Consider the following 128,488-nt stretch of genomic DNA (forward strand, 5'->3'; position numbering starts at 1 on the left):
TCTTTCAAAGCTCTGGAACATTTTATATGGCTTTTTGGTTCAGCTCACTCTGGGAGCAGATACCAGCCATGAAATGCTGGTGTCTATAATGAAGGGTGTTCTGATAGCTTGCTCGTATTTCTCAATGTATGTCATTCACAAGCATGTAGCTATTCAGCATTCTCCATAATGCTCTTAACAGTGTAACAGTCACTCCTTGGCTCCTGCATCAGTTCCTTCCCCTACTTCTTTCAAGACTGCCTCATCTCATCAAACTAATCCCAAAGGGTTATGGTGTATACCCTTGCAGCTGAAAAGTTGGCATCATCCCCATACCTAAACTGACTAACCAAAGCTGTTGCTCTGATAGTGGTCTCTAATCCAGCATCTTCCAGTTTCCTACATTGTTCTTCTTACAGGACTAACACTATAGGAGAATGGGAAAGTAATTCAGGTTGGAAGAGACCTCTGGCAGTCTCCACACCACATCCCACACAAAGCAGGGCCAACTAGAGCAGGTTGCTTGCATAGCTTCCAATTGATGTTTGAGTATTTCCTAAGATGGAGACTCCACAACCCCCCTGGGCATTTGTGCCAAATTTGACCTCCCTCACAGGGAAGAATTTTTTCCTACTATTTATTTACGGTTTTCCTTATGGGTATTTGTGTCTATTGCCTCTTATCACTGCACTCCTCTGAGCAGACCTTGGCTCTGTCTTCTCTACACCCTCCAACTAGGTAGCTGTGGACAGCAATATGATCTCCCCTTCACCTTTTTATCTTCAGGATGAAAAAAGCCTCATTCCCACAGTCTTTACATGATGTTGTTTTGGTTTAGTGGTGAAGGTCAACCAAAAATCCAGAGGACAGAATTGCTCTCTGTTACTCCCCTCCATCCTCCCAAGGGAAGACAAAAGGAATAAGGAAGAGAGGCTCAAAGGTTAGGAGTTAAAACTATAACAGGTTTAGTAGGACAAGGAAAGGATTGTAACACAAGGGATGAAGAACAAATGTACAAATACATATAAAACCCCATCTTGATGATCACTGATATAAGAGTCCAAAGGTCCCTTGAGAAGAATCACCTCAGGAAAAGGGTCCAGAGCTCTTCCCGGCACCTGATGGGCTCCAATCCTGATGAGCATGTGGTAAGCTGATTACAAAGGGCAGGAGTTTCTCTTCAAGACCTCCAAGCACAGCAATGCAGCAAGGAAGACAGAAAGGGGTGAGACTTCTCATCCCGCTTTCTTTTATAGGGTATGGCAGAAAATGAGAGGGAATACAGACCCTGCTCTTCTGCCCTTCACAGATCCCTCAGGGTCTTAAAAACACTTGTTTTAAGTCCTTGTATTGAAACCATAAAATTAGACTGTGCCCTCTCAAATCATAGCACATGTGCTCCACGTTCATGACCGTCCTGGTGACAGGAGTTGGACTTGTTCAAGGAATTTTGTATGTTTCTTGCAATGGGGAGCTGAAAATTGGATGCAGAACTTTCAGTGTAGCCTCACAAGTGCCCCAAAGAAGGGAATTGTTGCTTCCCTAGACCTGTTGGCTGTGATTTTGCTAAAATAGTGCAGGAGATTGGTCTCCTTTTTCGTAAGGACACACATCTCACTGATAATCACCTTGTATCAACAAGATCCCTAGCTCCTTTTCTGCAAGGTCTCCTGATAAATGCTAACACTCCATCCCTGATACTGTTGCTGGTATACTCTTCCCAAGTGCAGGACTTTGCGCTTGTCTTTGTTGAACTTCATTAAGGTCCTATCAATGCACTGCTCCAGTCTAACAAGATCTCCCTGAACCCAACATGGTGTCAAGAGTAAACTGGCTCAGAGTGCTCACTGTCCCATCAACCAGGTAATTAAAAAAGACATTTAACAGTCCTGTCCCAAGTATCAATCCCTGAAGACCATCACTACCGACCACCACCTAGATGCACATGGTACTATCTATTGCCATCCTTTAGGACCAGTAGTCCAGACTATTTTCTATTCACCTTATTGCTTATTGGCCACTAGCCAAACTGTATCTCACCAATTTGGCTATCAGGAGACTAAGTGGAACCACACCAAAGGCTTTGCTGAAATCAAGATATACAACATTCACTATTTCCTCCTCGTTGGGTCATCTGTCTCACCACAGAAGACAATCAGTTCTCTCAGGCACAGTGTGCTGTTGGTAACTCCATACTGGCTATTTCCTGGCCAGGACCTCCAAGAGTACTTACCCCAATCTTTTTTGCCTTTCTGAAGCTGCTATAGAGCAGCTACCTGGTAATGCTGGCCTGCTCCCCCGGTGTTCCTGGAGACAGCCCATCTGGTTCATCTGGGTTATACATGTCCAACTTGCTTAAGTGCTCCCTTACCCTTGTCATCCTCACCTCTGGGTATTGCTGTACTCCCCAGACTCTGCAGTAGGGTTCAAGGGCACGAAAGATCTAAAAGCAATCTTTGGCAGCAAAAAAAGGTTAAAAAATACAAACTAGTTCTGCTTTTTCTGTGTTCTTTGTCTCTTGATCTCCAGTTCCACTTAGCAGCACACTCACACTTTCTTTAGTTTTCCTTTTGCAATTCTGTTGTAGAAGCCCTTCTTGTTGTCCTTCATGTCCCTTGCTAATTTAAACTTCAGCTGCTCTTCTAGTATCTCTGTGTTTTCTTACATTACAGTAAATTAGTTAAATTCATCCCATTGGTACAAAGAAAAACTCTGAGGAAGAACTCACTGGAGCCATTTACACAAGGGAATGAGCAAAATGCCTCTAAATCTTTCAAGACTTGGAAACAGCACCCAGATGGAGTGGGATAATTTCCAGATGTCAGCCCTCCATGGAAGATTGCAAATCCTCAAAGAAAACAACATCTTATAAGAGACATCAGAGAGAGAGAAAAGTCATTGTTCTGTTTCATTACTATGCATCTCAAATCCTTTCCCAAACTCTAACTCATGCTCTATATTTTTATCTCACAATGCACATTAATTACTGATTGTATTTTAACATTCTGCCAGCACATTATATGTATTTTTACTTGGAAAACTTTTGTTTTTTTCCCCATGGGGCATTAAGATAAGCACTTTATTAATTAAGCTGTGTGGAATTGGATTCAATAATTGGGAGTGCTACCACTTCTGTCAAATGTGAGACATCATTGTTTGGAAAGATGAAAGACAGCTCTGGAAAAAATAAATTAAAAAGTCTGTGGTTGAGCACACACTCAGGGGACAAAGTACTGTGTCCTTCAAACCATTGCTCCCTAAGGCTTTCATAGAAGCATCTTGGTGCAAAAAAATTTTGGAAAACAATAAGGGCTATATTCCCATTTCCCTTCATGAAAAATGACAATGTTTCCAACATGTAAATATAAAAACCCTAGAAGAAGACAAAAAGTGTTCTTGATCTTTCCTTTGAAGATTCTGTTTTGTTGCCAGGCACTAATCTTCATATTTCATGTGAATTAAGCCATAGCTCATTAAGAGTTCAACACGTTGCCTGTCTTTGCTACCAGAAATTTGAGGTATTTTCTCATGAAAGACACCAGGTGTGAAAATGGCAGGAAGAGAAAACATTGACTCTGGATGGAGGTGCTCTCTGGACTCCTGTCTTTTTTCCAAGTGATTTTTGTCACTGAGGTTGTCACTGTAAGGCTGAGAGAAGAACTGATACCAGCTATCTTGCCAAAATTATCTCCTGTTGCCTTTGATGGCAGATGCTTTCTCTCTTTTTCTTTCTATATTTTTGTAGCTGTGCTGCATAAGGTAAAAGTTCCAGTTTCACTTCATTTGCTACTAAAACAAAGCTCACCCCTACCCACAAATTTACACCTGGGGCTTGCTGTATGAATGCCCAGAGCCAGCCTGACTGCTTCCTCAGCTCCCAACTTCAGGCATGCTGCTCTTTCCATGATAGGGACCTGAGGCAGCAGCTCTCCAGTTGTATTCCAGTTTCATATGGCAAAATAGTACAATGCTTAGAAGTGGCCCATTTATGCATCATCCCTGTAATCAGTTGCCCCAATGAAAGACTCTTCTAGTATGATATGACTGTTACTGTCTTCATTTCCCACAATATAGCATGTTTCTTTAGCTCTTACAGCCTCTTCCCACATCAGCTTGAGAATCACCTTTCTATTTCTCACTTAATATGATATTTTTGTCTGATTCTCTCCGAGTTAATGTCTGTGTAACCACCTCAGTCAAGGACTGGGAGCTTTGCCTAGCAAGTGAAAAGGCTTTCATAAAAGGTTCATTTTAGATCTCCTTGTATTCTTACTGCATATTTTATCCTCAGTCCTACTCAGGATTTGCTTTCTTAACCCTTCCTTTTTTTGTCTAACTTGCAAAAACAGATTTTAAACCCTCGCTTTTAACTATTCATGAGTTTTATTGTAGATTCATATCTCTGTTGTGCTGCACTTAAAATTTTACCACTTGTGTGTCATTCTGAAGAGAAGAGAAGAGGAGAGGAGAGGAGAGGAGGAGGAGAGGAGAGGAGAGGAGAGGAGAGGAGAGGAGAGGAGAGAAGAGAAGAGAAGAGAAGAGAAGAGAAGAGAAGAGAAGAGAAGAGAAGAGAAGAGAAGAGAAGAGAAGAGAAGAGAAGAGAAGAGAAGAGAAGAGAAGAGAAGAGAAGAGAAGAGAAGAGAAGAGAAGAGAAGAGAAGAGAAGAGAAGAGAAGAGAAGAGAAGAGAAGAGAAGAGAAGAGAAGAGAAGAGAAGAGAAGAGAAGAGAAGGGCTCTTCCACTTCCGTTACTATACAACCATAGCTAAGTCCTATCAGAATTAACTGAAGCTTATTTTTAAAGTTACATGTATCAAACCAAACTGTCTTCAGGACTAAATGTTCCTTCTAAATAAATGTAATTTTTTTGATATCCACTCTCTGCACAAGCAGAGCCAAGTAAATCTCGGGCGTTCTTCAGGTGCTGACTGAACTCCTGGGAAATTCAACATTGATAAGGAGACATTAGGTGCAAGTGCTTCTGTTCTTTCATTTGGGGCCTATCCCACTATATTCTTCACATCAAGGATATTTCACTCATTTATCTCTCTCCAGATAAAACATCCCTCATGCACTCCCTCTCTCCTGCCAGCTGGTTAGCAGCTGGGTGCTTTGGTTCTGCTGTAGCTGCTTCCAGTGACCCAGCTGTGGTATGGGGGTTGTTGGCAGAAGGTGAGCAATATGCCTGTGGTCTCCATGCTGGTGAAGGTTTATCCCTACCCAAGCTAAGCATTCCTCTTTGGAACTCCCTGTGCTTTATGCGATGTACACTGTTGAACAATATCACAAACACCATCCCACTAGAAGTTGGGCTCTGAAAAGTTTTGATCCTGTGGCAGGGCTGAAAAAAAGCATATATTTATTTCTGAAAAGACATGGCTCCAAGTCATTTTGGTGGAAATGTTATTCTCTGAAGAAGAACAAAAATCTGATTTTTTGGAGGCATCAAATTTAATAAATGAAATTATTTCCCAGAGGATCAGAAAAGGCCCAATGGGACTTATTCTTTGGCTCGCTAGTTTTAGGGTCCTAAAGGAACATTATGAATATCAAATCTGAGTATTGGAATAAGACAGGCCACAGAATTTCCCACTTTAATTCCTCCATTAAGGCCACACTATGCAGCTGAACAAAGGAGCATTTTTTTAGACTGGAATCCTATTAGACCCAGAAGCAAATGCCACTTCTCCATACAATTTCCCCTTAGTAACATTTTGATTTTTTTAATAGATAATTCTAAATATTGTAAAATGAATGTTTGACTTCCCATCAGAGCTGGACCAACCACACCTCCATTTGCTGTGAAGAGCGCAAGTTCTAAGACTGGGCAAGCATGAGAAGTCCTGCTGAGAAAAGACTCCCTCACTAGCAGCTGAGCACAGGCAATATATTAGGGAACCCTTATAATTGGCAGAAAAGATGATGCAAAACTTTGAGGTAGGGTTGTTCATCTAACACAAGGACAACTGGATTTCAAACAGAAGTAACACCTTTCTCTGTGTTTATGGTCAATATTCCTACACCTATAAAAGCAGGGAGAGATCAAGGCTGGACCTGGGCAGCCCAAGGCAACATATAAAGTCCTCCATCCCTCAAGGTCTCTGTGATCTCTCTCCTGACGACAGGAAGAGGTGGCCTTTCTTCATGCTTCTCCCCTTTGCTGTGCCTGTATAGCCCAGCTCAAAGGGTGATACTGGAGAGATACTTCTTAACAGTGACAGCAGATACACAAAGAGCATGACAAGAACATCAGACCCTGAAGACTGCAGCAGAGCTGCTAATCCCACTTGAAAGAATGGATTCTTGTCCAATTACAGTTTTTTCCAATCCACTGGGAAAGCCATTATACTGATGGCAATTGAACTGGTGCAGTCATGGCAATCTTGAAAGCATTTAAGGATATCTTTGATTAGATGATATAGTGGGCAAAGACTGAAATTGCTTCCCTAGAAAAAGCCCAGCATGGCTATTTTTTTTAATTAAAAGAGCTAATATGACACTGTTATTTATAAAATCACATCAAAGGGAGAAAAATAAAACTGAGGGATATGAGAGAGGGAAAATACCCGTTTGTTTTCTCTTTTGTCTGATTATCACTATACTATTTTAAAAAATCCTTTGCTTCCCCATGTAATCAGGTTGATTAAAATCCTCTAAAGAAATAAAACAGCTGCACAGACCTCCAAAATCACACTTTTCTCTACTGTGCTTGCATTGTACTCTTTTCAACAGCTTTGATTTCAAATTATTCTTTTTTTTCCCTTCATTGCCTCTGAAAGCCTATTACTGGATTTATTAAAACAAAGCCAAATAAACGTGCTGAATATAGACACAGTGACTGCCTCAACACACGTTGCTCTAGCATGAAGCAATATGCTGGTGGGTCTGGAGTGCTGGCTGCTGCTGAGCTGACTGCAGAAGAAAGCAAAACCCAGCTGAAATAATGAAAGTGTTGACTAAAGGGTAGCTCTGTATTTTGCCTTTCTCTCACATGCTGAAGAGCTAAAATAATAATAATTACTGTTATTCAGCTGAAGGCAGACCATGGCATTTTACTTCAACTCAGGCTAGGAGGAGAAATGTTCCCTGTATTGTCTCTAAATGATCTGACAGCTTTCTGCTGTCTCAGGCTGGGATGGGGTAGTGCTGCTACGTGCTGCTGCTGCCATATGTGCCTTCCAGTGGAATTGTCTGGCTGGGGTGGGTTGGGAAGGAGCCACACTCCTTCCTCCCCACTCCAGCTTGGCCTAGTTTTTCCTGGCTGCAGGAGGGAGAGGGGAGCAGGAGAAGCTGGTGGGCAGGCTGGAGGCAGAGCACACCACACTCTGTGCATAGGGATGAGGCACGTGTGTGCTGCTCAGAGCACCACTGAACAGCTGGGCTTGGAAGAGACTCCTGGAGATCATCTACTCCAACCTCACTGCTAAAGCAGGTTCACCTGGAGAAGATTTCACATCCAGGTAGAAGATGGAATCCAGGTAGTTTTTCAGCGTAACCAGAGAAGGAGACTCTTGGAACAGCCTGTTCCAGTGCTCCGTCACCCTTGAGGTAAAGAAGTTTCTCCAAAGTTTTTCAAGCCTATGACCATTACATATGTGCACTCTGCACAGAGGGGCTCCAGAGGGGTAGCTGCCACTACTGCAAGGGAGGGGAGCTGCTGATGATAGCAAGGCCAGCAGTGCCCCAGAACCTGGCTGTGGAATGGTGGGGAGGGAGGGGAAACAGAAAGACCCTGGCAGCTGGATGGGTAGCCCACTGGTGCGTGCACCACTCCTTCCATGTGTGAACCAAGGTGTGCCCAGCAGCTAAGAACAGATCTTTTTAGGCCAAGCTCCTTCCTCCTCCTCATTTCAAGGTTCTACACCTGGGTCAAGGCAATCCCATGCATGAATATAGGTTGGGAGGAGAAAGGATTGAGGACAGCCCTCAGGAGGAGGACGCAGGGGTGAGGGTAGACCAGAAGCTCAACATGAGCCATCAGTGTGCACTTGCAGCTCAGAAAGCCAACCAGGTCCTGGGCTGCATCAAAGGAAGCACAGACAGACAGTCAGAGGAGGTGATTCTCCCCCTCTGTTCTGCTCTTGTGAGACCCCACCTGGAGACCCCACTGTGTCCAGTTACGGAGTCCCCAGCATAAGCAGGACACAGAGCTCCTGGAATGTGTCCAGAGGAGAGACACTAAAATGATCAGAGGGCTGGAGCACCTCCCCTGTGAAGACAGACTGAGGAAGTTGGGGTTGTTCAGCCTGGAGAAGAGGTGGCTCTGAGGTGACCTTATAGTGACTTCCCAATCCCTAGAGGGGGCCTATGAGAAAGCTGGGGTTGGGCTTTTTACATGGGTGTGTAGTGAAATGACAAGGGGAAATAGTTTAAAACTTGAAGAGAGGAGATTTCGGTTGGATAAAAATGGAAAGAAAGGAAATGGAAGGATAAGAAAAAAAATGTTTCATGTGAGGGTGGTGAGACACTGGCACAGGTTGCCCAGGGAAGCTGTGACTGCCCCCTCCCTGGCAGTGTTCAAGGCCAGGCTGGATGGGGCTCTGAGCAACCTGGGCTGGTGGGAGGTGTCCCTGTCCATGGCAGGGGGTTGGAATGAGATGATCATTAAGGTCCCTTCCAACCTAAACCATTCTGTGATTCTATGATTCTATCCTCTAAGAACTTGTAAAGAGGGTGTAACTAAAGGGAGGCCTCTTCTTCCTTGTAGCGAGCACAAGAGTAAATGGACTCAAGTTGCATCAGGAGAGGTTTAGATTACATATTTGAAGAAACATTTTAATTTAAAGGGCTATTAAACACTGGTATAGCCTGCACAGCTGGCCCTGTCCTTGCCGCTGCACTGGCAATCTGGTAACATGAAATTTTTATCTCATCACAGACATAAAATGTCTCTGTGGCATAAATAAGCCTACACTTAATTCCATAGGACATACCCATAAAGTGATAAAGTAACTTTTTAAGTGTTTAATGAGCTGAAAATGCAAAACTTTCTAGATAAGAGGAAACAGAGTCAATTCTATGTAAATGACTGAGGACAGGGCAGCTTTTGAAAATCCCAAATGCCAGAACTTTTTCTGACTAGAAGAAAATGTAACAAATATTTTTAAATCAATAAAGGCTATCTGTAGTTATCTAAAAGCAGTAATGTGCTGGCCTCACAAATGTAAAGCAATTGTCAGTGAGTCAGAGTTTTACCCTGATACTCTTTTTTTTTTTTTTAATAATTCATATTTCTTACATTTGTATATGCCATTAAATAGCATAGGCTTACAGACTTCCTGTGCTGTGCCCATATATATGTATGATTTCTTTTATAGCAGTACTTGTACTAATGCTTTGTAAAATCTTTTAATGATTTCCAACACTATAGAAAATAATTTCTAATTTCTCTTTATTGTCTTATCCAGAGATCACTTTGTGTGTTTCTCTCCTCACCCCAGTGCAAACCACTGATGCCCCATTCTAGGAGAATGACATGAAAGTAAACATGTTAAGTGTCTGATTAAGAGCAGAAACCTGTGGGTGGCTTAAAGAGGTGGTGATGCTGCATTGTTTTGCTGCATGGATCCACAAATCCTCTATTTTTTTTTCTTTAAAATGCCATGATATGAAGATTGGTTGATTCTCTAACTGCTTTGTGTGTTTAGGAGAAAAAAATGGAGAAGATGCATAAAGCTAGAAGTCAGAGCTAGGGTTCTGGAGGTTCTGGACACCCTGAAAAGGCAGAGACCCCTTCCAGCCCCTGGAGCTCTGAGCAAACACGGTGCTGGGACCCCCACAGAAGATTGGGCTGTAATATCCACACAGTCCCCAGGGAGTCACAGAGGTAGACAGGTGACCTATGCTCAGGTTTTGCTCCCACCAGAAAAGATCTGGCACGTTTGCCAACCATTCTCCTGGACAAATTCAGCACATGCATCTTCTACAAGAGCACCTTTTTAATTGCCTATCATGACATATATCAATATATTCGTATTTCCATATTTGTTGTGCTTGAGAAGATATTATTTTTGTGTGTGTGTGTGATTTTACTCTAATACTTTCCTTGTTTTGAAGTCAGAGGATGCAACATCGTATTTTTTCAGATTCCTATGCTGAAATTTCTGCTACTCACGTTTCAAAAGATGAATATGCATCATCCATATAAACCAAGACCACTGTCATTGCTCACAGCAGCACTGCTATGTTAAATAAACTTTTTGGCAGAAAAAGTTTTTAAATCCCTTTCCCCAAGCTTTATTAAACAGGTCACCTTTTCACCAGTTAAACAGTAGATATGGATGTGATTAAATTTTTAGAGACATTCTTTAAAATCTGCACCTGCATTCACACCTGCACTTAATGTATAGATCTATGTACATATTCAGGTTCGTATGAAAAGCTGTTTCAGCTGCAGTACTGACAGATGATTAAAATTATATCATTATATCTCTTTGATCACAAATTAGTGTAACACATTATCTTGATTCTCAGTAACTTCCAACTTTGATGTTATATTTAATAAAACATAATGCTCTGTTGGAGAATCTCTAAGGAGTCTTTAATTTCTTTTCTGTTTTTTTAAATATATATTACATTTTAAATGGAATTAAATTGTCTGATTAGTGAACCAGGCTCTTGCAGAATGAGATAAACCATTAATTCCTCAGGGCAATCTATAGCCATTGTTAAAGCATCTTTCCAAGATGAAGGCAATCTCAGCAAACCCCATGAGAGTTAAGCAAAATATTTTCCTCATGCTGAGGCTAGATTCATGCTCCAACCCCAACCTTTGCTTTGTTAATTGATCTTTCTCCACATAAGCCTTTGCTTTTGCCCATAGAAATGTTGGTAAGGCTGTGCTGTGAAGTAGTTGACAGAACAAAAATTTGAGTTTTCAAAGTCAAAAATCTCCCTTCCACCCCAAACCCAAGAGCTGTGTGGAGAGTTTCCTGCAGAAAGCTACAGGTTCTGCCTGTCTGTGTTGTCACAGAGCATCTTTCAAATGATAGAGTAAGGCAAGCTTCAGTCATTATCCCAAGCAGGCACAACTGCTCCTCTCTGCTCACGGGCTTCATGCTGCCTTCAGGTGGGCCACCAGTGCTGCTCACAGGCACCCAGGTAGTGTCAGGAAACTGGTCATAGCCCAAGAAGCAGAGCACTCAGCCCAGAAGAGCTAAGCTGGTATTGTGTATGGCCTTGGCACTGTCCCTGTGCCTGACCAGCCCTGGAACAAATGCTCAGTCAGGCTTAAGAAGTAGATGGTGAGGAAGAGCAGCAAAGCTTTGCTGTCACACCATAGCGTGCAAATCATAGAAACTGCTCCTTTGTGCTGGCTGGCAGAGTGTTAGGGTTATCCCATTAAAAACATTTCTGGAAAATTCTTTCAAGTGATGGAAAAGCAGGTGAAGCTACAAAGAATGGATCAAGACAGGTCCAAGCAGGCTGGAGGAGAATAATGAGGCTGACAGATAGCTGGATCTTGTTCCTCCCTTCCCTGGGCTCCAGTTGCTTCTCGCTGGGACACCTCTGCCACCTGATCTGCAATTTCTGCCCTCCTCTACAGTAGTTTGTCCTGTGTTCATTTTAATTGCCTCCAGCAAGTAGTGGGGAGAAGTGGAACTTAAACTCAGGCTGAAGATGTCTAGAGGTCTCTCTGAGGGCGGAGGTCCTTCTTAGGCTGTGAAGCAGCAATAGGAGCCTTGAGAAGCTGGGGCCAGGTCATTATGCTCTTTATTATGTTTTATAAAGACTATTACAGACGTAACAGTGTAGAGTTGGACCGAGATAGGTAAATCAGCTTTTGCCACACTGCAAGCATAGGAAAATTTTGCATCACTTTGGCTTTTATTGGCTAACACAATTGTCTTAAAACAATGAATGTATTATGCAAGAAGAAAAAAAGAAAAAGCTCAATAGAATGACTAGCAAAATAAAAATCCAGATTGAAAAGACATAAACACAATAGACATTTTAATTCACTATTGTTCTGCCTCTGGAGTTGTCAGTCTTTTAATATTTCTTTGGAGACATATATATATAAACATTGCTGTGACATACTTCTAAGCATGTAATTTGTTGAATAGTATTCAACAAAATGTTATACATAGACCACCTGGTTACTTTATAAATAATTCAAACATTTAGTGTCATAACATGATAGATAGAGAGCTACTTGTGTATAAAGCTCTTTTACAATGTGATCACCAGAAATACAGTGTACAAGGTGGTGTTTTAGCATTCTGGGGGAGAGAGGAGGAGTAGTAGTGAGGAGAGGGGATGGGAAGAAGAGGGCAAGAAGAGGAGGAAGAGAAGGAGAAGGAGAAGAAGGAGAAGGAGGAGGGAGAAGGAGAAGGAGAAGGAGAAGGAGAAGGAGAAGGAGAAGGAGAAGGAGAAGGAGAAGGAGAAGGAGAAGGAGAAGGAGAAGGAGAAGGAGAAGGAGAAGGAGAAGGAGAAGGAGAAGGAGAAGGGGAAGGAGAAGGAGAAGGAGAAGGGGAAGGAGAAGGAGAAGGAGAAGGAGAAGGAGGGGAGGATGGGGAAGAGGTAAGAGGTTTACCTATATTCAGGGAAGGGGACATGGGATAGGAGTAGGAATTGTTTCCCTACATCTACACAGTAGAAAAACATCTCTTCAGATTTACACAGGTGAAAGTGTGTTGTTCAGAGGTGGTCCTCTCCCTCCTGATCACTGGAGGAGAAGCCAATAGGAAGAAATATTTCACAATACACTTAAAGGAGAAATGGTATAGATTTAATTACTGGCAATTTTTAAAAAGTACCAGTTTAAAAGCTGTGGGAGAAGAACATGTATGGTGAAGGATCTCTTTGCATAGATGTAAAGTGAGTCTGACAGCAACACAGCAAGGCATTGCTAGCACAGACTTAAGAGGCAAAATGTGAAAGGAAGGCAGGGCCAGGGAGTCTGATAAAATACAGGCAATGGGAAGAGTCCTCACAAACCATCACTTTCTCGGTGATCAAGCTTTAAGAACACATTTAATTATTCTTTGCTTTCCTTTCCAACTGGTACCTAAATAGCTGACTCCAAAGTGAACAGTGACTCCGAAGTGAAGTGTAAATTGCATTATTGGCTCTTTGGTTTGAGGTAAACAGCAGACAAGTGAGGCTGGATCCTTACATGGGCATATGCAAGACCTAAGCCCAAGGCCCTGAAAACCTGAGTCAATAGCAAGGATTCCCCGGACCAGGATACCACCAACAAATGTGCTGATCAGCAGCAAGGACTTCTGGCTTTCCTGCCAGCATGTTGACCCCATCTCAGCTGCTTAACCAGGGTACCAAACCTGGTCATACCCTTTTCTCCTCTCTTCCTCTTTCCTTGTGCATTGTCCCCAAACCCTCCAGCTCCCTGCTTTCCCTCAGCCCAGGACCTGGCCCTCTGCCTGCTGTAGGAGGTGCCCTAGCAAGGATGAGGCACCTTTGCAGTGGTTCCTGTGCTGCTGGGAATATGCATACCACAGTTCAGATGAAAGACCTGAGCCTAGCAAGAAGCAAGAGTGACATTTAAGGCAGCAATCATCTGGCATTTTAGAAGAAATCGCTATCTAGTACAGAGAAACAATCCCATAATAAACAAAATGACAGAATCTACCCCACTGGAAAACAGCCATGAGAGTGGAGCTCTTACAAATGCATCTCTGACCTGAGAGATAAAACTAGAAAACTTGAAGCTGTGAAACCAACTTTGCATACCCTAATAAATTAGAAAGATAAGTGTTTCAGTTGATGTCTTGAGTTTTCTAAGAACAACAACTCTATTGGTACCACCTTACATGGGGCCAGGATGTCAGCCCTGAACTTTGTGGTATTGATCCAAAGCAGCCAACATCAAGTTGTTCAGCCAACATCAAACATCATCAGTGCTCCTATTAGCTCAGGAATGAATTCAGCACAGTACTCAATTTCCTAAGGAACTTTTCCTCTAGTAGGCAAATAGTATCACTTTGCTCAAGACCCATACCTGCTTGTTTAAGGTAAGTCTCTATGAAAACGCTGCCATCTTAACAGTTTATGTGAAAAATATGTCCAGGGTACAAAATTTAGTAGTGGCAATTCCAACGACAAGCTGTAATCCATGGAACTTGGGAACAGAGCTGGCTTGAAGGAAACAAAACTGCTTTTCCTCAAGGAAATTTTGAATTTTTCAGGGAAAAAAAATAAAATAAGAAAGTCCTGGAGCTAAATCAATATTTTGTTTCTACAAAGCAGCAACAGTGCCCTGAGTTCGGGAGTCTCTGCTTCCTTCGCTCTGAAAGGGAGCTTTAGGGTCTCATTCCATAAATAATGTTTCTGTGATGTTCCTCCTTCTTTATAAAGACAAACTAACCCTATCTGTGAAAACAGCTTCAACTGAAACTTCCTCCATTTTGATTGTTGGACAATACTTGACCAATCTTTGTAAAAAAAAAAAAGCTTTCTTACTAACATTTCTGTACTGATAAAATAAAATTTAAGCAAATAGAAGAACACATTTATATATATATATATATATATAAAAGTATATAGTAAAAGAGACATACATAGATTTGCAGTAATTAAATCAGTCTGAAGAAACTCTCTTCATTTGAAACAACTCCCCCCCACAGAAATTAATTAATATAAATAAATACCAGTTGAATACGTCTCTTTCTGCTGGGGAAGAAAGAGCTGTTTTGGTTTTCTCCCCTTTGGAATAATTATGTGTAAATTTTTTTTTTGCTACAATAAAAGATGGCGTTTTATGAATACTGCTGGAAGTCAAATTAAAAACTCAATGACATTTATACTATATCTAAAAGTCTTCTACTCATTAATTGCTCTTTTTTATCTAGACAACACAAATACTACTGGCACTGTTTTTCAGTCACGCATTCTTAAAATCATAACTCAACCTGCTCTATCCAGAGCATGAAGACAATCATGCTCACTACTTATATTCCTCTGTAAGACCCAGATACTAAGAAATCCCTAAATTAAAACTGATATAGTATTTCAGGCTTAAAAACAAATGTAGGTGAAACTACCCGCAGCTCAAGGTAAATATAACCCCTCGGGAAAAAACCTGCTCATACTGTAAACAAGAAAAATTGCTGTGCTGTTTCTGAGTATTATGGGGCTGGGAATTCCCTCTGGAAGCCTCTGATTTTCACCATACACTGACTTTTATCATAAGCTGTTCCTAATTTAGAAAAGGCCATGTTCTGACAAGTATCTGTCCTGTTTAGTTCTAGCAGATGGAAGCCATGAGGTGCTTTCTCAGCTTGAAACTCTTCCAAAACCTGAGGCACTAATCTGACATATTAAACTGAATTTATATAAAGTCATGTGTCTTTACATCATACAACATCATTTATTGCATTGCTAGGCAGTGACAGCTTAAGTTATGAAAATGCTGTACCACACAGCAAATCAGAGCTGGCTTTATAGCAGGTCTCATGAATTACTTCATCCAGAAAGAATAAATTTTGTGGGGGAGCATTCTGTATGGCATCCCTGCAGAGCAATAGATTGAAAGTGGATTTTAGCATTTACCTCTTGCTCAACTATAAATCAGGAATTAGAATTGATAATGGCAGTTATCCGTCAACAGCCATGTAACTGAAGATAAGCAGCAGTTCTATGGATAAAAAGAGTTAGTTTATTTAAATTTTTTATTGTTTATTTAAGAAAATCTGTCCTCCTCTATTTCAAATGTTTCCAGGCTCTGTATAGAGAGTGATTAGACCCATGCGGGTCGTCAGCATGGATAAGGAAGATGCATTTGAAGTTACATCTCTCTAGATTGCAGAACATTATTCTGAAACTTTAGCAGAGGGCTTGAGCTCAGGTGCAGCAGTTGACATTGCAGACTTCTCTTGACAGAAGACCTGGAAAGATCTTCTACCAGAGCCGGCAGGATTCTGCCCCTCTGTTCATCGTCGTGTTCCTTGGGCAATTGAAAGCTTTGCGGAACTCTTCAAAGTTGCTCATGGCACCAATAACTCTGCAAAGAGAAAAGTGGGTTGTCTTGTGTTAAACACCTCAAGCCTGCAAGTGTTTCAGAGTGCTCACCTCAGATTGAATTTCCAGGCTTCCCTTGTCATTTTTCCACAAATAAAAGCAAAAATTCAGGAGAAGCCCTCCCTTTTAATGTTAATGCGCAGAGAGTCTTGTTTCACTCAGTTCTCTGAGAAGCATCTCACTTTGCTAAAAACTCAACAACAAACAATTGCACTTTCTGGGTTCTATGTCATTCAGAACAATTGTCTAGCCTGACCCTGGGCAGCAAGGTAGCATTGCACAGTGGAATCTTTCTTCCAGCAGCTGCCAAAATGCTGCAGCCCAGCGAGCAGGAGACTGTAAGGACAGACTGTGGGTGTGCTGGAAGTGATCTGGTACAGCTCATGCCAGCCAGATTCTTGCCACAACACCCTCTTCCTCACTTATTGGGTCAGGTCAGCCTAGCACCTGAGAGCACCAAAACTCCTCTGTCATATTTGGCAATAGATTTTCTGAGGCTCTGACCAGCTCTCAGGCTCTCTTGCTTCTATCGCAGATGGTGTGATGCTGAAAAAGCAGAGCATCCCTGCCTCACAGGAGCTAGACAATGTGTCTCCATCCCAGACTGACACCTCCAGGCACAGGGAGAGAGCTCACACTTGGTATGCAGTTATCCTTGGCTCCAGCTTTCATGTTAGTATTATTTCATGCTGTCAGAAATTACTATTTTACCATTTCTAGATTGGGATTGTGTTGTTGTGCTGACTTTTCCCAGGCTTTTAAGCATCTTGGAATTTATAACCTGAAATTTGCAATGGTATTAAAGTAAACAGCATCCTGAGTTAAAAGCAGAAAAGTATCTACTGAGATATTAATTGCATGCCTTTCCAACCTCTTTGTTTTGCAGTGGGAAGGCATTTTTCTCCACTGCAGACAATCAGCTTCTCAGAGTAACTCAGCATGGTAGAACACATTCTTATTACAATGATTAGACTTTCTGTGGGTAAGAAGATTTGCAGTAAGCTGGCAAAAAAATGTCTAAAGGTCAGTTTTGTAAGGCGAATTACAAAATTAGGTTAGGTTTCAAATAAGATCTACAGCTTCACTGTAAAAACATTGCAGATTCATATTCAGGGATAGGAACTGCAAGAACTGGTCATACAGAACTGCTGAAGTTGGTAGGACTTCTGCCTGCCACAGCAAGCATTTCTCTCTGAAACCAGTGAAGACTATCCAGTGAAAGGCCTTTATGTGTCCACACATGTGATTTTTCTTCCCATGGTTTGATATTGCCACATTTTAACTGTGGAATCAGAATGAGCTGTCTGGATTTCAACTCATTGAACTACAGCAGAGATATCTTCCCATGAGTGGGTCATCCTGAGCTCCCTAGGCATAGAAATATGTACTTGAAGAGGCTAAGTACTCCAAATTTATTACTTAGTGAAAGATTATAAATACATACACTTTCAAAAAATATTATTTTGACTGGGCAGAGAACCTGGGATGACTAGCTCAGATGCACACACCTGTGCCCAGGATATATATTGCTCATTTCTATAGTCTTTTAGATTTACTTTTTATAATTACTTTTAAAAAGCTCTTTGGGCCTTTTTGATAGTAAAGGCTATGTTGCTGTTGTAATGGTCTTGGGACATAAATGAATCAAAGTTAGGGGAAATAGATAATATAATTTTTTAGCCCAGTTGATACAATTTTGCAAGAAAAGACAACTGCCAGAGTTTCTCTTCAGCTTGTTAGGAATATTCCACATAAAAACTAAGAAAAAATTTGTCTGTATTTCCTAGACTGCAAATTCATCTAATCTTCTCTAGAATTTTCTTCCTTAGCCTGATTACCTCATGAGTATTCCTCATGAATCCTCTATTCCCTGTATATTTTGTGATTTCCACCATCCCATGGGAATGTAGCTCTGTAATTATTCAGAATTTATAAATACAGGTAAATAAATATGGAGACTAAAAGGCAAGAGATGATTATTTTACAAAAATCATAACAAGGATGGGAATTATAAAAATATATATTTCTGTAGGCTAAAGACCAACCTGATAATCCTGCCCATTGTCAAGATGCATTCCTATTTCTTTAAAGGCATGTAGATTTGTATATTGAGCTAATTTTCCCTTAGCTAGCTGGTGGAACAGGCATTGCAAAGGTACAGCACTGCAGGTTTCAGTGCAGATTATAGAAGTCTACTGAGACCAAGCATACACATGTGCAATGCTAGCTTACATTAAACTTGTGTCATCCTGTTTCCAGTTCCATTATTTCTTAATTCATTCTGGTTATAAGTAGCCCAAGGTGTGGTATGCGTGCCATGTTTATATCTTCAGCTTTGGAGTGTCTGTGTTGAGGGAACATGTCAGGGTACCTATGAAGCAGCCTCACAACTCCCTGTGAAGAGAGTAGTGCTATTTCTACTTTATAAAGAGAAAACTGAGGCAAAGGGGGCTTGTCACCTAAATTTAGCCATGGAGAAGGTAGGATCCCAGCTCCCTCTTTAGTCAACAGAAGGTGGTAGGAGTTCCCAGATGGCAACTAATCCTGTGTATTGGAGACAACTCCATCATGAATCTGCTCATGGAGTTAGCATCCTTCTGCCAAATAGAAACCTAATGTTGCACTTGGCTGAGTGAAAACACGTGGTTCTTCTTTAAGTAAATACAAATTATATCATTCCCAACAAAAAAGCCTTGCTCTTACTCACAGAAACTCTGTGAAGAAGCACAGGAATAAACTCTGCTCAAACCTTCCTCCTTTTTCCGCCTTTACTTCTTGAGGTTCAAGGGTGTTTGTGGTTATGAAAACTTGTGGGAGGCCTTTTGGGCAAGGACCCAGACACGTTACAGCTGGACTACTTCAGCCCCTTCAAGCCAAGTGTCTCTTGAAGGGTAATTAAGCATTCAGTCTTGAGCTGAACTTACAGGACATGTTTTGCATTGGATTATCAACATAATTCAAGGAACTCACTTTAAAATTTGTGATGAAATCAGGCAGATTAAATCAAGGACCCCTCTAATATTAATTGTTTTCTAACACAGAATTACAAAGAAAAAATAGTGATAGGTTAGACATTTCAGATACTCAAGCCATGATTATAGGTCATGGGGATCAGAGCACGTTCTGGTTAAAGTGCTTTGGAAAGTAAATGCAAGCCCCTCATTTTTCCAGAAGAGAAATTGTAATAGTGAAAGTTAAGTGAGTAAAACCAGTTCAATTTCAAACTAAGTCAAGAGCACAGTCCAATTTTGTGTTTGCTCTTAAAATGCTAAATTTCTTCACTTGTGTGCTGCAGTGATTGATTCTGTCTATATACCAAGCAAATATATTATTTGCACTACCTGAACTGAGGAGGGCTGTGAGCTCCAATATATATTTGTTCTCTCGCAGATTCTGGTCTAAAGGAGTTGCATCTTACCTAATAAAAAATAAAAAGCAGAAATATACATGTTATCTGGGATGACTTTGGAAGTAAAGTGGAATGTAATCTTACTGTTCTTAAGATGCCTGTGACTTACAGACTGCACAAAAGGGAAAGACACAAACTCCTATTTTTTCATCTTTGTTGACTTGCACTCTTCTGTTGGTATATTCCCTTGTTTTTCAAATCCCTTAATGGATCTAGTCTCTAGCCTAGGTTATTCTTCACCCACTCATTCCCATCATCTAATCAAAGTCACTTTACTAGTTCTTATTTTGAAGTTTTCTATAATGGTATATTGCTTTTCAGCTTTTGCTGCAGCATCTGACATCTTAATTACTAAGCATGCTTGATCTCAAAGCTATGTAATGTGTATAAAAGGGACACATCATCTCTAGAACTGCAGCTATGTTACCTCACACATTTGTTCCATGTCAGAATGTCAGTTTCTTTTGAAATTACAGGTTTTTCAGGTTTCTATCTGTTGTTCCCAATTCACTGGTCCTAATGCAATACCTGACCCAATTGCAAATGACCACAAAACAGGGTAGAGATAATATTTGTACATCTGAATAATACCTCTTATGCTGTATCCATTGCATGAAAAATCTCACTTAAGCAACCCCTGATTTACAAAGTGTTGCCCCTCATGTTGAATGTTTCTGTTGACAAAAGCCTTTGTGCCAGACTGCCCACTATGGGGACTTCAGTGCAATTTGGATGGCTGAAGACAGCCCTGGCCATTTGAGTCAGTCTGCTGAGTGTCTTGAGCTCTGTGGGAATAGGCTGAGGTCAAGGGTACCAGGTCTACACTGCTCTCACTGTGCAAGTGCCTCCCCTCAAAGGGTCCACTGGACATACGATTCCTCCAGTGGTCCTGTAATACCCCCAGATCTTCTCCATGGTTTCTAAGTTCTGGAGAAAAACTGACACAGTGTGAAACTCATCTCAGAGTAAAGAACCAAAATGGAGTTTTCACATTGGTCAATACTGTCAAATTTAAGTGGCCCATAAACCTATAAATTACTACACCGACACTCAGCAAAGAAGGGATTTTCAGCCAGGGTTGCTTAAAAACAATGTTAGTTGCATTGGGTCTTTCTTTAGATGATTCATTCCTACAACTGCCAGGAGAAGTTTTATAGCCCAACTTCTCCCTCCTCATATATGGAGTCTGCCACAATAATTCTTGATTCTCTCCCTTGTTCTGCATGTTTTTCTTTGGAAACTCACATACTCTAAACTCAAAGGCTTAATACAGCATATCTAGTGTACACCAAATTAACATGGGTTAAAAATCACTAAGATTTTCTTCATTGCTGATTAGTTTCCCTGAATAACATGCTCAGTAGTGAATGGTGATGACACATTTGCAACAGGAGTCTGTGGTGGAAGAAATCAGAAACTGCTGTATATGACAAGCACCAGAAAATGGGAATATCAAATGGAAAGAGGTTAAGGAGTCAATACATGCAAGAAGACCCTTGCAGCAGAAGGAAACAGCATGAGGAAAGAAAGCTGCTGTGACAACACAGCAAAATCAAGAATTATTTCAGGAGTTCTAACATCATGGATAGATAGATAGAGAGAGAGAGAGATAACGACAAAGAAAGAAAGAGAAAAGAAATAACAGTCCTGGGAGAAGAAGGCTCTGCTTATACCAAAAAAACCCACCTGGGTTTGGCTGATGTAAATGGTTGAAACAAAGCAGTCTTATTTCTGTACGGTATATTGTGCAGGTTAATCGATGGGGACTTGAAACATGTTTGTAATACTCACGTGTGCATAACTCAAGAAGAAAAGCTGGTTGTGTGTGAATTCAAGGCCTGGTAGTAAAGGTTCTTCCTCTCCTCCCCTATTTTCTGCAATCCATCTCCTGTATGCCTGATAAGAAAGAGATATTGAGTGTCTTTCAGTGACTTGGAGCCTAACCACAGCTTTTTCTTATTTATTTAATTTTATTTTTTTTATAATACTATGTTTCAGATACTTTTCATCTACTTACCCTGAAAGCCTCTCGCAAACCTCCGTTATCTGCAATGTTTTCTGCCAAAGTCCTCTTGCCTTTCACCTGACAAAATGAAAGAACATCAGTCACTTGACCCATTTCTGAACTTCCTTCTTGATCAACTTCAAGAACCAGCAAAAAAATAAAACAAGGAGAGAACGACCTCAGCCAATTCCAACCATCATTTCTCTGGTTAAAAAAATTGAACTTCAATGTGAAAACTGTCAGTAAACAATTCTCCATGATGAGTTACCCTGGCACTGGTCCTAGATCTCTGCAACACAAAATGTAGCAGATAAAATTCACTCAAGAATCCAGTCCCTGATCTTTCATCTGGACATCAATAATATTCCCCTGAAGACTGTTTTGTTCTGCTTGCGTGTGAGATCCAGCAGCCACTTTCTTAAACTTTTATCTAAAAGACTATATTTTTTTCCTACATAATTCTTTATGTACTGCTGAGATGTTAAAATAACTTTTAGGTCATAACCTAAAACAGCACAATTAAAAACTGTCAGAGACAGAATTGAAATTTATAGCATATTTAGTACTCTAAAAATATCTGCCTGCTGCTTTTCCCCAGTATCGATTCCAAGAGCAAGAGCAATAGCTATAGCAATTGCAACAGGAATATATTGTGAGAAGAAGCACTATCTAAACTTTCTGGGGAAAAAAGCCAGTCTCCTGGTATTACTAAGTGCCACATCACAATGAAGAAATCAAATGCAAGTGCAGCATTATCTTGGATCCCCCAGCCAACCAGGGGCTTTGTGCTACTAAATTGTATTTGTAATTAAGCAGTTTTACTCTGTACTGTGCCTCAAATGAGCTAGGTAATTGAACACACTTTTGAGCAGAGCTCTGAAGGTCAATGCTGTCCTGTAAATCCTCTAATGACAGGCTCTCCCATACAGCAAAAATGAGATTTGCAGGGCTGGGGTCAGGAACCAATCTCATTTCAGGTGGGCAAAAGGGAAAAATTGGGGAGAAGAGGTAAAAGGACCTAGGGGACACCCAGCTACATGTACACCTCAGTGTACATGTACTATACAGTGTAGATGAGCATTTTGCTTGATGTCTTGGGTTCAGTGTTACACCCAAGCATGTAACAGAGGAGAAACTGAAGCAATAAGTGCACCCTTTTCTAGCCAGCTCTCCCTCCTCTCAGGAAGTGCGAGAGATTTTTTTAGGAAAAAAGGTGCTGTGGCACCAGACATTAGCTGGGGTTTTTTTCTGGCCTGCCTACTCATACATTCTTCTTGCAGTGGGCTTGTGAAGTAGACTGATTTAGAGCATAAAATGAGAGAGACCCAGCACTGGCACTTGGGTCATAGGTCATTTTAATAAGTGGAAGAAGTCTTCCCGCCAGTCTCAGGCAGCTCTGGGTCAGGTATCTGAGACTACTCTGTGCAGACAGCTTGTGACAGGACTCAAGGACCATGATAAGCCTTTTATTTGATCAGACTACTTGATGTGATTACTGCACTCTGAAGCTATTTCTATATCCACTTTTTCTTTCATTACACTTCTTTTCTAGAGACATTTTTATTGTAAACTGGATGAGAAAGAAGAAGAGTAAATAGGTTTCTTGATTCATGTAAAATATTCCTACGGTGGCAAAACCCTGCAGATTGTACAAATATTGATGTAAATGTCAGGGAAAAAAAGGGTACTGTCATGCACAACACTTCATACAAAAGCTATAAAGTATGGCATAAACTATCAAGATTCTTCCTTTATTCTCCAAAGAGTGCTTTAGGTTATCCCATAGAAACAGAAGGAAAAAGCCTATGGGTTACAGGATTTTTCTGGTAAGCCCATCCACCAGCTTGAAAGGCAGTAGCTACATTGGAGGGGAAAATTCCATCATTCTACCCCATCTGAAGAGACTCTAGAAGGTAAAGGGAGTGTCCAAGCTAATGGCAGAAGCATGGGAAGAGCTCAGTCACACCTTTGGCAAGGCTTTAATGATCATTAAGTGGCTTTTTTGTAGCTTATACAGATAGTCAGGAATGTTTCTGAAATTTTTTATTTGTAAATTAGCTTACACGAAGTATTTCAAATTTGAGTTGTTGAAATTCAGACTGGACTACAGTATGGCCTTGTTATCCCTGAGACTAACACAAAAAGCCCAGGGGAAGAGTTAGAAATATTGCTAGACATTCAGTGTGACCTCTCTATTCTCAAAAAGGTAAAGACATAACTCTATTTCTCATTCTAAAATGTAAGCAGTTGAGTAGAGATTGGTTTTATTCTGAAAGCTAAGAGTCAAATCATGTCTCAGCCAACATTGTTGGAATTTTAATTATTGATTTCTGAAGATCTGGGATTTATCCTATTTATCCTTCCTTTTGGATACTAACATAATGTGCACATTTTCAGTGAAGGCCATAGCTCTAATAGACAGTGAAACAGAAAACATTCCCTTCCACTTTCTTTCTCACCCTTTTCTATCCTACTCCCTTCATTTGAGATACAAATTGGGGCTGTGGGCACACACAGAAGAAATAGTAGGTAGGGTTTATCCATCCATTTTATAGCTGTAATAAATAACAAGGGGAATGGCTAAAGGAATCTATAGTACATGCATTATCCTCTTTTTTAAAATATTTGTTGCTCCATTTTCATTATGGACATCATATTTAGAAAGCATTTAATATGCTCACAGCAATTAGACTGGCCCTGCTGAGCAACTTCATCCTCTTCCTCTGATTCCAATACCATGTGATGGGGACAAATGGTTTAACCCTGTCACCGGGGTGTAGGTAGTGGTATTTGATGAGGCTAATCAAATCTGACAGACAATTTTTGTCACAATTATTCAATTCAAAAAGTGATTTCTTGTGAGAAATTAAGTTGGTAGCCTAATATTCCAGTATGCTGGGATTTATAAAAAGATAACTTAAAAAAACCTCCAGAAACTTCTAATGTAAAGCTGTGTTCAATCACTGGTGGTTTACATACATGTAATCCAGCTTTCTTCCAGTAGTAGCTGCTGTATTGATTAATCATGCATTTTGTTTTCTCTTTAAATTTTTCTTCAGAGTCAGATGTCCACCAAGGGTCTAAATTTCCATTTTTGTCATATTTCCGACCTTGAAAAAGAAAGAAGGAAGAAAGCAACAAAGAGAGAAAAGGAATGGTTTTGGTAGGAGAAAAACTTGCATTTTTCCAGTTTGGGAATCAATAATCTGCACAGAAATGAGAGGTGAATGTAGTCATGCAAGTGTGTGTACAAAATGGCAGGACCAGTGAGAAAAATTTTGACCTCACTCAAGTAGCTGGTAAAAATCTGGCATTCTATTTATCATCATAATTTCCATTTTTGGAAAAAAAATTAGTAATGACTAATTAGTTCTATAGCACATTTTATAATTACATAGTGTAAAAAGCATATGAGCTTTCTTGTAAGTATAATTGTGAGTATTTTTCATCCTCAGAATATATGTCTTTGATTCTGCAAACCTGATGATAACTACTGTATTATTAATTAACTATATGCTTGATCAGGAAAAAAAATAATCCATCCCATGGAAACTTCTGAAGTTTTTTGCCTTGGAACAAACCCCAAACATTTGGATACAGTTCAGGGAAGTAAAAAGAATATGTACATCCCATTCCCAAGACTGATGGTAACTGCAATGGCTCATGGAAGATCCAGTTCCAGGTCCCTGCTCTGTATCATTTGAGGAGAGGATCTGACTTCCATTGTGACTCCAGGCAGTCAGGGAGGAACCCAAGGCTTGCTTTCCCATGCACACCACTACCCCTTGCCCAGACTCTTGCCTTCCAAATACAGATAAATACATTTCTAGGGCATTTACTCTCCTGAACAAGGCAACACACAGGGAAAAAAATAAAGAAATAAAAAGATCAAGGAGAATGGCTTTAGTATGTGGAATCATGCCCACTGGCTGCTCCTCACCTCTCTTTCCTGGAGTCATAACAAATGATCAAACCACAGAGCAAGGTCGCACCCACATGGGCAAACAACCCTTCTCTCAAAAAAAAGTTCTAACATGTCTTATGTCTATGTTACTGCAACAAAAGGTTGTATAATTCCTGACTGATGGACCTCGAGGTCATTGCACTGAGGAATAAATTCAGGCCCTCCACATCGCACTACAGGATGGAAAAATCATCCAGTACCCATGTACTGTAACATCCTCTGTAGCAGCATCTCTCAACCATGCCAGATTCAGATGGAGGTCAGCTTTAGAAACCAGGTATATGAAATCAAACAACGCACCTGAATACATAGTTGGACTTGCTGCACCATAACCTGTATGATACACAAGTGGTAGGGCAAGTTTGGGAAGAAGTTTTTCTTCTTTCAGGAGTGTTTGCTTGTGCAAAATGCCATGGAGCAGGGCCACCAGCATACAAGGTTTTCACTTCCTTTTTTAACAAGTATTCGAAGTAACACAACATAAACAACCTAACTTCAGTTAGGCAGAGAGCTAGAGGCCTGGTTTTCCTTAAACTCCCTATATTTTGAGTGGAGAGAAGTTTCTCTAGACAGTGAGTAGGGTGGGATATCAGTCAGACACCAAGAACTGCTCCTTGGAGTAGGAGGTTCGTCTTTCTCTCTCTCTCTTGCCTGCCTGTCTCTGTCAGGAGACAGATTTTAAAAATCAGTTTACTGAGATAGCCAAGGTTAGGTGGTGGTAATGCCCCACAGTTTATATGAAAAGTTGATTTGACGTTTTCAGACCATTTCTTCTTTTTTTTTTTTTTTTTTTTTTAATATTTTGCAATATTTTTTCTGTTCCACTTTTGTTTCCATGTTATATTTTAATATTTGCATGTAATTGTCTTTTGAAAAAAAAGTAAAAATTTACATTAAAAACTTTCATAAAAGTAATTTTTATCTTAGCAGAATTTATCCCTTTGTGTCCTCCTATGCCCCACAGCTGGGACTTTCTGAATCTGTTGTTTTTTCAGATTCCATTCAAAATAAAGAGAAAGTGTCAAAAAAAAAAAATATTAACTTTTCTTCACACAATTCAGCGTTGTAAAACAAACAAACAAAGCCCAAAACCAACAATAAAAATTCAAAAGCTTATAAAATTCATCTTTATGATCTGCCAACTCCTTAAAAAAACAAAACAAAAGTTATCAGCATATAGACAAATACTTACCATTACTGTCAAATCCATGAGTAAACTCGTGGCCAACAATTACTCCTATAGCACCATAGCTTAATGACCTGTAATATAAAGAAGCAGTTTCCTCAGTAAGTCTTCACAACTCATGAGCATCAAAGGACAGAAGACCTCAGGAAAACTCATTATTTATTTAAACTGGAGTGAGGAATGGGGCTAAAAAATCATACTTGCACCATTCTGACTCAAAGTTATTGAAGTCTGAACACTAAATCCTTGTTGTTCAAAAGCAACCTTTAATATAAAGCTTTAAAAAGCATTGTGATGCTTCAGTCTTCTAATCAAATCACTTATTAGCATCATATGTGCTCCAAAACGTCTCCTTCAGCTGACTGCCTTGTGTATACTCTAACAGAGAACAGGACAAAGTTGGAGGTGAAATTATTCCTTTAGCATCACCATGATCCGGTGACGGCATGGAGCAAAAAAATTACCAACTTTAGTTTGTGAAGCATTAAACAGATCTCCCTTCCATTTTAAAATGAAGTCATACAATTTCCTTCCACCTGCACATGAACAGGACGTGAACTACAATCAGATCTAATGCACTGGAGAAAAGGAATAGTAAGAAATATTTTTTATTCCTGACTGACAAATATATTTCCCTCATTACGTCCAAATTAACATGCTTCTGGGAGAGCTTTTTTATATCAAATGGATATTGCAGGGGGAAAGTGATCTACTAAATGCACCTTTCATTTGTTGTTTTTTTGCTATTCTAATTATTTCAGTTATTGAGATACCATACTTCAAAATAGCTTAAAGTGTTTCTAACACATTGGTTTGAAACAGGAGAAAGGCAGAGGGTTTTGAAGTAATATATTATTACTGGACCTAATGATCCATAGCACACTAATTGCTCATCTCAGTCATGCCCAAAAAGTATTATATGATTTAATTCCCCCACTCCCATGACAATTCTTCACTTTGTTTTTGTCTTCCCTGAAAGGTAATCTGCATGTGAAAAAAATCTTCCCTACTGTTACATTTTTTTTTTCTCACAAGTGCTATTGCAAACCTTCAGTAAAAATGTTGGTTAAAATTATACATTTCAGCAACGGAAATATCATCCTTTTGTGTGACAAATTTGTAATCTTGTGCAGCACACAGTGATAATTATCCATACTAAATGTACTGTGTTAGACTTGTTTTCCATATCTGAAGTTAAGTGGTTATACAGGATTTTTTGCAGCTGAAGAAGTATAAAAAATGGCACAAAACATAAGGAGGTACAGAAAAACCAGTAAACCCTTTCAATAAAGACATTTTTCTTTTCCTCTAGGATTTCCGGTCAGCAAGGGTGGCAGGGACAAAGAACAAGCTGTTGCCCAGGCACACCTTGAGCTTTCCCCAGCTCCAAAAGATGGGATGAAATTTGGGATCATCTTTGGCTTTTGCTTCTGTGACCCCCCTTGAACATTTTGTTCAGTTTAACAACATTCTTGTCAGAAATGTTCCCAGCTCTGCTCATGCTCTCTGCTTCTAGGGCACAGCTGGGCAGAGATGGAAGAAATTAGGTGCAGCCCAGCAGGTACCATGATAGAGGGGAACTTTCTGAGACTGGGGAGACTAAAAAGACCCTAAGAAAGCTACTGGGTCAAGTAGCTAGAAGTCTGTTTCAATACACCTGGCACTGAAGACTTGTAACTATGAAAGATGGCATTCAAATGGCATTAAAATACAATTTTGTATACTGAGAAGTGATAACTTAGCTTCCCTTTATGCAAATGGTTGCAGCTGCTTTATAGAGGTTATGCTAAAACTGGACACTAGAACTCTACTAAATGCTTAATATTTGTTAATCAGTTTTCTAGCAAGTGCCAATGATTTTTTCCTTATTTGTCTGTTCCAGTGCCATGTACTGTTTCTTTGAAGCAGATAGAAAACAGCTCCAAAATATTTCAAGGACAAAAGCAATCTGTTGTCTGATATAAACCAGCTACGTTTGTTTATCAAATTTCATTTTGATAGGTACTCAAGCAAAACCAATTTAAGCTAAGGTAACCTTTTAAAAAGAGAAATGAGCAAAATACAATTCTTTGAAAGAACCACAGCTTTATTGTTATAGAAGAAGGTCAGGGTACAGAGAAATCTCTTCAGAAAGCAAAGCTGGAAATAGGTCTGCAATAACCACAGCAAAAAGTAAGTTCACCTTGATAAGAAAGGACTTTCTTCTATCCCCAATTACCACATAGAAATTACCACTTAGAAAGTCACCTGCCTCATAAGAATTCTCTTTGAATGCAAGTTCATTTGTTCCTATATTGAACGTGTCTCTCTACATATATTGCCAAATTTCCTGTTTTCAAGGATACATCTAGATTGGAAGACAGCAAATCCAGGATGCTTTAAAAGTCAGATTTTTTTTTAACAAAGATACATTACTGATATGTTTCATCAGTAGCTGGCTTAATATAACTGCAGAATAACTTCCAGAAGCTGCTGTCAGAAACTTCTTATGGTCTCATCTTACCCTAAAATAGAAAGTTATTGAACTGCACAAAACAGTGATTTTTCAAAATTAAATATATGTGACCTGTAATTACTCTTCCTCAGCAACAGTATCACATGGGGCTGCTCAGGCAATCACTTCTGCACATGGAAATTATCGCATGCACCTCAACAGGCATAGGTGAAGGTCCACTGTTAATCTTGGATATTAGCAGAAAGTGAACAATAAACTCATAATAAATGGCTCCTTGGGGTATTCACTCCTGTTCACGAAGTGTTAGTTACTTGACTTATAATTCTTTTTAATACCTGTCGTGTGCACACTGCTGCATCTGCATGCTATAGCATTGAATGGCTTCCACTCAGGTGCACTAAATTAGCAATTCCTGTGAGAAATCAGTCATCAGTTTAAGACAACAGCAACACGTAGAGTTCCCAAGGGGAAGAAAAGTTATCCACACAAAGTAACCGTTTTCAAAGTCTGCTTTTTCAAAAGCAAAAGCAGGACGCATCAAGGAAGAACATACAGCCCAAGGGCCAAGCTTTCCCTACAGAAGAGCAGCACAGCATCCCTGTACACTACCTGGTGGTCTTCCTTAGCCACTTTCTCTATGCGCCCCTCTTTGTCTATATGAGCTTCCAACACCTTTCCCTGCTATTCCTCATTTCCCAGTGTTCAAGGTCGCCTGGTGCAGTACTTACCTAGGATACTCCTTTCCCCAAAAGAAAGGCTTTTGAAGTTCTCCTGCTGGGAATCCTGCAACAGAAAAGCAGTAACAGTGAGGTCCCTGGCTCAGTACAGATGAATAGCAGCCACAATGCCCACGGGCTGGAATTTTATGAACATTTTTTTAGCATCAGAAGGTTTTGCTAGAGGAGCTCTACCTCAGGTTGTAGTTTCAAAATGAAGTAGAGAGGATCTTTAAGAAGAAACAGGGATCCTCTCTCTTCAGGACTACAGTGGCAACAAGATGCTGAACTGCAAAAACTTTATTTCTTCTGTGACTACTTGCCTGTCTTTTTGTGTAAGTGTCTGCATTCCTGTGAACAAACACCTAATGTTTCCTGATGTCCTGGTTTGGGCCAGGATAAAGGTGATTTTCTGTCTTGTACTTTTGCTTTTACCTAAGTCTCTTGTAAGTAGTTGCACTTGCTGAAATTAACAGCAAGTTTCTCAGACAGTGTGTGCTTCTAGAACTGATAACACTTGATGTTTATAGTTACTGCTAGAGACTGGTGTGCAGAGCCAAGGACACTGCTCAGCTCTTGTGAAAACTCTTGCCCTCCAGAAGGAAGAAAGAGGTCCCACCTTCAGCCCTCCTTTGGGGAGGAATGGACAAGATAGATGCCAGAACTGACCAAACAGAGTATTCCATCCCATATACGTCATACTCAGTATGAATTTGAGGCATCACGAGGGCCAAGCCGCTCTTCCAGCTTCCAGCTGCCTGTCCTTCCTGCCTTTCCTGCTTCCCTTCCTTCACCCAGCATCCTGGAAGGATTCCGTCCGTTCCTCTGCCTGTGGTCCTGATCCGTGCCAGCCCATATCTGTGTGTTCCTGCCTCCAGTTCCTGACTGCTGCCGACTCCAGGAGTCCAGCCTGGACTTTCCCAGGGCTGCCCTGCAGCCTCGGTGGTGATGTGAGAGTTATTGGGGAAAAGGGGGGAGGAATGTGGTATCCATTTTCCTGTATATTTGTATATATTTAGTAATTTTTCCTATTTATCGTTACTGTTTCATTAAAGTTGTGCAGTTTAGTTTCCAACCCATAAGTCTCTCTCCCTTATTCTCTCTCCTTTCTTTATCAGCGAGGAGAGAGAGATTAATAGAGAGTGTCTGTTACTCGGTTTAATTGCCGGGCCAGTGTTAAACCGTGAACACCTGTGAAAAAGAAAACATCTATTGGACTGCCCTCAGATGTTGACAGATCAACAGAGAATATATTGGCAAAACACAACAAGAATTAGGAAAATGTTAGCTTAGTGAGGCTGCCGTGCAGCTGGAGACATAAGGAAGTGAAAAAAAATTTCACCAATTAAGCCTAATTATATATAGCCTATAAAAAACAGAGGTAAATTAAAATACGTAGGGACTTAGGTGAAAAAGAGCTCTTGAGTATTAAGGCTGTAAGGTCAGTCTAGCTACAGGAATCACTTGACTGCTTCTGGTAGACAAACTACTCACCAAAAACCTGTCCCTCTAATGACTGATGATCTACTGATGTTATAGATGTAGACCAAATTGTTCCTCAAATTCAAAGTCACAGATCTATTTCTAATTCCTGGATGATATTTCACTGCTACAGTTCTGAAGATACCAGAACTGACACATGGTAACTGTTTAAAACCTCAAAGAATAAATACTAAATAATTTATCTGTGGCTGGTTTTCAATGCTGGTGAAAAGTGCAGTCCTTACAGGCTCAAATGTGAAATTTGATGTCTCATGTCAGGCGTTACCAACTATAAAACATGGGCATACACCTACTTGGTAGGTTATCTCACATGGGCGTCACATTGTTAATGTGGAACCAGTTTCCTTGGGTAAGTATTTTATTTTTCCAGGAACCCCTACTTCATCTTACATGTCTCACTTCAAGAAATCACCTGGCAACTCATATCAAAACAAAAAATGTATTCACTTCATTCTAACATTATTCAGATTTTTGTTCATAAATAGGACATGGATTTCTTTATATCTGAGATAAACTGTCATGAAAGATTTTTGTTCTTTCCTTTCAAACTCTTTAAAGATAATATGCTGCATGTAATCCACAGAATGATAGAATCATAACATGGCTAGTGTTAGAAAGGCCCTTAAAGATCATCTAGTTTCAACCCCCCTTCATGAACAGGCACACCTCCCACCAGACCAGGTTGCTCAAGGCCCCATTCAGCCTGGCCTTGAACACTGCCAGGGAGGGTTTACCCACAACTTCTCTAGGCAATCTGTTTCAGTGACTTACCACCCCCAAAATCAAGGATTTTCCCCTAATCTCTAAACTGAATCTCCCCTCTTCAAGTTTGAAACCATTTCTTGTCTGCTTGCTACACAGCCATACAAAAAGCCCTTCCCCAGCTTTCTTGTAGGCCCCTAGAGAGACTGGAAAGCCACTATGAAGTTTCCTCAAAGTCTCCTCTTCTCCAGGCTGAACAACCTCAGCTTCCTCAGTCTGTCTTCACAGGGGAGGTGCTCCAGCCCTCTGATCATTTCAGTGTCTCTCCTCTGGACACGTTCCAGGAGCTCTGTGTCCTTCTTATGCTGGGGACTCCAGAAAGGGACATGATACTCCAGGTGGGGTCTCTCAAGAGCAGAGTAGAGGAGGAGAATCAATCCCCTTGACCTGCTGGCTACATTCCTTTTGATGCAGCCCAGGACACAGTTGGCTTTCTGGGCTGTCAAAATTCATGTCAAATGATGTTGCAAGTGGCCTGTACTCCTTGCCTGACTTTTTTTCTGCTGCTCTTCTCTGGCTGCCTTGACTACCTATTTTCAATGGGTTTACAGAAAGTGTGGTTTTCAAACTTATTTTCTGAACATTTTTCACTCCTACTTCACCAGATGTTTTACTGTTTCAAGTATGATATCATTTGCTTTTCCAGTGCTACAAAACACAATTGTACCAATATCAAGGAAAAAGTTTTCCTAATCTAATTCTTTGCTGCCCAACACACACAGAAGAGTATTTATTCTGTATGCTTTTAAACATCTCACACCAATGGTACACTCATCCAATCTGAAGAAAATTGCTTGTTAGTACACTAAGTTAAAAGCAGGTGTTAAGAGTGGGGAAAAAAATGTAGGCTAAATTACATTGCCACCAGGAACTGAATGTCAGGAAAGGTTTTTGGACTTGATAAAGAAAATATTTAACACACAGATCATTAGGGTTTGCTAACCTTGAATGATCCTCCACCCCCCAGCATATGAGAGCAACTGTGACCAAAAAAACCCAAATGAGCCTCTACTGAAAATGGTATGAATCGAGGCAGGATAGTCACCTCACAAATCACGTTTAAGGATCATGTAGTCCTGTGTGCCCATCACCACATCAAGGTGCTATTAAGATCTTGTGAGGAGCTGAAATCATTTTGTCCAGTTATAGACTCGTGTAGTGAATTTGCACTTGCCTGTGTGCCAGGGAGAGGTCATATACATTATTTACAGTAAACTTGGTACAAATCTTGACTCAGGGTCATCCATATAAGAAACAGACTTTAAAGTTATCTCCGTAGGACACTGGTGAAACACCATAAAATCTGAATTAAGCAATAAAACAAAGTTTTCACTGACTATTTGATGTGGATATTCACATCAACTCTCATAGAGGAGAGGTGTTTTTCCTGAACAACGGGTTGATAATGACTTTACTCAAAGCCAGGATTAATTTTTCATAAGACAGGTCTGAGCATAGAGCTTATTGAAGGAGTGGTTTCTGCTTCTGGGCAGCTGTGTGAAACTTCTTTGCAGTCTGATTGTACTTAAGGAAGGCTAGGAAGTATTCTCAGGCCAAAGCAGAGTCAGAAGCCACTAGAATGTAATACACCATTAGGATAAACTCAGGGAACTGGAATGTATTACTCAAAACAGGATTTCTTTTTTCTTGTTTAAGAAAAATATTATCTGATTTTGAAAGCAATTCTTGGGCAGCTGGTAAAGCAAAGGTGTCCTGTTCTCCAGGGATTAGTAGCACAAAATGAGAGGGTGCTTGTCTGCTGTTGCAACACTACAAGGAAAACATTCAAACGTGGCAACACTGGGATCCCTGCAATGCAATGCCTCCCTCAGACAAGCATCAACCACATCATCGTTGGAGGGAACAAGGATATCAATATGCTAGACCTAGAATCTCCTTGAAATTATAATAGGAGATATATCACCTGACAGTTTCTTATTTTGTCGTGTTTGAATCCCTCAATATAGGCAATTCCCTTGTGAGGTCTCTTTCTTGCTTGCTTGGCATATTGTATGTAAGAGATTTAATGACAAAACTCAGAGAGCTCATGGTAGGCTGTAGAAGCAATAAATACTAATGGGATTATTTGTATGCCACTGAAGTTCACGCAAGCAAAGCACTGATCCAGAGGAGTAAGTCAGCCAGACTTCAGAGAGTTGCTCATCTTAAGGGATGGATACAAGCACTGGGGATGTACTTCAAGCAAACACTTCACCATAAATTTATCCTGTAGTGAGTTGTTTCATGCTTTCTCCCTCTATGCAGCCTCCGAAGAGGAATATGGGCTGGAAAGACCTCTCTCCTTACACTTTATTGCTTGTGCAGGTTCAGAGCCTACAGTCCAGGCCATTACACACCAACAGCACATGGCAAGAAAATTGTATTGTCTTACTACAGAACCTACACAAACTTTTCCACCATAGGTAAGGCCTGAACTTGCAGAATCTGCCCTGATGACCTTCTTACAATCTTACAACTTTTGGAGCAATGTCTTAGGTCTATAGCATCATTCTGAGATGAGCAATGCCATCACATGCCACTAGAGCACTGGAGGGAGGGGACAGCTGAGTTCAAGCTGTCACAGAAGAGGCGTTGATGTCCTACATCCATGAATCTTGCAGGTGGCAAGGTGGTACAGCTAGGCTAAATCATCCTTCTGTGGGCTTTGTATCACTGATCACAGCTCTTGAGAGCCAAGCAATTCTGATCACAGCTCTTTAAGCCCAGCAGTTCAACCATTTTTCGGTCACTTGACTCTCTACTTGCTCAGCCCATTTTTCAGCATTTGAGAATATATTAGGGAAGTCAGTGCTGAAATTTTTGCTATAGTCTAGATGAATCACATTTGTAGCTCTCCCCTCATTCACTGAGTTAGTCAGCTCATCTTAGAAGGCTGGTCAAGGAAAGTGTTTCTAGGATGTACTCAATCATGTACATAGGAACTGATGTGAGGCTGACCAGTTTGTAGCTCCCTGGATTCCTTCTTGAAACAAGAATGACATTTCTTTCTTCCAGTCCTCAGAAACCTTCCTCAGTCACAACAGCTGTTCAAAGATAATGAAGAGAGGGCTCACAACAACATCAGTCAGCTTCTTCAGCACTGTCACCCTGCACCCTGACAGAGCCCATGGACTTATGTCTGCCCAGTCTGTTTAATAATTCCCCAAATTTCTCCTCTTCCACTAAGGGTAAGTGTCCTTGCTCCAGAATTCCCCTCTGGTCTCAAGGGCATGGACACTTTGAAAGCCAATCTTACTAGTGAAGACTGAGGTAATGAAGTCATTGAGTACTGTGGCCTTTTCCATGCAAGTTGTCCATAGGTTCTCATTCTTTGCCCCTGTTCCCATATTTCCTAGACTTTCTACTGCTGCTGCTAACACTTGCAGAAAACATTTCTTGTGGCACTTCACATCCCTCGCCAGATTCATCTCCAGGTAGAATCTAGGTTTCCAAAGTCTTGTGTCTGGGTCCTTGAACAGTGACTCTTTGCTGAGCTTTCCTCTTACTTACCCTACTGCTCTGGAATGCAGTGGAGTACATCTGGCTGACTTCAAATATTTCACTCTGAATTTATGATCTTGAAGCCTTGACAGTACTCTTGACTTGCACAAAACTACTTTTAACATAATTGAAGGTTTCTAGATTCATTTTATCCATTATATCATTTTCAGTTTTCCTCTGCAGCAAGGTGCGATAAAGCTTGTCAGAATGTATTTCAAATTTGAAACGTTTTTTTTTTTATAATTTCTTCAATTTTATAGGGGTTTTACTACCATTAGTGAATCCATTTACCAGTATACACCTTCAGGGTATTAATGCACACGTTTTGCAGATGAACGCCTTGAGACTCAGTGTAATATTGTAAGTTCAACAAGAAGATACAAGCAATCAAATTTTATTTGATAGTTCCCTGAAGTGACGCAGACTAATAATGGATGAAGTAAATGAAAAATACATCAGATGGCTCAGGAGGAAATTTGGAGTTCAAATAGGAATTAGAATTCTATAGTTCAGTTACATAATTCAGTTATATTGCATGGTATTTTTTAACTGAGGAAGAGGAGATCTGGTAAAGACTTACTCTGTCAGTGCATTTACAGTTTCCAATAATTAGTTGGTTTGTTTAAAGCAACTTCTGACAGGCTAATGAATCCAGCATTTAAATAATGGGTACAGAAGACAACTCTCATAAACTGTGTGATATAGAGAGTGCTCCACCAGCTGTTTTACTGGCAGTTCTCTGAGGCATTTAAAAGCTGTAACTTTCAAGTCACTGAAAGAACTCAGATGGCAAACTTTAAGGAATGACATCTAAGGAGAAGACTAACTGCTGGTCAGTAAATAAAGGGTATTGAATTAAGGTCAGGAATTAAACATGAAGACAGTTAAGGTGTTGGTTATAGGGATGGACACATTTGTTTTAAATGGTTCTACAGATTTCAGTTAGGGCAACTAAATCTCTTCTCAGTGTCTTCTGTGACGACTTTGCATGATCTGCTTGGGCTCTAGCTGCCAGTCTCAATGGGCAAAGCTGTCATGTAAGTTCTCTTTCAGATACACCAGACATAAGGAAATGCTGTAGAATATCTTAGACAGCTTAAAGCAATTCTGTGTATGTGATTAGGATCAAACTCTTTCATAGCATGGACCTGAATACTACACTTAATGTCAGGTTTTATCCTGTAGACAAAGAGGATAAGAAAACATAAATTGAGTAAAGACTGAAAATATGAATTTTGTAGGCACAGTAACTGTTCCATGCTATGCATTAATATAAAGCTTAAGTTCTCAAGGAGTAGCAAATAAATTCATTAACAGATAAAGAAAAGTGATGATATTAAAACAGAGAACTCAGGAGCCTCTGCTTCAATTCTATTATGTTCATTAATACCCTAAAAACTAATAGCACATTTGAAACTACTTTATCAATAATCTTCCAACTAGCCTAGTTTTTAAGGGAAGAGAAAGTGCCCCTACACACAGATCCCTTGTCCTCCCCTGGCCACAGCACCGTGTGCTGTTTGCCAGCACTTCCCTGGCTCCTGGCAAGAGCAGAATCCTCCCTTACAACTCACGGCATCAGCAAGCTGCCAGCATCAATATTGGAATGCCACTTTCTACAAAGATGATACTTATTGGCTAATAGGAGTTCTCATTTGTGGCTTTCTCTATGGATGCTTATTCAAATGTTATTTTAAAATTCTGGTTTAGATTATATCTTTTTTCTGTAACATATAATGAAGCCACTCCATAAAGAGGCCTCTTGGCTTCCACTAGAGCAATACAAGTACAAATGACTTAGAAGGAGCATGGGTAGAAAACTACGAAATTAATATTATTAGCTCTTAATTATCCAATAAATTTATTCAAGCTTACACCTCACGAGTGTGTTGCATATATTTGCTTTGGTTCACTGTAAATTTCCCTTAGAAAAGTTACCTTTTTTTACGTATTCCAGAGGCATACAAATTTACACTTGGAAAGGAAATTAAATACACCAAATGTCTAATGAGCAGTTCGCTTCTTTCTTTACATACTCAAGGGCCAATATTTTAGTGCTGGAATAAAATAAAAGATTATCTTCAACAGAAATATGCTAGCACTCTGATCATCACTTTTATCTATTTTCAACAAATACATGTCAACTACTCTAGAACTCATTAAAATATACAGAGTCTTTGGGAAAGTGATTTTGTGTACAAATGATGATAATTAAAATTAGAATGTAAGTGCTGCTTAGATTAAATGAACTGAGCTTAAATACCTTTTTAGATTCTAAAGACAATGGTACGTACCTGATGCCCTTGTTAAGTACTTACAATTGAATGAAAATTGACTAGCAAACACAAAGAAAATTTTTTCATTATTCAAGCTAGAAATGAAAAATTATAAACAACCATAATAAACATGCATGGTTGTTAATCGAAGACACTTTGAATTATGGAAAAAGAGGAAATAAATAAATAAATGTACAGAGAACGTCAGATAAATTATATGTACCATATCTGTTGTTTGCAGCACATCTTACCTTGTTGCATCTGTTTATTTCTCCCTTGGAGATATTAACAGAATTGTTGGCCATTCAAGTTATCGATAACTTAATAATGAAAATTAGAATGAAGCAATAGCAAACATAAAGATGTTTATGCTAAAGTGTGGCAAGATTTGTTTCAGTCTACTGAATTTGCAAGCTTTGCTGTATTGTCCCAAATCTTGCAATTTTCTGAATCTGGTAATTTCTACTCTCCATTAATTTTCAGTCTTAGTGAGGAAAGGAGCAGTCAAGCAGTCAAGTTAAAACTGCTAGCAGCTTGCATGTGTAGGACTTGCATATGGACTTGTATATGGAGATTGCAGTGGGTTTTTTTGTTTAATACTTAGATCAGTGATACAGATCACAAAGATGGAAGACTTTGTAATCGTTAAATCAGGAGTGTGTTGGAGACCTCTCCATGTTCCAAGCACAAAAAAAAAAGTACATTCCTAAGGTTCAGAAGTGACCAGTACCTTCACTGTCTCCCCCACTTCTGCAGGTCCCTGATGATAGCTCCTTTTCAGAACTCACGGTTCAAGGTGTTGCTTTTTCTCTAAATTCTTTTAGAAAGCCTTCAGTGACAAATCAAGTTTGGAGTTGCTGTGGTTATGTTAATAACATCACACAGCACAGTTCCATTTCCAAATGGAATGGTCTTAATTTTTAGAGTCAACTTTAGAACTGAGTGTTTTCCTGTTAGTGTAGAATCTGCTTTCCAGAAACAATCCCTATTATGCATTTAATATTCTCCGCTCTCAAATTCTTCTTCTTAGTAAACTCCTTTACCAAGAGCAAAAATAAATGGGCCTTGAACACACTAAAATTTAACTTGCTCACAGAAGAGCAGGGGCACTGAAGCAGATGGAGAGCCTATCTGGCTCATTTTCTTATTTCCAGAGGTTACAAGTCAGAAGATGTGCAGGAAAAGAGCATCAGGCAACTATCTCTGAGGTAATTATCTTCCCAGCAACCTGTCCAGGGGCCTGTCCTCTTGGACCAGGTTTATATCTGTCTGTTCTTTTGTTCTGAACAGAATGCCCTCTTTCTCTGATCATCTGCTAATAGAGTGACCAGTGCAGATCCTCACAGAACACTCCTCCAAGTATTTTGAAAAGAATTCATTTTTTCCTACCTCCTTTTCTTAGCTCTAATCAATTACTAATTTACGAAAGTACCTCCTTTTTTGTCCCATGACAACTTCCAGTTAATAGCCTTGGGAAAGAATCTCATCAAATGTGTTATATGGAAATAAAAATAGCATATCAAAGATACTTACTTGCTTTATAAATTATTATTATCAACTATTAATAATAATTATTATTAATGGTAATAATGATAATAATAATGATAATAATAATGATAATAATAATAATAATAAATCCTCTAGTAGATTAAGAAAACATTTTTTCCTAAAAGAAAAAGCAAAAAACCAAGTCCCCTTGACTCTTCCCATTATACCCTATGACCATTCATTCTCTCTTATTCATTCACATTGTGGTCACAACCATTTTCCTCACAGAGGTAATAGAATGACTTCTTATGCAGATCCTGCTGGATCACCTTTTGAAAAAGAGGATTTGGCACTTGCCATGCTGATTCTTCCTGTGTGGCCACTACTAGTGATAAGCTATACATCAAAGCTATTTGGCACTTTCTTGTCTAAGTTCCTTTGAAATACCTGAGAGAATCTTATCTGGCCCTTATATTTGTCAAATTCATTTTATGAATTTTTTCTAAAGTACCTTCTACTGACACTGAATTTGAAACACTTCCTGGGGCTTACCTTCCATATGAAAAATCTTCAGGATAAGAATTTCCCAAACTCTTCAATTGAAAATAATTATTTTTATGCCTTAGAAAGTTGGTCCTCAAAGTCTTTGTGGGCTTGTTAGATATAAATTACATTTAACTTGCTAGAGCTCATAATTCTCAAATAACTCAATTTTGTAGAACTCTTTTTCTGTTGCTTAACTGGCCCTTTTAAAAGGATGTGGTTTTCAGAGCACATCACCAGCCCCTACGGAACTTTCTATGTATTATTATTGAAAACATAGCTGCAAATCAGTAAGGCAGCAACTGCCTGGTGTGAGATTTGCGTAGAGGATACATCAAGCGATATGACTATGCACAGGATCACAAATTTCAGTCTCCTGCAGTGTGGTTCTTTCCCAGCAGCATTAATGGAAACTCAGTTGTATCTGACAAGTACTTATCAGCAACTTCAGACCTGATTATGTTCCTCCCACATTTCACAGGAGCCTCTTCCCCTGAAATCACACTGTCCAGCAGTGGAAGACCATTTGTACTGTACCTTTCTGTGAATATTTCCTCCAATGGAGCATCATTTTCAGGGCATGATTACATTGGTACCTCTCTCAGGTAGGTGAGGGATTTGTTCAGAAAGATTCACCTAAATTCTTTGCCTCTTAGAAAAACTCCTAAAAGGATAGTGAACAGCACTATCCAAACTTCAAGGTCAGATGCCAGCAGTGCATCAGGTCAGCAGTTATGTTAGAAAATACAATTGCCTTTACACCCATGGCTGATTGGTTACGTTTGACAGCTCTCTGCTTTGCGACAAGGTTAGACACACTGAGTGTGAAATTTAGCTTCAGTGACTCCAGCCTCCTGTTACAGCTTTCTCTAATGTGCCATGGCAGAGAGGCTGAAAGAGCTGAACTCTGCTGAAACTTGAAAGGACCCAATATTGAAGAAGACATAACAGTGATGATACTTATTTCACGCTGACCGGGCATCCTCTCCCTTCACATGATACATCTGAAGCAGCACTGGTGGCCACTGCTTAGTTCAGCAGGAACAGGAGCTGTCATGTACCTCACAGCTGTGATCAGTTCAGGGAAGTCTGCCTCAAGTGCTCCCTCAGATGATCAACAAAAATCTGGCTTCTGAATGATGGCAGCCCTCTAATTAAGGTGGAGCAATCTAGGTTCAGAATTAATTTTAATCAAAGGAACTGCCTAATTATCATACACCCACTTTACAAATGAGCTCACTTAGACAGAAAAGAACTTAAGTGAGTGGTTTGAAGGCAAAAATTGTTCACAGAAATTGGTAGGAGCAGATACCAGAAGACCTAGATTGATAGCCCCCTGCTGTAAATTCTTCACTGTGATACATTCATTTTTGTCTTTCAAAAATTACTTCTCTCTGCAACCAAAAGAGATTCGGGAGAAAAAGGGCAGTCACTCAGCAACTTCTAATGAGCCTGTCCTTGGGGCAGAGGTTATTCCAGCTGCTTTTTGGACCCTAATGGCACAGAACAAGAAGGCTGATTTAACATGCAAAGCTAACAAAAAGAGAAGTGTGAGGGTGAAGATAACACAATTGTATACAGAAATACTGGTATAGACTTTTAACGTCAGTTAGTTAGAATTTTCCTATCCAAAATACCATTAAAGCATATGGGAATGAACATCGAAATCCATACACATCTTTGAAAAACTCAGCTTTTACCTCATGTGTTTCTAAATCAGTTTTCATGCTAAAACCAACCAGTACTTAAAATTAGCATAACGCAGATTGTACTGTACATACAAGATAATTTCATCAAACTATACATATATGAATTTTACATTAACCACAGACATCACTCCTTGTCCTTGAAGGTATCAAACAAATCCACTGGACACCACTTCTTAGGTTTTCTGGGTCTATAGAACAGTCTCCTCCAGGCTGCATATTCATTAATACTAAAGGACTGAACTGCTAGCATTTCAAGAGTTACTGAATATTTATGGAGGTATACATACACGTTTTTGCTAGAGAAAACAGAAATATTAAGCTTTAATAAATGTGATTTCAGCTAGCATTTGCAATAGGCAGAGTACACACAAAGGCAGTCACTGTAACTCAGCTTGCCCCTGTACTCGGCACTGGTGAGGTTACACATCAAGGACTGTGTTCAGTTCTGTGCCCTTCACTACAAGAAAGACATTGAGCTGCTGGAGTGAGTTTGGAGAAGGGCAACCAAGCTGGTGAAGGGTCTGGAGAGCAAGTCCTGTGAGGAGAGGCTGAAGGAATTGAAGGAATTAGTTTGGAGAAGAGGGGGTTGAGAGGAGACCTTATTGTTCTCTACAGGTACCTGAAAGGAGGTTGTAGGGAGGTGAGTGCTGACCTCTTCTCCCAAGTGAATAATGATAGGACTAGAGGATATGGCCTGAACTAGCACCTGAGGAGTTTTAGACTAGATAATGAGGAAGAATTTATCTACAAGAGAGTAGTCAGGCATTGGAATGGTCTGGCCAGGGAGGTGGTGGCATCACCATCCCTGGAAGTATTCAGAGACCGTATAGTTGAGACTCTTCAGGTCATGCTCTAGTGGGCAGTGTGATACAGATATTGATTTCTTTTACTGTGATCTTCAAGATCTTTTCCAATTGTGACAATTCTGTGAGTCTGTGGCAAGTGGTAACTTGTTAAGCAGTGATAATTCAAATCTGTGGGAGCCCTTGCTTTTCCAGAACTATTTTCTCACTTAAGATCTTCCATAGCTGAATTAAGACGTTTTAGCTTTTGATTTTCAGTCACATAAGCTGTACAGATATTATCTGAATTTTAATACATACATTTCCCAAACAGGCACTTTATAGCAGGAGGCTCAGAAGTCAGATACTCACTGATCTGGTTGGTAGATGCACTATAAAAAGCATTTACAGTAGTTGGGCTTGTAAACCACCTGCAGCAAGAGCAGAAGAGATCAGCTGTCAGTACACATATATCTTTATTAATAGAGTGAGCAATGATTTAAAGTGAACTCAGTGGAAGGAAGCAAAAATGTTAAAGACCTTGGATACAGTAAAGTTTAAGTATTTCTCTATTTCTCCATTTTCTCCATTTCCATGCCACCTACACTTTCTAGAACACTGAAATCTATTGTTTAATGGCCTTATTTTCATTGCATACATGCAATTAATGACCAACAGGAGCAACTGCTAAGCTTCTTTGTGCATATGAGTTCTGCCATGCTGATGAACTCACCTTCACCCAACAGAGGCTGAAACACTGACAGCAGCTGGGAAAACTCTCTTAGGTGTCTTTCAACAGATCTCAAGGTGTGGAGAAACCCCCTCTTGAAATCAGAGGAGAGCATCATGAAATGAGTGAAGTGGGTTCAGAGGTTTTGCTGAACATCACTTGAACAATTAGAGTGATGCCAGCAATACAGGTGGGTGCTTTCTGGGAACCTAAATTCAAAGTAAACTGCTTCACATTCTGTACCTGACATGGTGAACACAGCCATCAGTGTGTTCATAAAGAAATGGACCTCTTACAAGGCAAAACAAATTAAAAAATTAATATCAGCATTTCTTCATTTAGTAAGGTTTCTCATACAGACTGAAGGGAAACTTAAATTTTAATAGCAAATAAGAGTCATTAATCTCCTTAGCCTAAGATCATCTGTATTGGCAGTGGTTTCACCCATACAAGTGGAAAATCTCAACTGGCTTTAGCAAGATCCAAATCCCCTCAGATGGAACTTTGAGTTCAGTGTTTCCAAAATTTCACTTTATGATTTTATAAGGAAGAACAGAGATAAAAGTAATAAAGATGATGAGAATTAGTGGTTAATTCATAAGAAATTAGAAGCAATTCTAATAAACTCTAATAAACATTCAAATGGGAACATCCAGCAATGCATTAGTTAGCAGTTTAGAGAAGATGAATGCAATGCAGTTGCTTTGGAATTTTTTTTCAAAGGGGAGGGATGGGAGCTGCAAAACAAAGAACAAGGCAAAGGAAGATCTATCAAAACATGGAAAATGTGTCATGTCAGTGATCTTCACATACATAACCCGTGTTTTAAAATAGCACCATCAGATGAATGAGTTATCTGCAGATTCTGACTGGCAAGTGATGTCCTCAATGGAGCCATGCAACAAAGGGAAGAGTTTTCATTCTGTCTTTTATAAAGAGTCAGCATTCTGTCTTTTATAAACAAATTAACCTGCTTCTCTCATCTTCAAAGCTGTGTAACTTATCTGACAAGGCAACAACTAGAAAAACTAACCAGTGAAAGCAAAGTGTGATGTCATGTAAATATTTTAACCATCTACCACATTATAGGCTTTAATTGCCACAGATAACCCTGTGTTTTGTTTACTAGGAGATTCTGAAGGGGAGAAGCAGGGGGAGGTGGTTTTCTGATGTGTTTTCCATTCCTCTATAACAAAGAGATTAAATGTGAGAGGTAATGCAGTGAGAAAATGGAAAATTGAAGAAAGAAGGTTTTTGGTGAGGGGATAAAGAAAAAATTAAGGGGCTTAATTAACTACATTTCAGTTTCATGTTTGTTCACAGCAGCAATCAGCTGAAGTATTTTGAAGGATGCAAACCAGCCACTTGTGTGATGGGACCTGCTCCCTAGGTTTAGGAGTAGCTCTGGAAGCCTGTCACTTTTTTGACAAGGATATAACCCATCTGGTAGGGACCAGTCTGAAATATTCATAATTGTAATTTAGACTGTATGTTAAGTCTGAATGAATACATTGCATTTTGACTTCTACTTCACCCTGTTGACCCGTTCTATTTACAACATCCTTTCTGTTCTCTTGAACAGCATCTTTTAAGCGTGAAAGAGGCTTCCAGGACAACAAATCCTCCCTTTTTGCAAATCCTTCTTAGAGCACGTCTTACAGGACCTCTCATTTCCAGCCACAGGATCAAGGGCCTGAGACAGATAATAGAGACTTCAAAACAGACTAATGTGCTTTGCTCTTCTCCGCAACCTTTTTGTTGCTCCAGCCCCGGGGGCTCACCACAGCTAGTCAAATCCAGGAACCACCACAATCAGTGGTTAAAGAGCTCTTCACTGACAAGCAGCACCTCTCTAACAGTACAAGTCTGCACTCATTTGTATTGGATGAGGAGCTAATGAGTGATGTGTTTGTCACCACAAGACCACCTCACTCTGCCCAAGATCAACTGCAATGATGATGCCATTTGGTCCACAGCTACCAAGAGAGGACATCACAGCACTGCTGTCCATGCTTTCATAACTATGAACTCATAGACTCATAGCTCATAAAATAGCTGCTGACATTCATCACAACATCCCCGTCCTGAAACTGCTTCTTTCTTCACAATCTACCACAACAGTAGCAGAACCCACCCTGTTTCCTGAGCTTAGAATAAGCCAAAGACTGATAGCAGCATCAATTTTCTCACTGTAAAACTGAACGAAGTTCTTTCCAAGTTGCTCTTCATAATAAGATCTTAAGAATTACTCTATATGAAGTTTGTTATGTTTTTTTTAACAGCTAGGAAAAAGAGACTTAGCAGCTGTACTGGGGATGCAGGGAGAACAAGAGTTCTCCAGTGACAAGCAGAGTATTCTGCTGAATTTCATATTTGACATTTAGACACTTGGCAAGGAGAATATTTACACTTCAGGATTTTGTACCATTCTGAGCCACTCTCAAGAAGGCTTAGGAAGCATTTTCCACAAAAGAACAGAAATAACTGAGACTGTTTCCATTCAGACTATCAGAACAATTTCACCTCTCATCTGTCATCCTTTTTAAGTGAGCTCCTTGAAATGACTGAACCTTCAGTGACAGACCTTAGCCAATAACACATCAAATTACTATATGAAGGTCTGTAATAAATAGCTGTCACCATTAAATATTGAGGTGAAGCAAATTTAGAAATGGCTCTCATTCCTATTTGAAGTCAGGTTGCCTGAGCATTTGTTCTGGGTCTGGTTACAATTTCAGTGTGTTTGATCAGAAGAAAAAAAATAAAAGGCAAGTACAGCAAACTCAAAGCCCTTATCAGTTATCAAGTAAATAAAAAACAAATCTATAATTGTTTAGACTGATTCCATTTGGTATTAGCATGTGAAAAAGAGACAGCTTTGAATGATGCGTTGTAATATTACCTATGCAGCAGTCAAAGCCTAATGCAGTGACTTGGCACTTGTAAGTTTGAGATTTCTCTTGCTGAAATAAAATCTGAAACCTCTACTGAGATAGCAAGGGGAGCAGATACTCTCTTAGGCTATATTATTCTCCTCAGTATCTTCCTTTCTGAGTTGAGTAGAGTGTGCTACATTGCCATGCATAAAGAGAGGTGACTAGGAACATTTACAATACAGAGAGAAATGCTTATAAAATCCTCTGTAAAGCACAAACTGAATTTGCAACTTTCTTGCTCAACTTTTTGAGTTAGAAGAAATCACCTCAGTGAAGGAGAATTTAGTATTCAATGTCCCAGGTAAGAACTCTTTTAAAAAACTTGTATAAATTAAGAAAATTGAACTTGTGGAAGTATAGTGCCCTTAAGCTGTAGTGTCCTTAAGAAATGAAAAGGCAAAAAAAGTTGCTAATGAAGCTGGAATCTAAAAAATCTCTTCCCAAGAAATCATTATAAAGAAAAACTTCTTAAGAGGAGGTAATCTTCAAGGTTACTTTCAAAACTGTATTTCACCTTCTCATTGTTAATCTGTTCTTTACACATCCACATGTAGAAAAAGGTACGAACAGCTTCCCAGGCTAGGCTGCCATTTGTCTGCCCTGGCAAAAATCTGGGATGGTAAGGCTGAGCCCAGCCTCCAGCAGCACATCACTGCTTAACATGCAGTTCAAAGATCAGGAAAAGGCTCCAGGATGCTTTTCTCCAAGGCAAGTTCACCCACAGGATTTCTGAGCTCTCCAGCAGTGTCTCTCCAATAGATAGCAGCCTGCCCAATGTCCTTCTTATCTGCTTTTGCTTTTTTGTAGAAGGAGTTTTTGCACTGCCCTTACTGTCATCCAAACCAGCACCTCTCAGAGCTGCCCTTCCCTGCTGCCAACCAAGAGTAAGGGCTTGCCAACAGTGGTGTGTGGTCAGACAACTGGAATAGGTCCTGAAGGAGACACAGGAATCTACTTATCTCTTACAACACAGGGCTTAGTAGTCCTCTTATTGGGCTACTAAATGTCTACATCTCCAGCAGTGAAATTGGAGTGAAAAGAGAGGAAAGATTTGGCCATGTCTAAAAATCTTAGAGATGTCCTGACTTCAAAGGAGAAAGATACTACGAAGTTGTATGCCCAAGAAGTTCTCTGATGCCTTGCTACTTGCAAGTATATCAGGGTTAAGAAGGATAGATTCAATAGCTGTTAAAAAGGTGTGGGTGTATGCCTACGTCTAGACATACACATATGCACACATGTATGTATATTTCTATAGATAAGCAAAGGACACTAAAATCCTTATTCTCCTTTATCTCTCACTTCCCCAAAAACTGGCTTTCACTTCCCTCTGCCCTAGTTGTGTCTCATTTGGATTATTACAACTGCCTTCATGCCTGGTCCCTTTCTCCATCCTTTCAGCTTCACACCTCATCCATCAGCCCTCTTGATCCAACCTGTTTTGTGTGCAGGCCAGGTCCTGCCACAAATTCCTTTTGTATGTCTCTCTCTGGATACTGGAGCACTTTTTTTCTTGTTTGATAGGACTAGACATCAAGATGATAGCAGTCTCTCCAGCCAGCATTTAGGATTGCATCTGGCATCCAAAGTGGTTGTTGAGGACAGCAAGTTGCTCCTCTCAAGGCTGCTGTGCCCATGGAGGAGCCTGACCACTGGGACCAGCAGGGTCCTACACCCCGATGCCATCTTACAGCTCCTTGGGACCAGTTAGGTTGGGTATGTTCCCAATTCTATGCCCAGAGCAATGCCTCACCTCACTCCCTTGCTCCTTTTTCCTGTAAAGCAGATGAGTGCTTGGAGGGAGGGAGAAAAACAGAAGACAAAGAATTTTGATGATTACTTCTCCTTTGGGAAATGTTCTTTTCCCCTTTTTAGATTACAAAACTGTTGAATTTGCAGAATAACCTTTCCATTTTCATATCCACATTCCCTCTTACTTTATCAAACTCTATTGTCTTGTATCTGCCCCCTGATGGTGTTTCCCTGCTGCTCTGAATGAACCATCATTCTGATTTTCCATTTAGTTGACAACGCTGAGGAAAGTGAGTCCCTCTTAAAATGATATCACTGAAAAATCTGGATTATCTTTTAAGTGAATATAGTGTTTTACATTTGTGATTAATATTACTTTACTAGGTGGTAACTCATTTGTTTAAACATTAATTTTCTCGTTTATCTTTATCTGTCCATAACTCAGACCACCTTACAATATTTGTCTGTAAATATAAGTGCTATGCTAAAAACTACTTAACTAGAGAAAACACAAAGCAAATGGGAACAAAAGCCCAAAGGTAACTCTGTATTAACACAGAGCCAAGCTCCATTGTAGACCAAAGATATGTGGAGTTCTATGAAATACAAAAACTTTTAAGAAGCAAAAAGAGGAGAGGGGGAGGGGAAAAAGGGAGGGAGAAGTGGAAAACAAAGGGAAAAAGATAAGGAATAGAAAAAAGAGAAGTAAAAGCATCAGAAAGCAGCAGAGTCCAACAGTTAAAATGTGGCAAGTGTTGATATTTTTAAGGCCAGAGTTGACATAGCTCAGACTGGTGAGTGGGAGCTATTGGTCTGTAATAATTAATTTTTTTAAAAAATTACTAGAGGTGGCAATGCCTCCCTGTGCCTTAGTACCTCTCAGCAAAGACAGCAAAAGTGGTCAATGTAAGGCACATCACTTTCAGATCACTTTTCTATTGCTGATCAGGCACAAAGGCAGAATAATCTCCCAACAGGAATAATTATGACTGAGGGCTCGGATGGAGGTTACCCCCAGCCTCACAGAAGGCAGAACATAGAGCTGTACAAATGAAAGAGACCAAAAATCAAACAGGGGTCCCCCAGGACAGAATGTGCCCCACAGGATGACAAGAAAAGCACAAAAAAAAGGTGATGAAGGGGCTGCTGCTAAGTTGACCTTAAAATAAGACAGTCAAGACAAGCATGAGAAAGTTGGACAGTTGGGTAAAATACTGATTTTTTAAGCATACTCATATGACACTTCTCAGTTCGCAGCCCTTGAGTAATAGAGTCAGGGATTACCTGCCAATAATTTCATTACACAGGGAGATTTCCCATTGTGCCAAAAATCTACATGACCTGTGTTAGTGCTGCCCTAGTGCTATTCATAAGGAGAAGCCTGCTGACCACCATTGCTATAGAGAGGTAAGTGTTCTTTCACTGCTCTGATGGAAACTGTTGGTCTGAAGAGAAAATACTGTCATGATCTAGTCCTGGCATTCAGGGCTGCAGAAAAGTCTGTAAAATAATCCCCTGGGATTATCTATTGCAATGCTAAAGAAAGGTGTGATGAGAAGGTAAAATTCACAATTAAAATGAAACATAAACATCCCCTTGAAAATGGGGCCAAGTTACAACACTCAATGAGGAACAACCTGAGCTTGTTCTGCTGACATCTTCTACCTGCATCATGGACAACATAGAGTCACCCCTGAAAAAAAATTATGGCTCAGTTTGAGTAGGAATTTCTGGATCTCTAAGGAACTATCACCACAGGAGCTAAGCAGCAGCACCAAAATCAAAGTCTCTCTGTAGAAGGAGTAATTTTTAAGTAGCATGATTAAATTAATTAAGTTCTGTTTTGGTTTTAATTTGCATTTTAAGGATTTGATTACATGCCAGTAAGAAGAGACTGATTCTCTCATGTATTTGATGACAGAATGTGACACAATCTGTAGTCTCAGGTTTACAAATACATCAAAATAACATATGTAAATTAAATTATGTTTTATTCCATATAATTTCTATCAACAGCAGGTAACTAACAATGTTGATTGCTATTACTAATAATACTATTATCTCCTACTAATGGTTCCATTCTTAGAAAATTTATTTCATAAATCCCTGCTGTACCATTCCAAATTATAACTGTGACCAAGAGCCATAATCCATTTTTAATTGAGATTCAATTACCCTTTTTTCATTAAATTTATTTTAAACTACAAGCATATGACTATACAGGGTTACCTAGAACTTACCAAACAAAATATCCACAGAATTTTCTGAATAACTGAGGAGTGTCACCACTGCCTTTTTGTATCATAATGGGCTACTGTATATATAATTCTACTAAAACATACATTGTATACATTAAAATATTGTTAGAAGATTATGTAAATTTGCATTTTGTCTACTCACTCTGTTTTTGGAACTTCTTTTCTAAGCCAGTAGAAATCTGACTGGGCTGCATATTTGCGAGTTTGCAACACATTGCCAAAATAGTCACTCTCTGAAAACTTCAGCTGTGTAGATAGAGCACAGACGTATTAAAAGCATGTCCAAAGTAAGAAAAGCTCACACAAAAACCCCAGAAATTTTATTTTTAACAAAAAAATCACCTAATTATTTAGCCATTATCAAAGCAAATAAAATTTTCAGCCTTGGCAAGAATAATGAATATTTCATGAGCTTAGTTTAAAAACAGTGGCTGAAGGGATCTACACAATGGACTGGTACACCAGAAAATAATTTTCTTGTGCAGAGAACAGTTGAGGAAATCAGAAGTGCCCAAAGATGAATTGCAGATTACGTGTTTCTAAGGCTACCATCCAGACAGCCTCTTTTCCATAATGAACTAGGTCTACTTTAATTTTTCAAAGTGCATTTTAAAACCACTTTCAAAAGTTTAACAAAGCACATTTTTTCAGTTTCCTGAAAAAAATTTTGAGGAAATCCAGTTTTGAGGAAAAATGCACTACTATTTTTTAATATTGTTACTTTGAAAAGAAATACTTTTGGTTTATTTTATTTTTATAACTAAATGCAAAATTCATGCCAGTGTATGTTTAACCCTTAAAGTGCTGAATAGCAGGATGGCTTTTTGTACCCAGGAACATTTTAATCCCAGAAGGCCTCATAGTCATCTTGCTTAGACACACCAGCACTAGCAATTTAGACATGAGAGTGAGCATATTTAATTCAATGTCTAAAAATAACCAGACAAGAAAACTCCAGATGCATGCCAAACAAAGGAAGGACTTTGATTTTGGATTCCAGTGAAACAGAGCAAAGAATGGCTGCAATATATAAAAGAAGAAAGCTGCAAATCTGATACTTACTGTTTTGATGTCTTCATTAATATACGTGTCATTCATTATAAACTGAGGGTAACCCACTTTTGCCATAACTGCTTTTGCCTTTGAAAAAAGAAAAAAGAAAAAAGAGTTGGCAGGCATAACCATTCATCAGATACTGCCTTCCCTCCCCTGCACCATTCTTTTCCACTTTGTATTACTCTGGGTCCCTGAAGGCATCATCCTAATTTATTTTCAAACCCACTTGCCTACAAGATACACTTGGTGCTGCAAATGAGCTTTGTGTCATAACGTGGAAGGTCCATGTTCTGTTGTCAGATTATCACAGTGGGTCTGTCCTCACCTGCAGAACTTTTGCAGACTTACAGTAATGTGTTTGAGTGCAAAATCTTAACAGCTTATTTTGCCTACTGTTTTTTTGTGTTAGTCAGATGGTCAAATGTCTATTTTTACCGTTTTCCAGAAGGAGACAGGAAATGGCCCTCTTTGCTATGGCACTGTAGCTGATAGACATCCAACTGCTAACATAGATTTGAGAGCCAGATAAGAATGAACTTGGGTCCCAGCAAGCAGAGACTGCCCAATTTCCACTAAGGGTAAATTCCATTTACACCTGAGGATGGGTGCACACTCTTCTGAAGGACATGGTACTTTCCTAAAACTACAGGGCTAATCTTCCTTTTGTCCTTTACTTTCACCCTTTTCATTCTTTGCCAATTCCTTAACTTTAGTAAAGGCATTAAAATAAGGCATTCCACTGTTCATGAACTTCTTTATTTTTTCCTCTTTCAGTCATGATCTGGTTCCAGTGTTTAAGCATAATCTGTGTAGACTCTCTGTTGTGAAATGTTAGCTCTAAATGAGCATTCCCACTTTGCAAACCATTGTGTAAGTGTATTAACACCTGAGTAATGTCCCCACAAGAACACAAGCAGGCCTCCCAGCCACCCAGAATCTCTGTGGGAACAACTCATTTCCATAAGAAAAGGAGAAAGATACCAAAAGATAAGACAACATACCAAGAACTGAAATATGACAAGTCCATAGAATAAAGAATAGTCATGATGGGCTAGGGTAGCTCACTTTGACTGTTTTCAGGTTGCCCAATATTATTTCTCCTTAAGTCTTTGAAATTTCCTCCACCCCTCAAGGAAGGCTCCTCTGGAAATTTGTTCTTCAAAGTCAAATGTCTAAACTCAAATGAATATTGCAAGATATGAAATGCAATAAATGGACTGGCCTTCAAATGAACTGCAGCCATACCAGCCCTGCATTCTGCTCACTGCAAATAGAGCCTGGACCTCTCTGGGGTCCATCAAATACAATTTCTCTCTTGATGTATGGGGATGGTTGCTCAGGGGAAGTTTCCTCTTACTCCACAATTAAATCCTTGCCCCCTTTTTCTCCTCCACAGTTTCTCAATGCAACAGGGCCTCCTATGACAGCAAAAATTAGAAACAACTGTTCCATGACTACCAGAAAGAAGCTGATGGAGGTCTGCCTCAGTTTGACCAAAATTATTTTGCCTCCCCTTTTATTTTTCAAGAAGAAAGGTCTCATTTCTTCTTCAAACTCTTTCAGTTTCTCAATCTCATTTCCAGCCCAAATTCATAATCCTCCATTTGTGACACCACAATTAATTGCAGTTGAGATAATTAAGATCTCAAAAACAGAAGATTACAACTTCAGGTAGAAAATTAGCAGCAGGAGCAGATGAACTCTTAAGCAAGAGAGATACCATTGTCATGCAAATCTCCCTAGTGATAAAAAAACAATGGAAGACAAATGCTGAACAAGAAATATTAAATGAGCCAAATTAATTCTCAACAGAATGTTTTCTCAGTTTTCCAGAAGGTATAGCAGCCTTTTAAAGGTATTTTAAATACCTGAGAGGCAGAGAGGCTGAGGGGAACAACTAATCTGCAAGATTGTATATAATCAAAAGCATCTTATTTTTCCTGATGTTGCTGTCAGATCCATCTGACTGAATTTTGCAAGGAACTATAAAATTCCCATTTTCCATTTCAAATGTTTCAAACATAGCTGTTAACACTAGCATTAAAACTCATCAGTTTTAGTTTTTACTAAGTCATCTGCTTAAACAAGTTCAGTGAAGCTCATATGTTCTTCCTGTATTCCAGGGTAAGCATCTGAATCACTTACAGTAGCCTCTATGCTATGTCTACTTAATTGAGCCCCTTAGAATTTTGATTAAACAGATTTAATTTTTAAATTAGCGTGTATGATTAAAAGTAACCACTTCTAAAACAATCTGTAGTGCAACTTGCAGAAAGTCAACAATAGCTTTTACAGGATTAACTATCTCAGTACAATGTCATTTCACTAATTGTGAGAGTCTGACCTCACTGATTTGCAATTGTCTCAAGAGAGCAATTTTCAAGTGAATAGCTCTGGCTAGGGTGGAGGACCTGGCCTGGCCTCAGCTGAGCAGGGGGTGGCACCTCGGAAAGAGATAAGAACTACTGGGTGGAGACTTCTCCCGTTTTCTGAGGGCCTTCAATGCTGGGCCGTCCCTCAAGGCAGGATTACCCTGGCCAGGGTGGAGGAAGCCATCTTGGTTGCCCTGATGCTGATGGACCTGGCTGAGGGGGGTGGGACAGAGCGGGGAGTGGTGCCTGTAAGGATATGAGAACTGATGGGTGGGTGGGGGACTGCACCCTTCTGCGACAGCTCCCCCCCTCAGGCAGCCTGTCTGCAATGGCTCTGATGCCAATGCCCCTGCCTGGTGTGACAGCTGACTGACAGCTGCCCCGTGGGAACAAAAGGAACTCAGGGGGAACAGCGTGGCCAGCAGGTCCAAGGAAGGGATTCTGCCCTTGTACTCAGCGCTGGTGATGGCCACACCTTGAGTACTGTGTCCAGTTCTGGGCCCCTCAGTTCAGGAAGGAGATTGAGGTCCTGGAGCAGGTCCAAAGGAGGGCAACCAGGCTGGTGAAGGGACTCGAGCACAGATCCTATGAGGAGAGGCTGAGGGAGCTGGGGCTGTTCAGCCTGGAGAAGAGAAAGCTCAGAGGAGACCTCATCACTCTCTACAACTCCCTGAAAGGAGGGTGTAGCCAGGGGGGGGTTGGTCTCTTTTCCCAGGCAACTCTCAGCAAGACAAGAGGGCACGGTCTCAAGTTGTGCTGGGGGAGGTTTAGATTGGACATTAGAAAGAATTTCTTTATGGAGAGGGTGATCAAGCATTGGAATGGGCTGCCCCGAGAAGTAGTGGATTCTCCATCCCTGGAGATATTTAAAAAGAGACTGGATGTGGCACTCAGTGCCATGGTCTGGTAACTGCAGCAGTAGTGGATCCAGGGTTGGACTTGATGATCTCTGAGGTCCCTTCCAACCCAGCCAATTCTGCGATTCTATGATTCTATGGGGCTGTCCATGCTGTGGCTGTTTTGTTGGCTCTTGACCCACCCCTGTCTGCATTGGGCCCTGCCCAGGATCAGTGACATCTTGAAGAAACTTGATGGGCAGCTGGGCCCCTGGTGGTGACTCTCTCATTCTTTCTTCCCACTTTCTTCCAACTTTTCTCTCTCTCTCATATCTTCTTTTCTTCCCTCCCTCTTTTGCCTGGCTGTGTATTTTTTTTTTTTTGCCCGTGTCAATTGTCAAATAAAATCTTCTTGCATCTGACCCTTTTACTGTTGGACTTTGTTTTGCGGATCCAAAAAAAAAAAATTTTAATGTTACTTCAGACCGTAACACTGATGATTTAGCCAGTACAGTGATGACCAAAAATTATTGTGTTTTGGCTCATGAAAGAACATTTTTGATTCAGAACTATATTATATTCTTTAAAAACACTTTTCATTTCTAGACTGCTTTCCAAATGAAAGAAAACAAATTCACACTGCCCTGGCTGTAAATGCAGAGGAATGTGAAGCCAGCCTAAATCTGGCAGTGCTTTTTTGCTGAAAGCAGAGATGTGCCCTGCTTTCTCATGGTGTTAGTTGTCTGGCTGTGACCACAATATGTCCATCTTCACTTCAGCCCATTGACATTTTGGGATCTTTATGGAACATCTGCCACATCAATCTAAGCCCCTTCTTCCGCAGCAGCCCACTGAAAGCAGCAGCTTGGAACTGCCAGGTTTTGGCCCTTTTAGGTTTCAGTCCTTAATCAAACATCTCTAAGGATGAGAATGATTCCTACAGGCTCCTTAATAGCAGGTCTGACATAGAATTTCCTACATATCACGTATAATCACATAATATCATAATTAATCATATCATTACTATTTTTTTTTAAATTTAGTGCCACTTGAATCCTTTACTCTTGTCACGCCCCTGATGAGTCAAAAGAGGAATATGGGAAGGGTTCTCCCAGCCAGACTACTTCAGGAGAGCTAGGCTTACTTGTTAGGTCACATATTATCTTGCTTTGCACCTTTAACAATTGATGTCATGAGGGAAGGTTTATGTGCATAGAGGCCATACACTACTGAAATTTTTTTTAGTAAGTAAGAGTTTGCCTCAAAGATATTTTTGAAAGTAAACTCAAAAGATAATGTCGTTCCTAGTTCTTTAATGCTTTATCAGTGCAAAAATCTATCTGTATTTTGTAACATATACAGGAAAAATATTACTTTATTCTATTAATTGCTTATAAATTTTTACCACAATATGTATTTTTCAGAAGTCTGAGCAAGGCATACAGTCAGCTATATACTTTGAATCACTAAACTCTAATATAGAACTTATTAACACTGTGTAGATATTACTAGCACTGTAATTCTGATATATTCTTAAATGTTCCATAAGTGATTTATAACAAAAATTCCAAAAAGTACAGTTTGATACTACACCACCTAATAATTTGCTATTAGAAATTGTCAGTACATGCTTAAACAACATCCAAGAGCTTCTAAGACATCTAAAATCACAAATGAACAACATCCATTAGGAGCCTTTTTGAGAACATCTAGAGCAAGAATTGATGGAGAGCAAACCGGTTGTCATGTGCAAGACACATTTAGCTATACAGCTTCTCCCAGAAGAGAAACACATCTCAGATTGGTCCTAATGCTATCTGTGATGCAGCCAAAACTTTAGAGTTATGCCATGCTACCTTGAGATCCTACTGAGCTAGTGGCTCAGGGTCACCTTATCTCATCTATGTAATCAGATATTGGCATGGGAAGAACAGAGGAACAAGTCGGCCCAATCAGAAGGACCAAGAGAATCTCTCTTTTCACAGGGCTGCCCTCAACATCCTGACTCAAATCTGGGATGAGGACCAGGCACAACCAGCACAGGCAGACATTCAGTGCAAGAAGGTGCCAGGCTGTGACACATAAGTTCCCTGATCCTGAGAGTGAAGGACATGTGGCTCCTGGTAGAAGGGACTGTTTCACATAGCTAAACCAAAACATATGAGTGGATGGATGTAAGAAGCCCTCTGAAGTGCCTGGGAATTGCTCCAACTGGGATTCCTCCCAGGGCTTCTGCATCAGGTCCAAGCCCATTCAGCTGAGCCCAGCACACAGCCCAATTTATTTACACAACAGACAAGTTAGTAAGTATTGCATTAAAAGCAGGTTCCTAAATTTGCATGTTGGAAGTCTCTTGCTTCCTTGGCTATCTTTTCTCTTCACTTGAGTAATACTTAATGGGAGTTAGAAGATTCCTTATTCATGTAGCACAAAAAAGTGGAAACCTCTTCTATGACTGGCTTGCTCTGTGATAATTGAAGGCAGTATTTTCCCCTTGATAAGATTAGAGGTATGTTTAAAAGACCAGCCTCCCAGGAGGCATGAATGTACATACAGGGAAAGCAAATGAAATGTGACAAATGTATAGGAACCAGCCATGTGGTAAGTGCACATGAATCTGCTGTAAACACACCATGAACAACTTTTTTTATGACTTAAAGGCTCATTTAATTCCTTTCTCTCATTTGCATATTAAATAACAGGAAGAGAAGGGGCGATGGGTTATTTCCCCCAGCTATCATTAAGTACTGAGCCTACCTTAGGCTGTCGGGTAAATGAAGAAAACTCATCTCCCCAGGCTTCCTCTTCTGCCACTGAAAGAGAGAAGCTCTTGCAAGGGGTGACACAGAGCAGGAGCATGATTTAGACTAAGACAGGGCAACTGCTTTCTGTCCCAGGAGCCAAAGAGCAGGCTGAAAGGCAGGGGATGCTTCAGCACAGTCAGGATTTTATCCATCAGTGCCACGATGAGAGCACGGCAAGTCAGTCAACTACAGGGACAAACTAGTAAGTGACCTTTCACTCTTGACTTAACAGCTTGCCAATGTGGGACCACACATGTATTTCACTGCTACAAAGCATCCCCTTTTCCAGGATAGCCAGATTCTCACTTGGCAATTAAACTGGGTGTGTGAACCTTCTGAGAGCCTTTTTTAGCCCATCTGAGTATGATTTGGATAGTTTGTAGCCCAGCTAGCAACACCAAGTACTGACATACTGCACTTACTCTAAAACAAAACAAAACAAAATATATATCTGGCCCCTGACAAAGTTTTATGAGTCTGACACAGATCTTCTGTACATCAACTTGACTCACAATAACTTTATGAAGTTTCAAGCTTCTAAAAATATAAAAAATTAATACAATTACAGTTCCCTGAAAAATTAGCATGAAATAGATTCTGATGACTAAAATCATTCACGGCCAAGTAATGTTCCATTTAATTACAAAGATTAATTCAGCCTTTATGTACGTGTCTGGTCTTCTCATTTTTCACTGAAAACAGATGATTCGAGAGCCATCTGGTAAAACTGCTGCATAAATATCACTGCAACTATTTAGGTTTTATGTATACAAACGAGAAAAACAGTGATGGATTTGGTAAAGCACGGAAAAATTCCAACACAGGGCTAAAGCCCAGTCCTATACATATTAGAAGGAAGTAACCCACTGACTTGAGTAGGAGGTAGACTGGACCTACCTTAATGTTGTATGCTATTTCCTATGCAGGGAACATATAAAATGTCAGGGATTTACACATAGTCAACTGCAATCAAAAGTAAAGTGGCAACTCAAATACGAGGAGTTGGCCTGAAATGATAATTTTTAAGATTATTTGATCTGTAGCGAACTGGCTATAATCCATACTCCAGAGTATGGCTAATCATGAAACTATTTTTAAATGTTGGCTTTAGCTTTCCCCTTCCTCTCATATGTGCATAATACAATGCAAACTGTCTAGATGTTCAAGACTTTCCAGAGCTAGTGGTCCATTCAGTAAGTCACATACTACCACCTCACACTGCACCACAACCCTCCCTCCCATATGTCAATAATTTGAATGTTCTAAATTAATCAGTTATGAAGGTGGAAAATACTACTATCCTTCTGGTCTTGTAATGAGCTCATCCATCAAGGATGGAAATTTGGTTTCACTTAAATACACACTGTGATTTCAATAGTAGATGAGTGCCTTTAATACCATTGTGCAGCCCAATGAAAAAAATGTCCTAATCTTTGCCCATCTTCCTTGCTTCTCCCATCTCTGACCATACTTATGATCACACTCTCTGTACCCACAGCCTCCATCAGCTGCCTCAGCTCCTTGCCAAATCTTTCTGTGCTCAGTCCACTAACATTGCAGAAATCTATTTTTTCCCCAGCTGATTTTCCACCAGATCAATAAGCTGAATCACCAGAGAGGTCCACCAAGAGCTGGAACCTGCACAAGACACACTGGGAACACCGAATGTGGAAAAGCAGAGAAGGAATGGCAAATGTGCTCAAACCAGGGCAACCTCTTGAAAATAAAGCCTCACCCAGAAAAACTGCCTGACAAGAAAATATTACCTATCACACTTAAAAATACCATACTATACATTACCATCCTAGGAAACAGAGGGGATGAGAGACATAAACTTTTCTAGGGAAACTGTTGGTTAGGATTATATATTCAGTCTTAATATCCACCATCTAGAAAGACAATAATATTATTATTAACCATAAAGATGCAAACACCTAGAAGTTTAGTGGGTTTGCAATGTACAGAAGAGTCAGAAAAAGCAAAAAAATACATGAGAGTGTCAGTCATTCCTGATCTAAATCTGTTTTGCTTCTGCCTCTCAGAGACAAAGACCCAATCATCAGTTAAAGCACTGTGACAATAATTTCACTAGAATTAAATTTTAATATTAAATTAATCCCACATTAAATTTCTTTATTTAATTTAGATAGAGCTGAACTAAATCACAGAAAATAGGAAACAGTTTTACTTGTCTAAAAATACAAATTCACTGTGATACTTTCATGACCATAACTCTTTAGTCGATGCAGCAGCAAAATTAATAAATCTACATATTTTCTTCTAGCAGCTTGGTTCCAAACCCATTCCTTTGCTTTAATTTTGCTAAGGAAAAGAATTCCTTTGCCCATTCTATTTGCATTCCATATTCCATTTCTGACCTCTGTATGACAATTTCATTATTTAATACATAGAATGTTACACATGACAGACATAAACACTGTCTTTTCTGAACAGAACCACAGCTCATTAGATTAAATATATTTCTTTGTGGTACACAGCAAATATCTTCCTCTGTCACTATGCACTACATAAACGCACTTGCACAGAGACCAGAACTACTGAGTACCTGGAAAAAGATATATTTTACACCCAACCCTTACTGTGCGAAGATCCTCAGGCAACCTTGAGAGTCTCTGGGCTCCCAGTGGAACTGAGCCCACGCCTGTGGACCCCAAGAAAGGATGGTGCAGAGATCTTACAAACTGGCTCAGCCTGCTCTAGGTCCAGCTCTGGGATCTCAGCAGCAGATCAGCAGTGAGAGCTCCATTCCAGTATGGGGATTCCTGCACTGGATTCCCCTCCACACACCTGTGGATCACTGAGGGCCTGGCTGTACCAGGGAGTGCGTGGACAGCAAGGAGATCCTCTAGTTACACTTCAAACAAGCAGAAATGTTGTGGTTTCAAGGCACAGACCATCATTACTGTCATGCTGGTATATACATCTGACCCATGGTATATGCTGCTAAACTGCCTTTGGCAGGGCTCTAATAGCTCACGCACCTGAGTTAAGCTTGGGCACAGCCTTAACACTTTAGAAGACTATGCCTCCTCAGGCCTTTTTTTTCAGGCAGTATTCTACATTTTCTAACACAATTGTCTCTTAAGTTAAAAATAGAAAAAAAATTCATCCAACTGACCAGACGTGCCAAACTGAAAATTGTGTCTTTTTACACAATTTTGACATCAGCTATCCTTACCAAATAAATTTTGCACTAGAATCCTAAGAATTTGCAATAACATAAAGAAAAAACCACCTTTGCTGAGCTTTGGCACATCCGTGAGCTGCAGAAATTATGATTTTTGTTGTAGAAACTCCCTTCTGGACTCATTTCACTGCTCCGAGCCAGGGCTACTCATCAGTTGACCTGTACTCCCATTGTCATGCCACCACTTGCTGTAAGGCACGCCACCTTTCTGCCAAATCTTTTCTGCTGTTTTTGTTTTAGCTCTGAGAAAGCATCAAGTTTAACAAATCTCCTTGGACTCATGATATAAAAGCCCCCAAGGACCCAAAAAGCCTGATGTGCTGGACATCTCTGACACCAAATACTGAGTGAGGGGCAGCCTCAGGGACTGGGAAGGGGCAAGTAAGCTTTCTCTCCATCACAGCCATGGGACAGGAGTTACAACAACATTTCTTTTTGGCAGTTTTATGCAAAACTGAATAATCTGTTCCAGAAAGGGACAACATCTGACCTTAGCCTCTGATTGCATCAGTTTATATTAATTTAACATTTTCAAGGTTAAGAAAAGGTTGAAGAACAACTTTTTTTAATGTGCAAAAAATCTCCTTTTATTTCTAGCCACAAATGAGCACCAGATCTAGTTTAGGTCCAGTTGAGAACAGACATGGAAGAGACTTTTTCTTACACAACTCTAAAATAGAAAAAGGGACTGAGGACCTAAACACAGACATTTCTTGGCTCAGCACTTGCAGGATTTCCCTCTGAGGAGTAATTCCTTTTGCTTGAACAAGGAACCTGACCATCAGTGTACCAGTAAGCATGTAACTAGTTGTCCATGCCTTCTAATATATGGGGGAAAGCAGATGCATACATAGACAAAAAGGTAGGCTGCAGAGTATTAAAAAAAACATGCAGAAATTGCTCTACTTCGTACTCAAGACCAAATATCTCTCTGTCTCAAATCTTCACATATTTTTATTTTTAAATAAACTATACACATGTATTTATTTACACATGATGGAACTCATCACATTCACCAGAAAACTGAGCACAGGACACCTTGAAGCTCCCTCATGAAGGGGGGCAGTTGGGGAAACCTTTTTTTCCTAGGCACAGCATCCCGGCTTCTAAAGAAGTGAATTTCTGAGTCTGATGACCTCCTCATAGTAAAGCTCCTCTAAAAGTAACATTCAGCAATACCAGTACCTGAAGCCATTTAAACATTTCACAGTTTTGCTTCAGAACTCTGTGACTAGCACAATACCTGAGCAGATTAAAGCACTGCTAAGGCTCCTGGTCCTGGACAGCTTTGTGCTTGAGGCTGAGGTTCTGTGTTGGAGCCCCAGCCCATGCCCTGCCTTGCTGAGCCTCCTACCTGTTCCCAGTGAGCAGGCAGATCTCCTTCTGGTGCCTCAGGTGGGCACATACAGGACAGGAGATCACCACAGCCAGGAACTGAACGATTATTGGAAATAGAGAGGGAATACTAAGTGGATACTTGAGCACACCCTTGTAGACGACTCCTCCTCCATACAGAGAATGGGGCTCCCATACCTCAGGATTTGTTCATGTCGAGCCAGGGGGCTACAATGTCAGTGTAGCTCTTCCCCTGCAGAAGGCAGTTTTACTTAGTAAAACACAGATAATGAAAGTTAAAGCTGGAAATGGTTAAAGTTAAGTTAAAGAATTCCAAGGGTGGTGGAAGACTTCCTGTCATTTGGAAGGACTAATCTGACCTTTAGTAGGCCAATGCTTTCATGTTGCATTTCTGCCACAAAAGCTTCAGTTTTAGCCTGATCTCTGAGCATCTGCAGGTGTGTTCATCCATCTGTCTCCCTCCTTCTATTTCAAGCATGAGATTTGTCACAAGTGTTTTGATGTCAAGCACCCATCCTGGCCTTATGGAGTTGTGGCAGAGTCTGAAAAATGACAGCTGCAAGACCAGGGTTAAATACAATTTCCTCTCCCCTCACCTGTTTTCCACTATCTGTTTGCATGGTGCTCAGGTTATTAATGGAACTGACATCCCTGCACAACTGAGTGAGCAGTAGCAGCAGCCAGATAACAAGGGAGAGGCTGACAGCAGTGATCTAACCCCAGAGATAAGAGATAAGCAAACATGCCATGGCTATTAGTTTCAACTCTGGCCAATGGAGAAGAACATCTGTGGCTACGGAACAGGAAAACCCAGTCCTCCTGAGAAGGTTAGATTAAATTGAAGATGTGAGAGAGATTATCCCTTGAGTTCAAAAATTAAAGTTTGTGATGAGAATTAAATATTTGATTTAGAAAAAAACAAAACAAAACAAAAGAAGAAAAAAAAGTGTTGTTAATATAATGGAAAGTGAAGACCTATATTTATTTAGGGGAAAGACTGGAACACTTCTACACTAAAAAGAAAGTACCTTGTGGTGTCTATATCTTCTAAGATACCCTAAACACTGGCACTTTCCAAACAGCTATCTCAAGGATGGTGTTGGAGTAGTAGCCTCAATTTCTTGAGCAAATTCCAAATTAGCTGAGGAAACATTTCAAATCCCTTATATAGTTTTTAAGCTTCATGGAACCTACTTCACTTCTGCTTCCTGTGGAGCTGCCCCCTTCTCTTCACATGTCCATGCACATGGTAGGATAAAGATGAGTTACACCATGAAGATAATCTTCTGGTGACACATTTAATGTTCAAGCGAACTGTAGATATGTAGAAACTGAGTTAAAATGTGACTCTGTATCTTATGAACTCCAAGCTATGTTTTGACTTTATCTGTAGACTTGTTCATTGCTCCCTGTGATGCAACTGCTACAATACAATACAGGAAGGACCTTAAACTTTTGCATCAAAGTTCTAATCCAGGCAGAGATTATCCTAATTTTGGAAAGTTCACTTCCACAAAGGAAAAGTGTGGATATGATTCAATTAGCCCTAAGCAGAAATATATTTTCCTGTTCAGAAATGACAAGGTTGTTCCATGAAGATCTAAATAAAATTTTCCTAGAAAAAAAACAGTACATTTGGAAGTTAGCAGTTACCCCCATTAGGTTTTGAAAAGGAATTAAGTGCCCAAATACAGTTAGAGCCCTTGGAAATTTCCCTTGCTTTTCCCAGTTCTTCTGAAGAGAGTCTGACAGCTTTGTTAGTGCTCGTCTTACACGTTGTGAAATTCTGAGAGAACCCTGAAATAAAGATGTAAAGTAATCTTGAAAGAATCTGGAAAAGGTGTCTTAGGATGTTTGGTTTTGAAACTCCACCCCCCGTCCTTTACAAAGTGTTATTCTGTCAGCCTTGTGTTGGCCTTCACTCCAAAAAAAGTCCACTTGGGATATGGGAAGCACTGAGATTTAGGACTGGTGCTTTTGTCATACTTTTGCATTATTCTACATAGAATGGGTCCACAGACCCCATAAGGAGGCATAAAAGGCATTTTTTTCTTTTTGCAGAATACCCAATGACCACTCTCAAGATGGGGTGCTTTGTCATCTTGGTGCAAAATTAGCATGGCCTTAAGCAAGATTAATTTAAGCTCCTGAATCTGCAGTGTCTGGACATTTTGTCTGGGTGCCTCAGATCTAAATGAAAAGCTATTTTTCAGAGCTGTATCTAGTGCACATCCTGGACAGTCTATGCAAACAAAAGGAGGAGGCTCCATACTGCCTGGATGTCTTGCTGTGCCAGGTTTATGAACAAGAGTGGCATGAGGAAATGATGGGCAATAATGATTCTGTGGCTTCCCCACTATAAAAATGTAGAAATTATATTTTCCAAACAAGCAAAAGGAGACACTTTCTCACACAGAGCACAGTGAGGCAATGGAGCTCATTGCCATGGGAAGCTGCGGATGATAAAAATTGTAGGGGGTTCAAAAAGTCATTAGGCAAACTCTCAGCAGAAAAAAATATGAATAAATACAAAGACATCACTTCTGGCTCAGGCAGCAACTGAGCTGCAGATTGTCAGAGGCCAGGAGAGGATAGTGGGAATGTATCCCTTTATGCTTGCCCTGTCCTTATGTTCATCTCTAAACATTTGCTACTGTTTGGCCACTGTCCGAGCCAGACATTGGGCCTCTGGTCTGAGCTGCATGGCTGTCATGTTTGTAGGGAAATCACCCAAATGTAAAGAGAGAGAGAGACCAGGGAGAACTGGGAAAGATGACAGGGGCTCAACGAGCTGACTGGAGGACTGAATCCAGCCAGCAAGTTCCAGCTGACAAGCAAATGGCTTCAGAGGGGTAACCCATGGATAGCTACCTCATTTAAAGTACCTATACCTTGTGAAACCAGGGCTTGTACAGATGGCTCTTGATTTCCTAAGGGCAGTTGGCCTCAATGACACTGTGTTATCTAGGGAGGTTTGCTGGGGCTCTCTGTAGCAGCAGAACAAACCCTGTAGGCTAAACAAATGTACCTAACACTGCCTGAGAGAGACACCTATAGTTAGGTACTGTCCTTAGGTTTTCCTGTGGTCCTCTCACTTCAGTCTTCAGAGAGATACAAGAAACAAAGAAAACAAAGAAAACAAATGTTGCATATCCAGCTTCCTTAGAGAGAAATAAAGCCAAGCAGCAGCCAAGTCCAATAGGCAAAAAACGATTGCACAGTGACCTTGGAATTTGTGCTCCGTGACCTAAAGAGGTTAATAATGTTACAGAAGAATTTTGTTAGAGGAAAAACAAGTGGGCTTTTTTTGGCTTATCATCCACGCTTTAAAAATAGTACTGCAAAGTAAAAAAAAATAACTTTCTACAACACTGACTATTTTACAGGAGATTTGCAGACTTTCAGAAAACAGGCTTTTGTGTAAAAGTCTCTTTTTTTTTTTCAAGCCTACAGTTAAACCCAAGCACAAAGGGCATTTCAGGAAGGAAAAAAAATTATTTATAAAAATAAGGGCTCCTGCTGAGGAAAGAGAATAATTTTATATCTCCGTGATGATCTTCCACTGAATTATCTTTTAAAGAGCAGCAGCAACAAATAACCATTTTCAATAGCAGAGCCCTGACCACACAAGTCACGTCAATGGAGTTTCTGTTGCCTGTTCTCCCTTTCCTTTTAAGCCCCCATTACAAAATGCAGCTGTCAATACCACTTGGCTGACAAAGCTGGCAGCAATCTGCACCTTCACTGTAAGGTCAAAAAAAGGCCTCCTGTCTCTCTCCTTTTCCCTCCTCATCTCACATCTTTCTCAGAGGCTGCTGGGTGGCCCTGAACTCACCAGGCACCTGAATAGCCAAGGGATCTTTCTGCACAGCTTCTATAACTCACAGACCACGTACTTGGAGGCTGTTGCCAGTCACTGCACTCATTTGAATAATTTCTATGTCCTTCAAATGAGGGCAAAATTTAATGACCCTTATGAAAGAGAGAGGCTAAAAGGGCAAGAAGAGGAACCTTTTTCTTTTTTCTTTTTTCTTTTTTCTTTTTTCTTTTTTCTTTTTTTCTTTTCTTTTTTTTTTTTTTTTTTAATCAGAGATCTCCATTTAAACTTCAGGAGATTAACAGGAATAGTCAAATACAGAGCAATAAAGCAAACCTTGCATAGAGCAGGGGAGGAGGAAGGACAGGGCAGAAAACAGCATCTCAGCACAGAGACAAACGCTTCTCTTAGACTGGGAGCTCCTTTGGAAGCAGCATGAGCTCCATCCAGAGAGCTAGGTGAGAACTGCACCTGAAAACAGACCCAGTCACCTTAACCTTGTTTAAAATTTTCTTTGCAAGACTGGCTTTCAGATGGTTTGGTTGAAATCCATGTTTCAATCACAGACAGGGAGGAATGGAGGGAGGAGAGAAGGAAATTGTAAGATGTTATCCTGTTCCACTGTTTGTTACAGAGGAAAGTCAAACCTTAACTCCAGAGTATACAAGGGAAAAAAGGGTGCTTTTCAGAAATCAGGCTTCAAGACAATTGTTCCCTGTGTCACATAGACTACTTGATTCGATCCTTTTAATATAACTTGGACTTGTCAGATTAGCAGTGCACCCTCTGAGTAATTTAAAACAACAGGACAGATACAAAGAGAGTCACAGGCAGAGAAAGATTTCAGTGATTAGATGGAGCTGACAGGCTGCCTAGAGCAAAATGCAAGCATCGATTCTACCAGAGGGCCTTTTGTAAGTTCTTCAGAGGTCAGTGGTCACTTTGATTGAAAAGCATCAGGCTGACAGCAAGGTATACAAGTTTGGCTTCAGCCAAGTGCACAAAAATTGTGGACATCAGTAAGAAAACAAACAGCAGAAAACACACAAAATGGTGAGTATCCCAATCACAGAAAGGATTTGCAATTAATTCTCTTTAAAACCGCCGAGTCATTTGCATTACAGTTCTGTCATCTAAACAATACAATCACTATAGGGAACAGAAGAGTAGTCTAAGATGAGATGTTTTTCCAGGAAGGCTGTCCGTGCTTAAAGTCCAGATATCCAAATCCCTCACTGACCTTATTCTTCTTTCAGAAAATGACTAAAAATTTGTTAATGACATAAATATGCCTAAAGTTGAAAAATGACGCATGCCCAGTAAACAAAACCCAGTTTTTACAGTTCTTTTCTTTCCAGAATGTTCAAAGAAATCAATAATGCAATGAGATTAAAACTTCAGATGTAAAGTACATGGAACTTCAGGCAGGAGCTCTACACTGCATTGCTATAAGGGACAATGTGACAGCTACTGATAAAAGACCAAGACATTCTTTACTTAGCTAATAATTTCCTTCTTTACTTAATTGATAACAAAAATAGAATCTAATAGAATAGAACATTGAATATCTCAGTTGGAAGTGACCCACAAGGATCACCTGGTCAGACTGTTGGACCACTTCAGGACTGACTGAAAGCTGAAGCATGTTGTGTTATTGAGGGCATTGTCCAAATGCCTCTTAACCACTGACAGGATTGGGGCACTGACCACCTCTCTAGGAAACTTGCTTCAGTGCTTGATTACCTTACTGTTAAGGAAATATCCCTTAGTACCACCTGAAACTCCCCTGATGTAGCTTCCAACTATTCCCACACATCCCATCACTGCATACGAGAGAGAAGAGCTCAGCACCTCCCTCTGCTTCCCCTCCTCAGGAAGCTGTAGAGAGCAACAAGGTCACCCTTCAGCCTCCTTTTCCCCAAATTAGACAATCTCCAAATCCTGAACCATTCCTCACAGGACATGCCTCCCAGCCCTTTCACCAGCTTTGCTACTCTCCTCTGGACACATTCAAATAACTTCGTGCCCATTTAATGATGGAGTCCAGAACTGCACAGTGTTCTCAAGGTGAGGCAGCACCAACACTGAATACAGTGGGATAATCCCCTCTCTTGAGCAGTTGGTGCAAAGTGTCTGATGCTCCCCAGGATGGAGTTTGCCCTCAAGGCTGCCAGCCCACATAACTGTCTCATATTAAACCCGATGGTGACAACCACCCCCAGATCCCTTTCTGTAGGTCTGCTTTCCAGCCACTGCTCTCCTCATTTATGCTTCTGCCCAGCATTACTCCATCCCAGGTGAAGAATCCCTCATTCGAACCTATTTCATTTCATCCCAGTAATCATTGTCCAAAGCTCCAACCTACTTAAATCCCCCCACAAGAATTCTTGTCCCTTCAGAGGGTCAACAGCACCTCCCAGGTTGGTATCAACAGCAAATTTGCTAATGGTGCATTCAGTTCCTGCATCTAGATCATTGACAGAAATATTTAGCAGAACTGGCCCTAAGACTGAGGAACACTACTGGTGGTCAGTCACCAGCCAGGTGTAGCCCCATTCCCTACAATCCTTTGAGCCCTGCCCTTCAGTCAGTTCTTCAGCCAGCACACCTTGTAAGGGCTCATCTCACAGCTGGGCAACTTGCCCAAGAAGGTAGCTGTGAGGGACAGTACCTAAAACCTTGTTAAAATCCAGAAAAAATACATCCACCATCTTGCCTTCATTTACCAGACCAGGTGACCTTATTGTGGGATGATATCAGATTAATAATGAAGCAGGTGCCATCTTTTGTTATGGAAACAAGCAGAAGATGCTCACATGGGACTGAAATTTATTATTTATAAGCAGAATATCTGCCACAATAAAAAGAAAGCTACAGATGTGTTATTAACCCCAGAGAACTAGAACAGTTGTTTTATGTATTATTTGGCTCAGCCCAGCAATAATTCACTGCAGTACTACAGTTTGTCTATACAGAAGATAATAGCAGAGAGTTCTTTCTGGCCTTTGTCTGAAAGAAGGTACCTTCAGCATCCCACTGTGCTCTGTCATAACACAAGCCTCTAAAAAAATAAGAATAAACTGAGAAGACCACCAGGATGATAGGACTTGCTCTTCAAGAAAAAACTGAGCTGCTTCTGAAACTGTGACATCCACAGCACTTGCATTATCCTCACAGATGTGGCTGACACTTAGTGATAAAGAAATGTAATTTTTGCAGATCTATATAACAAAGTAATATTGTTTTTTTCTTAAAAAAACCCAGCCATTCCCCATCCAAAAATTCCTGTTTTCTGTGCTGCTTTATTAAAGCACAGGTATTAAAAAAGTGACAGCATAATATCATGAGATTTAATTTGAACAGATAAACAGATTTTGAAGGTTCTGTTGTATTATAAATCTTAGATTTCCAGTGTCAATTATCTGACCACGCATGTAATCAATCTATCTCTTGAATTAAAAACATGCCTATCCAAATGTTTCAGAACAAATCCTGTGTCTACCACCAATTAATAGCATTTAATAAACACACACAAACTCTATGTCTGGAAACCTACCAAAATGCCTCTCTAGATTCTTTTCTTCTAACCAAGTAGCAGATTCTATGAAACTGAACTTAAACTTACAGGTCTAAGTCTTACTGCATAATTGTTACTGCAATTCCTAAGCCATTATGTAGCACATGTCTTACAAGCTTGACCTTGTTGCTACACCAGTAAACTATAAAATTGTTGTTCAAGTCAGTGAGAATGGATCTATTTGCTATTTGTAGTACTATGGCTGTAGTATGATTTTTATTGTACTGCTTGAATTTTGTTTGTCATGCATTGTTTGGCCCAGACTCACCCCATTAACTTCAGAAACTTAAATGAGATGCCTAATTTGGGAGCAAAGTGCCATAAGCTTCCTAAATGTGTCAACAGAGAGAAACAGGGATCTCTACCTACAGAAGATCTAACCTACCTTCTCAACAATACTCTACCTAAATTGGGAAAGGGAGAGCCTTTTAGGGAGGTAATTAGTTTGATGCAATGTTTGCATTGCTTCTCTGCTGAAAGGGAGGTAGCAAATTCTGAACAAAATGGGTAAGCAGATTGTTTGTTAGAAGACAACATCAGATTTGCCTGTAAAGATTTACAGAATTATCTCTATTAAGGATCTAATTAGAAAATCTTCTGGGCCTAACTTAGCATCAAATTTGTCAAATACCTAAATTACAGATCATCATATTTCTAAGAGTATTACAAGTAAAAAAAAACCAAAAAAACCATAACAGCTAGTAAGAGGTAATAACTGCAGTCCATTTACTATCAGGTTGGAAGGAAATAAGTGGCATCTAACTACTGTTCTCTTTCTGTAGAGTTACTTAGTGAATTTATATATCTCTGTCTCATTTGTACATCTGTGAAGACCACTATCGGATAAAATACAAATGGGCTGTATACAGAATTTAAAACTTCCCAGTGACGGAATTTCTCAACAGGCATTCATCAGAATTACCGAAAGTCTTTGAAGTCTGTTTGTTTTAAAATCAAAACACTGCTATTTTTATTCAAGCACATTGAGCAGGAACAGTTCAGGACACTGGAGTGTCAGTTTATTCAAATAAGGTATTTACTAATTCACTGACATCCCATTGACTCAACAAATAAGGACAGTCTTACACATTGCCCTTCGCTATTTGTTTATGCTCCTTCCAACTGCTGCTCTAGTGGCAGAGCTCTGCACTTGGACAAGATCCCTTTCCACATATCATATGCTATTAATGTGGGAACAGAGTGAAAAGGGAGCTCTGAATACCTCCTCATGCCTTTGCCTTCACCTTCACCTTCACCTCCTGCATTTTACTGTCTCTCCATCTAAAAGTAATCACGACCAGTGAATGCCATCCTGGGTCACAGCATCTCATAACTGGCATTATTTTAGCAGGGGATAAGTGTTGAGATGGTTGTTGCACTCCTGGAATATGTCTTTCAAGGTAGGCCTCCCACTATGACACTGGAGCAGGTACAAGACCCAAACGAGTCTCATATTCCTTTCTAGGCAGGAGCCTCCATCTTGACACTAAACATCCTCAATTGTCTCAGATGTTTTCGACACTGTTTTCTCTTTGTAGGTTGCTGTGCCCCTGACATCCCAATCAAGATGAAAACCTTGCCAAGAAAAACCACTGTGCAGGCAAATCTGAAATGAGCTCAAAGTCTGCATCAGCCAGAGACACACAGGGAAAGATGGAGGCAAGGGAGAAAGAACAAGATAACAAAAAAACTTCAGCAGAGAAGCAGGAGCTCCAACAGCTCAGCTTCTATCCAAACAAATGTGGCACGCATTCCTTCAAACAAAACTATGGATAAGTAAATGTTAACTGCAAGTGCAGTCCATGACATTCTTTTTTCTCTTCTCACTCAAGTGCCCACTATAACATTAAGATTTTACCCATTCAACATTTATCTTTTTTACCTTCTCATAAGCTTTTCTTTTTGTTTCACCATCCATCCAGTCATTTTCCTTTTCCAGCATGTCAATAAAAGCCCAGCGAATTCCTTCGGTCAACTCCTCCATCTGCAAAATATTTAGCAAACCACTTGCCAGTAAAATATGTCAGGGCAGAATCATTATAAGAAAATTATTTGGCTTTGGTTAGGCCATGAATGACTCCAAATCAGACAGTATCTGCTGTTCTTTCTTGAAGGTGAATTTCTTCTGTCTCCAGTCCTTAGACACTTCTTCTAAAAATAATTTCATTTTCATTTTGTTTTCCTTCAGGTATACCACACATCTGTCTTGAAATCCTAAAATAAACCTGGGAGATTTGCAGTGATTTGGGGAGATATCTGACACTTTAGTACTAGATCACTAGCCCATGCAGAAGAAGGAGACAGATGAAAGGCAGCTGCACAAATAAAGCCTTTTCTGTAGAGAGAGCATTCGTAGCATTGCTTGGTTTATGTCAGAGTGAAATGCACCTTATTAACACTGCCAAAGGACTGAATTTGGGCAGACAATATCACGATCCAAACACAAAACAGTGTCTAAATATTAAGCCTGTATTTAGCTGTATTTGTGAAGTACTCCTACCTTTTTTTTTTTTTTTTTTTTACCCTTGCCTGAACTGCTTCTGTGGTCTTGAACCACCACAAGCTAGGAAAATCCACCAGCAATTTAGCTTGGATGCTTCTCCAGACAGCTACATAAAGCCATGCTATATCACAAGCAAGTGAAAAACATCAATAATAGAAGTGTTTAGTGAGTATGCACACTAAGAAAACCCTGGAATAAGAGGAAACAAGAAATCTAATGGCTAAGAAGTGTATTATATCAGTCTAAAGAGCAGAAATGCCCTCATGTCTATGCATCTGTCTGGCAGCACAGACCAGCAAGGTGCATGCAATCAGCTGCTTCTATTTATTTCAGTAGATAAACCTCATAACTGATAGCCACTGAGAATACTGTGAGTGAGGCAGTTCAGGGAATCCAAATATCACTGCAGTCCTTTAGCACAGAACAAACCAGAGCTGAGATAGCACAAAAGATGACAGATAATCATTACTTGAAGACCCGTTGGATTTTTGCATTATCAGTTATGTTACATTTAAAAATAATGAAAATGTCAAGTAGCAGAGATTTACGGAATTTTATTCTATAGATCTGGTAGCTCTAAAATGTCATTAAAAGTGGGGACTAAACCTTGGAAAATAGAATTACCTTTAGCTAAATTGACATGTATGTATCAGATGTATATTTTAATCTGGAACAGTTTTAAATTTGTGGTGGAGCCAGACAAAACCTAGCAAAACTCCTTTGATTATTCATCTTTTTTTAACTCTTTTCAAAAAAACATTTTCTTATTGATTGAGACAATACAGGACAACTGGAAGAGGTCTAGCATTAAATATAACTAAACAGCCAACAGCCACAGTAAACTACATCCAAGGGAATTAGGTAACTTAAAGATATTGATGACAGAGCACTGACTCAATTAACTTCCTGCACTAATGAGGTGAACTCCCTGTATTCAGAGGTTACAAGTTCAAACTCAAGCACTGCAGCTGGGCCCTGGTGTATATTTAGGCTTTATGCACCAGCTGTAGCTGCAGGGGACAGGGGGAGAAACCTATTCCTGCTATCAAAGTTATTACTGAAACTGCTCAGGCATAGCTCTAAGAAACACTGCAGGCACTCTGGGTTCGAAACAGTGCTATATTTAGACACAAATAACATCTTTCTTGATAAATGGAGAAAAGTATCTAAGCTATGAAGCATCAGTGACAAAACATAGGGGAAAGAAAATCCCTATTACCTATTACTCAGGATTTGCTTATCACAGGCAGATATATGCCATATATCTGCATAAGCCAGGATAAAAAACAGGAAAAAAAATAAGATCTAAACAAATACGAGTGCTTTTCTCAAGTGGTTTCTTGCTGTTTAAGAAGGAGAAATAGAACTGCAAACCAGTGAAATGAAAATTATAACACTGCAAGTTATTAACTCAAAAAGCACATTTTTCAGTGGATTGCAACAGATTTCACCTGTATCTAATTTCATATCCACAGGCAGCTCACTGTAAGTCTGAATCTTGTGATCTGTGCTATAAATTTTATAGGCATCTCTTATTACAGATGATGCTGTGAGTTCAGACTTGATAATTTTTCAGCCATTTGGTCTGAAAGAAATGTATATGCTAGAATACTTTAATTAGGTCACACTTTGAGAGAAATCTTTATCTACTTTATCAACTTCTCGTTATTTTCCCTAAATTATGGAGACATGAAAAAAAACGTTCCTCCCCTCCACAAAATGAATGTTTCCTGTAGTCGCTTTCTTCCTGCTTGTACTGCAGAAGGGTGATAATTTTTAATATCCCAGAAATATCTTTGCCACTAAACTGCCGAATAGTCCATTATAAATTTGATCAAGAAGCAGGGGATTTAAAAGCTGAATCTCAGAGAGGAAATGCTAACTGAAGGCAAGAAGCAAAAGAAATGCAGAGTCTGCGAGGGAAACACATCATAAAGATTTGGACAAGCCAAATCACAGTGTTGGTCTGTCTAAAATGGAGTCCTTCCCTGAGAAAACAGTCAAACTCTATAAACAGACAAACTGAGCCTCCTGAGCTAGAGCATTGCAGGACTTACTGAGCTGTTGCTCCCAACCCATGATGTTATTTCACATTTCCTAAATGGCTGTGCCTCTCGGGTACTGAGAGCTAACTTCAACAACTATTTTAGTGAATTTTAAACTGATTGCTGTTGGAAAATCAATGGCTGGAACAGCAGATGACGGAAAACCCACTGAGAAAAATATTAACTGAAAATATATCAGAAATTATTGTGAAGGGCAATTAATCATTTGAATCTACTACTGAGAGAAGTGCTAATGTAGTTATGTTTAAAGTTTTAGAATGAGAATCAACTGCCAGCTATTCCCTGTGCTCCACAGCATAGAACAATATTTTCCTTCACTTTTGAGAAAAAAAAGATTCAAATCACAAATATAAACTCATTATGTGGCTCTAAGTTTAATTTAGCCCTTCCCTGAATTTGAGCTGCACATCAATTGCACTTCACTCACCTAAACTACACTTGTAGTACAGTCAACTTAAAAAAAGTTGCCCTGAAGCAGAGAGATCTCTATCAGTCTTAAATAGCCAGTAAAAACTTTAATTTGGAGAGTTATATTAGCTGTAGTAAAGCACTTCTCACTGATGCCCTTCATACCGTTCCTCAACAACTTGGGCATCATTCTTAACTCAAATCAATTGTGTTCAGCCTGTTTTTCTTCCAGCTAAATATTTTTCTGAAAGACTGCATAGGGAAGGAATGGACAGTGTCTAGATGGACAGAAAGGGGACACTTCTTCAAATTTGTTTCATATTCTCCTTGGGTTTTTTGTTTGTTTGTTTGTTTTTTAATTAAATTAAAGCACTTTTAAGAATGTTTAAACTTCGGTCTAATAACAGACACAATTTGTAAGGAAGAATCCACTAATTCAAAATATCTAGACAGAGATCTCAGGGGACTCACCATCTCTTTCTTGTCTTCTTGAAAATGGGCATTCACAAACATCTTACCCACAGCATAAGGGAGGGCATTTTCAACAAGGTCCACACATTTATCCCACTGAGGCAGCAAAGTTGTGGTTCCATGGATCACCTGTTGGGATGTGCAGGTAGTAGATGATAACATCATAATATTCAAGAACAAGTCTGCATCCACACAGAGTATAGTCTAAAGCATATTGATCAGATATCTACACCAAAAGGAAACAACAGTGATACTTTATAGTATTTCTATTTTCATCAAGTTTTATGACAAATCCTTTGAACTAGACTAAATAATTATAAGATAGCTTGTATCTTAAGATACTTAGCTACAGCACAATGGTAATCACTTAAAGAGGCTAGACTTAGAGGGTTTGTTAGGGGAAGGACTCCCAAGTGCAAATTTTAGACTAATCTTGGTAGTCTGTCTGTGTTAAGCAGAAAAATCCCTGTTGTGAGGCATCTCCTGAAAAAGTTCCTCTCTCTCCACTGATCACGTGAGAAGTGTAGGGAGATTAAACCCATGAACATGATGAGGTCAGTCCTTAGGAAACATCTGCTACAGAGCTCTCCACTGTCATGAACTTATCTGTGCTAACTAATAGCTAACATTGGTAGGTGCTTGTCCACACCTTTATGCCATTTACCTGCTGGTTGCTCTTACCACAGCCTGCTGCTTACATCCCCTTTCTCAAACAGAATATTTTCAGGAGGTTTTTTCCCCCCAAAATATCAATCCATCTTATGGCAGAAAGATGTTGGTGGAAAAGCCTGCATATTTTATTTGAAAATGGTGGTTAAATCCACACTTCTAGGCTCTTATGGTGTGTATCATGATGCCTGATCTTCAAAAGAGAAGTAGTCAAGAATGAACAAGGCAAAATGGAGCTCAAGCTTTTGATGCCTTCCTTGGTTTGTTTCTCACAGGAAGAGGTTGTTACAGTGGACTGGTATTTACCCAGTCAATGGGTAGAAGTTAATTCTTTTAAAAAGTATGCACAACAAAATATGAGATAAGCCCATGTAAGCAACAGCAGTGCTGATTTAAGAAGCTTCTGTTGTTTTCAAGGTTCAAAGAGTTCCCTTTCCACTTAAGAAACTTAAGCTTTTCCACTGAGAAAAAACAAAATCCTAGTGCAGTAGTTAACACCTTTCAGCTATGTAAAAGCAGAGTATAGTCAGCATAAGACTAAGTCAGGTGGGACAAGGATTTTGGCTTCCCAGAGATTATACAAGCCTCTTAAGAACTGATCCAGCAGCTTCTGAGCCTCTTCTTCCTTGCAGTTTTTCCCTCCTTTGAGCCCAAGATTAAATTCCTAGCAAAACTGAAGGGTTCAGATTTGTTGTTTTCTAACAGGAAAAGATGTTGGAAAATTCCAGAGTAGCTTAAATTTCAGCTATTGAAGGTCAGATATTTTGGTAGATCAGAGATTGATTTTCTCCATCATATTGTCTGTAATTAAGCTTAATCAATGACTCATGCTTAAATACACCAGTGAATTGCATTTTCAAGTGCTTTTTATTAATACTGTATATACACTAATAGATTTTCAATGACAGAGAGAACACTGCTTCTGTATGAAAACCACACTATCCAAACCAATACATAACAAGGTAATAGTTTCCTCAGCAGAGCCAAATTTGAAAATAACTCCTTTTCCAAATTCTTCAACCCTCATATATAACATTGGACTCATAAAAAAAAAATAGAAAAAAAGAAGAGGATTAAAAAAAAGGAGAAGAAAAATTTACTCCAGGGTCCAAGCAAAATCACAGTGGAGCTTTTCCTGATGCAGGGGAAGAGAGTAAGTAATGGCATTAGTCATCAGAGCTTGAAATGCTTTCTGAAAGCTCTGACTATGCATTAGCCACAGAAAGAGTCAGGAGACAGAGCTGGCTTTTAGACTATGACATATTATTATTACAACATAATAATTATCATTATTTTGAGGGAGTCTTGACTGTAAGGAGGACAGGAAGGCAGCACAGGCTGTGAGGCCAATAAAAATAGAGCTGAGAGGAATAGATTATATCTCACAGCTTGTTTATTGATATTTATGTTACAACAGCCAACTAAAACTCCCTCAAAATGGTCTTTCTAATATTAATGTACCACTCTAAAACACTGTACTCCAGGTAGTAACAGTGACTATAAATAGCAGGTTTCAAGCCCTCCCAGTCAATTCAGAGCTCCACGACACAATTAAATGATCTCTTCCCCAGATGCCACTGCACATTTGCTAGAACTCAAAGTACCACTGCAGAGGAGCTGCTGATTGTTGGTGATGTGGTAATCAAAGCACACTCTCTGGAGGCAGCAGGTTTGTGCTATTTCTCAGCCTGCGGTTTTGTGAAGTTTCACTATGTCTTCTCTCCTCTCTGCAAAGAATTTAAGTGTCTCGATGCCAGGATTTCTAAATGTAAGATGTAAAAGCCACCAACAGAAAATTAGAACCTGGTAAAAAAAGGGCCATGCTTATGATGAGTGAGGCTGACTGATTAATGAATGAGTGGATGATTTAATGAATGAATGAATGAATGAATAAAAGATATCCTTTGCATTGAGAGCCACTGATTCATCTCATGGTCATGTGTTTTCAGGAATCATTCAGCATTTTCTTGGAAAGAAGTGGGTGGGTATTTTTTAAGATCCCAAAGGATATGTGTGCCTTTAGTTGTCTATCCTCCACTGAACAAATCTGTTCAACAAGATTTTACTTTGGACTCCATTTCACACGTCCTTTCTGCTGACCTGTGAGGTCTGTTTCTTCGAGCTGTTTACTGTGTTTAACTTTAGCTGTTAGCTACTAGATATTGCTGTTTACTGCACTCAACTAACTCTCAGTCTGAAGGTCCCAGGGGCAGATGTTGGGACTGAGCTACTGACTCACGGCTCCTATTGTGCCGTTCTTAAGTTTTCACAACCACTTGCATGAAACTCTTGATGACGCTGTTAATAAGCATTGAATCAACTTAAATTGGATTTCTCCCGAAGCTTCTGGAGAAAGTACCCCAAGAAGTGACAGCAGCTGGTTAACATATCAAAACGCACGGTATCCAAAGCTTAAAGTTTCCTTCCAGGAATTATTCTGGCTAGAATATAACTCAGTATTATGCTGCAGTCTGGCTGATGGCCAGCATCAATCTATTTTACTGGGCTAGCAAAGAATGCCCCAAGAGGTTATACACTTACAGCCTTGTTGCTGTGGTTCTGACAGCCAGTTTCTCACAATTTTGCATGAAGAAAATAGCATCTTTTAACAAGACTGACTGGATTTTGATTTCAGAAGTATAACAGGCTGCCTTTCATGTCTATCTTCCATCAAGCTATTGGAGTTTATTTTTAGGTGTGTGATCAACACTATTCGAGGAAAGACATTATGGGTGCCACCTGCATGATGCACCAGGGAGGACACAGTACCCACACCTCCTGTACCACACCACTGGCAGCATTATGTCAGCTTCCTCTCATCATGTCACCAAACAGCTAATTTTTATAATGAAGGAAAAAAATTACCATCTAAACTAAAGTGGCTTGGAAACAAGAAGACAAAGCACCTTTCTATTCTGTTTTTCATCCATGGTTTTCTTTAAGAGCCTTCACGCTGCCCCCAGGATTGTCAGGGTCTCTTTCTATTCAGGGTTCACTTAATGAAATACATGTATTTTACATAAATGCCCATATTACTTAATAGATAATTAGCTCTACTTTCATAACTTGGAGCAATGACTGATGTCTTCTGGGGCTTCTGCAATCCCAAGCTGATCAGCTTGCCTGTGGAAATGGCTAGCATATGGAAAAGCTGAAATCTTAAACCTGTGTTTTACCAGAGCTACATTCATGAGCGTGCAAATGGCAGGGTTTTTTTAATCTTAGATTTTGGCTAAACAGGTTTGGCCTGCAGGAATAGCACAGGTCACGTGCTGGCATGTAATTCAAAAACTTTCCAGCTTTCAAGTTTCTGTATAAGAAGACCAAGGTTTTTAAAGAGAAGTGTCAAAGACATTTTTCCTTAGTGTCATATACAAGGATATATATCTTACTTGTTTTAGAGGGAGTCTTTAACAGGTAAAGGTTATTCAAGAATGATACCCAGCATGGAAAATATTTCATGTTTTGCAAGGTATAAGCAACTATAAGGGAAACCATTAGTGTCAACACCAGTGCCATTATGAATGGTATAAAAACATTAACTTACCCGAGAAAATTCAAGCCACCGATACTGAAAACGTCTACTGAGGTTAAATAACCTTGAATAAACCATTCTCCACACCAGATAGTTGGCAAGAGTCCTGTTAAATCAGACATATTTTTATTAGACATATGAATGCATACGATGTGTCATAAAGCACTCACAGAAATATCTCTACAAACATTTCAACTGAATGGTGGAAATGTCACCTTGAAATTAATGAGTGACAACCAAAATGATAAATTCCTATTACACAGAAGAATCTGTCTGATTGCAGCCAGTTAATATGTAATTGCACCATGATTACCATCTTCTAGGGGATATTTGTAACACATTCACCTCTTAGTATGTCATTTTAGGTATCGTTTTTTTCAAAAAGCAGTTTTCGTTTTCCATAGAAGTGGTAAGAACTGTGCCATAATAATTTTTGCATAAAAGTTCTATTCACAGATAAGAAAATAACTTAATTTTCTTTTGTAAATCAAAGAGAATGTTATCTGTCCTCACTAGGAGGGCACATAAATCATAACTATGAAACAGAATAGATAACCGTCCATCCCATATATACTATCATGATCTCATAATTTATTCTTCCATTAGAAGCTATCAATATGCTTTTAAAAGTTCTTGCTACCCACAGAGTTATTAAAGTATTACCACTCTTATTTTGCAGATGAATAATTAAAAAACCAAAGGAAAAAAAAAAAGAGAAGACTCAGTAACAAGAATCTCGTAAGAATTGAGGATGAGGGATCCAGGAAGAACTTGTTTAAGATTCCCAGGAGACCTGATATCCATGCCATTCCAAAACTTCAAGCACTTGACTGGAGTATTTATCTAGTCTGGAGACTGATCTTTCCCCATGCTCAGCAGTGGCTGTATGAGGTAAAGATGTATTGCAAAATATATTATACTAATTAAACTTCATCTAATTAAACTTCAGACAGTCTCAAAATAAGTTCACTAATGGCCCACATGTGTTATTTTCATCTTGTCTTACACATGATATTTTTCAAGGATAGTCATTGCTCTAAAGCTATGGATATCCAAATGTTTTCTTTACACTGGGATATCCATAATATTTTGGGCAGGGCATAGTCTTCTCCATAGGAGGCAAAATTGCTCCTTTGCAACTGCAAATGGTGTTACGGACCATCTGAATAACTTTTCCATCTCTAAAACATCCATTTCTGCAGTCTCCCATGGGTGTAGTTGTGGAGCATCTGTTGCTACAGTGTCACCTCACTGTTGTCATTCACAGACACATCCCATGATGTCCCATTCTTTGAACCATAACAGGTTATAAACACACTCTGTGGGCATGTTGCCTCCACAGCAGCATTCACCTGAGCCATAACTTGAGTTTTCCCCTAACTAAGCTCCAGTCCATCCACACAAAAGCTTTACCTCAAGAAACATCATTTGCTGGATGTCTACATCCAGCTTACAGTCAGGTGGGGAGGTGATGAAGAGGTGACAACAGAGTCTTAAGGTAAGTTGTAGCTGCATACTGTCTGTTAGTAAGTGAGCAAATGATAAACCAGTAACCAGCATCTGCACACATCCAGGTGGGACACTACACCCCGAGCAGATGAGTGGCTGTGCACCCTCCATTGGCTGGTGGAGACGTGCACTGGGGACCAGTCTGGTCAGCCCAGTGCCCAGGGACAGCAGGTGACCCTTGGCTGTCCCTGCAGGTTGCTCCAGCTGAACTGAAGTTTGCCCAGATGTGCACACTCAGCAGCTGTGAATCTGTGACAGGCAGGGAAAAGCCTCTTCTACTCATCAGCTACATCTGCATATGCTTACACACATAACTCGTCGTACATAGGAGAAGCTGAGGGTGCAGTCTCAAGCCAGCTAACACCCCAAAGGCTTGATCCCTACTGCTTTTTGTGGCCAATGGCAACTTCTACAGGGTAGTAGAGAACTGCTGTGATTTATAAGTCCTGCTTTTACAGCCCTCCTCATCTCTCACACTGGGCATGTTCCCTCTTTTAGTATACAGATACATCATACAGCACACATAAATCCCCACAGGAATCATAAAACATATCTGAAAGAGCTTTTTAGCATAAATAATGCAGACTTTTAACACAGTGCATGGTACAAAAGCCAAAACCAGTTAGCTCTGCTTAGGTGATAAAACCATATTGAGATGGGGGTCATTAAAAATTCATTCCAGCGTATGAAGTATCAGAAAGTATAGATTTTCCTTTTAACATATTACTGACAATGTGAAATTTCCCCACTCAATGGCAGCTGAAAGAGTTCTAAAAGTGCTCATTTCTCATTGGTTTTGTAAATGGCTGGAAATCCACAAGCCTCATAATTGCCTCACGTATTTCAGCAGAGCTGAACAGCATCCATGCTCCTCCAATAACTATTCTGTGGATCTAAAACAGAATTTATGCCAAGTCCTAGAAATTAAATGCTTTACACATTTATTCTGATCAAAAGTCTTAGGTAAAAACCTTAGCTAAATAGATTAATGGTAAACCAATTATGTGTTACACTTCAGTACTTAATTGTGCTGGAGAAGCTCTGTCAAATTGGTAGTCAAAGACTGAAATTTGTAAAGTATGAGTCTCCAAAAGGTGATTTATTTAAAGAGAGTAATATCTATGGCAATTGGAAACTTTTCTACCAGGCATAAGCAATGAAGGCAATGGTTAGTTTCAGGAAATATCCCATTCTTAGTTGAGGTTTGAGTTACTTTGGGAAGGAAAAGAAGGCTGACATGTCCTAACACCGAGGTGCCTCATGAGGCTGTACTAGTTCCTGACTGTAATCACACGAGAATCCACTGATGCAGATGATGCATCAAACAACACAAGGTTGGGCTTCAAAGCACAGGGGTATGACTATTTAAAGGGAGGTTACAACTGGAAGAAAGCTTGAGGTGGTTTGTTGTTTTTTTGAGGGGCAGTGTTTCTTAATTTGTTCTTTACAACAAAACAAAACCTTATTTTATCTGAATTTGTTTTCCTGATTTGGTGATGATCTTTTTTTCCTTTTTGGATAACTATATAAACTTAAAATCAGTTGGGTATCTTCACTTGGTTTAAAAATTGACACTATTGGTTATGAAATACTCTGGTGCATATCTTGGGGTGATTTTTATCCCAGTTTCACAAATCAGTTCACTGGGGCTCAGAGAAGTTAAACTCTTCACATGGAGCAAAACCCAACACAGAAATAAAAACGTACAAATCCTCTCTCCTCTTTCAATGAAACCAGACTATTTGTTGTTGTAACCTTTCAGAAGGGTGCAGTACATAGGCCTATATTTTAACTTCAAACTGACTGTTAAAGGAAGAAGTGTAGGTTGCTCTAAACCAATGTGACCATTATTGTCATACACACTCCCAAAGGAAGTGGCAGAGAGATTGTTTGCTGGGACAGTTAAAATTATACCAGTGGTTATGACAATCTGCTACAGAAGTCTCTGCCCTATCTGGGAATTAAGTAGGTTGCTCATATAAAATTCTGTGAGTTTGTGATATTTTAATCAACAGACAATGGCAATTAAAGAGGATAGATTTAATATGAGATAGATGGCAAATTAACTGACATTTTAAGAAAAAGATCCCTTTCACAAATTCTGAGATCTCTTTGAAAATTGTATTCAAAATTGAGTCATTAATCAAATTAAAAGTACTGAGAAACATCTACTTCTATTGCTAGAGGCACTAGTTCAAGTCAAATCATTGTGATGTGTCTCTGATTTTTCAGAGGCCCACTGGGATCAGAAAAGAGATTTAGTGCCCCCCCCCCGAAGAAAATTCCTCTTAGCTTCAGGAAGTACAAAGTACTTCTCTATTAATTGTCCCACACTGCAAAGACAGGGTCGGGTAAAACAAAGAAAACCAGTTACTCATTCTGACATCCATGAGAATAGTAAAGCTCTTTCCTTCAACAGCTGCAAATGTTTCCAAAATGACAGGATTTGCTCTATCTTATTTATGGCTCACACAGAAAGCACCAGCCCACAGGTAAGAGGGAGGGGATATAAGGGGCTCCTAACTGGTGCCAGCACACTCCCCACCTGCCCCCTCACATGGCACAGCTGTATCAAAGCTCCACCATTACCTCATTTATACCAAATCTACATCGGTGTTTCAGCGTACACCTCTTTGTCCTCTAGTAGATACTACACTCCAGTAAAAATCAGCTGGCACTCCAAAAAAACCTGGAAACTTCTTACAACAAGGTGTGACCTACTTCATCACATAATGAACACCTGACATAAGAGGCTAGGTAGCCCAGGGCTGGTGGGAGCTTCTGCAGGCTAAGTTACTCAGCTGCTTGGGCAGCTTGCTACGGAGAGTCATGCTCCTGGGCGGGACTTACAGCAGTGCCCTGTGGCTTGGGAATTTCAGATGGACCTGCAAACCACACCACAGCACGTACATCAAGCTGCAAACAGCAACCTGATTATATTCAGCAGGGTTATCAAGTAAATAATAGCCTTATTCTACTAAATTAACTCTATAGCATGCCAAGGTGCTATTGCTGAGTAACATTGCCATGTGAATGATTTCTTGATTCAAGATCGTTCAGCAGGTTCTCCAAGGGAGCAGTTTTTAATATGGTGATTGTGAGCCCATTGGACTTGTCACCTATATCACTGAGAACTGCTGCTGTAGTCAGACTTAATTTTCACTCCATTCTTCCCTCCACCTGAAACTAATTTCAAAGAGTACTTTGCCAGACCCCTGAGCCACAAACCATCTTTTTGTGCCATTTTGAAGAGTTCTCATTCCAGCAGGGTGCTCATCTGGGAAGTGGACATACAAGGAATGGGAATAAAAGTGTAATTTAGAGATAGGTTTGCAACTGAAAAGAATACAAACTTGGTCAAAGTACCTTCTTCTCCTAATAATGCTGCATATCCTGACATGATGAGAAATTAATTCACATTCTAATCATTGAAGCAAATCTAAACTTTTGGAATGCTTTAGTAAGAATTTGATTGGTCTAGTTACTTACTGTAAAAAACTAAATTCATTTTATTTGCATTAATTTATTTAACCTTTAAAATATCATATGGAGAATGATAAATGAGATTATCTAAAAGAAAATATCCTTGTTAAGCTTTTAGAATTCACTCTACAGAGAAATGTTTAGACCTCATTCTTAGGAGTTCACATTCAAGTTATTTCCTAATTTTCTCAGGCCAGATAACAAGGTTACTACCGGAGCAAACCATGACATTTCAAGAAATTAACACTATCAACCTCTAGATAAACATGAACTTTCTTATCATGCAGTGACTGTTTGGATGAATTTTACATACAAGAACCTAAAGTCTGCTTTGGTTGAGTCTAGCACTATAATTGCCATTTCTAACATTTTATGGTGCAAATTTCTCTTAGCAGAAAATGCCTAATCCATTAACAGCTATAAGGTATGCAGCCTGAATATACTGCCTGCATAATGGCACAAAAACAAACACTGCTTTTTTGTCCCTCTCCCCACCCCAACCAGTATGGATCAGGAAGCTGCTCTTGAGCTTGGCTGAAGCCAGGCATTGCCATTCTTTCTGGTTGTTACTCCAGGCTCTCTCTTCCACGCCAAACAGGTTGGCTTAACTTCTCTTGAACATTCAGAGATAGATTTTCCTTGAATAAGACCCTTACAGAAAAAGCTTACAGGTATTTACTTTGTAGTTACAGAATAAATTTGCATTTATTTGTACACAGGGAATAACTAATTCTCTGTTGTCTTGCTACGTATGCATCCTCTAAATCACTGCTTTAACCCCACCAACATAACTAACTATAAGATACAAAACATGTACAGCCAAAAAATTTTGATAGCTTTCTTCAGCAGATTGGTGATATACTAATATTTGTCTGAACTTTATAAAGTAAGGATGTTTGATGATCTGTAGACAGATCAATCATTTTTGGTTTTCTTATAGTTTGATCTACATGGTATTTTTACAGGTACAATGAACTAATACAAGCATTCTTTCACTGGAGATATAGAGCAACAGAATAATGTTTCTGGGATAGGGATTTTTTTTTTTTGAAATGTATATTTAGTTGTGGCCATACTGTACAATTAGCAAAGATGATTTTTTAAGAAGATGTTTTAAAGATGTTTTTTTAAAGTCCAGGAACACATCTCAGCAGAGAACAAAATATCACTGAAATCACTTAAATATCATCAATGCACTACAGAATGGGACATCATCTTCATGAACACTTTTTCCTGACACTGCCCAAAGCTGTCTTGCCTTCATGTGCAAAGCACATCTATTATATTTCATCTCAACTACTTTCATTTTATATACAGGTGTTCATGATTTGACAAGATACAAGATCTTCACAAGTAAGAGATGTTCAATGCATCTGTAAGATGCAGCTTTGCTGCAACCTGTGTTTTCAGTAAAAAATGTGTTGAAACTGCAAATTGTCTTGCTGTGCAGAAGCTAATATTTATGTCCTCATTCAGACAAAACCAAACAGAACTTTTGTCTTGATTCCAAGAATGTCTGAAACACCTGGAGAACCCAGGAAAACCCCAGCACTTGATGTGTCCTCATTAGTGTGGGTGAAACCAACAGAGAATCCTTACTTTTTCCTTTCATTTTCTAGTATCCTGAATAAATCTTTGAAGTATTGGGGAACACGGACAATCACATCTTCTGAAGGACCTATATCTTTGAGCTCAGGATAGAGTCTGGTGTCAATCACCTTCTTGATGTATCCCAGCCAGTCAAACTGTAATGACAAAGACAAGGCTGGTTAAAGAGGACTATGAAGAGAAATGATTTATTAATGATTTATTAATGAAGTTGCACCTTTGAGATCAATGCTATACTTTTTAAAATTTAAGAAACTGCACTTTGTCATTACAATTTTTTCCCAACCTCAGTATGTAAAAGAACATATACTGTAATTTGAGTATACACATTCCTCATGATAGTCCTTTAACATGCTGTTCTGCACACTAAAGGCAATTTAAAGAATCTATGTAAACATTAAAAGAATAATTTTGCAATTATCTCCCACCAACCTGTGGAACCATGGCACTGAGCTCTGATATGTTCATTTTATTGTACATCACCTCACTTGTTCGATTTTCATATGGAATCATGATCTAGGGAAAACAAACAAACAAACAAACAAAAACAAACATCAAAACAACTATTTTATTGCAGGAACCTGCTCTTACATCAATCCTGTCCATCATAATCCCAGTGCGGAAATATCTCATCACCCATTTGCCAAGAATTCATAACACTAACTTGCCTTTTTAAGGATGGCATTTAACTTGGAGAAATAGAACAGAGTTCATTATCAGTTTAACTCATTACTGAGAAATTTCACTGCATGTCTTCTTTGAACATATTTACTCTGATTATATGTTGTATATTGTTTCATAAGAGATAAAATACACCCAGACCACTAATATTTATTCAACACTTCATGTCATGTAGAAGCCAGCTCCAAACTATATGTATTAAAAGGTCATATCTGAGATAGGTATATGCTGAAAGACATCTTGTCTTTCACATTTGAACATGTTCTTGTTATGGCTCGACTCCATCTGAGGCAAGAGACAGATACACACAAGTTTCTCTTCATTTTACCCCAGCATTCTCATTTCCATAGCACAAAACCTGGATAATATAGGCCAAACATGAATTAAAGTGTTCTCCAACCTGGCCACTCATCTGGGTGTCCAGAGGAGCCAGATCTCAAAATCCTTTGTAATGTCAAAATCCAAGGACATAGCAAAAGAAATCCTAAATATAAAGCAAAAGGACAAAGGACATTCTCTAAGATGTCAGCATGGATCATCATAGAAGACCAAACCAAGTACAAGACACAGCTCAAAATTTTCTCAGTGCTCAAGAAAAACAAGAATTCCCAGTGGCAATTCCAGCCCCTGTCTAAGCTAAATCCTATACAACAGGCTGTATATTGTGCAGTTGAAAGAGCACAGAGATTGACGCCAGACTAACCAGACATCTGGCAGTTCTCCAACCAAAATTCTCCAGTAAGTGTCTGCGGTTTTACTATTGCTCAAGCCACACAGAAAAATAAAATTACTCTCTTCTGCCATTCCGCAAATTTCATTTATCTGACAAATATTTAAACTCTTTTTGAACTCATTTGCTCCCTTCCTCTCACAATGTTCCCTCTTCCTCCAGTAATTCAGACCTACAAGTTTGTTGTACACAGCAAGCTCTCTCAGGGCACCCCACTCCTTCCTACACCCAGAGTATCTTCCCTTTATTCTTGTTGTCCCTCTTCCTGAGCACACAAGTCCTCCATCATGTACGTTCACTTAAAGTGAACACAGGGGAACACCAAATTCAGTAAAAGCTCAAGTAACAAGCAGGACTACCTCCATTGGAACCACGGTAAAATGTTTATATAATTCATGGTATTCATTTGGGATCATGCAAGAATCTATGCCCTTGGGCTCATGCCTAATATCTGGATGCATTTTGGGAGGATTATTCATGCTAAAGGGAAATCAGGTAACCATGAGCAAGTATGGATTGTTGCATAATAGTATATATTAGTGATCCTGAAGGCTGTTACATGAACCATGTCATTGATATGACAACTTCACCTATGTATGTTGTGGAATAAAGCTCTGTAAGACATGAACTAAGTGAAACTACCAGAGATAGCAATGCTTTTTTCTACTACTTCACCAATAAACAGAAGAAACACTTCCTGTTTTTCAAGTCTTCTGAGTCAAAACAAACTATATGCTTATTAGTCCATCTAGTCTTGGTACATGAAGCGAAATATTGTGCTTTATTGAGAGCAAAATAAAATGGCAAAATTTCATCTCCTTTCTCAAACTTTTGGTGGTTTCCTAATACTGCGGCTAGCTCTCTTGCTCTGGTAGGAGACAACTTAGAGCTCCTACGAGCAGGATTCCTGCAGTATCCATACCAAGACAAGAATGTGGGAAAGGCTCTTTCAGCCTGCAAAAGTCCTAATACACAAATTAAATCCCACAAAGAAGCAAAAAATGTTGCCAAGTAAAACTGAGTGTCAGAATCTGCTTAGCTTTACTAAGTTCAGTAGGTCTCTAAATGAAAACTCATGGAGTTTCATAACCCCACCCAGGGTAGCCCGAGAAAGTAGCTCAGGGACCAACTATGGTGCTCCTGTAACCACCACACCCTCTCACCACCAAAGGTCAATATTCCACCTCAGTCTTGCATTGCTTTGAGGATGTTCCTCAGAGAATCAGCTTTCTTGAATTGATAGTCATCTATTAACAAAACAGCTGCACAGTGGGGACTCAAATTCTACCCAAGCTCAAAATTAGGAAATATTATCAATTTAAAGAACCAAGGGTATTTGGCTAAGTTCCCAACACCCATCCAAAAACACTGTTGCTAAGGCTCTTAATATTATAAGGCTTTCCATTTTGAAAGAGGACTGCACTTTTTTTTTTTTTTTTTAAACCTGTTTCAATACCATATTAAAGTACCAACCTCAGCTATTTTAACTTCCAGTCTTAGAACTGACTTCATATCAGATTCAGCTCGTGAAGCATTTGCACCCAGAAGCACTGCTGTATCAACCATGAACTGCAAGAAGGCATCTCGGTACTGTAAAGAAAAGAAACAAAAAAAAAAAATTTAAATGACCACTGGATTTGCACTTAAGCACAGCTGTAGCAGTAGACCAGAAGTGCACAGCTTTAGCAATCAGTGGAGTCATTTGTACTTCTATGCACAACCAAAGCTGTATTCTCCTTACCTTGAATGCCTGCTGTCATCAAGCAGGAAAGGAGAAATAATACAGTAAACATATTCTGCACAGTAAATATATCCACTATGGTTCACAGAGAATAAATCTCAGGAAATGCAAATTACCATTCTGGATTAGACTGACAACACTTACAGTGGGATTAGACAATGAGTATGAGCATGCATGAATATTTTAATCAAAATCATACAGTAACCAGTACAGGACTGAAGAAGTACTTACATATAAGTGCAAGCTTAGAGACTGAGAAGATAGGGAGATAAAAGGGCACTCCACTGAGCTCTCTCTTCTATTCCTGCCACTGCACTGCAACATGTACCTGGTACAGTGCTGTGCTCTGCTCTTCCTAGGCTACCCTAGTAAAGCACATTTTAGTCTCAGTGTGTATACACAAATGTTAGCTGAAATCACTGTGTAATGATACCATAGTGACTTCTGTGCTATCCCCCTCCCAACATAATCTCTCAGGGATTTTAAAGGGATAAGATTGTTCCTCATCACTCCTACCAGCCCAGCTTCCAGCAAAAGCAAAAACATATTCCAAGGCATTCATTCTCACCTTTAAACTTTTAGTAGATACAATTCTTTGCAATTTGGCATCATCCAATCTGACTGATGTGGCTAAAAAGCTCACCATACTCTCAGGGAACTCAAAAGGGAAGCAAAACTGTAGATTCTTACTCAGTAGCAATGAGTTGTCCCCCCTGACAACCCAAGGGGGTTGTTGTCTTTGAGCTTTGGGCTGCATATGTTGGATATTGCCCACGGGCCTTCATCAAGTGAGAGGGAAAAAGGTGTTATCATTGTCAAATATTGACACAGTAGAGCCTTTGGCCAACATTAGTGGTTCACAATTGCTGTCTACAAAAAAACAGTAAGAGTCTAAGCTATAGCAGAGAGACCACTGAGGAGGGGGAAAGAGAAAATGAGTACTTTAAATCTGTTGAGGAACTCTTGTTCCCTTCACTAAATGAATTCCAGCAAACTTGATGTCAATAATTTCAGGCTCTTGAAATGTGCTTAGCCTCCTGGCCTGATGGATCCCAAGGGGCAGGCCCAGAGGGCAGCTCACTGAGGCAGCCCATGGACATGACAGCTTCTGGGCTCCACTTTGTTGAAATATTCTTGAGCCTCTGGGGACTTTGTTCATAATCTGGGAACTCCCTGTACCCCTCCCTGAGGGACAGGAGGGCTCCCACTTCCTGCAGCTCAGGTGAAGGTGGCAGTCACCCCAGCAGCTGCCAAAAAAATGATCAAAGGGGTCCCACAGGCTGTCCTCTAGCTGACTCCTAATTACAGTCATAGAATATCCCAAGTTGGAAGGGATCCATAAGGATCATCGAGCCCAACTCCCTGCTCCTTGCAGGACTACCTAAAACTAAACCATATGACTAAGAGTGTCACCCAGAGGCTCTCTGAACACAGACAGGCTCAGTGCTGTGACCACCTCCCCAGGTAGCCTGTTGCAGTGACAGACCACCCTCTCAGTCAAGAAAGATTAGGGAGGGTCAAGCACCCTTTGAGCCCATGCCAGGGAGAAGCTTACATCAGAGCTGGGCCCAGCTCCCAGAGGCCATCAATGGATGCAGCTCACAGAAACAAGGCCAGCAGACTTTGTCTGGCACACCCATCCTTAGATATGGTGCTCACTGTGGAGACATGCTACAGTCATTTGAGAGACCTGAGAGCTAGCAAAAAAGCAGGACCCCACAATAAAAAGCAAGGCTGACCAGAAGTAGCAGCAAGGCAAGGCCTGCTGCCAGAAAAATAAAGATGAAGCAAGGCTCATCACCAGAAGAGACAGTAAGAAATTTGGAGGACACCTACCCTGAACAAAGGGAGTATATATCCTATCAACATTTGGTTTTCCCGGGATATTCTATTGTGGGAAAGTGTTGTAAATGTCTGTAGCTAGCAAGACCATGGTCTCTGTTTATTGAATCTTGCTTTTAAAAATATAATCCACCTTATCGTGATGTCATGTTTACTCTGCACTCTAAAAGATCACTGATGATGAATAAAGTCAGACATATATTGCCACCGAGTATATGTCTCGCCTGGCCTCAACTTTTTTCTCCATTCTTATTTTTTCCTCACTGCATTCACAAGAGGTCACACACTACAGGACATGCTCTCCAGGCACTCCTGGGTAACTGTCCCTTTCCTGTCAGGGTCTCAGCCCCAGATGATGCTTCCTAAGGAAGGATGCAACTCTGCATATCCCAGGCTCCAGGGAGTGCCTTGGGGCCTCTCTCCTGGTCCTCTAGCATGCAGGAGGTGTGCAGTTGTTGAGGAGTTGTGCTGCCAAATGAAAGAGCTGTGAGGGGTCATCAGACCACACAGCCTTGGAGGGGATGAGAAAGATCAACCAGATCCTCCCTGAGACACTGCAGCAGAAGAGCAGGAGGAGCCTGTGCCCATGGAGATGGAAAGCAGAATCTCCCACCACGGTGAGGTCTGGAAGTCCTCTGTCCTTGTAGAAGATGAGGGCAGAGGAGCACTACCAATTGGAATATGGCATGTGGCTGAACCTGAGCCCCTCTGAACCACCAAAAGGAAGGAGCAAGCATCTGTGGTAAGAGACTTATTACTGCAGGGGATGGAGGTCCCCACCTGCCAACCTGATTTGTGATCTAGGGAAGTCTGCTGCTTGCTGAGGTCTTGCATTCAGGAAGGTTACCAAGGCTTGGTCCATCCCTCTGCTCTTCCTGGCAGGCACCAATTATCAGAGGTGACCTGGGAGGGATCAAGAATGGGTACAAGGCAGAGGCCTCAGGTGATGTTCTCCTTGATCCTACCAATGAGGCACAAGTGCCCGAGAAGGACTTGACATATCCTGCAGATTAATATATGTATATGCAGCTGGTGTCTGCAGCAGAAATTTGATTTCTGCTATCATGGGACCTTCTCTGAGAATTCACAGTGGTTTGGAAGAGGAGAAATCCATTTAACTAAAGTGAATATCTCTGCTGATAGGCTAGCCAATGTGGAAAAAAAAGCTTTAAGGTAGAAACAGTGAGGGAGGGACTGATTCCTCAAAAAATATCCAAGAAAGATGAGGATAGGGCAGGCAAGCCAAGGGCCCTGGTTGGTGGGAAAAGAGGGGAAAATGCAATCCACAAAAGAGAGCTGAAATGGAACCCCTTTGAGGGTAGTATGTAATAAAGGAAGTGCCTGAAGGTTGGCCTTACAGGGAAAGCTCTCAAGGCCATACTGAGAAATCAGCATGACTGGATAGCCCTTGGAAATACCTTTACCAGAATGCACACAGCCTAGGGATCAGACAGGAGGAGTTAGAAGTCCATGTGCAGCTACATGGCTAAGACCTCACCAGGATCACAGAAACATAGAAGGATAGCTTGCACAACTGGAGTGCTGAAATGGATAGATATAGAACTTTTAGGAAGGACAGGCAGGGAAGTCGAGGAGATGGAGTTGCTCCTTATGTGAGAGACCAGTGGAATAACATGAAGCTCTACTTAAGCTCCTTCAAGCTCAAGAAAGATCCATTCTGACAAGTAGGAAATCAAGTAAAGGTGGTAGGAGACTTGCATAGGTATAAAAGGAACTCTTAACTGAACTCATACATAGGAAAGAAATGTATAAAAAGTAGAAGCATGGACATGACCCAGAAGTATAGATGGAGCTGCTGGCCGCTCTTGCAGGGATACAGTTAGTAAAGCCAAGGCCGCCCTGAAGCTGAATCTAGCAAATGATGTGAAGACCAACAAGAAAAGAATCTACATGTACATAACAGCCAAAACAAGACATGAGCTGGCTTCTGAATAGAGTAGGGTGACAAATGATGCTGAAAAAGCCAAGATGCTCAAAGTTGCCCTTTCTACAGCCTTTAGTGTTAAAACTAGCCTTCAGGAATCCCTGGCCCCTGAAAACAGAGGGGAAATCTGGAGCAAGGAGGGCTTATCCTCAGTGGATGAGGACCAGATTGGGGAGCAAAGAAGAAATAAGTAAAATCAGGGGGACATCATAGGTTGTATTCATAAGTGCTGACAGAACTGGCTGGTGCCATTGCAAAGCTGTTCCCAATAACCTTTGGAAGGTCACAGCTATTGGAGACATTGCTAGGGACAGGAAGAGAGCAAGTATCCCCCCGCCTTCAAGAAATGCAAGAAGGAATATCCAGGTAACTACAGGCTGGTCAGCTTCATATCAGTCTTCAGAAAGGTGATGGAGAAAATTCTCCCGGGAACTACTTCCAAACACATGAAGGACAAGGTGAGCAGAAGTATGGATTTATGAAGGGGAAATCACACTTAACCAACCTTCTACAATTACATTAGTAACTTAATGGATGAGTGGAGATTAGTTGTTGTTCACCACATTATTAAGGCTTACACATTGTTAAGGGGTGCTGGTTGACAGCTGACTGAACATGACCCATCAGGGTGCACAGGTAGCCAACAGGCCAACAGCATCCTGGCCTGCATCTAAAATAGTGTGGCCAGTAGAATTAGGGAAGTTCTTGTTCTGCTTGACTCAGCACTGGTGAGGCCACACCTCAAATACTAAGTTCAGTTTTGGGCCCCTCACTATGAGAAGGACATTAAGGTGCTGGAGCATGTCCAAAGAAGGACAATAAAACTGGTGAAAGGTCTAGGGCACAAGTCTTACAAGGAGCAGCTGAGGAACCTGGGAGTGTTTAGCATGAAGAGAAGTCTGAGGAGAGATGTTATTACAATGACCTGACATGATTGTGGTGGTGGTGTTTTCTGAGAGATGTCCTGAAAAATCTAAATCCAAACAAGCCACAATACTTTCTCAGTTTGGAGCTAAACGAACAAAAAAAAAAGCAACAATAAAAAAGCTGAGGGGAAAAATGGTCACTCTGAGTTCCAGTTAGTAATACATACAGATTTAGCTTCTGTGGTGTTTTCTAGGTAATCTTCTCGAGATGCAAGAGAGAGGCTTGCTTGATCAAGCTGTTAAAAATAACAAGAAAAAAGCATTTATTAGGTAAACTCAACAGAATTCAAAGGTAGGCCTACAAGCAACCTTGGAAGAGTTCACGTTTTTTATGGAAGGATGTGTATAAATATCTAATGCATAATACATTGCGTGAGTCTGAGTTTCACAGGATTTCAAAAGAACAGAAAAATCCTATGCTGTGCTGGAAGACATTACCTAAACTGCATTACTGTGATCTGGGGAGTTTCAAATGTCCTCTACAATATCTAAGCCACATACTGCAGCAAAGAATCACCACATGATTTATGTGCTTGTGGCTCCACTATTGAGTAGGTAACTCCATTAGTGGGTGTAGAGGATCAAACAGTTTGTGCTGATGACCATGCTATATGTATTTCAAGGGCACAAGAGTCAAAGACTTAGTGTATGGACCAAATGCCCACTAGATGCTACAGCATCTTAGCTGCTATGTGTTTGGAAAGCATCATCAGCCTTTGACTGAAACTGAGGTTACACTCCTGAGCTTCACCCTAGATCAGTACTGACTGCTGTGTTTGGCTTTTTAAACAGATGTACTGAAACAGCTGGATACCAGCCATGGAAATGATTGCACGCTTGCACAGGAAATTGTTACGCATCCAATACATCAGCTAAAGATGTCTGGTAGATCCAGGTGGAACTTTGACTTTCACTTACCTTTTTGATCTAAATATGGACCAATTTTATTAGTCTGTAGTCACCCTCATACTGGAATAAGGTCTCCAAGTTAATTTCTAAACTAGTCCTGAAAATCCATTGGGATCTGCATTTAGTCTTCTGAGTGAAATGAGTACCTGGGAATATTTGCATACTGTTTCAAGCACCTAAACGGGCACAGCAGATACCTTAATATTACTGCTGGAAACAGGATTTCTCAAAACACTTCAACATGATCAGGTTAGGATAGGCTGTGGAAGACAAAGCTGAAAACTATTCAACCAGCTTCCAAACTCTCAATAAGACACTGATGGGAATAGAAAAAACAGTATCGTGGTTTGAGCCAGGATAGAAACTATTTTCTTTTTAGTAATTATACTTTTCAGCTAAGTCCATAGCTAGTGTCCTGGGAGGACACCGTCCATGTGTCTGCCTTTAATCCAAATCTGTGCCCTCCTGAATCTGTGTGTTCCTGCATCCATCTCACGCCTGCTTCTGATTCCAGGGGCCCAGCCTGGAACTTTCCCAGGAGGGAGTGATGCAAGTGATACTAGGAGGAGCATGACAGTGGTTTGGTATGTTTTTGTTCACATTTTATTTTTTTTTTTTTTGTCACTACTGTTTCATTAAAGCTGTGTTGTTTAGTTTCCAACCTGTAAGTCTCTCTCCCTTATTCTCTCTTCTTCCCCTATAGGGAAAGGGGTTAACAGAGAGCATTCATCAGTCATTTAATTGCTGGTCCATCATTGAACAGTGACAAACAGTTTTGATGTTCTAAACAACATCATCTGTACCAACATGTATATTTTGGTGCCACATGTTTGGTTTTTTTTTAATAGGTCTAAATAACAGAGATTTTATTGTTCATACAATTTCACATATTTTTAAAACTAAGTCCTATACTACTTATTTTTCACATTTCTTACTTTTATAAAAATTACCTAAATAAATACAACTAGAATCTCAAATGAATGAATCTTTTCCTCCACTCCTGATATTCTCAACCTTTAAAATATACCATAAATAAAATATAACGATACATCCACTAAAAGGAGAGCAGCAGTGATGCTCAGTGAAGCTCTGATTCTCTGAAAAACTGTATCACCTTCTCTTTTCAGCATATTGAAGCAAAAAGAATATATTCATGCTTTTCATATGTGTGTGCTGGTAATAGCTAACCAGATTATTTGGTGTGTGTTAATTAGGTGACTGTTGTATGAAGCTCATCAAAAGTTTCCTGCCTTAAGAGTTAGCTCTTACTTAACCCACTGAAACAAACAAAATACCCAACAAAACAAAACAAAAGATTAAAAAGATCATGCTGAATGCTTAGCACAGTTTTATTTGGAGTTTCTACTTTTCTGATCCATTCATGATTTTGCAATGCTGAACAAAAAGAATTTTGCAAGCAGATTGAAATACTTTGTGGTACTTCTGCACCACTGGGAACTTCTTAAAACACAGACGAAGTAGAATACTGGCTGATGCATTCTGCAGATCAAGTTTTTTATGAAATTAAGAACAATATAAACGGAATACCCTGAGTAAATAATATGTTACTCATCACGAATAGTGCTTCAGTTATTCAGACACCCAATTCATAGGTGCCACTAAACATACTGAGTGAAGGTACTGCCAGGTATAATGCATTTCCAAGATACCAGCAACAGGGATATTTAACTGCTCAAACTTTCCCTGACAGGTGACTTGGACTGAAATATTGTGACAGGAAATACTTAAATCACTCTCCTGATTCTACTCTTCCAGTTCTTCTGAACAGATCTCCATCTGAAACAAAGCTGACAGGATCTGAGCAGCAACTCAGCAGAATGACATCTTTAAACCAGCAAACTGTTGATCTGCTGTTGACTGCTCAGGAAAATGTCCTAGAGATGGGGGAAATTACCCTTCAGTTTCATTCCAGTTAAATGCCTCAGTCAAAAGCTCTTTCAAAGAAGTGACTCAAAATTGATATCCACTCCAGTACCACCACAATTAACTGTTGTTTGATCCCCAAATGCAATGTATTCTTGGCTACATTCCTACTGCAAGTCAAGATGCTAGCAACACAAGGCTCATTGATCTTTTTTTGCTGTGATGAATGGCATCATAACTTTCTTCTTTGTCCCTTGTCATTTGCCTTCATAAACTATTTTCTTGCAACAGTGGACAGCTGGTCTACTCTGGCTGCTCATCTCTACTTCTCAAACAACAACAACAACAATCCACTGAGCCCAGGCACTCAATCTTGCCCTGGTGACATCTCACAGTAATAGTTACAATTCTCTCTGGAGTTTTAGCAGACTACACTGAGGCAACATTTCTTGAGCCTTTTTCTCACTAATCTAAACTGTTGTGTAATGTCATGCACTGTTAACAAACTGGTAATTCTTTAGTCCAAAAGCAATAACATTTCAGTAAAAAGGTAAATTCTCTATTTTAGGTTTAGAAGTGTTTCTGATACATCTCTGTCGTAAAGTTCTGTATAAGCCCAAGATAATGTGTTTCTAGCCCAAGAAAAATATCTGAAGTTCAAAATATCTGCTACTGATGCACTATTCTTCATCTTCACAGACACAAAAAAAAATTCTTTCTGCAACTGATGAGTCATAAGCACCCAGAACACCCCCAAGGACTGGATAACCACTTTCATTCTCATACACCTTGGTTTACTGGGAACATATATTTTTGTCATCTGAAAGGAGAAAATACTGCGTGTAGAAATATTTTTCAATAGCATGTAGTTCCTAGTGGCTCCTATGTTCCCATTAATTGGCACCTGTGTACATCTGTAAGTCAGTAGATAATAGCAACAAGAATCAAGTATGAACATTTAGCATGTAAATGTGTGTTTTAAAAAATGAGACCACAAAATACCATGCAAAGTGACTTATCAGACATGCTGTGTTGTACCTTCAGGATATAGCGATTGGAGATTTTATCATCAGCAGCCACATATAAACGGATGAAAACGGAGTTACTGTATTGACCACGAAGAGTTGCCAAGGTCTGGGCTAAGCTAAATCTCCTTTCTGACCACAGCCCTTCAGGTCCAATGTTGGATTCCAACACAGGCCAGCGGAAAGGTGAATGCCTCAGTATACTTAACAGGGGTTTCATGTCAGCTTTTTCAATTTTATCTGAAATGTTAAAGTGTGACAACAATTACATTCCAGACACTTCAAATCCAGCAGCAGCTGCATGAGACGAAAAAGATTTATCAACATTGATTGATTTCTAGGCAAGATAGAACACAATGGCTGAAACCCAAAGCCTCTGTGCTGCCTTTGAGCATAGAAGCATGGGAGTCCAACCCACTTTATCTGAATCAAGAATAGGAGAGGCAAATCAGTTCCTTTCTAAAGAGGAAAAGGGCTGAAATTAAGTAATTTTAAAACACATTCGTCTCATGGGAACTAGCATAGAAATGTCACTGATTCTGAGGGGGTTGTTGCACATAATCAAAGTTAGAGGGGTCAGCATCTCAGCACCAAGATTTTGGGACAGGCTGTCTCAATTGCTGTCAGTCTCAGGCTGTGCTGGAGGAAAACTGCTCAGGAAATAAAATCTGAAAGAGTCAGAAGGACAAAGGGCACTGTGAAGGACAAATTCCACTCACTCCAAACTCATCTGTGTAGCTACATAAAGGTAGTGATGTGTCCCAAACTAGTGTACAGCACCTTACAACAACATTTCCAAGCTCAGGAAAAACTCTTTGCAAATGTGGCTGTAGGACTCTCCATCCAAATTTGCTTGATATCCAGGTAACAAAAAGCTAAAGAGTCCATGGTTGTCCATAGGCAGCTGTGTAAAATTTTTTTGATTAAACATATTTAGAGAAAAGTAGGAGGTGCCAAGCAGGCTCTTGAAAGTGTCAGTATGAGAATTTCATTAGAGGGCTCCTCTGATTGACCAGGTACTACCTCCACACCCCAAGGTCATGGTTCTGGCACCGTTTGCACAGATAAATATCCCTCCATAGTTCCCTGACAAGCAGAGGTCTCTGTAAAGCTGATTTCTTGTGCCCTATTGTACCTCAGACTTGAGAGCAAACTCCAGAAAACAGCAGAAGACACTGCATCTGGTTGTATCCAAATAAGCAAAACCTGCAGAGCTCAGCAGAGAACAAAAGATCTTGCCTTTAGAAACACAGATAGCATGCATGTGTCCCTCTCAAACCAGGCCACTTACTCTCATTCATGCAGGATGCATACAGGATCTTGGCCTTCTGTACAGCTTCACTGTCTCGTCTTTTGCTGATGGGTTTCTCAAGCAGTGCTGAAAAAGGAACACACTTTTTTTACAATAGGTTAGGAAAAGTAGGAACTGTGTTTGCCTGCCTCAGGATACACTTTAATTGATGAGGTTCTACATGTATTTTATTAAACTGTAACATAGACATGAGAGGTTTTTACATTTTTCCACCTCCAACGGAGAAGAATCGATGAATGAATGGATTATTTTATTTTGGTTTATTTATTTTTAAGAGGACTGTTTTAAAGCCAGTTAATGAATTCTGTTTGTTGCTCATTCTCACAAACAGCCAACATCAGCAGCCTGAGAGGATGTGGAATCATGAGGCAAGGGTGGGAACAAACACACAGGACAGGGAGTCAGGAATTCTTTCAAGAGGCTCAGGCGCTGGTGCCAACAAGTTGTGAAACTGGAGTCTAGGCAAATCTGAGAAAGCGACATAATCCCTAGAGCAAGACTTCTGGCCCTCATTTTTGTCAGCCCTGCTGACGCTGAAAGAGAGCAGTGGAGACCTGCCCCAGTGTCTGTCAAACACAGCCTCAGAATAGCACAGAAGGCCAAGTGCCCAGCTCGTGTTTGAAAAGCTGAATTTTATAGAACCCTCACAGTACAGGTGTCAAGCTCCTTGGTGCCTGAAAGCCAAACTAGTTTTTGTAAGCTGTCATCTCCCTGTATTCCTAGCATTCTTCACATTATGTTATGGAAGTGAAATAGCATAAAAATTTTATCTTAATCTCAACAGTCAGCTTTCAGCTGGCTTTAGCCATTGTGTCCAAGTTGTAAATCAGCCATGATGCTGCTGCATCATTATGCTGTAACTCAGTGCAGGGGCAGCTTAACTTCAGTGAGATAGATCAGGTGCAGTGCAGAGTACTTGCTTCCACAGCCAAGAGAAGCAGAGTAGTACTTGAGCAGGTCTAGCAAACATTGTCAGCTCTGACCTGGTTTTCTGAGACTCAGACAGATCCTGCATGGTATTCCCTTACTGTTACTGGGACCACTGGAGGGGGTAGCTATGCTGAAACCATCCCAAGTCCCTCCTGTTGTATGATCAACCAGAATTAAAGAGCCTTGAAAAATTCAAGAGTGCCTTCTCTATATCATACTCCCCAGTGTTCTGGGTTTCAAAATGGTTTATGAGTAAAGTACAGTGCTGATAGGCCTTGTGTGGTGCTGTGCCTCAGCTAAGAACTATGACTCAGAAAAAAAGGACAACAAAGTGCAACGCAGGAGTCCCAATGGTCCTTCAAAGCGGAAGGCCACTGGGACTTCATAACACATGGAAAAAACAAACCACTTCAACAAGGAGCTTAGTCAGGTGTCAAGGCGCCCTTACTCTTCTCTGCCAGTACTGGGCTGTGTGATGCAGGGTCCTGAAGGGATGGTGGTGCTGCCATTCAGGAGCAGCATCCTTCTGCAAACAGGCAGCAGCTTCTTGGTTTCCATCCCTGTCCATCCCAGAAGCTCACCAGAGTCCTCTCTCGGCTTGTCATGTCTCAAGGGAGGCAAAAGTCCAGCTCGGTGACACCACAAGATTGTATAGTTGAAAATGGTCTGGGTTTCCTCAAAGGATTGTGAGCTCACTACTGGAGGTAGGCTTGAAAGACACTTGTTTCCCAGGTTTTCAATACCACCTGGAATAACCTGCTTTCATGCAACTCTCAAATATTCCCTGCCTGTGCTCATCTAAGCAGCCACTCTCAGGAGAGCACACTACTGACCTCAAAGTATTAATTTATCAAAGAATACCCTAGTGATGAACACAGGCCTCTTGTTTTCTCCCTCCAATTGCTTTTCTCCTTTAAAAAAACAAACAAACCCCACTACAATTCACTTGCTTGAAGGTTGTAATGAGATCATTCCCTTTTAGTTATGGATAAGCTTTTCCCTAATAATACTGCTGGAGTGAATTCCAGATACCTTTGTTTTCAAATCCTCAAATTGACAATATTTCTCAGCTTGTTAAATTTAATATGATACTAATCACAGACCATGTCCCCACTGTGAACATTTCTTAGCAAAATAACCAGACCTGTTCTCATTTTAAGAATGGCAAGTTAAAGAAAATATAAATGAAACCTACACAAAACTAAGAATGAAAAAATACACTCCTATACACTCCAATAACTTCTTGCCAGTGAGCTGCCCAGTCATGAAATCTTGAAGCTAATGAAATTCAGTGGTTAAAGCCCAGCTAAAGCTTGGGAGTGATACAGAGAATGAAGTCCAATAAATTAACATGAACTCTAGGATTATACCTGCATAAAATGCTGTTAAAACCATGCTTGGTGTTTTCCCATCAAACCCTCTCATTATGCAATGGAAGGAAGCTTTTAACACTCCCTGCACTATTACAAAGACTGAGGTGAGGCAGATGCTGCCAATTTGCTTAGAATTAATTTAGGAAGAAAAGTCTTGGTTCTAATGATGTAAAATCCAATTATCAAACATGGAAGCCCTAATAAGACGGTTAAATCCTGCAGATACTGAAATAAAAGGTGTGATCCAGGAGGCTATTTAGGCTATGTAGTTTCCTCTGCCTTAACCTCAAGCTTCCAGAAAGACTTAGAAGCTCAGCCCTAGAGCACTGGCCAAACACACTTGATTTCTGCATTAGCTAATACAAAACCCAAAGACAAGGTATAGAAATTCATTTCTTATTGAACTCACAAATACATATGGATTTTATGTGTCCTTCCATAGTCCTCTTAAAGAACAAGAAAAGGCGAGAAGCAATGCCTATGAACCAAAGTGATCAATTTACCTACAGGTTGCTGTATCCGTGGAAAGAAAGTCATTACTGTGACTGGAATCAATGCAGGCACTTCAAGCTAACACTGGATTAGCAAAGTCAGCTGCTGTGATTAGCCTGGCCATAGGAGCAGCTGCACCAGCCCCTCCTGCTCTGGGCTGATCTAATTGTGTGGGTTAGCAGATGCTGAGCTCTGCAGTGCAGCATTTTGAAGGGCTGCAGCTTCGTGTCCTCTGTCTGGGGACCTTCACAAGTGGAAGAGACCTTCCTCAGGGATGTTTGACCCTCTCACCAGCATGGAGAGGCACTCTCTGAACACTGCTCCACCTCTTAAGAAGTGGCTTTCATCTACGCTAAGGAAAATGCCAGCCTGGGACCCACAAAGAGCAAATTCAGCCCCTCTGAGATAATGTAACTCTTAACTATAGCTGGGACGGAGGACTTCCAGTCCACCTTGAAAAAATTTAATGGTTTCAGATATTTTCTCAGAAAATATCTCTTCTTTCCAGCAACAGAAAGAAAAACTTGCTGAGATCTATCCAGAGACAGAAAGACAAAGACCATCACAGACCAGTTAATGTTCAGCCTCATGAGATACCCACAGAGCTGTTGTTGAGTGCCGTACTCTGCCTTTCCATGCACCTGCTTTCACCCCTCCTTAGAAGATTTTGTGTGTTCATGCAAATCCACTGAATTGAGTCTAAAAGGTCTTCCTAAAGTCCAGTAGCTGGAATGAAAAGCTGTAGCCAAGTTATGAAGCTCAGGTTTGCCAGCATTTTGACTAAAGTAGCTCACTCAGAGCTATGAGGGACATCGCATCTATTTATCTTATAGAATTTTTTCTTTTTTTTTTTTTAACTCCATTTTCTTGTTCCAAAACAAAAAACTCCAGGTCCCTAAAGCAATCTTACATTTTAGGACTCCAAACATGAACTGAATTTTACTTGAATCTATAGACAGTTACAATAGACAGAAAAACAAGTCCAGAGTCAGTGATTGTGAGATAAATCTTATCCAGCTTCCATCAGCATTTTTTAGATTCAGCTTTTAAAAAGAAAAATTTAAAACTAAATGGCTTTTACCAGATTAGGAAACACACTGCACTCCAAATATATTTTAAAAACCTTCCCAAAATAATAGTTATTTGTTAGCTCACAGTTAAATGTTAGAGTGCTACGGATAGAACAGTAATTTAGCTGAAGTGCTAAAAAGATGACCACAATCCAAGCTGATTTGCAGACCTCTGGAAGAATACAGGATCATTATTAACAGCAACCATAATTAAGCAATTTATTGCTGTTATTGACTAATCACTAGCCTGCTGCAAATGCAAAGCAGAATATCATAGTCAAAAATCACCAGGACAAGTAAAGGGAACAAGCATAGCTTAAGGCACCTTGAATATAAGGTCTGCAATCTTATTTCCCAACTGTGTTTGAATGGCTGCTCTAGCAAAGCAGCTCTCCTTCAGTCATGTCTCTAGTTTCCTTCACTTTCAAACTATTTCCACAGTTATTCTCTTCAGAATAGGGATAATAGTCTGCACTACTGATCTTGATACCTTACTGTCCATGTTTATGCATGCACAGGATGCCCAGACACAAGATTTACGGCTCCCTTCACATAAAACTTAGTTATGGCAAGTGTTATGGCTATTGGTAATTCTGTAGGGCTGAAATAATTTATCTCATCAAACAACCACCACTTGCACAATTAGAAACTGGCTAAAGGTGTTTGTGATATCTGAGACTTTCTGAGGCTGCACAGTGCTTCATCATTCATTTTCTTCTACCACAGGGCTGAGGGTGGGGAGGTTCCCACTGCAAATCCAAGTTCTTGTGCTTCTGCTGGCCTAGGTCAGGCGGGCTTGCATCATCACTCTCCCTGACTCTTGTACAAAACACAAAGACTCAAGATAGCCAACAAAAAAAACATGCTATAACTGGGAATGATTCTCCATTGTCTGAACTGTAGATGCTCAGATAGATGGTCAAGGGGAAAAAAAACACAGCTGAGGGAGAGCTGAGGTTAGGAAGGGAAGGAAGGAAGTTTATACTGAGTTGCCTTCAGATGGTGCTTTTCCAGGGCAAGAAGGCTAAAAAAGGCCAGTTTCCTGTGGGTCACTACCAACAGTAAATAGCAATCATCTGCTGTTAAAAGTGAGAGCAAGGCACTTCATGAAATAAGCTCTGCTTCTGTGTGTGTGTGTGTTTATTTAACTGCATACTATTCTGAAGCTGCTAAGGATAGTTTTGTGGTTAAGAGTTACCTTTAATCTTACTTTCCATTTCTAGCCTTTGTTGATTTTCCAGCCTACTGTCTTACACTGCTTCACTTTGGTTTTCAATGACTCTATTTTATTTAAGGCACTGAGAAAATCCTGTACCTTTCCCTCTTCTGACTTTCCATGAAAAAAGGATTGTACAGCCAGATTTTCAGGGAGGAGAAAGAAATGTGCATACCATTTATTCATATTTGAAATATTGGTTTAATTTATTAGGGTCCTGATCTGCAGATTGCAAATATTCTGCCTGCTATCAGTTTTCTACCTATACAGTTGAGTTGCATTCCTGAGAGACACTATGTGTTCATTTCTCATTCTACAGGGAAAAATATGTTTTCTCTACACTTTCCTACCCCAGATACAGGGAAAATACATTGTGCTAATAAAGATAGTAGATTTTCTTCTCCATTCATTTTTGTCCTTATCCTTTTACAAGAATCTGCTGTATGTGTAAAATGTAAACTTAAGTGTATTTGTACTGGCATATCTGATGATGATCTGAAATGTATTACAATGCTTGAAGAAGAAAAGCACTGAAGAAAAACAACTGCATGTGCATATATCCCAGTGGCTACATGCTTGGACTTTAAACCAAAAAAAACCCCAACTATACAAAAACCTCAAGAGGATGCCCAATTTCCTGGAGTAGTGAAAAGCTAGAAGCAGACAAGTAATTCAGCATAAACTCCCAGGGCAATGCTAGAGCAAACAGCACTTTTGGACTGCCAAAACAGAGAAGTATCAAAGTGGGAAGATGACCTTATTGTTGTACACAGCTTGGTGAGTCAGACTGGAACAGTATCTGCCTGTTATCTGTCCATATTTTAAAAACAATATTGGACAGAGCACAGAAAAACACTGCATCTGTTTGAATATGTCTTTAGGTGGAGTAGCTTGAGAAATTGAAGGATGGGGCTGGGGTGGGGGTGAAGCCATGCGGTGAGGGAGCATGATTTTTCTCAAAAAAGATGCCAGAAGGGTGATAAGAAAGTACTTCACCATAAGAAAATGCTTGGTGCCAACGAGGTCTTCAGTCTGTATTAAAAGGGCACAAAGAAAGCCAGAAGTTGGGAAATGAAGACAAATTCAGCAGTGATGCTGAATAACCACTGGAGCCAAGCAACCAGAAGAGATAGTGGCTCCTCTGCCCCTTGACATCTTCAAGACATGATGCTTTTTCAGAAGATAAGCTTTAGCCCAATGTGAATTGTTTTATCTCAGTACAAGATATTGAGCTGAATTACATGGGTAATGTAATTGTCTGGTACAAGAAAGGTCACAGGAGATAATCTAATGGTTATTCCTGGCATTACACTCTATACATTTAGGATAAGGATCTCAAAGCACTCTTAGACATGTGGGACCAAGGAGATAAAGCCATTATTTGTTGTTACAGATAAAGACAGTGAGCCACAGAAGATTAATTCCTCATTATCTAACACATGTCAGAGTCCTACTGATTGGAATGATGCTCCATTATGAGTATAAAGCTTGCTGAACTTGATCCAAATACTCAAAGAGCTTCACGCTTTTGGAGTTGGTAGATGCTCCTTTTAATGTGAGTGACAGTGGGAGTCACTCACACGATGCTCAGTACTACAACTGTTTTCAGTACTACAATTGCTTTCAGGAGTAGCTATCAGTCACAAGCTTTGTTTCCCTCCCAGGTCAGCACTACTGTGTGCTACCCCTGTGCAGAAGCAAAACTCAAGTTATCTTTTGGAAATCTTCAGGAGAGCCTCTGGTGCCAGCAGCAGGCATTTCAGCTTAGAAGTAGAGAAAAACCTACTCAAACCTTGGTTTGAGTTTGTCAGTCAAACCAGATACACAACACTTGTATGCAGAACAATGTTTCCTGAGACACAAGATAACTGTGATTAATTTAGCCCCCATTAGGCATGTCTAACCCTTTAAATCCTGTACTTTCTTCACACTAAAGAGCTATGACAAAAGAGTTCCTGAAAAGCAACCATAACCCCTAAAACCTGAGTAGCCAACTGTGCTCGTGCCACAAAGGGTATCTTACAACTCCAGCCACGTCACGAAGACCCTGGCCTTTCTTCAAACTCCCAGTACACTGGATTTAAGAAGCCAACTTCAGTATAGTGCAGGGAGCAATCGTTTGTCCAGGGTGCCAAAGGGCATGCAAAAAAACCCTGAGTACCATGCTGCTGTTACGGAAATCCCATCTAGACAAATGTACAGCCTTAATTACAGTAATGCAAGCTTACATGTTCCAAGAGTGATTATTTCAGAATGATTTGGGGTCAGCTGACGTTCATTTAGAGTATCTGGTTTCCAATTCCTTTTTTTTCAGAGCCTGAGGTTAAACAAAGGAGAGCTGGCAGTGATAAGTGTTATACACAAAGGCCTGTAAGGCACACAATGTTCTACCTCAAAATAAAAGCACTGGCCACAGCATCCAAAATTGTACACAAGATGGCTGCAATTGCTTGACCAATGGTGATTTCCTTGTCTTGTTACAGGAAATAAAAGTTTAATAGATTGGAACACAAAGGGTCCAGGTTATAAGATCACCAAAGAAGAAAATTTGGGAAATAAGATATTGACTGAGATATTTCTTTACTCTCACCAACTTAGAAATCTGATTCCTGTACCTGAAGAGCAGTGTAGAGGGGACAGTGAAGAACATATATATATATACAACTGTAAGTTTGAAAAGAAAGTGACAGATTTAAGTGACAAATTCCAGAGCTGTACATATTTTGAGGGGACATAGATAGTCGAGACAAGATTTTTCTTAGATTTGTTCTTTCAGAGCATTCTCCTGAAAAAGTCATAGACATCTCCTGCTGTACAATGCCCATTTAATGGTTCGGTACAACTTTATTCTCCTGAGCAGAGATCAAACCCCCACACTACTGCACATGCCTGGCTTCCATTTCAGAGCTGATTTGCATCTGGAAGACTCGGGAGAAGAGCACAGCTCATTCATGCCTGCCTGGAAAACACCACAGAGACAAACCTCAGTGAAGGGTGCAGAAGCCTACTTACAGCCTTTGTCCTACCCCAGTGTAACCCAGCTTCAGGCCTGATTAAATTCTTTATGCCTTTAAAAGAAGTTCTTCTGAGAATTTCTCCTGCTAAGCAACGTTCAGGTGTGGTACAACCCCTTTTCTCTATTCCAATTGATAGCAAGATTTGTCTTCTTCCCTAAAATATGAACTAACCTAAAATTATTTCTGTAAACCACCTGTTTTGCTAATTGCTCTGAAGTAGTTCTTGCTAGCCCAGGTGTCTCGTGCAACACGTGCAGTCTGATGCTCTCATCCCCTCCAGACCCTTTACAAGATGTGAGCTGCAAATGATTGGTTTTTAAATAAAAGTTTGCTTCCAATCAGAATATATACTGTTTAAAGACATATTTTTAATAACTAAAAGGACAAAAAAAAAAAAGAAAAGATTTCTCACCACTGTAGTTAAAATGTTTTAAAAACACCAGCACCTTATTGACATTGAGTGACTTTTTTTGTGTGTGTTTGTGTGTGTGTGGCTGTAAACATATCTGAGTTTCAGAGGACTGGAAGGGAAGCAGTAGGAGCCTAACCCAGTACAAAAATTACTTAAATGCATGTTATAAACACCTATTTTGAACTTCTAACGCATTATGATCCATATTTCTCTACTGTTTGCTTTCTAATAAAAATGACCACTGTATTCTGCAGTTTCAGGAACTCATTCCTCAGGAATGTCTTTGTGGAGATGATGCCTTAATTTAGGCCTGCCTTGTTTTGATAAACTGCATCTCCCACATCCTTTGTTTTGTTTTTTGGGGGGGAAAGGTTGTTTGTTTGTTTTCTTGTGTTTGTTTTTTTTTTAAGGCACTTAATGATCAACACATCACAATTCAGTCAAACAAGTTTTATATTTGATAAAATTAGTGTCTTGATGGCAATGTCAATCTCATTATGTATAGACTAGCGCCTCTTGAAAATAGCCAGGCCATCATTGTTAATTCCTCTGCCATTCTGATAGAACATTTAATCATTATGTGTTGGGAGTTTTTTGGAAGAAAACGGACATGTGAACAATCCTGACCAATTAGCATTAGCCAGAGTGAGCTAAGGGCCTTGAGGCCCAGGTGCAGGGTTATTAAAAGATCAGCTATGTGCAAAAGATAAGGGAATTGGCAGCAGAAAGAAGAATAATAGGCTGGGAAAGCATCGCATAGAGAGCACATAAACAGTGTTATTTAACCAGTTCTCAGCGCCTGAGAAGAAGAAAGTTACGGCAGATAAAAAGTTGCAAACAGGATGCCTGCGATCAACAAAGCAGGACAAGGACGATAAGCAGTACCCTATTGCAACATGACAACAGGTGCGTGAACAGCAACACGCAGCCAACCAACATAAGCCATGAAGACGCCAAGACCATATAAATGTGCTGAGGCCGTGGGATCAAGACTCCTCAGAGCCTCACCCTAAGGGCGATGAGCACTAGTGGCACAATGAAGGTAGTGCAGTGCTCCAAGAGCAACTGACCTCTCTGCAAAGCGTGCTCAGGACCGAGCTGAGCTTGTGTCTCAGGCCTCACCTTTTATTGGCCCCCTGGTCCTGCTCATGCACAGTGGGGGCCCACCATAATCAGGCACAGGTGGGCTTCACACAAGCTCATGCTCACTACCTGGCAATTAGTGGCACCTGGTTGCCTCATTTCACTACATAAATGTAACACTTTGCTTAATAAAATTGAGCTTTGTTGCTAACTCATATTGAGTTGTCTCTTTGCCCCGTAAGCCTGTACCCTCCAACAATTATGAATTAATGAATTAATTTTTCATTAATTAGGATGCAATTAATATGCATGTCCACAGGAATTCATGAAGAGTTCGTAGCTAATCAATGCATATAGGTTCTAACTCCGAAGGAACAAAAATCAAGTACATCAAACAAACATTCCCCAGCACCAATTTCATGAAAGGATGCTGTATTTACACAAGCAAGCCCAACTCATATACTGACATGTTAGGGTTCCTCCTCACCCCTTGAGAAGAAATTCCCCAGTCCTTTTCTTGAGTACCCACTTTGGCAATATGGAAGTTCTCATGGAAATGGCATTCACACAGCTGTGCTTACATAAATGCTTCCTAACACTGCTCAGTGCCCTAATATACATTCCATTTCCTAAATGACAGTGCTGTTTGTTTGCACAGTTTCAGCATTTTATAAATTCTCTGAGTTTGTACATGAGAAGATAAGCACACCATGTGAGGTCCTTCAAAAGTCAACTAACTATAGCAAAACCCAAGTTAATCTTATGGGGATGCAAGAGTCTCTGTTCATAAATCTAATATCAATAACAAATCATAATCTTTTGAGCAATATTCCCCCCTTCTCTACCCCTCTAGCCTCCCAGTTGTAGGAAATATCATTCCATCATATTAGGCACAAGAGTTTAAACTGCTTTTAAACTAGAAGATTGTGAGGTCCCCAGCTGTTACAATATAGGTGGAGCTCCTTACTAAACAGCAGGATTAAGCTTTACTTTATAATCTTGATAATTTTAACGTGTACTTTTTGCTAGTCAGAAAACAGGAAATCAGATGTCATGGACTGCTATGCCTTCCTCTTTCTGCAAAACTACCAGTCCAAAGTACAGTCATGTAGTAATTCTACAATTCAGTATTTGTAGATATAAACATATCATCCTTCTGCAAGCAACAGAAAAAAAGAGGTTCACTGCAAATCCAGAGCACTACATGTGGAACAGCCTATCTGGCCTGCTGAGCAGGGAGATGCTGTGGGAATCCTGTGGCTTAAGGCTACTACGTTGCCTTAAAACCTCACTTAGGAACCAAAATTATCTCCTTTCTGTATTCATGGTTTCCCAAAACCATCCATTGCAAATACAATTTTCATTTTGAGCAGCCACAAGGCCTGGAACAAGTCCTGGCTTCTCCATCTTTGAATCAGGTACTTTAATTTACAAAAATCTATTAACTTGCTGCCCAGAGAGATTCACCTGACTGACTCCAATTTTGTCTTTTTTCTTATATTTAGATGAAATTTTAAGGAAAGATCAGGACTGCTGAAAAAAATCTGCATCACTGTAAGGAGATCCATTTGTAGTAGAAAAGACCAAGCAAAAGAGTGTTATGCATTGTTGATGTTTGCTGCTGTCTTCTTATCCAGGATTTGCTATCCACCAGGAAGATATTGGAGAAAACAACATAAATCTCTTCTGAGGGTTTCTGAATTTTGTTTGATTGGTTTTTGTTTTTGTTGTTTGGTTTTGTTTTTAATTCCTCCAGGTATTCTACCTCTTACCTGGGACAGCTCTTAACCAGCTACCTCTGAAGGAAACAACCACAAAAGACAGGTCAACTAATATAGGAACCCAGGGATGAGTGTCAACAACTACATTACAGATTCCATGGGCTGCATCCTGTCAGGGTGGTCCCAACTGAGCCCCTGCTGAAGGGCTGCAAAAGAGCAATCAGTCCTAATGAGCCCTGTGGTGCAGGGTCCCCCCATCCCTGTTCTGACAGAAGCCACATGATGCTGAATGCAACCACTCAACACCAGCTCCTGGAATTTATTTGAAAGGACTAAACTATGGTTAAATAGCATAAACTTCCATTGTGGGATATTTTTATCTTACTGGTTTAACTTTAAAAAGAACTTTTTTCTAAAGAAAACCATTGCAGATTATTTTGGAGAAAAGTTGCCTACACTGACTGGTTATTTTGTTTGCTGTCTGTCTCCTGTTCTTTAAAAACCCACACACCATATCCTCCTAGAAGGCCTCAATTTCTTTCTCTTTGTCACACTGGAAATTTCTCACCTTAAATTGACTGGCATACAGAAAATAGCCATGCTAGAAAGCTTAGCACAGCAAATTAGACTTAAGTAGGTGTCTCACTGGGTCACTATCAGTATGGTCACTGAATCTGTAAACTGGTTTCCACAGACAAAAGGCCTGGAAGATATGCTCTCAAATCATTCATGGAATTTAAATCAGCTCCTTTGCAGTACTGAGATTTAGGAATGCTTGTGTAGTTTGGGGCTTGTTTTGCTGGGGTTTTTTGGTTCTTTTGTTTAGGGTTTTTTGTTGTGTTTTATTGTTGTTTTTTTATTATTATTTATTATGCTTCCTGCATGGTCACTTGAAAGAAATAAAAATCAGCTGTATGTAATTGCTCTGCAGACTTCAGAGAAAGGAAAAGAAAGTACTTAGTTCATGATCAGCATTCACCACAGGTTATAGACACTGATTTATTTGCCTCAGCCTTCCAGTTCTGAATTATTCACAAAAAGCTACTTGCATATCAGAGGTAAGACAATAGTGCTTCTAAAATCTTAATTGAGGTCACCAATCAAAACTGAAAAATTCAACAGGAACACAAATAGCTTTGCAGGAAGTTTAATGGTAAGGGAAAAACATCTATTAACTCACAGAGCAATCTGAACCTGACATAAGGCTCAAACAGTTTGAGAGAGCTTTTCCTCATGCAACAGGTACAAAAATCAAATGATTTTTTCCATTTTGAAGGACTCCAAGACCTTCCTCAGAGATTCATCAGCACTAAAAGCAGTTGTTAACTTCCTAACAGCCAGTATCTTCAAATGAGAGGCTGACTTCTTGTCAGCAGCATCCTGGTCCAGCTGTTAATGGTTAATGGGAAGCAGGAGCACCTCAGTCCTCCCCCGGACAGCTCTATCAGGAACCAAGAAACTTTAACCTAAACACTAGGTATCCATTACCTGGATCTGGGTCATAACCAAACCCACAAATCTCTGTTTTTAATATATCTTTGGCTATCTAAAATTGTATTCAGGACATTCCTTTACAACTTGTCGAATCCTGCTATTGCTGACATCCAAGGAAAGAGTGACAACTGCTTTCAGCAGGCTGGTTTCACCAGCCATTTCATATAGCCAGGAGATCAAAGTGAGTTGCACATCTGGTTTGTGGATTCCTCAAAGAGCAGAAAAAGAAATCTAAGTGACCCTCAATGGAAAGCAAATCAAAGGGGAAATGATTATATAATTTTAGTTTAATCCATCCTAAAAGAGCTAGAGAATGACATGGGGGCATTCTATATATATACGTATGTATATATACATATATACATATTCCTACCCCATTTTAAACCTAAATCTCACCCAAAAAGTAGGATTTTTAACTACACATTAAGTTTTGCAAGCCTAGAAGAACCCTGAAAATAACGTTTCTTGTCCTGTTCCTTCAGTCAGCCAAAGACATGCAGTCAGTCAAAAAATTCATTACCCTGCAGTTCTCCCCTATTTTCCATTGACTTATTGCCATTCCTCTCTTTGGAATTCCCTATTAAAACACCAGACACCTTCATTGATACAGAAAATATTCTACCATTTCTTGAAGCTGACACCTACAAAGTCATATGCACTTATGTGTCTGCAACCTCAAAAAACGAAAAAGAAAAAACCCAAAGAAACAAAAAAAGCTCTGCTTTCAAACCCAGCTATACTTAAAGCAGGGTTATAGGTTAATTCAGCTCCACCTACTACTTCTTGGTAAGGAAAAACTAATTCTTATACTTGTTACTCGTTATCAGCTGGAAGATCTTCCGTAGCAATTACCCTGGAACAAGAAATTAACCTTCCAGAAGACTGAAGATACCCTTTTGTAACCAAGACCATACACAGATCTTTCCAAAGATACTCTAACTCCCTTTCTTCCTGTGGCTCAGGAAAATTCAGGGACCAGAAAACAGATTAGATGTTCAAATAATTTATTTTAAGTAACATAATTTTTTAATATATCGCCTGAATAAATACTTCCATCTATATCACACCATCAAAGAATATAAAATAAGAAAAATGTGGCTTTCTGGCCAGGCCATGTCATTGCTCAAAGATTAATAGTTTTCTTTAATATGATAAATATTTCAGAACATAGAACTTGCGTAATAATCAGCTCTTGAAAAAAATGGAGCTGTTTTAATCTACTGAGTGTCAAACAGGGACATTCACAACGAAGTACAAAGTTCCACTAAGAGTTCTTTAGGAAGGAAAGATTAAATTCACTTCCAAAATCTGGTCAGCCATGTATGTGTTTGTCTCTGCAAGACTTCCTCATCCTGCTAAAACTTTGGATGCCAAGGTTGCAGTCATCCACAAATGAATAACTCGGAGTGTCAAGCTAATGTATTGAAGTAACTTGAGCTAAAACACAAGTGTACAGAGAGGCTGAAAGTTATGCCTTGTTATTGCATCTACCAACACTGGCATCCAACACTTCTTTGTCTGTTTCCTTTTGTAATTACCAAGAATATATTTTGGAAAGTTCATTACGTAAAAAAGTTACGGATGCTATAACAAAATTTATATTAAATCAACTCCTCTGCACCACCCAGCATTTCACATCGTTGTCTCTGTACCATGCCAAAGAGCAGTTTAAACCTCCTATTAAAGTAGTTATCAGGCACTTCATTACACCTCTTTCTTTTTGATAGAGTTCCTATTAACCAAATACTTCTCAATTAGAGAGACTTTCTTGGTCTTGTATTTTCCTAGCTAGGGATTAGCAACTTCTAAGGGCATTTCAGTTAAGAAAACCATATAAAAACGTGACTTAGCATGATGTCCTTGATTAGGATCTGTAAAAGGAGGAAATTAAGGATGAGAGTCACAGCTTGATGCTCCATATTCAATTAGGACGGGCTTCTTTGTGGCTGCGGTTCACACAGGATGTGCAGTTATCTAATACAGCCCAGTTCTGGCAGCAGAACAATTAGAATGCAAAGCATAACTTAAAACAGGCTCTGACAATGCTTTTTTCCTTTGGTTGTGACATCTTTAGCAGACTTAAAACAGCAGTCACCAGATCGTATCCTATGCTGAAATTCCAAACTCATATTCTGAGAGTTGCATGCAGCTTTTAAAATACTTCATGTGAAAATTAGATATGACTGAAAAAAAGCAAGTGGAGAAGAGCTTTGATGCCTACACATGCACATATGTGCAAATCTAAGAGAAAAATAAATGCTAAACTTAAGCACAACATCCTAAACTTGGCCTCTGTTCTGTTCTGTTCTGTTCTGTTCTCAAAGCATTCTCTTACATCAACTAATGGGTCAACAATGCGGTCAAAGTGTGCAATGCACCAATAATAAATCTTGCACACCTCCCTTTTTTGGGATGACTCTCTTTTAGCAAAGTTTATAAGAATCTGGCAGGGTTTCCTACCTAGCAATCATCATCATCCTTTCTCCCCAGTTGGTCTGCACAGCTTCCTGATGAGGTGGACTTGCCACAGAGTATAGCCCGAATTCAAGTCACACACAGATTAAAATACCTCTCTTCCTACACACTTCCACCCTGGGACTATTTTTAAGCAGCCTTCTGTTTCACTGATGATAGCTCAGGTACTTCAGTGGCAGCTTGAACCACAAGGTGAGGGAAACACAAGAGTCAAACAACCTCTGTCCTCGGAGGTCTGTAAATTGCCTCCTGCCCAGAGCTAGGTAACTATACTGGAAAATATCACTCTGGTTTTGCCTTATTATATCCTTTTCCTGCTATTGTTAGAGACAGAGTGCTGACCTAGGCTGATGTTTGTCTGGATCTGGGACACTCTTAAACATGAATGCTGTGCTACTCCATATATATGTATACATGGATACTCATCTACTGCAAGGAGGAAAGAGTGCACCTCTCCCATTGTTATAAGGAGTATTCTTTCATCCCACCATTTTTATTGCATTGAGTTTCCAGTAGTTGTATTCTTCCTCCCAGATTCTGTTTCTGTTATAGTTTACTATCTCTCAATACTACTTAAAATTTTTAAAAAAATACTTAAAAGATGACACCAGGTTGAGTTCTTGGATATTATATCAAACGATCAGAAAGAAGCATGGAGTCTTTAGTAATTTCAGAACTAGGCAATTAACAAGCTACAGTGACAAGCCCAATTTCAGAACTGACATACTTACCCTTTAGCTTGAGGTCCACATTGTGTCTCAACCAAGGATAAACCCCATAGTTTGACATATCTTCAGGAATAGGGTGGTCATGTATCCAGCCATCACAGGCAAATCGATAGAAGTCCTCACATGGATCTATGGATTGGTTTATCTTGCTTAGGATGCCAGCAGCTGTGAAAAAACACCATAGAGATTTTGTGGGACACTTTTTCCTAAAAAGAGAATTACACTAGGCCACAGTGTAAGAAATGATGATTAACATTTACCAGTCTCTGCAACATGATGCTGACCTCACTTGCAAGCTCTAGTACTGATGTGTGCCCCACCCTGCACCATTTTTTAAACAGCAAGAATACCCCCCAGCTTCTCTACCATCTAAAAGTACCTTTGTGAGAAGAAAATAAAAAAGACAAAATATCCTCAGTGAATGTTCTTGAGTGCTATACAGCAATGACCACTGGACTGAGAACTACAGGAACATGAGATGATGTAGCCAGACACTTGAAGACAGGCTCTCCCCACTGTTGTCATTGTGGAATTAGTTGCCTGAAGAATTTAGTAGCAATGCATAACAAGCAGATTGTAATTAGCATTCCAGAAATTATGCACTGTTTACCTTCAGCTGAATAGCTGCACAAGAAAACAAATCAAGTTTTGATCCACCATTCATTGGAAAAGATAATTGCTGTGCTTTCAGCTTTGTTTTGTGACTGCATCCCTGCCAGTTATTGTAGATGAGACTGGTAAGAGAGAGATGAGTCTGAAAGGCCTGAGACTTACTAACTTTTGAGTATCTAATCAGAGGAGTGTGCATTATAGTTATTGTGACATAAATTCACAAGTGTCAGGTAACATGAAATATGTGGATATTGGGAATTTTTTGCCTAGATGACCATGTGTTTTGAGGCTTATCCAGATAACTGATGGAAAATCCTAGAAGAAAATATGATAATTTTACAATGTTTATGTTACTATATCTAGCACCCAGTAACTCTTCTTCAGCCACTTAGAGTAACTCTACCTATGCTATTTTTATGTCTCAGTTGTAATTTCCTCTCTAATATTAGAAACTCTCAAACTGACTACATTGAAGACATTTTGATCTTTGGCAATTTTGTCTCAATTTTCTGAAAAGCTTTCCAGCCAGGCAGGGCTCAGGCCTTGAGACACTCTGTGGTCACTGCACACTCTGAGCTAACATTCAAGTCATGTAGGTGTACAAATCTGCTTTCGTGCAAAATGTCATTTTTATGCTGAGCTTAGCAAAAAATCCATGTTATTTCATGTACAAAAGAGAAGAAAGCCAATTCAGATTTGAACTTCTTAAGTGTATTCTTCTTTGTTCTGAAACTCGAGATGAAGCCCACACACTTGCTTTTGTTGGGCTTTTGGGCTGTCACCCAAAACCACCATCATTTGGTGTTTTGATTAGTCATCCCACTTTACTTAGATGTTTGTGTTCATTCAAGAACCAGATCTGGAGGGTGGTGCCCAGGATGGCCAAGAGCCCTGTCACACAATCACAGAATGTTCATGGTTGCAAAAGACCTCTAAGCTTACCATGTTCACCATGGCCATTAGAGCATGTCCTGAAGTGCCTCATCTACAGTTTTTAGATAACTGGGATGGTGACTCCACACCTTCCTGGACAGCCAATTCCAGCATTAGTGCAGCACAGAACAGAATGGTGAGAACCATCTTGGTAACGTTGAGAACTGAATTTTTTTTAGTTTATGGAACCCTTCAAAATTTGTCAAGATTACAAACACATACCCAACACCTCACAGTTTCAGCTTAATATGGTTCCAAATGGAATAAATACTTAAAAGTTAACACAGTACCCACTTTGTTGCAAATAAAACATCTGTGGGGGCAGAATTCTAAAGGCAGAAACTATGTTTTGATCTGGGCTCTCATTGCACTCCATAATAAAGTTCTCCTTGATTTTTGTGGGAGCAAAACTCGGTCAAAACTGACCAGTGAAAAATGGGACTCTCAGGCTGTACAAAGTCCAGTCCCTTCATCTTGCATTTAATACCAGCCCAACTCTGGGAGGGTTATTGCATGTATCTCTGTGCAGAGAAAAGAGCCTGCAAGTATGGAAGTAGTTGCAGATTTTGAGTTGTAGTCACTGCATTATAGCTGTGCAAGACCTGCCCCTAAAGCATCTCTGTGTTTAAAAATTCAGTTGCTAATTTTCTGTCTACTGGGAAAGGAACAATGAAATACACCTGAAGTTGGACAAAGTTTGGTTTTCTATTTAAAAAATAAATAAATGTTATGGGAAACTTTGAGTAAATCTGTGTAGAATACAATTAAAATAATTTCACATGAATTCCACTTGTAGAAAATAAACAGATTTGCAGGAACTTAAACAATGACTCTTTGGAAAGGTGGGGGTTTTTTTCCCCCTTCATTATTAATGAAGCTTTCTAAGGAAAATATTGCATGGAAAAAACTTACACAGTATAAATATCTCCTTAACATACTGCAATCAAGATATAACAGAAAAGATAAAATTGTTGCTTACCAGCTTCAATGCATTCTGAGGTCAAGCAGTACTGTTGCTTCGACTGAAACTTTATAAGACCTTGGCTAACTGCAAAATGGAAAACCATCATGAGATCATTTGAAATGAATTTTTACTATTGTTGTGTGCTTAATCATTCAAATGTCAGTGCAGGCTCTGGCCCTAATACATCTCTGACTGCATTGATTTAAAAGTTAGAAAGTATATTAAGTAAATACTGCAGCTCATAACAAATTATTTTCTCGTCCTGTGCCTCTTTTCTCCTTCCTCTGACTTTGCTCAGAGGCAGCATGGAGAAAGGGCTGTCTCTCAGCACAGTGCCTGGAGTAACAGCCCTTCAGGTTACTCACAGAGGGTGAGTGCCACCACATTACAATTAATCTTCCTTGCTGTCATCCCCCTGAGAGGCACCTTTCACAGCTGGCAATGCCATGTAGAGCTAACAAGCCATCTTCTGCAGGGTTTCCACAGCTCCTCCTGAGCTCCTGGTGCACCCCCTGCGCTGCCCAACCCCTGCTGGGATAACCCAGCACTGAGGACACGATTTTGGGGTCCCCTTATGCCAACTTGGAATGAACCAGGTGGCAATGGGCACAGGGGTGGCTGTGGTTTATAAGGCACACAGAATCATAGAATTGGCTGGGTTGGAAGGGACCTCAGAGACCATCAAGTCCAACCCTTGATCCACTACTGCTGCAGTTACCAGCCCATGGCACTGAGTGCCACATCCAGTCTCTTTTTAAATATCTCCAGACACAGAGAATCCACTACTTCCCTGGGCAGCCCATTCCAATGCCTGATCACCCTCTCCATAAAGAAATTCTTTCTAATGTCCAACCTAAACCTCCCACGGCACAACTTGAGACCATGCCCTCTTGTCTTCCACAGTTTCTATCTGAACTGGCACCTGAAAGTATTGCAGTTGTACTTGCTTCCAAGTTGCTGACAAGGACTATGAAATTATCTGCTAATTTTGTTCACTTTTGAAAAATGTTTATTATGTCTGCCACTGAAATTTAAGCACAGGAATTGCTCATTTCAAAGAGTGCTGTCAGTCATCATATATGCAGATAATACTCAGGATGAGGATGGGAGAGTCTAAAGGGGTAGGTGAAATAAAACTCAGTAAAAAAATGTGCTCAGTGGACATAAAGAAATGTCTGATTTATATTCATTATCTTAGTAACTCACTCTATGGGAAAAATAAAAAAGAAAAACCAAACAAAAAACTCAACAATAGAATATATTAAGGTATCACAGATCATTATAAAGCAATTTCTGCTGTAGTTACATATTGTTCAAAAGGGATAGGAAAATGTGAAATGTTATTTTGGCATAGGAAAGTTTTACTAGAACAAAACCTAAGGCTTGAATTTAAGCTGTTTCATCTCTTCCAGCCTCATAGCTTTAATGATAATTAATGACAGAAACAGCTGGGTTTCAATTAAATTTTCTTAGAAAGTGAGAATGTAGAACTATTTCTGTCCAGCTCTACCAAAGCTTCCATTGACTTAGTGAAACATAACACCTCAACAACCTTTGTAAATTGGCCAAGAAATACATGAGGCTTTTGAGACATATAAAGATTGTAATTGGAATATTGAAGAGCACTATTAAATAGAGAAGTGGAGGTCTCTAGAATACAATTTCAAGCCACATGAAATGCAAATAATAGATAATGTTCTGATTAATTAAGTGTTACACTCCTCCCAGATCACCTTTTCCCTGTTTCAAGTTAGCCTTTTAGAACCCATCCAGGTCTTGAAACTATGCTAGATTTATTTTTTTTTATAACAAAGCAGAAAAAGGAGGGAAAATCCCAGATAGCATTCAGTTCTGTTACACTTTATAGAAAATAAGTGAGAACAAAAAAGAAACAGTAAAGAATCTGAAGTAACCCTTGTGGTTTTGATACCTATAAACAAATGCGTAGTAGCACTTCAGCTGGTTTTGTTCCATTTACAACTTTATCATTTGAACAAATTAAAAAATATTCTTTGGTATCAACATTTCTCTTTTAATTAATAGCTCATTTTGACTAAAAATCTTCGCCTAGTTTTTGTTTGGTTCGTTGTTTTTTTTTTCCTCTTGCCTTCTTTTTGCTGTTGTTAAGAGAAATTAACATTACACCAGTACCTACAGCTGTGGTTATAACATTGTGTCCTCTCTTCTGCTTTATGCCTGTTTCCAGATTCTTAAGAAAATATGCACCCTAATTAAGTTCCCCCAGAAAAATCTGAGAGGGGAAAAGTTATACACACATGACAATTAAGTTATTATAGATTTTTCCTGACTTTTTACCCAAGGGAGCTGGAGAGTGATCTACCTCCTTTTTCTCTGGCCCCAGCTCCCCATGAGGAGGAGGCTCCTGTCTTGCCACAGCCCACACCACCATCCAGAGAGCAGCAGCCAGGCCCCCACACGTGGTGCCAAGTGACTCCCCTGGCAGGTCCCCACGGCAGTCACACAGCAGGTACAAGCAAGCAACAGTAAATAAAACATATGATTGTCCCAAGTTCTTCCTAGAGTTGTAGAAACTCTGAAATGAAGAAACAAAAGAAATAGGAGAAGTCTACAATTCCCTCCACAGGCTGGAAAATTGAAGGGAAATGGTTTCAGGTCTACCAGAAATAGCAAGTTTTGCAGATTAAACGGAAAATGAAGAAAAAAGGATACCTGGAGGTGCCTAAAATGTTCCACATGGCCAGAAAAAAAAAAGGGTTTTCCTTTTAACAAAAGTTAAACAGAGTTAAACTCAAACTTACAAACAGCCCACGGTGTCACAGCAAAGCTTGGAATCATTGCATTGACAAAATGACAATGCAAAACCTTTAAACTTTTTTTTCCTTTATTCTTTTGGTTGAAAACCTCAGACAATTTCGAAATAAATCCTAAAGAAATTTTGGTTGACCCTAGGCCAGCATTTTTATTTTCTTAGCAATTATGCCAATGAAAATTTTGACACTGAATCCCTGGCTATGGAATAGGTCTCAGCACACTTAGAAAACTATCTCTATTAATGTATTTGCTTGAATTTTCACATCTGGGCTACAGATAAAGCACTTTTATCTCTGGCAAGTTACAGTGGTAAACATCTATTCCTTATAGCAAGCAATAAACAACCAATCTAGTGCTAAAAAATCCAGAAATAAGGTCTCTCCATTACTCCTTGGTGTGTAATGGTGTAGAAACTGTATTCGTTTACTGAAAAACATTATCTAAGTTGAAGATTCAATCTTGCTCATACTTATAGAGTTGAACTGAGTAGGATTACTCATAAGGCTTAATTGCCTGCAAATGTTCATGTAGAATTTGGTATAGAGCAGAAAACTACAACAGATTGTGAGCCTGGTGCTTTAAATCTTCTGTGGAAAACCTGTCATAATTTTTTTTGTTGTGATTATAAATGGAGACCTTTCAAACAAGTTCACAAATGGTCAGAGGGAAGCAAAAATATGCTTAGAAGTTAAATTCTCCCCAGTCCATGGAAATCTGTGTTGGGTCTAAAGAAATGAAAAGTTGAGCTGAATTATCCCAAAAGGGGTCTGTCTCTGCAAGTCCTTACAGGATACAAAGCTGCTTTGTCTTCTCTGCCTGGTAGTTCTGGGTGCATTTATTTTTCTTCACATCATTTTATAGATGTAGACATATGCTTCAATGCAATATTCCAAGAAAAACCAATCTACAGATGATGCCAAACCCTGGAGAGGAAAAGCTAATTCCTTCTCTACTGTGTCCAGTTACAGCTTATAAATCTGATCAAACCATTTTAATTTCATCCTGAGCGCATTCTTCATGATTTCTGGAAATATAACTTTGTAACTCATTGCAGAAGAAAAGAAATAGCTAAAAATGTTCAAGCATATGCATTATTGAAACCTTCCTACAGGAATTTTAGTCAAACCCTAAATGAAAACCAAATGAAGGAAAACCCAAAAGATTCCAGAAAATGTGTGCACTACAGACCCATATTCAGGAAACAGAGAATATTTACCCACAATGGTCACAGTCTGCGAGTTTGCAATCAGCATGACTGATGTGCACAGTCTCACCCATTTCTCTCTGTTCTATGAAAGAGTCCAATTCTGGCTAGAACGCATTCAACAGAGTATCCAAATTTCAATTCAAACATTCAAAAAGTTACATGAGCTCACTTTGCACCTTCCAGCTCTAACATTCCCACAACAAATCCCTTCCTTTCTTGAGGCATTTCCATTTCAGGATAAACATAAAATGGGGGGAAAAGAAGCAGAGCCTGAAATTTTTTCACCGAAACATGCTAAGGAGCACAAACACTGGCACTGAGTGAAGAGGCTGGGGAGGGTCAGGTTCAGGTTAGCCTCAACCTTTTCACTTACCCAAGAGAAGCGCAGTGCCGAGCACAACGGTGCCGCTCACAAAGATGCCGAGAGCGATCCGTGTGGCTTTGCTGCTTGCTCTCCCAGCCTCGGGTACCCTCTCTCCTTCCATTGGGATGGTTTGGAATGTGCTGGCTCTTGCAGAAGTCTGGTTTTCCTCCGCGGCTGTGGTATCAGTATTTCAACAGTTCACAAACTGCACCCATGAGCTCTCCTCCTCCTCCTCCTCTCTCCTATTTACAACTCCAGGTTTCTGTCGTGAACCATTTCCTAGGCACTTCCTGCTCTCCCCCTCTCAAAGGAAAGTCATAAGTAAAACAGAAGCTGTCTCCTACGTACTCCTCTTACCAGGAGGAGTAAAGGCAAGCAGTGACCAGTACAGCCCTTGCTGCCTGTAGAGTCTCTCCAAGCCAATCTCTCAGCCGTCCCCCTTATCTGGGCTTCCAAACACGAGGATTTCACAACGTTGCTGAACAGATGTTTTAGCTATTCAAACATATAGCTGTAAACCCTTTACAATCAAAGCAGGATTGCTGACAACTTTTACAAACACAAGACTGACAGAAGATTTTCTGTCTTCCCCTTGTGTTTACTTAAAAAGACTAATTATCTGCTAACTAAAGTTTCCTTCTCTTAAACCATTCCTGCTGCATCATTTGGCTTCACCAGAAGGGATACCCACTCAGTGGACAAATCCCTTTTTAAAGCTTCCTAAGAGCTCTCAGAATATCATGTAGCATTTTATTTTGGGAATTTGGTATGTGACACTGCATGCCAAAAATCACAGTCATTCAGCACAAAGCAATAATCAGTACAACCTACAGAACTGTGCTGCTTTAAAAGCTAGATTTTTTTTTTCCCAGACAAGATATTCCAGTCCTTGCTGATACACAATGAATGATCCTCTGCTTCCGAGTCAAGTACTACTATGAGCTTAATGGAAAGTATCTACCGTGCAAGTAGAGGAAAGAAAGGCATGTCACAAGGTGTGTGTGTGGTGGCAAAGTTATCCATTTGGAGACTAAATAGGCTTTCCCTGTGAGCACCTGCGCACAAGTTTTCCTGGATCCAAGATGGGCAAAAAGGGAAAACCCACTCCATCCACAAGAAGAGTCTGAAGTGTATGAAACTCTTCACTCCACAGCCCCCTCTACATCCTGGACAAAATGCCCTCATTTCTTATTGTTGTCTCTCCTTGCCAGCAAGTTCTAGGAGGGCACTCTCATTTCTGCTTGGCACAAACCAGGAAAAAAATAATTTGATGCTTTTCACTCACCTACTGATCTCACATTTAAGCCACAATTTTTCACATCCATCAGCTGAGGGAGAAGGAGGAAATGATGCCATGGAACCAGAAGGACCACCTAACTCCCAGTACAAGTTTCTATTTGTACATGAATGGATGTGAGCAGATCCCTGGCTATAAACAATCCCCATCACAAGTCTGTTCATTACCAGCACAGGTCTGAGAAGGTATATAAGTGACAATTGGTGCTACTGAGTCCCCATATCAGAAATCACTCGGAGTCTCCTGCTGTCAAAACAGCAGGATGTTGACACAGCATATGTGTGGACATGCTATGATCTCAACTCTTAATCAATGATCAGAACTTAGTAAATCTGAAAAGGACACTTTGACAAGCGTTTGCTCCTGGTTGCCTGATGGCTTTCCTTCTGTGTCAGTACTGAACCCCTGACAGTACAAATACTGAACAGTTATCAGATCAATGCATACTGTCCATTGGCTTTACATCTACCCAACCAACTTTAGATGATCACATCCTTACTCAGTTCTCCCAGACTTTAATAACTTTAAAGTATTGCTCCCTAGATAAGTGCTAGCATGTGCCGAATGTCATGCTCTATTACTGCTTCCTTAACAGGATTTTGCTTTCAAGATATGATCTCTTTCTAGGACAACATCAGGCCAGAAACAAAAAACAGCTTCAACAGTCCAAAAATGCAACCAGTTATTTCCCTTTAGGAAAACTGGGAAAGGGAGATGGGAGGGGTGGGAGAAGGGAGATGTAGGGAAAAGGGAAACACAGAAGCAAATAAGAGGGAGAGGCTGGACAATTCAGCCTCTTCTCCCAAACAGCCAAAGAGAAGGGGAGGGCTATGAGAACACAGAGATAACCCAACAAGTACCAGCAAGCTCCAACTGCAGGACTCCCCTTGAGAGTCAGCCCCACACAGCACATGGTCCTTCTGGCAAGAAAATCACAAATCAGTTGCCAGCAACAGAATGACTTCTCTAAGTTTAAGTTTGTGGGCATAGTATAAGTGTCCTTCCCTCTTGTAGTAGTCAGGAACTCATCCTGGTTTCTCCAGCAGAACTATGAAATTAGGCCTGAAACACAAACAGCTGCAGAGGCCCATTACTGGCAGTATTTGAGAAGTTGCACCACACACATGTGAATCAGCTTCTGATGCTGCTGATCAGTAACACAAGTTGTGAAATTTGATAAATGTTTCTGATGAGTGTGCTCGGATTTGGTTGCCTTGCTCATCAGAGTTCCAGAAGCTCTTTGGCAGGTAGATGATACGTGGCCATGCTGGAACTGCTAACACCACTCCTGGCTATTATAGCCCAAGAAAGCACTTAATGAGGCTGTGCAAAGACTGTTAAACGGTCATAAAACATCAAATAAACATGGGGAGGGGGATAATAATTAAATGCAACAAAGTATAAATCACTCCTCATTCACTCAGAATTGTCTCTGACCAAGATCCCTCTCAAACAATGGGATCTCTCTGGCATTCATAACAATGCCAGGACAATGCACAAACATTTCCACCCAAACTCTTATGAAAGAGCTGGCAAACCCTCTGGAACATGCTCTGGGCTGAACCACAGCAAGAGTGTCCCAGCTCCTAGAAAAGGTCTCTCTGCATTGCTGTGTCCCAAGCAGATGCAATTCTCTCTTCCATCGATTATGCCAGTCAGGCAAGAGTGCTTGATCAGAGCTAAAATCCATAGTCTCTCCTCTCATAGTTGGTTCAAGGCAGTTCCCCTTTCTTGAGGTTTGCTTATTCAACAGACACACAAACCCCCACAATTGCTGTGTTTTCACTGGCAACAGCCAAAACCAGAGTTCCATAGGTGTTGCTGAATGGAACAACAACAAACCAGCCTGAGGTCAGCACACACTCGCAGAAAGACATTTCCTAAGAAGATGATGTCCTTATGGTGGTCATTGAAGATTTTGTCCTACCTGGGTGGCAAGTGACAGGTTAACTTCAAGGAATTTGTCAAGTTTGACAGAAGTAGTTCCTAGTTAAAGAACCACAGCTTTGATGATGCCCTATTGAGCATTTTTAACTCAGGGCAAAAGGAAGACTAAAGTCACTAGCACATTGCTGAAGGCAGAACCACCAGATACAGCTCAGGTGGCTTCAGCAGAAGAGCAAAGGTGTATGTTGGCTTTGTTGAAATAAATCAATTAGCATGGGTTAGAGTACAGGCCATATTCCATTTCACTTTGAGCATCTCACTATGGGGCTTTGAACTGTTTTTTCAAACTATGCAGCTGTTGTAGCCAGAATTGGCCAACTGGGCTTTGTTTACACACAATGTGCTTGAGAAAAACTCAACATGTTGCATTTGAAGACAGCTTGATTATTTGTCCTCACATCTCTGAATCTTATAAATGATGCTCTCTTAGCTACAAATTTCCATGCTGCAGCCAGCAGCAACCACACTGGCACAAACTGGTCCTTTATTCATGTGACAGATACAGCTGGAATTAACTAACTCCATTGTTTTCCACTGGTACAACCACACCACAGAAGGTCTCAGTACAGCTGTGAGAATGTGGATCATTAATTAAGAGCTAACACAAAGCCAACAGGACTTGCAGGCCCTCTGACCACTGCTGGTGGCAAGCTTTTCTACTGACTGCAACTGTGGAGAGAACACCTCACAAAAAACTTTGTCCTCCAAATGCTTCATTCCCTAAATAAATTTTAAATTTTCTCATTCCAAGCAGGCTAAGCTATTATTTTGTTGAGAAAAACTTGTCCTGGCTGCAATAAACATTGCATTCTCCAACTAAAAGGTGCTTGTATCTAACCCAAACAGCAGCTCACTCTGAATGCTAACATCTGGCATGATTAAAATTAAACCACTCAAGTTTGCAAACCTTTTTAGAGCTGCTTTTGAAAAAGCACTTGAATGAAACAATGCATATGTTCTCGAGCAGAAAGAAGAGCTGCTGCTTCAGGTCATTTGGCAATTTGTCTTCAAGAAGTAGATTAAAATATAGCTAATCAAAACACTACTACTCCTAAAGGCCACATTCACACTATAACAAGAGTGTGTTTACATATAGCCATCACATGTGCATACTCCTCATCTGTCATCCCACTCTTTAGGTTAAACCTGGAGTCCATGTCCAGTGTACTTACTGACATGGACTGCAGAAAGGAATTAGCATGGATTGCTCGTTGGGAATTAAGAGATACGTAAAATACTCTGTAGTAACCCAGAGCAATGTTATGGCTTTTTTCTCAACTGTGTTTTTTGGGTTTTGTGGGGAGTTTTTTCTTGTTGGTTTTTTTTGTTTGTTTTTTTGTTTGTTTGTTTTTAACTGTTAACAGGAATAGAAAAAGCATTGAAAAATACTTTGCTGGAAAATGGGACCTTTCCAACGACCACAGCAGTAGATGCAGGGGTGTAGACAGGACACGGCTATTTCTTAGTTATTTAAGATGCAGCGTCAGAGCTTTACCCACCTATTTTCCTCTGTCTGAGTGGACACTCTGAGCTGTCAAAGACCGTGAACAGTGAACAAACATACAAACAGTGGCACCAAGAATCTTGGTTTCCAATGAGTTTGTCTCATGAATGAATTTTGGGTGTGTAGTGAAACGTTCATTCTCTAACACCTGAAACCGAAAGGAGGAGAGCCATCAGGCCCAGCTGTGCCTGTTCTCTGCATTTACCAAGATTTCCCTCCTGTGTTCTCCCCTCAGAGAAGCAGGAATGCCTCAACTCTCACACTTGGATCTCCAAAAGTAGTAGCAGCAGGATGAATCTGTCTTCAGAAACAGCAGGGATCAGACACAGCTGAAACCATGAGCAGAACAATTTCTCCACAAAGCCAGGTAACTGGGAGCAGGCTCATGCTGCCAGAGGGTTATCTGCTCACTTGCTTGAGATGATCTTTGTGGAAAACCTGGAAAAGTGAACTAAAAACTCCTCCCTGTGATCTCCTACCCAAGGGAGTAGAGTTCAGTAGTCCCACAAGATACCAGCTCTAGTGAAAACTCTTCTCACTTGAGGGTTGTTCAGTCACATCCCTTTGAGAGATTCTCCTGTGCCTACCAAGGGCTGTACTTATAATGAAGCCTTTGTAGCAGATCCAAGAATCCTTTTCACCCAGGCAAAAAGTTGTCAGATCTTAATATCTTTGGGATCAAATCTCCTCTCTCAAATTTGGTTGAAATTGGGTGACAAGGTCCAGGGTTACTGAGGAAGGATGGGCAGGAGAGAGGGGAAACAGAGCTCAGGAAAGCACAACTGCATAACCTCTGTTCTCAGAGAATGGGCTGGCTTAAAAATATCCCCTACTTTTCCAGGGTATTGCTACAACCAGCTTGGGATCTTCCTGAAGTTAGTTTTATTTTAAGTAATGTTACTTAAGGGGATTCTTTATCTTCTCCCTCATCTCAAAATGAGATTATGATTAACTTTGCACAGTTAAAAGCAGAAAAATCTCGTAATAAATAAGATGTAACTGCAACACCCATGACAACATGAGACGGGGGCTCTCCTTCAGCAGAATTTCTTGGTATTTTCTGTTCTTGCCTCAGTCTTGGTGCCACTCTGTTGATTATGTCCATGTCTAATACTGATGTCAAGCAGCACCTGAGGAGGTTTAAATGCACTTGGTAATGAAGTTCTTAGGAAAGGGAAGGCCATATTCACCTCAGCTTGAAACCACAACATGACGCTCTACAGGACAGAACTGGCATGAGCAAACATTTGCTTTCCTGAAGCCACAGCAGCCCTCAAGAATCAAAGAGTTAGACACTAAATATAATTATCTTTATGACCCAAATTGCTATGTCTCTGACAGCCCTTCCCTGAAGTCTCCAACATCTTAATTTAAAATCAAGCTTTGTGTGCTTCTTGTGTTGGGTTTTTTCCCTGATGACACAAGGCTATAAACCACAGGCAAATTTGTCACTGTGTTACATTTTTATGGATTTATATCCAAGCCTCATTAAAAAAAAATCCAAATTTTACTAAAACTTGCAGACATTCTCATGGACAACTTTCTGTACTCATATGTATCTCCCAAAGGCAGTGCTTCAGATTTTCACTAAATTTGAAAGTATTAGTTTCAGGCTTATTGCAATGCTTGGGTAGAGGATTTATGTAGAACCAAAGAAAAACAGTGATTTTCTTATATGACTTATCTGCACACAGTAGATTAGAGAAGCAGGTGTTCTGGGTTACTTGATTTCAGTTTCTAGTGTCTCAAAAAAATTGCCTGGGGAAAGCACAAACCTAATATGGGCTTAAGCAAAAATGCCAAACGTTGTTTCTGTTCTGAGCAGAATAATTTTGGAAAAACACTCATACCTCTGTTTGAGAAAGTCAAAAAGAGAGTAGAAGCTTAGCAGTGAAGTCAAAGAAAAAGTTTAAAAGCATTAAATTAACATTAATTTACCATAAGAAAGGTTGGTTGAAGCTTGTAAGCAGATCCAATGACTCAAGGATGATACAGTGCTGAAGACACCTAGAACTCTGCCAACTCAGCCATCACTGGCCACAGTTAAGTACAAATGGAATAATGAAAATTTGAAGGGAAGCTCTGACAAAGAAAGGTGTGAGTCAGCAGCTACTACTGCAGGGTGAAACAGGCAGGGGCAATACATTGTCATTGTCTTTATCTGCCCCTGAGGAAAAAATGAAAGACATCAGAATAAGGATTTCTCTATGGAGCTTTGCACCCAAACTACTTGTATATCAAAAGCTGGATCTGTGCTGTGTGGTACTGCTCCAAATACACTTTTGGTAGAACCTGAGAACAAGTAGCTGGAGTAAGGACCCTCTGGTGAAAGCACTCCAGTATGGCTCTTCTTAGCTACTCTTAGATATTTAAAGAACTGTGCAATGAGTTAAGCAGTACTGTTAGGGAAGCTAAACACAATGAAAAAAATAGTCAAGCACGTTAACAGGGAAGAAAAGTCATGTTGACCAAAACTCAATAATTTTCTAAAGCTTGCAGAAAGCTCTTGCTCTTCTGAAGTAGCTCCCCTGGCTTCTTCAATATGCATTTCTCAAGCAAATGACATGATATTAGTCCACTGAAAGACACTGATGGATTCAGAGAGTTTTAAACAATTTTATGCTATTTTTTCTCACAGTTCTTTGAAATTACT

General features: G+C 40.0%; 1 protein-coding gene across 1 annotated transcript; it reads right to left on the reverse strand.

The window, feature by feature from the left end:
• Positions 1 to 15,516: 15,516 nt before the first annotated feature.
• PHEX (phosphate regulating endopeptidase homolog X-linked) lies at positions 15,517 to 121,248 on the reverse strand. The gene is made up of 22 exons (XM_008505955.2): positions 121,097 to 121,248; positions 116,739 to 116,807; positions 114,218 to 114,379; positions 98,183 to 98,269; positions 96,905 to 97,131; positions 93,241 to 93,309; positions 88,093 to 88,209; positions 85,641 to 85,724; positions 85,200 to 85,345; positions 78,621 to 78,714; positions 74,405 to 74,533; positions 70,839 to 70,940; positions 50,993 to 51,070; positions 50,073 to 50,176; positions 42,627 to 42,685; positions 29,703 to 29,757; positions 26,526 to 26,593; positions 24,349 to 24,479; positions 21,382 to 21,447; positions 21,156 to 21,260; positions 19,297 to 19,373; positions 15,517 to 15,938 (listed from the first exon to the last, which is right to left on the reverse strand). The coding sequence occupies exons 1-22, from the start codon at positions 121,206 to 121,208 to the stop codon at positions 15,836 to 15,838; spliced, it is 2,244 nt and encodes a 747-aa protein (XP_008504177.1). The 5' UTR covers positions 121,209 to 121,248; the 3' UTR covers positions 15,517 to 15,835.
• Between the last annotated feature and the right edge of the window lie 7,240 nt (positions 121,249 to 128,488).

Source organism: Calypte anna, chromosome 1 (assembly GCF_003957555.1).
Source record: "Calypte anna isolate BGI_N300 chromosome 1, bCalAnn1_v1.p, whole genome shotgun sequence".
In the NCBI taxonomy this organism is placed as follows: domain Eukaryota; kingdom Metazoa; phylum Chordata; class Aves; order Apodiformes; family Trochilidae; genus Calypte; species Calypte anna.

Excerpts from the sequence above, each read along its gene's own strand:
- PHEX (XM_008505955.2), bottom strand. The coding sequence starts at position 121,208 with ATGGAAGGAGAGAGGGTACCCGAGGCTGGGAGAGCAAGCAGCAAAGCC. Across the intron at positions 42,686-50,072 it reads AAAGAAGTTCCAAAAACAGA|GTGGTTTACAAGCCCAACTA; the intron begins GTGAGTAGACAA and ends CTCTTGCTGCAG. Across the intron at positions 19,374-21,155 it reads TCTTCTTGAGTTATGCACAC|GTAAGATGCAACTCCTTTAG; the intron begins GTGAGTATTACA and ends ATTTTTTATTAG.